The sequence below is a fragment of the Crinia signifera genome, chromosome 5, assembly GCF_055691185.1.
Source record: "Crinia signifera chromosome 5, ASM5569118v1, whole genome shotgun sequence".
Taxonomy (NCBI): domain Eukaryota; kingdom Metazoa; phylum Chordata; class Amphibia; order Anura; family Myobatrachidae; genus Crinia; species Crinia signifera.
In genome coordinates this window covers 236,814,759-236,958,937 of record NC_139221.1, presented here as the reverse complement: position 1 = coordinate 236,958,937, position 144,179 = coordinate 236,814,759, and the positions used below count along the sequence as shown (strand labels likewise).

Genomic DNA, 144,179 nt, shown 5'->3' with positions numbered 1-144,179 from the left:
AAAAAGTAAATAAAGTCCATATATATGGTGGTCACAAATCAGTGAAGCAGACCAGAAGAATTCATCCAATTTCTTTGTTTATTAACTTCAATTTTTTCATCGGCAAAACCGTGAGAAGTATCCCAACGCGTTTCGTCTAGAACGACTTCATCAGGGGTAACATCATAAAATTCTCTTCATTCCTATGACAGGAGAAAAAGTGCTTATAATTCTTCCAACCAATTTTTCTAACTCCTCCAGTGAATAACGGGGAGAAGTGGCCGTTATTCCAGACCAGTTATTTCTATAGCGTAGAATATAAGCTGATGGTATGCTTACTTATATACAAGTGTGTGAACACCAATAAAATTCTGGCGAAAATACTTTTCTTCCCTGTTTGGTAAACCTTTTTCTCAAGGATCTCTCTCCTACAGGGAAGAACTGCAGTTTTACACCTGCCTCACCTGCAGTGCACATGGTTTTGTCCATCTAAGAAATATTTTGTCAGATAGAGTGAACCAGAATAAGGGCCTCAGTTCCTGCTGGAGCCTGCTGAAAAATAGCCCTGTGTATATATATATATATATATATATATAGCAGTTGTGTAGCCCGGCACTCATGCCAACAGGAAAGGTGGCGATGTTAACTTGCCCGGGTGCCCGTACAGAGAAACGTGGGAATCTCAGATATAGACAATGAAGTAGAACGTCACTCCGGGGCTTGTAGATAACAAAAGTTTTAATTCAGCGTTATGTCAACGCGTTTCGGGTATAACCCGTCGTCAGGACATTGACGACGGGTTATACCCGAAACGCGTTGACATAACGCTGAATTAAAACTTTTGTTATCTACAAGCCCCGGAGTGACGTTCTACTTCATTGTCTATATATATATATATCTATTGGGAGAAAGAACAAGAGGGGCGCTCCATAGTGCGTAAAAGATGATTTTTATTACAGGTAAAAACAGTACCACGTCTGAGCAACAAAGTACCCGTACCGTTAATTTCAACACTGTGGGCTGGGTACCACAAGATATCAATATTGACAACCAGGCATAACACCTACCACCATGCCGGGGCGCCGCCGGGAACCACAAACCCCCGCTGGAATCACCAAAGGCTCAGGCAGCGTGTCAGGATACCGGACGGGAACAGCAGTTGGGGAGAGAGCCGAGCAGTAGAACAGAGCGGACGTCACAGGCCCCGCCCTAACGCGTTTCGTAGTAAAACTTCGTCAGAGGGCGCCCTCTGACGAAGTTTTACTACGAAACGCGTTAGGGCGGGGCCTGTGACGGGGCCTGTGACGTCCGCTCTGGTATCCTGACACGCTGCCTGAGCCTTTGGTGATTCCAGCGGGGGTTCGTGGTTCCCGGCGGCGCCCCGGCGTGGTGGTAGGAGTTATGCCTGGTTGTCAATATTGATATCTTGTGGTACCCAGCCCACAGTGTTGAAATTAACGGTATGGGTACTTTGTTGCTCAGACGTGGTACTGTTTTTACCTGTAATAAAAATCATCTTTTACGCACTATGGAGCGCCCCTCTTGTTCTTTCTCCCAATAGATATATATATATATATATATATATATATATATATATATATATATATACAGGGCTATTTTTCAGCAGGCTCCAGCAGGAACTGAGGCCCTTATTCTGGTTCACTCTATCTGACAAAATATTTCTTAGATGGACAAAACCATGTGCACTGCAGGTGAGGCAGGTGTAAAACCCCACCCAAATCTAATTATCTCTGCACAAGTAACACTTGCCTCACCTGCAGTGCACATGGTTTTGTCCATCTAAGAAATATTTTGTCAGAAAGAGTGAACTAGAATAAGGGCCTCAGTTCCTGCTGGAGCCTGCTGAAAAATAGCACACATAAAAGACAAATGAAAAGACGAACACCCGTTGCTTGGCGGGGACAGAATATATACCTACATTCCTGCTGAAGGTTGTCCGACGGCCAGGTGTGGATCCGGTCTCCGCTTCTGCTAACGGCCGCGTCCACTGACGTCATCACTGAGTGACTCGAGTGCCCGGCAACCAGATGCATTGTCTTGGCAACCCTTCGCTTACTCTGTGATGCATCCCCGGGCACGAATCAGCGTTCATCGGACCAATCTGTGGAGAAAATATTCTGTCCCCGATTCAAATCGAACAAGTATGCTATAGTGTCCAAAGATTACGAGGATAATAGGGTCTACAAATGGCTCATGGGGGCGAATACAACGCCCAATGGTATTCACAATCCAGTTCAGGGAGAGGGCACAGAAGGAGACGAGAAAACCATCCTAGAGAAACTGCTACGTCGAATTCAGACAGCGATTTTGTGGTTCAAGATACAGATGAAGGTTCACAAGAACAAGATATCCCTTTAGGGTCACAGCCCCAAATACCAGAAAAAAAGAAATGGGGGAAGGCCACCCATAGGGGGGGGGGGGGGGCAAAATCAAAGGGAAAAAAGATCAAGATCCAGGGAAGAGAACCTAATATACAATCTTTCATCTAGAACCTTGACAGCGGACGAAGTAGCAGTCCTGAACAAGGGGCTGACATTTGTCCCAACCAATAAACATGACAATGTGAAGTGGCAGATTGATAAATATCGCTTCAATCGCAATCTTGGATTGAAGGAATATTTCCAAAACAGAGAACCACAACCCGCTTCCCCCTTCCAGGAATTAATTCGCCACAGAAGTAGCTCTACATTCGATCCCCCTTCAACCAACGCCTCAATTGCAACATTTACACGTTTAGTGGATAATGCAGTAACGAAATTTAACGTTGCTACTAAAACCCAGCACCACAACCTTTTCAGAGGTGAACAGAATGCCCTTAATGATCTCAGCAAATACAGGGACATCATTATAAGGCCAGTGGATAAGGGTGCTGCTATAGTGGTACAGGATTTATAGGACTTTAAATGAGAAATTGAATGACAACTAAGTGACACCGGTGTCTATCTCCAGTTGGATACCGGTCCCACTATACCGTACAAACAGGAATTAGATCAGGTACTACAGTCCTCCCCACCCAAAAACTAATTGACAACTATTTACTTAAAGCACTTACTCAGGACCACCCTGTAACACCCATCATGTACACTGTCCCGAAAATACATAAGAGCATTGAAAATCCACTGAGCCGTCCAATAATATCGGCAAGAGGATCGATATACCAACCGGTTTCTATGTTACTGGACAATATACTCCAGCCATATGTACAAAACCAAGATATTTACATTAAGGACACAACTGAATTCCTTTTGAAATTGCAGCAAGTTACGGAGGTTACCACAGACACCCTATTAGTTACCATGGATGTGTGTAGCTTGTATACCACACACCGAGGGTATACAGGCAATGAGATCTTTCTTGGAGATAGAGAAAGTGGAAGAACTTGACCACAACCTCATTATTTATTTTCTGTATCTTATTTTACATTGCAACTACTTATTGTACGATAGAAAGTTCTTCCTGCAAACCAGCGGGTGTGCCATGGGAAGCAATGTAGCTCCCAGCTATGCTAATATCTATATGTTCAAGGAAGAACAAAAAACGTTCTTTGCTGATCCAAACATTAAAAAGCACATCGCACTTTATACCCGCTACTTAGACAACCTATTTATCCTATGGGTGGGAGAACAGCACATACTGGAGACTTTCATTGAAAAAGTAAATGCCCGGGGTGGACCAATTAAATACATGTATGAAATACAGCAAACGTCTATACATTATCTTGATGTCCAAATTACATTAGCAGACGGCAAGCTACATACGGGGGTGTACTCAAAGCCAACTGACCGAAACACGCTGCTATTATCCTCCAGCCACCACCCAAAACCTTAAAGCATGGCTTACCAAAATCACAACTAATGCAAGCTAAACACATAACCAGCTCCCAAGAGTCAGCTGAAGATAGCACAAGGATGATAGTGGACATATTTTGTACTAGAGGGTATAATCTTCAAAAACTTAACAAGACCAGAGAAGAAGTTCTAACGATGCCTAGGGAGGAACTCTTTGCAAGGAAACAGAAAGATGCTACAAATCTTCTACCATGGAAACAGGAGTTCAACACCTCCAGTCAGGTAAGACAGTGAGCCATAAGAGCACTATGGCCCATTGTGAAAACGGATGATAAATTACCGATGGCATGCTACATCAGAGACCGAGTAGTACATACAGACATAACCAACTTTAAATCGGTCACACAACAACCTTCTACATTTTTGGTCAAACCCCCAGGCTGCTACCGGTGTTTACAATGTACTACCTGCAAAAACATGCAGGCTTGCAAATATAAAATTAGACATATTTTAACATGTTCAACGACACATGTTATCTATTTGGCATATTGCCCGTGCAAATTGCACTACGTGGGTAAAACCATTAGAACTATACGGGAACGGATGGTACTGCACCATTCTGCTATTAAGGCAGCCCTAACAACGGGCAAAGCAGACCAACCATTGGCCCGTCATTTCAGAGATTTCAAGTATACCCTGACAGATCTCATATTTATTCTGATAGACCATATCCCTGAGTCCCATAGAGGAGGTGATCGTGTGGGAGCATTATTAAAATTAGAGAGCAAGTGGATATACCGCTTGCACACTGTATCCCCAGGTGGTCTAAATGAGCGCATGAACTGCACAGTGTTTCTGTAGTCAAAATGTGCCACATAATATACTGTATTATAACTGCATGTCTCTTCATCCGTGGAAAAGCACTAGTACAAATGTATGTTTTCTCGACACAGATTGGTCCGATGGTGGAAGTCCAGGTGAAAACTGAAGGACGAAACGCGTTGATCAGAGGGGGCGATGCAACAGACACCCCGTGGTTATATGCTTTGGCCGAAAGCATCACAGTTAAGCCTCATTTGTTTTTAATATTGTATGGGCATTTGTCTTTTGTCTTTTATCTATCAATTAAAAATTGTGTATTACAATATCACGCTAGGATCTCTATTTTTGTTTCTATCTTCTTCACTTTGTATATACCAGATGACTGGAGAGGAGGAGACTTTCTTGACAGACTCATTGGAGTGATCACACAAGTTTAATACGAAGTGGTTGGAAACCACTATACATGGTACACCTTTTGAATTTGGGGTGATAAATACTATGTGGTCCTCCGTCCTCTATTCTCACTCCTCCCCACCCCAGCAGCTACAGCAGGAGACAGAGATACAGCAGTAGCTGAAGTTTCCTCTGTCATCAACCAGGAACACCTGAAGAATGGTAATTGCAACTGTGACAGAGCTTGTTTAAATCTAGTGGCAAAGTCAGCATTTTAGGCCCCCTTACACTTGTTCAACTTAGGTGCCCATACACTAGTAAGATTTATCTTCAGATCTGGCTGGTTGGAACAAAAATATGGTTATGGATGAATGACAGTTTGACAGTTTTCCAGCATTTCCAAGCAAATGGTCAACTGTCATTTACTCTCATCCATAACCATGTTTTTGTTCCAACCAGACAAATCTGCAGATAAATCTGCGTGTGTATGGCCACCTTTATTGTTCAACAAATTGGACCTGATTGACTCGAGATCTATCCTATGTGCAGGAGGATCAATCTCTTACAATCTCTTGGTTATACCCAATGGCACAGGATTGTGCAATGTGTCCTACACATCAGGCACATAAGATTTTGTCAGACAGGCACATCAGATTTTGTCAGATAAATTGACTCAATCCACCTGAATTGGGTCAAATCTCACAAGTGTAAGGGGCCCTGTATCTACTCATAGTAGTTGTAACTGTATAATAAAAGTTGCTATTTGTTAGCCTCAACATTTGAAAACGAATTTTTCAGCAAATGTTATACCTATGCAGTCTGTAACTGCACAGTACAGTTCTCCTGGTTAATGTAAGCTGCTTTAAATATGTAGGGGACATATTATTTTCTATATATTTTAATTATATTTATACTTCATTTATAAAATTGTATATCAGATTACACACATTTCATATTTTAAGAAATTTTTTAATATGTATGGAATTCCTCCGAAAAAGTTGGAGAATACTCCTTGCTGGTAAAAAAACCCAACAACAATGTAGCAGAATATATCACCATCATCAGACAAGACAGCGTATTCGTAAATGTTATGGTCCGGGGACTCTCTTGCCACCCCTACCTCCGTTGCCTCCAACCGGAATTGGCGGATGTGTGCAGAGGGCTAAGCTTCACCAATAATAGCCGCGTTCGTGAGAGCCCGTTAGTCAGGCTCCCACCTCGATGCCACCTGGTCTTACGTAGGGACAACACGACCGCCAAGGCTAGTGGAGTGCAAGGGTAAAACTATCTAAACCCACAGAAGGCAAGGAGGCCCCGGATACCCACGGGGTAGCCACGCAAGGGACAAGGCAGATCCAAGGGGTATATCAGACGTAACAATACGAAAAGGTGGAATAACTGTATAACAGTGGTAATAATGGCAACAATGCCCAGAGGGTGGAATAGAACAATATAAGGTACTAGCAACAATGCTTACAAGATGGAATATAATAATATGAGATACAAGCAACAATGCTGACAAGATGGAATATAATGATATGAGATACAAGCAACAATGCTGCCAAGATGGAATATAATCAAGGAACAAAAGGTAAGGACTTATCCGAATCACAGCAAAGATCACGGCACGGGGTACTGTAACGGAGCTGCTGGAACCAGGAACACAAAGGCTGCAGGGCACACCAAAGCTATAACCGGCGTCTGTTCCCAGCAGACGCCGGCTATTTATTAGAATTTGCCGCCTGTGACTGTGCGGACGTCAGCTGCGCTGACGCCGCACGCTGTCTGGAGACTCGGGGACGTTGCCTAGCAACGCCCCGATGCCTGGCAGCCGGAGCAACAGAGCCGGAAGCTCGGGGCGCTGCTAGGCAACGCCCCCGGCGCTCCATCTCCGCCGCCCGTCCCGGACGTGACAGAACGCAGTGACGCTCTGGGACGGCGACGGCTGACAGTAAACCTAGGGTTTTTAACAAGTCTACGAGAGGAAAAAATTATAAATTTATATAGATTACCAACAATAGCAATCTTAACTTTATATCAGAGAATAAAAAGACATATTGACCCATATACAAAAAGATCAAATTCCATTCCTGGAATCACTAAATTGTTGGGCACACTTCACTTCTTGGCAACAGGATCGTTTCAATTAACAGTTTCAGTTGCTGGAGGTTTTTCTCAGTCTTCTTTTTGCCATTTTTTTCCAATTGTCATTGATGCCCTATTACAACAAGTACCAGATTTTATATACCTCCCTCGAAATCCCAGAGAGTGGCAAGATGTTAAACAAACATTTTATGGCATAGCTGAAATGCCCAATGTTATGGGTTGCATAGACTGTACCCATGTTCCTTTTACCCCATCGAGTGATATTGAGGAAATATGCCGTAATAGAAAGCATTACCACTCAATGAATATTCAAGTGGTGTGTGATAGAAACTGTCGTATTTTAAATGTTTACAGTATGCTGCTTTCCCCGGATCAACACATGATGCTTATATTCTGCGAAACTCTTCAATAATTTGTATATTTGAAGATTCATCTTTGCAAGGAGGCTGGTTGTTAGGTGATACTTTTTAAAAAAAAAATCGGTACTTGTGAGTTATCTGGGCGTCCGATTTTTTGATTGTATGCCTTAAGTTAAGGCATACAATCAGATGCGATGCGATGCGATATCGCATCGCATCGCATGCGACCATCGGATGCGATGACCCGATTTTTCCATAGGAATCAATGTTAAAATGGACTGAGTCCATTTTAACATGGAATTCAATGGGAAAAAGGGGTCCTTTTCATACCCCTACTATCCAAGTGGGCATGGAGTTGGATATAAACCTGTGGCGAGCGTAGCGAGCCACCGAGCCCGAAGCGTGGCGAGCGAAGCGAGCCCCGCGAGGGGACGGTATTCCGTGTCCCCTCGCGGGGCTCGCTACGCTCGCCACGCTTCGGGCTCGGTGGCTCGCTACGCTCGCCACAGGTTTATATCCAACTCCATGCCCACTTGGATAGTAGGGGTATGAAAAGGACCCCTTTTTCCCATTGAATTCCATGTTAAAATGGACTCAGTCCATTTTAACATTGATTCCTATGGAAAAATCGGGTCATCGCATCGCATCGCATCCGATGGTCGCATGCGATGCGATGCGATGTCCCGATCCGACCCGATTTAAAAATCGGACGCCCGGATAACTCACAAGTACCAAAAAATCTATTTTATTTTAATTGTGTGTGTGTGTCAATTCTAAATAATATTTTTTGCAAAAAAAATCTAATACACTTTCCTCAATAGGTGATTCTGGCTATGGATTACGATCTTGGCTATTAACGCCAATCTCAAAGCCAAACGGAACAGCAGAGAAACATTATAACCGTGCACATATTGCCACTCGTGTTGTGATTGAGCGCACATTTGGTATTTGGAAGAGTAGATTTCGCTGTTTAGCCCTATCAGGGGGGGCACTACAGTACTCAGTCAAAAAAGCTTGTCAAATATTTACAGTGTGCTGTATGCTTCACAATATTTGTCTGGAGCACAGTGTTTCAAATGAGCTAGATTCTGTCTTTGATGATGATTCGGACACTGAATTAGGTCTGGATGTAGATGAGCATGGAACCCTTGTTGGAAGCCAGATTCGTTCTAAACTAATCCATGATTTTTTTACAAGTAAGTTCTACTAAAAATATTTCAATTCAGCTATATATATATTTATATTTTTAAAGAAGAAAGTAAACACTACTTTGGAGACGATTAATCTTAAAAGTTTATCCTTTTTAATTATATATCGGTCTACAATCATACATGAATACAGGAGTTATGCTGCATTCAGATTTTAAAAATGTTGTTCACATTTTTCACCTACTTCAAAACCCTGATATTTATGATTTACTTCACTGGCAACGGCCACCGGGCCCTATGCAATGCTGACTTTTCTGACAGCATTGAATTGGGGAGATCGGCATAACGAGCCCGACTTCACAAGCAGTCAGGCTAGTTCTGCCGAGATGAGCTGGGATTTGAAGAGCTGCTGGCTGCAGATAGCCTCTTCCTGGCCGCAACTCGCTGCCACGCCCCATTTTTATCTCACTGCAGGCGGGATTCAATGGTATCCCACCTGCGTGTTCTTGGTCGAGCACACAGAGAACGGGACTGGCTCACGGCTGCCAAGCAAGCGCAACAGCCTTGACCCCCAGATTGAATACCCCGCTCAGCCTGCACCAAGGCAGGTGTTGGAGGAATCTAGACCCAACCTATGGGGTTCGATGCATAGAATCCCGGTTCCAGGTACACTATCCTTGGAGCTGCTCAAAACCCCACAATGTCCTGCTAAGATGATGACCCGCAGCTACAGTATGTCGAAACTAGAAGCAAGGCTAAAGTTAGCAGGGCTCCTGGTGTCATACAGTTTACAAGGGGGTGAAGTGGCACAGCTTGTGCTGCACACTCATTTCCACAGCAGTCTACCAAAACATACTGCAAGGTCAAGACTCATTTTGAAACATTGATCAGGTCCTACACATTACTAATGCATTAGTATTCATTGTGCTATGTCCTTCACTTAAATTATATAAAATGCATTTTATAGTGTCCAAATACTTAATTTTATATTGTGCAAATGTCTACACTCCTTCAAATGGCATACAGATGGAGCAGGCTCCATCCTTGCAGGGTCTGGCGTTTTTATCATCCGCTCTCGCCAGGGGCTTGCGCGCACCCCATGGCTACGGTGCTTTCTACCCCGCACGCCGCCTCCCTCACCAGCCACTCGCCGTCCCCCCGCCCTATCTCTGCCCATCACCCTGAACTGGTGATGGGCAAGGACCCATAGCAGCGCCGTCCAGAAAATGGGACGCGAGTGCGTGTGAGATGCACACGCATCCCAGTCAGATGGAGCGCCTCTGTGCCGGCGCAGGCATGCTGGCATCCCCAGGTGCAGGACATGCAATGTATTCATTAATTTATTTTGGAAAAGGACCGATACACTACACATCACAAATGAATGTAATGAATTTTTAATAAATGTATTCTAATTTATTTTTAAACATTTTTTTATATTTCAGACTGAAGTACAATATCCACTTTTGAAGATTTTAAAATATTGGTTCTTTTTAATAAAAATTAAATGACATTTTTAAATTTGAAATCAACATTTGTCATATAATATTGTCCTGTTTGTATGTATATATATATATATATATATATATATATAATATACTCTATATTACTTATGTTTAAAACAAATTGCAATTTATAAAATGATAGAAAGATTAAAAGATTCTGTTTCCAAAAAATTTGTATTAGAAGTTTAAACATTCTTTAATTACCTTTTTCAAAATGATTATTCCATTGTTGAATTACAATTTTTTTTAATGTTGCTTGAAATTTCTTTCAAAATTGTACATTGTGTATTGAACAAAAAATGTTTTATTAGAAGTTTACTCAAGAACTACTTTTTGCAAAAATAAACACAGTAACGTTTAAACATTCTTTAACTACCGGTTTCAAAATGATTTTTTCATTGTTGAATTACAAATTTTTGTAACCTTGCTTGAAATTTCTTTCAAAATTGTAAATTGTGTATTGAACATATTTTCTAGTAAACTTTTTTTTTTTTTTTTATTTCACACAACAATTCAAATATTACATCATGTTTGCTAGCTTTTTGATTTTGGTTTCCTGTGTTTTCCAAACCATTTGTATCTTTAAACTGGATCTTTACACTTGCGTCTGGGTCAGAATCTTTATTTTTATCCTCAAGTACAGGGAACAGTGTCACAATATTTTCCATTTCTGTGAAATTTCCATGTTGAAACTGTAGTGGTGTATAACATTGCTGGCTTTCCATGGTATTTTCACATTCCTATTCCTGAGATGTTAATGACCTAAATAACTGAAATAGCTCTTAAAATAAATATAAAAAAGGAAATATTAACTTTTTATATTTTTCTATAATGGAATGATAATAAAAGTAATGTTAGAAATTTAAGAGGACAACATAACAACAGGGTGCGGGGGAGAAGCTGTAGGGAGATGGGTGGTGCGGGTCGAGATGCTGCCGGGAGATTTGGGGGGGGTTGTGGGCGGAGATGATGGCGGGAGGGGGGTGCGGGCGGAGATGCTGACAGGTGTGTGGGGGTACAGGCAGAGATGCTGGCTGGAGATGTGGGTGGTTCGGGTGGAGGTGTTGGCGAGAGGGGTGTGGGTGGAGATGCTGCCAGGGGGGGGGGGAGTTTGGTGTGCGGCTGGAGATTCTGGAGGAAGGGTGGGGTGCTGCGGGTGGAGACGCAGCTCCAACACTCTGCGCCTTACCCATGTACCAGCTGAGAAGCAGCTTCTCAGCGCAGACTGGCTGTCCCCGTAGCAGCTATGCTGCCTGCGCACCTGACAGGATCAGACCCCTCTTAATATACCACCAAGGGATAACAGGTACCATTTGTAAATTAATACCACTATTCCACCAACGCCTGAACTGGATATTTCTGTGGGGTAGTGCAGGCTAGGTTGCATACAGTACATTCAGTTGTATATATCCAGTTCAGGCGTTGGTGGAATAGTGGTATTAATTTACAAACGATACCTCTTATACTTTGGTTGTATAGTAAGAGGTGTCTGATCCTGTCAGGTGTGCAGGCAGCAGGTCTCCAGGCAGTGGCTGGTATAAGGGTACTGGGAGTGCTGGCGCGTGCGGAGTTAGCAGGGGCGGGAGACAGTGAGTGCAGTGGCAGGCGTCGTCAGGGTATCAGGCGGCGGTATTTTGCGGTTGTGAGGGGAGTGGGTGCTTGGTGGTCGCGGCTGGGGGGTAGCAGGCATCAGGCGCACGTAGCAGCACTGTGTATAGCGTGCACTGTGAGGCAACAGGCTTTGTCATGTGTTCCCTGCTCAATTTCACGCAAGGCTTCCAGGATTGCAGGTCCCGAACATGGTGATGCAGCTGGCTTGTTATATGTGGGTGGCGGTGGTGTTTCATGGCAATATATGTGTAGCCAGGGCCGTCTTTTCCATTGGGTTCAATACGCAGTTGCCCAAGGGACCCTGCATTCCAAGGGCCCATGATTCATAGCACCCCTGTTAATATGGTGCACTCGGCACCTGTCCCCGTAGGCCGCAGGCTGTATGTCCCTATGCACCCCCTGTCCTTCTGGTTGGCGGTCCCCAACCCTGTGCGCCTTGTCTGTTATATTGACAGCGTGTTTACCTACTGTCAGTGTCACTGGTGCCAGTCAGCACGCCCCGTGAGAGCGGGAGACCGGCGCTGTGTGTGCCCCTGCTGACAGACTGCTGGGCTCGACACCCTTAGAGCTCACCCAGCAGGGCTCTGAGCCATGGGGCTGCTGCTGCTGGCACCAGAGCCTGGTGCTGCTGTGCGTTGTGTGTTGTGCGGCAGGTAGACTGACCCTGGGGCATGTTTGGAAAGGCCACTAAACACATGTCACACACAGCAATGGAACACGTTCCAGTCTCTACCCGAAGCATTACTCAGTGCAGGCCATGGAGGAAGGGGAAATGGTCGCAGAGTCCGGGGACACGGTGACTGGCTATGGAACAGGTGCCTCCCCTGTCAGATGCTTTTAATCAATGGCAGGCAGGGAGCTGCTGGGCTCCCTGCGGAGTATGTGCTGGGGTTCATCTGGAGAGAGACACGGGGAAGAGCGCCGGCAGGTATCTGCGGTGGACAGTGGAGCTTGAGGGTGTCCCGAACCGGCCACACATGTTTCCCTGGGGGGGGGGGATTTTTTTGCCCAGGGGATTACGCTGCTGTAAAGACGGCGCTGTGTGTAGTGCTGGTTAGTGTGCAGCTGGGCAGGCTCTCTTTGTATATACAGTATTTAGCCACATCTGTGTATTATATGTGTGGGCTGTGTGTATAATGCTGGGTGGGGGTGGAGTTTACTGTCTGACCCCGCCCAGCGTTATACACACACTCACATAATGAAAGACACAGGTGTCTAATTCTATAAAAGAGATATAAATATAAAATAAAAACTAAAAAAGATCTGTAGCAGTGTCAGGGGCAAGATAATTCCTAAAATCAAATTATAAATAATTCACCACCCAAAAAATCATAATTAAAAATTATATTTATAAATCAAAAATGAATATAAATGATACCTTTTGGTTGTTGTGGAGTTGAACAAACAAATGAAGGTCCAGCTGTAAATGTAAAATATATATTTTGCATTAATTTGTTTTAGAAAAAAGTTCATAAATAAATAAAATAAAATCAACATGTTTGAATGGAAGAAACTATGCTGCTACCTATTGGAATTTTCGAAAGGCGAATACAGCAGGTACCAGTCATGGCTATAAAACGTTAAGTGTTTAAAATAATTTTCATTAAATTTTGATTACAAAAAACCTGATAAATTAAAACAAAAAAATGGTATTAGTATTTAGACTTTAAAGTACATGCCTATTAGAAAAAAATTGAACAAGAAAAATGTATCAAAATAAGACAATTATTTGGAAGAATATAATTTTTTTTATACTGAATCATTTGAAATGATTTAGCATAACCATGGCACATTAAAACATTTAAAACATGCAACCATCAGGAATACCATACATATTTTGATTTTAAATTATAATTTTAAGTTTGTACAGAGGTGCCCTTACACGTTACAATTAATGTATACAATATTGCATCTTGGTTTTGAGATGTGATGAGATCTAGTCCAAAAAGTATTTGTAGCACATACTTTTTGTGCTAGATCTCATTGCAATACTGAGATGTGATGAGATGTGATATTGTATACATTATTATATACAATATTGTATACAGTTATTGTGACGTGTACAGGCACCTTTAGTTTGAAAATTTATAATCGTTTTAGATTCACCAATATAAAAATATTAGGTGCCTCAGTAAAATAAATTATTTAAAAAAAGTTAATAAAAGGAATAGTTATCTAGATATCTTGAATTATTTAACTTAAAATTGTACTTTATAAATGAAAACATAATTAATGCAAACACCAATTGATATCTTTGATTGGTGCATTATATAAAAATATATGCTGTCTAATGGTCTGTACACACTGGGCAATTTTTCCCAGTGTGTATGGACAACAATGTTGTTGAAAACTATTAGGCTAAAAAAATGCTCAGTGCATACATACTTTGCCCTTTTTTTAACCTCAATCGTTTAGGATGACTTTCCTTAGCCGGGACACTATGCAAAGCCGACCACTCCCTTGCTCATAATATCAGCAGATGTGCAGAGGATGACAGCCATGATGTCACTTAAACACAGGATGGCTTTCATGCTGTAATCATCAATCAACCAAAATATTTTTTATTGGTTATTTACACTTATTTATGTAAATAAAATTAAGATAAGTACCAATTCAATTACTGGTCAACAAATCTTCTTGATGGTTTTATATTCCTTTTTGTTCGTTTCAATTGGGTAGAGTTCTGTTGGGTGACTTCGGTGTTTTCAGTTTGCACACTGCCGATATAATTTTTTATAGTTTGTCTGTTTTTATTTAAATCTATCTGCCTGTGGTCTTAAAATCTAGCAATTGCCTTTGTGTTTTTAACAAATCATTTTGTGTTCAAGAAATTTCTTTTAATGTACTCGAAATTTGATCAATTGAAATACACAATCTGTTATAAAAATTTTCATTCTGATTATTGATTTCATGAATTTTTTCAGATAAATTATGAATTTCAATTCTTAAACCACTCATCTCTACTTGAGTGAAAGATTGAAATTTTTCTATAGTTTTTTCAAGAATGTTATTTATTTCAGACATTGTTGGAATATTAAATGTTCTTCAAGATTTCTGTTCTCACAACTTATGCTATCCCTTTCATGTATTATTAACATTTGTTGAGATGCAGTGTTCTTTGTGTTCTCAGCTTCTCTAGAATTACTAATCAATTGTGAAAATGTAGATTTGTGTATTTGATCCTCCAATTGGTCTTTTATTTGATAAGAATTTGAAGATGCACATATTTGAGGCGAAAACATAATTAATTCTTCAAAAATTCTGTCTGATATATCCTCATCAGCTATTGATACAGAAAGGTATATATTATATGTAATTAATTTAAACATTTTAAATGATTATCTATACACTTCATAAATTAATCAAATATTAGTTAAAAAAATACTGAAATTATTGTTTAATATACTACTAAAAATGTTTAATATGGCCTGACCCATGTATCTTTAATAAATGCAATTTTATTTATTGTAATATACAGATGTTGCCAAGCTCATTCATTCCCTGCACCTGCAAGATCCCTTTCACAGGCTTGCACCGGCGATAGGGACAGGGACGCGCGTCCCAGTATCATGGAGGCTGGGCAGCGTTTCCTTGCCCGTCTCCACTTCGGGGGAGGGTCAGCGTGAGGGACCGGCCACAGGCTCCGTTGCGAGCGTCTCGTGCGCGTGCACCCCTGGTGGAAGATGGTCGCTGGCGCTAGATTCGCCTGCCCCGGCAAAGAAGAGCCCTGCTACATCTTTATGGGGCACAAAATGCTTTATCTTTGGATTACCCTTCTAAGGTTGTCCTGTCAATGGAGGTGGAATAACTTGGACTCTGTCAAAGTCAAGTAGACTAAACTGAGATTACACTGTTCCAAGTATCAATAGCTTAAAAGTAGATGTTTTAAATAAGATACATGATCTTCATTCATTACAATTTTAGAAAATACTCTTAAATTGTAAACCTATTTCAATTGAATAAAACACAGGTTCTCAAAGTCGGACCTCAGGACCCCAAACAGTGCACTTTTTGCATGTCTCCTCACAGAATCATGTGAAAAAATTAGCTCCACCTGTGGATCTTTTAAAACGTGTTAGTCAGTAATGAGTGCATCTGTTGGGTAACCTGGAAAACGTGAATTATGCAGGGTTCTGGGGATCACTGGTATAAAAAATAATTGGTCCAAAAAAAAAAAAGAGAATTCATTCAAATATAAAGATAACATATTTACCTTCATTCTGTATTGAATTATCATTTGATACTTGAGTAAGTTGTTTTTCATTAAAAAAGTCTTCTCGGTCAATTTGTGCTGTAAAAGATTTTATTATATATATATATATATATATATATACACACATACATACATACAAACAAGTGGCACTCTTCTATCAAATACACATTCAGGTGCCTTCCCAGAGTGACATCACGGAGGATCCCCAATACAGCTTGTGGAACGGGCGGCAGTCTCAAATAAAGATACTTCACACGGCCATTATGGTCAACGTTTCAAAGCTTTTATGATACTCGCTTCTTTATCAGGACATCATGTCCGCTTGTGGCGGTGGTTGCTTAGCAACGCTGCACTTGCTGTGAATGGAAGTGTCATGCCATCAGTCCCGCTTCCGGCTGGTGGAGTGTGCGCCCGGCATGGACAGCAGGGGCGAGGAGATGCAGGGAGACTATTTATGTGGTAAGTGTGTGTTTGTCTGTTGGTCTGTGATTGTGTCCTGAGGAAGGGGGTTGCACCCCGAAAGCTTGAGATTTAATACACGCAATCTAGTTTTTAAATTTGTCTCTGCCCCTCGAGTGCCATTATTTGGAGTGGATATATATATATATATATATATATATATATATATATATATATACAATATATATGCAATACACAAACACATATGCATGAAGCAACAGAGGTGATGCTATCGTTTAAATGCTGCCTGCCTTAACCCTATTGGTGCATATCCTCACCACAGCCACCTCTATAACCGGGATACACCGATCTATTTGTCCTTGGGCTTCTCATGCTGCTATTAAAATCTCCCTTACAAAATGTCCACCTCCTCATACCAGACCATTTTTGGGATGCTAGAGGAGGCTCCTCTATCATCCCAAAAACAGTCTGCTCTAAGTGGGCGGACATTTTATTACCAACAGGCAAAGAGCCTAGCCAGGAGAAGCGCTGGGACTGCTGAGCCTAAATTCCGTGGGGGGGGGGATATTTATGAAATAACGCCACTGCCCTGCACTCACATCCCAGTCCTGCTCACCCATGTACAACTATTACGGCCTACTCATACTGTTTATATACAACCCCTGCACTTACTCCCATTACAGATCACAGCCTAATTTAAAAAGTATACTATCAAAGGCTTATCATAAATGTAAACCCCCCTACACAAGATGCTGGCTGGCAGCTGCCGTTCAACCTGTCCCAGGGGCGGATTGGTTTGGAAAACCAGCCCAGGAAATATCTTGAAACAACCCTAATGTGGGTGTGGACTGCAGAGGTGCGTTGTCTAGTGATGGAGCAGAACTTTTTGGTACTTGTTTCCTAGCATGGCGCCCACGATTTTCATCTTATGCCATTGTTTTGCTTGCATAGCTTGCGACCCGATCACATGCGATGCGATCAGACCCGATTTTTTAATTGTACAGGCACCCTGATGGGTGATTACTATGTTAAATGCAACCCCATTGTACCACCACCCCCACTATGAATGCCAACCCGAAGCGTGGTGAGCGCAGCGGTACGCATCCTCTGACCTTTTCATACCCCCACTATCCACATCGGCATGGAGTTGATTTTATATAGAGACTCTTGTGTGGCTGGCGGCAGTTATGAGAGAGCGCCCCCCCTGCACCAGTGTACTTTGTACCTGGAAATTCACAGTGCTGTCTGCCAGGGATCTCAAAGGCAGACACGCACGTGAGCTGGTCCGCCACTCTTGTTATCCAGGACCATGGGGGCAGCTGCACATAGCCGCACACGCAGCCCTCCCGTGGATTTTTTTTTTTTTTTGCAAAACTCAGTGGTTTTAAAAAGGCTGGGGCTGAGGTCCAGGTACCAAAGCACCGCATAATAAATTAGGGGGTCCCAACGACGTGTATATCTAAAGAGCGGGGAGCCGCTCATTATATATGCACGGGGAACTGACAGCAAGCAGCACCGGAGGGAAAGCGGGTAGTGCAGCCAAGATTAAAAAACATTCAGACTGCATCAGGGGATAATAATGTGGGAGCACTTCAAGCTCTCCCACTCCCTGATGGCAGCCCATCTTTACACGGCATGCTAATCTGGGGCAGGGCCACATGAGGTATGGTGAGGTCTCAGAGAGTAGAGGGGGTGATGTTAAAGCCAGCTGAAAATATACTTAGCTGCGACGGACTCCCAGGCTCTCGCAGCTGCAGGTCCCCAGCGTCCTCCTCCTGGCTTCCTTACGGAACTTGGGTGTGTCAGGATGGAAAATGGCGCCGTACTCTCCTCTGAGCAGTGGGAGGCGGCGCGCAGCAGATCAAACCTACTGCGCATGCAGTAGGGGAGGGGGGGGGGAATTAGTTATGTGATAATCTGATGAGTATGGGAATACTGTTTTGTATGGAAGTAAAGGTAGCTGAATGAACAGAAATACATTTAACCTCAAATAAGAGGGTCAGGCGACAAACCCCTCCAATCGGAACAAAATGGTTCAGCTTGGAGTCCCAAGAGTAGGGTGGTGAACTGTTGGGATGTTCCACGGTGTAGTCCAGGAGGGGAATCTGAGTAGAGCAGCAGGGGCAGTTAGCAAGCATGAGCAGCAGTAAAATATATAAAAGGGAAACCTAAAGAAACATTGAGGTTAACGGGGTCAGGAGGAGAGAGTATATGCTACAAGCCGTGCGTGGGTAGACAGATGGATCCTGAATGAGCTTACCGGGAGACTGAGGCTCTGAACGACTTCCCGCTGATCTCCGGTGACCGGTGCAGGAGCGTAGAGCACTTCCACCAGGAGGTGTGACCCCCTGAGGCTGGGTGGTCCTGGAGGCGCGGTCAAGGTTGCGGAGTGGAGGAGATGCCTGCACGTCCGGCGCTGAACTAGGCTGTGACGCCACATCATAATGCATATAACATGTAATGCTATCCGCACAGCTTTGCCTTAATTCGATAGGAATGTGACATATTAACAGCCGCAGTTAAGGAGACAGAGTGTAATACTTCTGTTCTGAGCTGCACCGCTCAAAAGGGTTCAAGTTACAATGTTACCAGTGACTGTTACATGGTAAAGGAAGTATATTCTTCAGATGCTTTCATCCTCAAAGGACCACAGGATCTAAAAGGTGCTGATAATTGTAACCTTGATAAATATTGTATACTTAACCCCGACTATACTGTGGAATCCCTTGGTCATTCAGCAGGTATTGGCCGACCTGGAAATAAACACAGAAATGCTTGGTTGATCCGTACTTATCAGACTGTACAAACTCATTGTGTGACTGTATAGAGCAGGGACTGGGTTAACACAGTCACTGGATTAGCAATTGAGAAGTAGACCCGACACTATATTGCATATAGAGATTGGAATTGAACTGTATATATTGTGATAAATTCATGCCTGTCAGGTTAAGATACAGGGCAACTGTCAAGTTAAAGACAGAACATTTGTGTCTGTAAGATACCGAACCTGTGTCACTAAAATCGGTAAAGATTAGAATCATTCATTATAATTAGTAAGTAGTATTGTTAGGTGCGAGACCATTGCAAGTAAAAGTGTATATGCGATTGCTGGTTAGTTAACTAATTGGTACGGTGCTAACTGTACTAACTGTTGTACCATTACAATTGTAAAGTTGCATTGAATGTCGGTACTTGTATACTATCACGGCTCCCATCGCATGCCATATGTAATGACATGCGATTTTACCGGGTTTTTAATGAATTTGTGAAAAAATCGCATGCGATCGCATCGCATGCGATTTTTTCACAAATTCATTAAAAACCCGGTAAAATCGATGTCATTACATATGGCATGCGATGGGAGCCGTGATAGTATACAAGTACCGACATTCCAATGCAACTTTACAATTGTAATGGAACAACAGTTAGTACAGTTAGTCATTTTTCACAGAAATCATGGACATGTGTTCAAATCATGTAAAATGCCCCCCAAATGTCATTTTTCACACTGTATCACCCCCACTATCAACGCCAACCCGAAGCGTGGCGAGCGCAGCGGTATGCGTCCTACGACCTTTTCATACCCCCACTATCCACGTCGGCGTGGAGTTGCGAATAGAAAGTGTGGCGAGCGGACGCGGATACCTTCACAGCTATCCGTGTCCCCTCGCGGGCTTCACAGGTATCCGCTGTGCTCTCCACACTTTCTGTTCTCAACTCCACGCCGACGTGGATAGTGGGGGTATGAAAAGGTCGTAGGACGCGTACCGCCGCCGCTCGCCACGCTTCGGGTTGGCGTTGATAGTGGGGGTGATACAGTGTGAAAAATGACATTTGGGGTGCATTTTACATGATTTGAACACATGTCCATGATTTCTGTGAAAAATGACAATGCATGCGATCGCATGCGATTTTTCCCTGTGCGATGCCCATCATGGGAGCCGTGATAGTATACAAGTACCAGAATGTCTTAGATACATGTATGTTCTTAAGTCCAGTATTTGCGGAAGTGTACCTGTCGTTTGAAGATAAAAGTTGAAGAAATAATCTGCAAATAAAAAATTACTTACCTGTCTTAAGCTCAACCCTGTCTATGTTATCTGAGACTACGGACATTGGGAATACACCTTATAACAAATATACTTACCGGATCTGAGCATTAGAGAGGTAAGGAAAATGGCACCGCACTCTCCTCTGAGCAGCGTGAGGAGGCGCCTAGGAAAGCAAATCTACTGCGCATGCGCAGTAGTTAACTATATATCGCAAACTATAACACTGCTGACTAAAAATATGCGACAAAATATTCGCAGGGAGATGTCATTAACGGAGGCTCTCTCCAAACTCACGAATATTAATACATTTGTACGAAAAATGCATTTATCGCAATGCGAAATGAATCGAAAATAACACGAAAAATTTGCAAATCATTTAATAATATTGATAAATCTGCCCCTAAATACTGTATTCTCTATTCGAGGTGCAGTGGCGACAATAAATATTGTTAATGTTAAATTAATATTGTTAGCTAAGGTACAGGCTGGTATTGGCCCAGTGGAGGGATTCGCCGGTAGGCCCCCTGTCATTTCTGACCGTGCCCACTTTTTAGGTGGGCGGGGTCTGACACAAACCTTTAATGCAGCCGGGCAGTCAGCAGCGGCTGCAAGATGATCTTGTTATCACCACTGGGCAGTCATCAAGGTCCCAGCAAGCCTAGATACATGCTTGTACAGCCCACCTGTAAAATAAGTATTAAAATAAAGTCAGGGCACTGAATGTTTTAATATTTCTTTTACAGCATCTTCACATGGAGGCTTTTCACTTTTGAATGGCCACCACTCATAAAGGACATCCATGGCTTCTTCTATCCTAAGGAGCTTTTCATCCTCCACAGTCAAAATGCCTCTCCAGCCTTTCACTTGCTAATATTAGCTGGTACAAGGGGGTGGTGCAATGACACGGAGGGCCACAATAGGTTGTCTGCAGCCATCTTTTATTTTGCAAAGGTAGGGAAGGGGAGGAGCCCATCTCTTCTCCAGCCATCCTCCTCTTGCTTATGTTGTGGTTAGCAGCCAACCTTAGGGCCTTATTCTAGTTCACTCTTTCTGACAAAATCCTTCTTAGATGGACAAAACCATGTACACTGCAGGGGGGCAGATGTAACATGTGCAGAGAGAATTAGGTTTGGGTGGGGTTTTGCTTCAAAGTGAGTTCTATACTGCAGTGTAAAAATAAAGTATTTTCCCTGCAGAGAAACAAAATAACTCACCCAAATCTAATTCTCTCTGCACATTTTAATTTTATATCTGCCCCCCCCCCCCCCTGCAGTGCACATGGTTTTGTCCATCTAAGAAGGATTTTGTCAGAAAAAGTGAGGCCCTTAGTGCATAGCCCTGACTAGCCTCTATGCCACGCCCTTGTTATACCATTGACATTAGGTTCTTGCGGGAGTCAGTTTCCTGTTAGGAGTTGAGTGTGCTTTTCTTGTGGGAGGCATCATTGTGACCATTTTTGGGGAGTGTTACCGCATTCAACTGCAATCTCATTAATCAACTGGCTCCAGCATCTTACTTCCAGCAGCCATGCTGTGCATAGTGTTACCATAGGTGTGCGCACATTGAGTGTTAGGGGTGCACAGGCACCCCCTAATGCTGTGCCCACCCTTATGAACACCTCCCTGCTGCTAGCAATGCCAAAGACTTTTGCTTTTTAGAACTGTATTCCATTTAAAGAAGTGCCCATCAATCAATTGCATTGGTAATTGTACTCCACCATTGTCATATTAATACATACCTGCGTCATCCATATATGTGTATGACTGTATTTGCATGTGCTGTTAGTGTTACACAGAGTAATTAGAAGATGAAAACTGAAATAGGCAGGAGATTATGGTGGGGCTGAGAGACTTTTTATATTGTAGCGAGTGCCGATAGATGACGGAAGACACGCCTGATTGGTGGAGCTACTCACACTCTTTTGACAGTGCACCCCCTAATAAAATGTGCTGCGCACACCTATGAGTGTTACTCAGAAGGTTAATGTTTGATTAATGTTTATTTGCTTGGTGTTTTTTGGTGCAGGATTCTAGTTTTCATGCTTTGCATTAGCCGCTGCAACAACCTGGTGTTAAATGAAACAAAAGCAGTGGAGTGGAGTGGAGTGGAGTGGGGGTGGGGGGAGGGGCAGTTGGAAGTCCTCATCACTGTTGCTCTGCTTAGGATCATTCCAGCAGAGTGCTGGGCATGCGCCCACAGTGACAACAAAAAGGATGCTTGACTCGCAATCGCATCCTCCCACAATGCCACGCCTCCTTTTGTCAAGGTCAGTCACCCTATTTTGGGGGATAAGGCTTCACCATGCAAAGGTGTCTTGATTGGGACACTGTCGATGTTAGGAGGTATGTGTTAGGAGAAATGTACCTAAAATCACTGTGAGAAACAAGCGATTGCCAGGTGAGAACTAAAAAGGGTCAGATTATTCAAATGCAAAATGAATTTGCATTCCAATCATGTTCATATATTTGAACTATAATTACAAACTGTATATTTGATTTTCATTGAAAAGATTCCCTGTGTTACATATTTGATTACAGGGTATATAGAACAATGTTGTGCTGTATTCCATGGCAACAAATTATATATCAGCTTTTTATTTTGCTTAGACTAATTAGTAAATGTATTTAGTTGTTATGGGCAACATCACTTCATTCCTTATTAAATCAGATGTCAAATAATATATTTGTGTGTGTTAGACTGTGGCACATCAGACACACTGTATTGTGCATCCATATGAATGCATACTGGCCATGAAATGCATCTCCCTATGCTCTGCGGAGCAGAGAATACAGTGTACTGGGAAATGACAGAGCGGAATCAGCATGTTTATCAGGCTGTTGCCTAAATCCAGCAGAAAAGATGCCTGGGTTCTGTCTTATGCCAATCAAGCATTGTGAGTTTCCAGGTCGGTGATTCAGTGATGCCAGGAATAACAGAGTCATTCAGAAAGAACACCGTTGGCTACAGTACAGCTTGCCTACTCTAATATGCCAGTCTGGCAGACACGTCTTACCATCCCACTGTTACTGTGCCACCCTGCATGATCATTTATTGCTGCATAGGAATTCTAGCATACTGGTGAGCTGGAGCAGAGCCCGGGGCACAGAGCTTTATGCACAATGCTATATTAGAGAATACAAGACACTGGGAACTTGTTCTTTCTTTGTCTACTTCAATCCATAAACATATTATAGTAGGGCAAGAACATGAGCCCTATAATCTCTGTTAGTATATTTACCTCTGAGATATAGGTATATTTTAGAATTGCCCTTAGAGAAAAGAACAAAAATAAAGCAAGTTACGTTTTAATTATAATTTTAAAAAAACAGACTTGCTATTGCTGTAATATGTAAAATGACTAAATAGTGTGTTTAAGAAACAGCTTATTGTTTAAATCAGTGGTTTTCAACCTCGGTCCTCCAGTACCCCCAACAGTGATTGTTATCCAGGTCACCTGACAGGTGCACTAATTACTCACTGACACATTTTAAAAGATCAACAGGTGGAGCTAATTATTTCACCGGTGATTCTGTGAGGAGACCTGGAAAATGTGCACTGTTGGGGGTACTTGAGGACCAAGGTTTAGAACCATTGGTTTACATCATACATGATGAGGCAAGAGAAAAACTTGTTTTCTGCCCTGTAATAAGAATTCTGCTTGTTAATGTAGCCAAATACAATATTTTGAATGGCATTTCCTGTACTTTTGTTAATATATCTTTTTTTTTTAATCTTTGCCTCTACTTGTACTTTCCTACTCTGACCGAAAATTGGGAGAATCCTGAAGTTTCGTGGAGCCCCTATGCCAGTGGAAGAGAAGGTGCCAGCTTCTGGGGATCATAATGCAATACAGGTCCAACTGGTTAGAGTGGGGTCATTATGATAATTTCAGTCTTTTGAACAACTGGATAATATGGGGGAAAGTCAAATGTTTATTTTCTTATTGTGCTCTATCTCCCGCCTAAAATGGTGTGATATTGGGGGGGAATACTATTTTATTGCACTGATTGCGCCCAGACAGGCCATGTTTAGCTTTGTAAAATGACTAAACCCAACCAAGGTGCTGGGTATAACACAAAAACTGCCATTTGGAGTTGAAATGTGTCTCCCGGTAACTCACTGCACCATCTTGTGCCGGCCATGGGGAGAATTCATTGAATCACACCCCATGAGTCCCAATTAAAGTGTACGTTTTCCACCCTGGAACGGGGACCTTGCTAGAAAAAACAAGGAAAAGCCTGAGTACATCTCTTCTGGGTCACTCTTTATTGTATTAATTAATTATTAACATATTACTTATATTTTTTATTCCTTTCTACCAGTCTGGATTGTTCATTGAGATCTTTGGTCATTTTGCTAGTTAGGCCTAAAATATCATAAAGGATCAGAAAAGGTGCAGTTTGTATAGGCACTCTACAGCTAAAGAGTGACTATTTGTATACATTGTAGTGAGGGTATAAGGCTTATAGACCTAGATGGTGCACTGCTGCCTGAAAAGGTAAAACTATTTCTAAAATGTTACCACATTTCTAACCATACCATATATATCAACACAAAAATGTTTCAACAAATTCGCAAATATCAGGGCACATATATATAGGTGCGTATCGATCTGGCACTCTGTTAATACAATAGATGCCCCGGTGCCCTCAGTGGGGTTAACATGTACGTATAGAAGAAGGCTGCAGCACTCTGAAGTCTTGTTTCCAAGATGAAATATATTTCAATAAACAATGTACATGTCGGATATGATGTTTTAATTCATATTGTGCATTTTCCTCAAGGGGGACATGTACTGTACATACTAATATGCATAATACAATAGTAATAAACAGTGGGTCACGCCCACTGATTGTTACTATTGTATTGTGCATATTAGTAATATTGGGGGATCTATAGGATCTTCACCTATTATGTTATATATCTATCTATCTATATATATATATATATATATATATATAGACATATACATATATAGAGTAGGGTGACCAACTCATCCCTTTAATCCGGGACACACATTAATTACACAGGTTCTGTGGCAGTTTAAAACCAGGTGAAATGGAGTCTTGAGGTGTGGCAGTTTAAAACCAGGTGAAAGCCAGCCACAGAACCTGTGTAATTAATATGTGTCCCGGATTAAAGGGATGAGTTGGTAACCCTAATATAGAGTGTCCAAAAAATGTGTGCAAAGTCCCAAGTGGATACGGTGGGTCTCTTCAAGTGAAATAACCAAAGTGTAGTGCAGCTGTCCTCCAACTCAGGGCTCACCTGTGCCCATAAACGAATAGCATGTGTAAGAAATAAACAGGAGAAGCGCACAATGAGCGTATAAGAAAACATCGCTTTACTGATAATAAAGCTCACATACACATAGATTAGGGAATATAGGCATAATATCACCAGCGCATATAAAGGAGTCACCCTGGTAGCCGCGATGTCAGAAGCAGGCAGCAAACAGGAGACACGTTTCGTCACGTGGGACTCCGTCACACCTCCCGATGAAGTCCTACGTGATAAAACACGTTGAGGGTTTTACTGCCGACTTGACTCTGTAGCCGTCCTCAGGTCTGTCTGCCCCGGTGTCCTGTTTGCACGCTGCTGTGCCTTGCTGCCTGGTTCTGACATCGTGGCTACCAGGGTGACTCCTTTATATGCGCTGGTGATATTATGCCGATATTCCCTAACCTATGTGCATGTGAGCTTTATTATTATCAATGAAGCTCTGTTTTCTTATACGCTCATCTGGTGATATTCTGCCGATATTTCCTAATCTATGTTTATGTGAGCTTTATTATTATCAGTAAAATGCTGTTTTATATATATAAATATAGAGAACGAGAGGTCAGGCACTCCAAACAACTTGGTAAGGTGCAGCCGGTGCTGTTGCAAAAGAACATGTATCGAGATGGGAGGTGAGGCACTCCTAGCTTAATTATTTAATTAAGCTAGGAGTGCCTCACCTCCCGTCTCGATATATATATATATATATATATATATATATATATATATATGTATATATACACCCTAATAATTGCGAATTGATTAAAAAAATCTTGTGTTGATATTTGTATACAGGTCCAGAATATGTAAACATGAATATGTACAAAATTATAGTCACTTGTCCTACCAGCCTATAAAGATTTCAGCAATATTGCAGCCACAATTCATATTTTTAAAAAAAAAGCAAATAAGCAGTCAACTTGTGTGGACAAAACAAGTTTTTTTTTACAAAAATGTTGCTATCCATTTAAAAAATAAACACTATGTATAAATAACATAACCAAAAACAATCAGCATGCTATTGAAAATCCTGCTAGTGAATGTTACATCTTCATTCTGCTGTCATAGCAACCATTTTTTTTAAAGCATTGTCCCATATCCTCCTCCTCCTTCTTCTCAAGCATTCTCCAGAGTATGCCAGGCGTCCTGTAATTTCCTTCACCCACATTTTATCCTTCACTTAATCCCTTTCAAGCACCGTAAATGGTGCTGAAATGTTTTTATTAGAGGCATTAGGAATTCAATGGTAAGGGCTACAAGGGCATGTACATACCAATTTATACTAGTGTAAGTTGTTTTAATGAGACTGTTTTGGTGTAAGTAGTTTGTATATTGCTTTCGCCCTCAAAACAAGAGAGGCCAATCCAAGGATTCGGGATTGAGAAATGCTCAATGATGGGATTCCTGGGATTGGAATAGGACTGCTGTAGAGAGCTGAGAGAGTGGATGTAGGGAGCAGCACTGCTGAGTGTAGGGAACAGTGAGCGAGGGTCAGTGTAGAGAGCAGGGAGGATGGATGGGAGTAGGGATCAGTGAAGGAGGGTCAGATTAGGTAGAAGTGAGGAAGGGTGCAGTAAAGTTAGGGGGGATGCAGACCTAAGTAGCACTTGCTATTAGACGGCAGCCATAGAGATGACAGGCACTTCCCTGATTGGATGCCTGTCCGCCAGCTATGATTGGCTGTGACTACATTTGATATGCCACTGGCCCTGTCTTTGTGTCTATGGCTGCCTGCCTAAGCACAATTTATACCAGTGCCACCCAAGCCGCATAGCTGGGCAGTGTCTGAGTGTTGTTTGTGGTCCGCGCTGCCCAATGAGATCGGAGGCTTCAATCCAGGGATTCAAATTCTGACTTTTTGGGTCCAAAAATCCCAAGATTGGCTTCCCTACTCACAACAGGCACCTCCTCCTTCTATTAGTGTCCGATAGGATAAGGCAAAAAAAAAACTCCTGGATTTTAAAGGTTTACAAAAAAAAGACATGGTACTGAAAATGCTATTCAACATTTTAGTACATGATCTAAAAGTGCTTGGAATATAGTTTATTTTAAATTTGTTTTTTTTTAAATAATATTGTAATTTATTGTCGTAATAGCGGCCTTCAGTAGATTAATGGTTCTTGGTCGATGTTTGCAGATCTCAGTTTTCAGATGGTCTGGTTGGGTGTTTGGCCTTTCATGAAGCTAATGAGGATTGTTTCGGCCGTGTAACAAAGATTCTGCTTGTTAACGTAACCAAACAAATGAAAGTGAGCTTTGTCAAGAAGCTGCAGTGATAATGCCGGTAATGACCCACAGGGTGAGCAAAACTTCTGAAATTGACTACAAATGTGTATCACAAAGGCCACCATCTGGACGATAACATTTTCTAGACTAATTAAAAGTTAACTGTATTCCATTCACTTTTAGATTATGTACTAACATTATGAATAGCATTTACAATGGCTTTTTGTTAGCCTTTAAAATCTGGGAGCTGCGAGTTGCCGTTTTCTCAGTATCTTCACATTGCAAATTGATTTTGCATCCAATTCTAAATTTGCATTGAAGCAATGGGCACCTGCATGAGGGTAAGATGAGGTACTGTAGGAAAATCTCTAAGGTAAAAATGTTAGGACTTGCTTTAGAACCCAATGACAATCTCACCCCACACCCCCCATAAAATGACTCATTTGTTTCCAATTACTGTACAGTAGCTTACTTTGGACAATAACTAAGTTTTGGGGATTTAAAAAATATGGCTTTAAATTATTCAAAGTTCAACTTTTAATATATTATGCACCCCAAATATAATGGAAATATATATATATATATTTTTTTTTTTGCATTTTCCATTTGAGTGCCAAGTAGATTTGTTACAACAGGTGTGAACGTTGCCAAGCAAATATTTGTATTCCTCATAATGACCTGTAATGTTTACCTTACTGTATTTTATTTGACGAATGTGAGGGATGCTGGCAGTTTTAGTGAATATTTTGAACATCTCTCACAGAGATGTTGGCACTCAAAGGGTTAATTTTTTTTAACCCCTTCACGACATTTGACGTATATATACGTCATGGCCGGGAAGTACTTCCCGACACATGACGTATATATACGTCATGGCTTCAAACTGTCCCCGCGTCTATAGACGCGGGGACAGAGGGACGATGTCTGCTGTCCCTGACAGCAGACATGTCCCTGCATGCCCAGGGGGGGCTGCGATGCCGCCCCCCCGTCGGCGATCGCTGTGATTGGCTGTTCAGTGTGAACAGCCATTCACAGCGTTTTCTGTGTCACCGGCGAATAACGTTCGCCGGTGACACGGGATCGGAGGTGATTGGTGCTGTAAAGTACAGCACCAATCACCGCGGGGTGTAAGGGTGACACTGGTGTCACCCCACCTCACCCCGCCCGCCCCCAAAGGCCGTGATTGGTCCGTCGGACCGACGGACCAATCACAGCCATGGAGGGGGGTTTAAACTAACGGTGACTGCACTGCAGACGCCATTCCGGTCTGGAATAGCGTGCAGTGCGGTCACCGTGCCCAGCTGCCGCCATATACTGACCAGAACCTTGCTCAATACTTACCTGATCACTGCTTGGGATCTTGCTTCATCTTGTGACATCCTGTGCTGTGTTGTGCTGTGTTGTGCTGCTGCAGTGTCATCGAGTTAGAGAGAGAGAGATAGAGAGAGAGAGAGGCCTAGTGACAGAGAGTGCTATATTTTGTGCTGCTGCAGTGTAATAGAGTTATAGAGAGATAGAGAGAGATAGAGAGAGATAGAGAGAGATAGAGAGATAGTGACAGATCGTGCTATATATTTTTTATATAACTGACTGCTGCCCCCCCTTTTGTGCTGATCAGTATAAATTAACTGATCAGCAACTTTTTGGGGGCGCAGGGTATTTTTTATATATATATACCTGTCAGTGCTGCTGCTGCAGTGTCATAGAGTGATAGATAGTGAGAGATAGAGAGATAGAGAGATAGAGAGAGATAGTGACAGAGAGTGATAGAGACTGCTATATTTTGTGTCTGCTGCCCCCCTTTTGTGCACCCCCAGCAACTTTTTGGGGGTGCAGGGGTTATTTTTCATATATATAACTGTCAGTGCTGCTGCTGCAGTGTCATAGAGTGATAGATAGTGAGAGATAGAGAGAGATAGTGACAGAGAGTGATAGAGAGTGATAGAGCGTGCTAAATTTTGTGTCTGCTGCCCCCGCCTTTTGTGCTGATCACTATATCTGAGGTGATCAGCAACTTTTTAGGGGTGCAGAGGTTTTTTTTTTTATATATATACCTGCCAGTTGCACTGTCAGTTGCACCAAAGGTTGTGCACCTGCTGCCCCTCACTGGTAATCAGTGTCGCATCACTGATCACCTTTTTTTTTTTTTGTGTGTGCTGTGGGGTCTTTTTTTAATTTTTTTTTACACACACTGTGATTTTGTGGGTGTCCTGTGGCCGCTGTGCGCTGATCAGTGACGTACATCACTGATCATCTTTTTCGGCACAGGGTTGATCTATTTTTTTTTTTTTTTGATCAAATTCCTGTTGCCTTTGAGCGCTGTTCAGTGACGGACGTTACTGACCAACATCTGTGCTCAATTTTTGGCGCAGGACCTTTTTTTTTTTTTTTTTTAACCCCTTCAATTTTTTTTTTAACCCCTTCAATTTTTTTTTTTTAACCCCTTCAATTTTTTTTTTAACCCCTTCAATTTTTTTTTTTTTTTAACCCCTTCAATTTTTTTTTTTTTGTATAAAGTATTTTTTTTTTCCTGCACTACATACACACTACACACTACATACCCCCCGGCTTGAAATAAAGTTTGAACCCCCCCTACACTGTACATGTGTTGAAACATTTCACTACCAGTAACACAAAAATAAAAATGGCATCCCAAATGTCATCCCAAATGTCATCCCAGTCATCCAGAAGAATGTATTCAGTGGAGGAGGCATATGCCATGCTTGCCTCTGATTCTGACACAGCCAGTGAGGCAAGCGGGGAATTTGAAGGATTCGTCTTAAGCTCCTCTTCCTCCTCTGGTGATGAGGGACCCCCTCAAAGACGCCCCCGTAGAGCAGCTGAGACCCCCCCCCCAATAATTGATCTCGTATGGACCCCACCACCAGACAATTTTGAGCCCCAGGTTCCTGAGTTTTTGGCCATGCCAGGAATCCAATTTGATTCCACAGGTCTCAGAGAAATTGACTTTTTCAAATTATTTTTTTCTGATGATTTTATAAATTTAATGGTGGACCAAACTAATTTATATGCCCAGCAGTTTATTGCTCAAAACCCCACGTCATCATTTGCTAGGTGGACCCCTGTAGATGCAGTAGAGATGATGACGTTTTGGGGTCTGGTGTTTCATATGGGCATAGTAAAAAAGCCAGAAATTAGGCAATATTGGAGTACAGATGTTCTGTACAGCACCCCATTTTACCGTATGGCCATGACTCGGACTCGTTTTGAGGCAATCCATAAATTTATACATTACACCGATAATGCACAGTGCCCACCCAGAGATGATCCCACCTTTGACCGGCTATTCAAAGTCAGGCCGGTCATTGATCACTTCAGTGCCAAATTTGAAGAGCTATACATCCCTGATAAATGTATTAGTATCGACGAGTCCCTTATACATTTTAAAGGAAGGGTTAAATTCCGCCAGTACCTTCCCAATAAGAGGGCAAGGTATGGCATAAAAATGTATAAGCTGTGTGAAAGCACCACAGGGTACACCCACAAGTTTAGGGTATATGAAGGGAAGGATTCAAGAATTGAACCGCCAGAATGCCCCCCCTCCCTCGTAGGTGTTAGTGGCAAAATTGTCTGGGATTTAATGCACCCCTTCCTGGATAAGGGTTATCACCTCTATGTGGATAACTTTTACACCAGCATCCCCCTGTTTAAGGCCCTTGGTTCAAGAGGTACAGCAGCTTGCGGTACTGTGCGCAAGAACCAAAGAGGCCTCCCCAAAACGCACATTGCCCAAGTACTAAGAAGGGGTGAAAGCAGGGGAATATGCACCGAAAATATGTTGTTGGTCAAATATAAGGACAAGAGGGATGTCCTTATACTGACAATTCATGGAGACAGTACCACCTCCATCCCTGTACGAGGTACCAGTACCCACACCTCAAAACCAAATTGTATCCTAGATTACAATAAGTACATGGGCGGAGTGGATCTTTCAGATCAGGTACTGAAGCCGTACAGTGCCCTGCGGAAAACAAATATCTGGTACAAGAAGCTGGCCGTGTATATCATCCAGATGGCACTGTATAACGCTTACGTGCTATTCCGTTCTACCGGCCAGAGGGGGACATTTATGCACTTTCAAGAGGAAGTCATAAAGGGCCTAATATTTGGGAACCAGCAGGCAGAGGGCCCCAGTACTTCTAGTACTGGCCCCCGTATTGTACCAGGGCAGCATTTTCCCAACGAAATTCCCTCCACTGCAAGAAAGGGCAGGACACAAAAAAGGTGCAAAGTTTGCTATAAAAAGGGAATAAGAAAGGAAACTATTTTCCACTGTGAAACTTGCCCCGACAAACCCGGCCTATGTATAAAGGAGTGTTTCAAAATATACCACACATCTATGGATTATTAGGTTCATCATTTCACCGTGCATCGGGGGTCTTGCTAATGCCACAAAGCACCCACCATTCATTCCACCAGAATCTGAGCTGCAAAATCCAAAAATCACTCCTTCCCTTCTGAGTCCTGCCATGCACCCAACTGGTATTTTTTGGTCACATGTGAGGCATTGCCGTACTCTGGAGAAATGGGGGCACAGATTTTGGGGTGCTTTGTCTCCTTCATTCCTTGTGAAAATGAAAAATTTTGAGCCAGAAGTACATTTTTGTGTAAAAAAATGTAATTTTTCATTTTCACAGCCCAGTTGTACCAAAATTGGTGAAACCCCTGGGGGTATGAAATGTACACTATACCCCTAGATGAATTCCCTGAGGGGTGTAGTTTGCAAAATGGGGTCACTTGTGGGGGGTTCCACTGTATTGGTAATGCAACATAGCACCCACCATTCATTCCACCAAAATCTGTGCTCCAAAATCCAAAAATCACTCCTTCCCTTCTAAGTCCTGCCATGCACCCAACTGGTATTTTTTGGTCACATGTGAGGCATTGCCGTACTCTGGAGAAATGGGTGCACAGATTTTGGGGTGCTTTGTCTCCTTCATTCCTTGTGAAAATGAAAAATTTTGAGCCAGAAGTACATTTTTGTGTAAAAAAATGTAATTTTTCATTTTCACAGCCCAGTTGTACCAAAATTGGTGAAACCCCTGGGGGTTTGAAATGTACACTATACCCCTAGATGAATTCCCTGAGGGGTGTAGTTTGCAAAATGGGGTCACTTGTGGGGGGTTCCACTGTATTGGTAATGCAACATAGCACCCACCATTCATTCCACCAAAATCTGTGCTCCAAAATCCAAAAATCACTCCTTCCCTTCTAAGTCCTGCCATGCACCCAACTGGTATTTTTTGGTCACATGTGAGGCATTGCCGTACTCTGGAGAAATGGGTGCACAGATTTTGGGGTGCTTTGTCTCCTTCATTCCTTGTGAAAATGAAAAATTTTGAGCCAGAAGTACATTTTTGTGTAAAAAAATGTAATGGTACTTATGTAGTAACTGGGCTGCCGATTTTGAAATCGGGTCCATCGCATCGCATCGCACCCGACCAAATCGCATGCGATGCGATGCGATGCGATGCGATGGACCCGATTTTTCCATAGGATTCAATGTTAAAATGGACTGAGTCCATTTCAACATGAAATTCAATGGGAAAAGGGGTCCTTTTCATACCCCTACTATCCAAGTGGGCATGGAGTTGGATATAAACCTGTGGCGAGCGTAGCGAGCCACCGAGCCCGAAGCGTGGCGAGCGTAGCGAGCCCCGCGAGGGGACACAGAATACCGTCCCCTCGCGGGGCTCGCTTCGCTCGCCACGCTTCGGGCTCGGTGGCTCGCTACGCTCGCCACAGGTTTATATCCAACTCCATGCCCACTTGGATAGTAGGGGTATGAAAAGGACCCCTTTTTCCCATTGAATTCCATGTTAAAATGGACTCAGTCCATTTTAACATTGAATCCTATGGAAAAATCGGGTCATCGCATCGTATCGCATCGTATGCGATGCGATGCGATATCGCATCGCATCGCATCTGATTGTATGCCTTAACTTAAGGCATACAATCAAAAAATCGGCAGCCCAGATACTACATAAGTACCAATGTAATTTTTCATTTTCACAGCCCAGTTGTACCAAAATTGGTGAAACCCCTGGGGGTTTGAAATGTACACTATACCCCTAGATGAATTCCCTGAGGGGTGTAGTTTGCAAAATGGGGTCACTTGTGGGGGGGTTCCACTGTATTGGTAATGCAACATAGCACCCACCATTCATTCCACCAAAATCTGTGCTGCCAAATCCAAAAATCACTCCTTCCCTTCTGAGTCCTGCCATGCGCCCAACTGGTATTTTTTGGTCACATGTGAGGCATTGCCGTACTCGGGAGAAATTGGGGCACAGATTTTGGGGTGCTTTGTCTCCTTCATTCCTTGTGAAAATGAAAAATTTTGAGCCAGAACTGCATTTTTGTGTAAAAAAATGTAATTTTTCATTTTCACTGCCCAGTTGTATCAAAATTGGTGAAACCCCTGGGGGTTTGAAATGTGCACTATACCCCTAGATGAATTCCCTGAGGGGTGTACTTTGCAAAATGGGGTGACTTGTGGGGGGGTTCCACTGTATTGGTGCTTTGGGAGTCTTGCTAATGCAACATGGCACCCACCATTCATTCCACCAAAATCTGTGCTGCCAAATCCAAAAATCACTCCTTCCCTTCTGAGTCCTGCCATGCGCCCAACTGGTATTTTTTGGTCACATGTGAGGCATTGCCGTACTCGGGAGAAATTGGGGCACAGATTTTGGGGTGCTTTGTCTCCTTCATTCCTTGTGAAAATGAAAAATTTTGAGCCAGAACTGCATTTTTGTGTAAAAAAATGTAATTTTTCATTTTCACTGCCCAGTTGTATCAAAATTGGTGAAACCCCTGGGGGTTTGAAATGTGCACTATACCCCTAGATGAATTCCCTGAGGGGTGTACTTTGCAAAATGGGGTGACTTGTGGGGGGGTTCCACTGTATTGGTGCTTTGGGAGTCTTGCTAATGCAACATGGCACCCACCATTCATTCCACCAAAATCTGTGCTGCCAAATCCAAAAATCACTCCTTCCCTTCTGAGTCCTGCCATGCGCCCAACTGGTATTTTTTGGTCACATGTGAGGCATTGCCGTACTCGGGAGAAATTGGGGCACAGATTTTGGGGTGCTTTGTTTCCTTCATTCCTTGTGAAAATGAAAAATTTTGAGCCAGAACTGCATTTTTGTGTAAAAAAAAGTAATTTTTAATTTTCACTGCCCAGTTGTATCAAAATTGGTGAAACCCCTGGGGGTTTGAAATGTGCACTATACCCCTAGATGAATTCCCTGAGGGGTGTACTTTGCAAAATGGGGTGACTTGTGGGGGGGTTCCACTGTATTGGTGCTTTGGGAGTCTTGCTAATGCAACATGGCACCCACCATTCATTCCACCAAAATCTGTGCTGCCAAATCCAAAAATCACTCCTTCCCTTCTGAGTCCTGCCATGTGCCCAACTGGTATTTTTTGGTCACATGTGAGGCATTGCCGTACTCGGGAGAAATTGGGGCACAGATTTTGGGGTGCTTTGTCTCCTTCATTCCTTGTGAAAATGAAAAATTTTGAGCCAGAACTGCATTTTTGTGTAAAAAAATTTAATTTTTCATTTTCACTGCCCAGTTGTATCAAAATTGGTGAAACCCCTGGGGGTTTGAAATGTGCACTATACCCCTAGATGAATTCCCTGAGGGGTGTACTTTGCAAAATGGGGTGACTTGTGGGGACGTTCCACTGTATTGGTGCAACATAGCACCCACCATTCATTCCACCAAAATCTGTGCTGCAAAATCCAAAAATCACTCCTTCCCTTCTGAGTCCTGCCATGCACCCAACTGGTATTTTTTGGTCACATGTGAGGCATTGCCGTACTCGGGAGAAATTGGGGCACAGATTTTGGGGTGCTTTGTCTCCTTCATTCCTTGTGAAAATGAAAAATTTTGAGCCAGAACTGCATTTTTGTGTAAAAAAATGTAATTTTTCATTTTCACTGCCCAGTTGTATCAAAATTGGTGAAACCCCTGGGGGTTTGAAATGTACACTATACCCCTAGATGAATTCCCTGAGGGGTGTACTTTGCAAAATGGGGTGACTTGTGGGGGGGTTCCACTGTATTGGTGCTTTGGGAGTCTTGCTAATGCAACATGGCACCCACCATTCATTCCACCAAAATCTGTGCTGCCAAATCCAAAAATCACTCCTTCCCTTCTGAGTCCTGCCATGCGCCCAACTGGTATTTTTTGGTCACATGTGAGGCATTGCCATACTCGGGAGAAATTGGGGCACAGATTTTGGGGTGCTTTGTCTCCTTCATTCCTTGTGAAAATGAAAAATTTTGAGCCAGAACTGCATTTTTGTGTAAAAAATGTAATTTTTCATTTTCACTGCCCAGTTGTATCAAAATTGGTGAAACCCCTGGGGGTTTGAAATGTACACTATACCCCTAGATGAATTCCCTGAGGGGTGTACTTTGCAAAATGGGGTGACTTGTGGGGGGGTTCCACTGTATTGGTGCAACATAGCACCCACCATTCATTCCACCAAAATCTGTGCTGCAAAATCCAAAAATCACTCCTTCCCTTCTGAGTCCTGCCATGCACCCAACTGGTATTTTTTGGTCACATGTGAGGCATTGCCGTACTCGGGAGAAATTGGGGCACAGATTTTGGGGTGCTTTGTCTCCTTCATTCCTTGTGAAAATGAAAAATTTTGAGCCAGAACTGCATGTTTGTGTAAAAAAATGTAATTTTCCATTTTCACATCCCAGTTGTACCAAAATTGGTGAAACCCCTGGGGGTTTGAAATGTACACTATACCCCTAGATGAATTCCCTGAGGGGTGTAGATTGCAAAATGGGGTGACTTGTGGGGAAGGTTCCTAACTTTTAGCACTTATGGTGCCTAGAAACCTACATGGTGCCTAAAAAAAAATCTCATAAAAAGGAGGCTCCAAAATCAAGTAGGTGCTCCTTCTATTATGAAGCCTGTGGTTTGGTCAACGTGCACACTAGGGCCACATATAGGATATTTTTGAAAACACAAGAATTGGGGGAATCAATTTTTAGTCACATTTCTCTAGTAAAATCTACTGTATTTGTTAGAAAAATGTATTAAAATTGAAACTCTGCAAAAAAAAGAAATTTTGAAATTTCACCTACACTTTGTTTTAATTCCTGTGAAACACCTAAAGGGTTAACAAACTTCCAAAATGCTGTTTTGAATACTGTGAGGGGTGCAGTTTTTGAAATGGCATCATTTATGGGGGTGTCTCACATACAAGTCCCTCAAAGTCACATCACAACTGAACTGGTCCCTAAAAAAATCAGTGTTTGAAATTTTCTTGAAAATTTGAGAATTTGCTAGTCATATTTGAAGCCTCCTAGTGTCCAAAAAAAATGAAAAGGGGGTTGAAATAATGATTGCAACATAAAGTAGACATATGGTCTTTGTTAGTTATTAACTATTTTGAGTGGTATGATTATTTGTCTCACAAGCAGAAAATGTGACATTTTGCATATTGCTAAATTTTCCATTTTTTCACGATATTTTGGTATTTTTCACAAAAAAACACAGACTGTATCGACCAAAATTTACCACTAACTTGAAGTACAATGTGTCACGAGAAAACAATCTCAAAATCACTGGGATAAGTAAAAGCAAAAAAAAGTTATCCCCACTTAAGTGAGACATGTCAGATTTTAAAAAAAGGGCTCTGTCATGAAGGCACAAACTGGCTCTGTCATGAAGGGGTTAACTAACAAAAAAAATCAGCCATTTAACACCTTTTATAAGTGCCCACTAAGAGACTTTTGTAGGATTTTGTTATCAAAGTTGTCACTTTTTCGGGGGATCCAGGAAGTTCTCCCTACATGTGCCTTGTTATACTTGGTGCAAATGATACGCCAGGGTTCTGTCCATCTATGCCAGTCATGAACTTTGTATAATACAGTCTGGTCAGGTTCTCCGAGTTGCAAGCAGAGATGTAATGGAAATGAAGGTGCCCCACAAATTTGCGCATGTCTGGTTTTGGAGCAAGTACAGTAATAAAAACACACAATACAAGATATGTTCTTCTACATCTTTGTCCACCAAGCTCTGCATTGCATGGCGTAGCATATGTACTACCAGCTTGCCTATAGCTTTGGATGGGGAAGCGTGAGCATTAGCTCACGGTGGTTGCACAGGGAAGGCACATGGCCACCTAGTAAAATCCCTAATTCACATTATACCACACCACACAGTCTTATTCATATGTCACCAAATAGTATTGTCCCTTATTCATGTTATGACAAACAGTAGTAGCCCTTATTCATTTTACATTACACATTAGTGCCTCTTAAACACAAGGCCCACAAAAGTGTCCCTTATACACAAGGCCCACATAAGTGCCTCTTATACATATAATGCCCACAGCAGTAGTGCCTCTTACACATGATGCCCAAAATAGTTTCCCTTACACTTGATGCCCACAGTAGTAGTGCCCCTTATACACATAATATCCACAGTAGTAGTGCCCCTTATACACATAATATCCACAGTAGTAGTGCCCCTTATACACATAATATCCACAGTAGTAGTGTTCCTTATACACAATTTCCAAAGTAATAGTGTGTTATACACATAATGCCCACATTAGTTCTCATTACATTAGAGACCTTTGGAGGGGACGGAACAGAGGGGAGGCAAATACAGAAGACTTAAGTGCCATCAGAGATGCTACCTAGCCTGGCGCTTCTGTAGGACAGGTGCAATATTGAGGAAGGGACCTGACACAAGAGATCAAATCCATAGGTGGACTGGAGACAGTAGAGCCACGCTGGCAGGTTCAGAGGCAGCCAGCCACAAAAGCAGAGAGTAGTGGGGTGGCAGAGTGCCTCTCCAGCCTGGCGCTACCCTGTTAGGCAAAGTGTGTTGTGCTGGACGTGTCTGGGAGGTAGGTGAAGGTTGGAGAAAGTAGACACTGAAAATCGGAGTGAGAATGATAACTTTAATATTTGTACTTCTATGTAACTCTTTTATATTAATAATATAAGATGCATGCTGATACAATTAACTATGGCAATACAATGTAGAAGATCTGCCAATAAAAGGTGGAATAGAATTTATCCAGCGCTATATATGTTGATTACTTTTGATAAAGCAGATAATATCTCTTGTTAGGCTCATTCAGATATTCCCAAAATAGAAGGGATAAGAAAATATAGTGAAGTATTGTTTATTAATTAAAAAAAAATCCATATATGACATAACAAAGAACATATAAACTCCACACAGATCACAGTTACAGTATTTCCACGTAGCCAAATTTTGACAATTACCAAATGGATGTGAACTGTTTTTAAGGATTTTAGAGTGCACTTGAAACAGTGTAAGGCCCGGTTCTACCACTGACGTTGACCGCCGGATCTCGTCTTAATGATGCCGTCTGTTATTCCTGGAAAGGTCCTTGCCCACATATTCAGTAGTTCTGCATAAGTCCTATTCTTTCTTTGGCACATTTTTGGTGAAGGTGTGAGAAGTACAATATTGAATCCAGCTAGCTGCTTCTTTTTGTGGACACTACTAGGATTGTCTATTTTATATATACAATGTAGAAGATGCAGTGATACACATAATGTCATGTTAAGAAAGAAAATCACCTATAACTGAACATTTATATTATGTTATATATCTGGTCTACAATGACAAACAGTATATATATTTAACAGTGGCTATATAGTACCTACATATAAGTAATTTACAGTGAATGTTTTGTCACTGTTACCAGTCCAGGCACCAATGGAGGTTACAATCTATAATCATCACCATGTACACTTATGTTAGCAGTAATTAACATTATGTGAGAATTAATTAACCTCAGTACGCCTTTGGACTGTGGGAGAAAAAAGCAGCACCCTAACACATCCCATGCAAAAAAAAGGGAGAACATATAAACCCCACCTACCTATAGGACATTATTCAGGTCCTTTCGCAGTGGCCCATTTGTTCACACGGGGCCGATATTTTCTCAATGTGCATGCACTGGGTGCATGCGGAAGTAGGGCGGCGGGCAGGGGTACCCGCCCATGGGAACACCCAGCGTTTCATGGGCGTTCCCATGAAAATGCTGGGTGTTCCCATGGTAATCATAATCACCAGGTGACGTGGGTGTTGGTGGCGGGCAGCTGACATCACCGGATGTCATCTGCCCACCCACTTCCTTCAGAATATACACCCACATCTAAGGTTGCTCTGAGCAACCTTAGATATGCGTGTACCTTCCACATCAGTCGATGGTCAGCGACCATTGACTGATGTGGGTGTTCCCCTGCAAGCTGCAAATGGATGTTTATGCGTATGAACACAAGCTGTGAATAGCTGGCAGCCAGCCATTAGCAAGGCAGGGTTTGGTGGATTCGCAGCCTTACAAATCAACCAGAATAATCCCCATAGTCATGTATGAAATGCAACCCATGCTATGTGGATGGAGCTCTTATTCAGAACAGTGTAATTACCCCATGCCCCAAAAGGTTGTATAATGGTTCATTTAACAAATGGACTACAAAATGTAGGTGGACTTTAAGACAATTTTTAAAACCTTATTCATCGCGGATTAAAAATCACCAAATTTCATCCAAACAAATGCTACATGATATGCTAACCAGCCAACTGAATCATTTATTAATAGGTGCAATGGAATAAATAACGAACAATTTATTTGGCGTTCAAATATTTGTAGCTGGAAATGTGTGACCTCCACAAATGGCATCTGCAGCAAGTGGATGTGATTATATAGTTCTGTTTTCCATGTTTAAGGTATTTTAATACCACCAGGATGAATGAAGTCAGGATAGGTGAAAGAGAACTTTTCCCAGAGCTAGTTTTCGGTGCATATCTTGGAGGTCGGAATGTCAGATGAAGACAGAGGTGTGGTGCAACCCTGGTGTTGTGAAGTAGCCGATAGCTGACTGTTCACGGCCTGATTCACAACACCAGCTGCTGCACGGTACCATATTCTCAGGGGAAGCTGGTCTCAGGCTTGTGCTCCATTAGAGGACGTGTACTTCAGCAATTGTCCATGTCAAGAATCCTTCATCTGCACAAAAACCAGAAAGAAAAAGATATGTTACAAAATGTATCTTACTGGTTTTACTCATAATGCCATGCAAATCACGTTAATAAGATCTGGCTAAAAGATGTGGAAAGCCTAAGGAGCAAATACTTGTGTGTTGTATCGTCAGTGCTATAATATCAGTCCTGTATATTTATATATGGCTGAAGGGTCCTATGTAATCTAGTACCCTCCCCAGGATGCAGTCACAGACACTATGTTAAAATTAAATTGTTTACAGCAGAAATTGCGTGACCTGTCCAGAGACAGAAAGAAGTTGGTCACTGTAAAATTCTTTCTTCCTGAAGGGCCTGCTGACTCACCACTCCCCCTTCTCTCCTAGGTGGTATGTACTAACAAAGTGAGGTACATCCATGTCATGTGACAGTAAAGGTGGCAGTCAGTTTACTGCAGCCTGATTCAGGTTTGTACGCAATGCCGATATTTACACAGCTGAGCATTTAGCAGTAGACTATGCACATACCAAGTTACTTTATCTATACTGACTGCAATCAGAAGTCACGATAAAAGTGCTATGGATTGTTCAAGATAGGAGGGCTTCAAAATGGTATCTTGCCTAGGGCCCCATGTGGTCTAAATCCGCCTCTTGGTACATCCCGCCACACATCAAATACTAATCATGTATGTACTAATATGTCCAATAAGAGCTGCCCTTTACAATCACCGCCAGTCTCTCCACTTCCTGGTTTCAGTTCCAGGAGTCCCTCTGCACATGCTCAGAGGGATGCAGTGGTCACTGGAGGAGCTGAGAGGAATCCCATTAGATCCCTCTCAGAACATGTGGAAAGAAGACCACAGGCTTCCATAGGAAGCCCAGCATTGTAAAAAAAAGCCAAGCATTGAAGGGCTTATTACATCCTGCCCTAACTCTTCTCCAAGACTTTTCCTTCCTGTCCTCTGTATTGCCCCCCTTACATCCATAATTAAGCATATGTAAGGCTGGCACAAGGTGTAGGCTCTGGTAGATATATGATCATGTGCTGATTATTTGTCCATTATTGAGGTGAAGCAGGCCCAGACACCACCTGCATACTGCATATTTTAATTTGATTTACCGAAAAAGGAAAGTGTTACTATACTTGTCCGGAGAATTCTTCTCTCCATCTTCAAGCTATTAGCCTGTCTCAGTGACTGGTGCTTGCATACAATCTGCGCATGCGCTTGTTGTTTTAAGAGAAAGCAGCACAATCTGGCGACAGTCCTGATTTTGGGGGACTGTCCCATGGAGTTACTTTGGAGGTGTCCTCTTTTATACCTGGCTGCAGCTTTTACGCCGGCCATTTTGCGTGATATCACAAAAATGTTCCGGCCTGCGTCTGGCTTTGCAGCTAGGCTGCACACACAGAGGGCAGCTGGTAATGTGCCCACACTTTAGCTATGTGCCTGCAAAATGTTGTGGGTACATCATGGGGACGGAAACGGCAAGCAATCTGTGGAAGGATAGGAAGCGCTTTTTATTCTCCCACCACACCGTAGTGGATGGTAGGGCATGAAATACCGCATGTCGGCACTTGTCTGCTCAAAATTTTTTGAAAAACTCATGTCGACCTTTTGACTGTTGACCTAATGCTCTTCAACCTATTTCAGGTGTCTTCCTATGCCCTGTCAACCTTCAGTGGTCAACTCAATGCATGTTAACCTAAATAGGATGGACCTATTGACCATATCCCAGTGTAATAATGAAGTAGTGTAGTGTCGTAGATGAATAACCCCCTTCTTATGTCCTTATGGTTGTGCAGGTACTTGTAGTTGCCCTGAATGACTGGTAGTTAAACACCTGACTGGAAACAACATGCAAAGAGGGTGCTTCTTATAAGCTTTTGCAATGTACTGCATCTACTGTAATGTATCCCAGAATGCTCCTTTGCAATGACATTGCTGTCAATAAAATTGCATGTGGCCTTCATAGGGCAAACATTATTACACATTATACAGCATTTGCAGTGTTAGAATGGTTAATAGAGTCTTATTGTGTCTTACATCTTCATGCTCTGTAAGTTAATCCTTCCAAACTCCATCTCTGTAGAGAATGTCACCCAGTGTGTGACATCCAACTAAACTGCTTTGCTAATCCTGTTTTATCTGCTTTGTTGCCTTGTCTGCTCATATCCAATAGAGTAAAACCTGCCTATGGGGTTTTTTTTTAGTTTTTTTTTTAGCCAACAACCTTTTTTATCCCTATGGTTTTAATTAAATGGCTTCGAGTGGGGAAAATTCTATCTGGACATCTGCCAATGTCCTTCAGAAGCAATGCCAAGACATTTAATTACATACTGTAGGCCTTCAAACCCTTTCAGGAAGCCCACCTAGCAGGCCTGCTGTATTTACAACATCAAAGTGCTTTAGAAAATAAAATCTTAATGATTGTTAATATTGAATTTCTTTTTATAATTAGTTTGTTGCCAATTACAAACACACAAAAAGACTCTGCGGCCTACGGATTTTTTATTCAAAAGTTTTGTACTGGACTCCTTGACATTAATCTGTGGCACGTTCCTTCATAAAATAACCTCCGGCATCTGGTAAGTGGCTTGTCTACAACAGACACCGATACTCTTCAGTATCGTGCCAAGAGGAAGCGACGCATCACACAAAACTGAAGTGGGTTAATTAGGCCTCACTTGAATCAGTGATGTTAAATTGCACATGCTGCCTTTGCCTCATTTCTAGCAACAGACAAAAGCGTCTATGTTTATATATATATATATATATATATATATATATATAATTTTTTTTATTATTATTATTATTTGTTTATACCCAAATTTTTAAGGCATATAAGAATTAATTGCACATGCTGCCTTTGCCTCATTTCTAGCAACAGACAAAAGCGTTTATGTTTATATATATATATAATATTTTTTTATTGTTATTATTATTATTATTTGTTTATACCCAAATTTTTAAGGCACATAAGAATTAATAGATGTCACATTTTATTCTGTCTACTAAAAAATATAAAACATATGAAAAAGTGGATGGCAAGTTGGCTGCATAGGTGTCCAAACATTAAGCTCACAGGTAAAATCTGGTTATTTCCGCCCATATGCTGACATCAGCAGATGCATTTAGCGCTACATCAGTAGTGTGTACACCAGGTTTTACCCCAGGTCACAAGCACAGGCTGAGATTTAAAAATGTGTATAAATAGCTCCAAATGCATTCACTGTTCTGTTTCAATTTAAATTTAAAATAAATAATGCTTTATTACAGCAGATATATTTCATATGAAAGGAAGAAAATAAAATGGCCACAAAAATCATATTATATGCACGTCATTGAAGAAAGCATGTGTTGCTTTGACGGATGCCTTTGTTCTCGCATCAGTCACTAGAAAGCTGTCTTTTGATATTCACTATAATGTCACATTCTAATATATGAGCAGTATGTCTAACCAAGAAAACTGATACTACAGACCTTCTACCACTTATGCATGTTATCCGTGTTATGTGCTGCATCATTTCATGTTATATGCCATGTTATATGCCACATTTTTCATGTTATATAACAGCTATTGCTAACCTTGACACTTCAACTGTTGTTGAACTACACATCCCAGCATGCTCTGCTACAGTTTTGCTATTTGGCCATGCTAAAACTGATGCAGGGCATGCTGGGATGTGTAGTTCAACAACAGCTGGAGTGTCAAGGTTAGCCATCACTGTTATGTTACTCTACAGTATATACCACATTTCATGTTAAACACTACACTTCTCCATGTTATACAGTATAACACTTCCTATAACATACTTCTCCATATTTTATGCCACACTTCCTATAACATACTTCTCCATATTATGCCACACTTCCTATAACATACTTCTCCATATTATGCCACACTTCCTATAACATACTTCTACATATTATGCCACACTTCCTATAACATACTTCTCCATATTCTATGCCACACTTCCTATAACATACTTCTCTGTGTTCTACTGTATGCCACACTTCCTTCAACATACTTCTCAATGTTCTATAGCATATTTTTCTATGTTCTCTGTTACAATTCTCCATTTACCAAAATTACAACTCCCTCTAGGCGCTGGGGGACTGCCCAGCATAGATGCCCTGCTTGCCGGTTGCCTGCCTGTGATGTGCCTGCAAAATTTTGTGGGCACATTGCTATTGTGCAAGTGCTTTACTATACAGTATAGTGAAGTGCTTGCACAAGATTGCTTTGCACACCCTGTGGGTATATTGCAGGGATGGGGAACCTTTGACCCTCCAGCTTTTGTTGAACTACACATATTATACTGCACTGCTACAGTTTTGCTATTTGGCCATGCTAAAAACTGTTGCAAGGCATGCTGGGATGCGTGGTTCAACAACAGCTGGAGGTTCCCCATCCCTGGTATATTGCATGCTCCAAAGTGATGAGGTCAAGTCCTTCTCAAAGGGAGGTATGGATTGTTGATAAGTGCAAACTGCAATGATTTATCAGTCTGCTTATATCTGTAACGGTCTGGTGTCTATTTTTTAAGGGGATTTCACAAATCTACCTACAGTGAAACTAGTCCTAATAATCAGTCTTAAAATAACAGCTGTGGATCTGTTATTCCTAGGGATGCCTATCCCGGGGACTTTTTTAAATCCTGGGATTCGGGATTGAAAAATGCTCAATCCCAGGAGTGGCACCCTGAATTTATATATAAAAAAACATGCCCATGCCCCCCAACCAACTGCCGTGCACAATTACCTTCATGGTTGTTCCGGTGGGTGGAGCAGTTGGGGAGTGGGGCAGTCAATGCAGCCGGGGAGCATTCCGGAGGTGCCGCACTGAGGGGGCAGAGCAGGGCAGGGGATTGGCTGAGAGAGCTCTCAACCAATCAGCAATTGGCTGAGAGAGCTCTCAGCCAATCACTGGCTGCCCATTCATTTGTATTGGGGATCAGCTCCCTGAACCTCCTGCCCAGCTCACCTGTTCCCCTCGCCGGTTCACCGGCGTCCCCAACCCGCTGCCTCTGTGGACTGGTAACCTGTTTCCTGTTCACTCTATGGACGATGCATCGCTGGAGACAGCGTTAGTTCCAAGTGCCGTCTCCTCCCATGCCGATGATGACGCGCAGGCACTGTTTCACCCGTGTGATATCAGTGACCCAAGCTTATTGCCAGGTCACTGTAGGGGCTAAACACTGCAAAGGCCGGGTCACTCCTGGGACGGACCCGTGTCTGAATCCCGGGTGCTACTCGGCATTTGAGATGTGAAAGTGGTATTGATTGGTTTAGCAGGTCACTTTAATGTCCGTTTTCCGGATGAGATCTCCATTACCCAACATCTACAGCCAGTTGTAGACATGTAGCATATTATGTATACTGGTACTACATTGTGACATACTGTAATATGAATTGGAGACACTTAGGGGTACATTTTCTAAAGTTTCTAAAAACAAAAAAAGGAAATGTTGCTTATAGAAAGCAATTAGATTCTGTCTATCATTTTCTAGGATGCAACAGAGAAATGATAGACGGAATCTGATAGGTTGTTATGGGCAATAACACCTTTTCATTTTTAGAAGCTTTAGTAAATATACCCCTAATCCATCACATTATGAATTGGGGACATTGTTATGAAGCATATTATGCAGTTGGTGCACTAATGTTTGGCATAATATGAACCAGGGTCAGTGCTCTTGGGAATATCATCAGTGGGGATCTCTGCTGTGTGGCATATGAGTGACCTTCAAAATGAAAATGTCATCCTCAGTAATATGCCATGGTTGATCTTATACATAATGCGCACGCATGTGCATAGGCATTATATGCATCACAAATATAATATAAGCTACGCTGAGCTGCAGCTAGTCACACCTGCGACTTATCCACTATAAGCTAATGGTGCGCTTCTGTTCATGGACACACTTGTCACCGATATCTTAGCAAGGACCCATCTGTACTACTGTATGTAGACGTGACTTATCTTATGTGGTTGTGATTTGACAGAAAATGACTCCTTGACCTTAACAGGAATACTGCTATATTACGATAGGGCTGCCACAATGGTTTCTGCATCTAACAATCCAATTGTTACAATTTGCAGAAGCTGTGCTCTTGACATCATATTCAGACATACAGACTATGGGCCTTATTTTGATCCATTCAGTCCTCTGTGCGTTCGCGTTCATTGTCTGCGCAGGCACATTTCTGCGCATGTGCAGACATAGGGTGCGTGCACCCACGTCGGACTTTCCAGGGGCACCGGGCAGCCCCATTAGCATATGGGAATGCCCAGTGTTCCATGGGTGTTCCCATGAGAACGCTGGGTGTTCCCAGGCTAATGAGGCCGTGACGGACATGCGGGGGGTGGGTAGACGACATCATTGGTTGTCAGCTGCCCGCCCTGTCCTTGCACAAGGCGCCCGCAGTTTAGAGTCACCATATAGGTCACTCTGAACTGCGTGCACCGGAGAAAGCATTTGATGGTCGGCGACCATCGAATGATTTCTCCCTGCCTGCGAATGGATGATTATGTAAATCAGGAATGTCCAAACTATGGCCCTCCAGCTGTTGTGAAACTACAAGTCCCATCATGCCTTGCCACAGTTTGGCTTGTAGGGAATGCTAAAACTATGGCAAGGCATGCTGGGATGTGTAGTTTCACAGCTGGAGGGCCACAGTTTGGACATGCCTGATGTAAATCATCCATTTGCAGCCTTGCGGGAGGGGGGGGGGAACTGCGTGCGGAGGGCGGCGTCTGATGGAATTGCAAGGCTGTGAATTTTGAAGCCTTGCGAGTCAATCAGAATAAGGCCCTATATCTAGATCCTGGGCATCTGCAGTGGTGGTGGCCCCTCAGCCTTGGAGGGGAAGCACATATTTGAAATATGAAACAGAATATATTATAATTATAAATTGCAAGTATTTGCCACTATCACTCACTTGTACTACATGAACTGTGTTGTTTCTATACATTTGTCTAAATGTATATATAGAGAGAGAAAGAAAGAAAGAGAGAGAGAGAGAGAGAAGAGAATCAGATGGGTGCCTCCTAGTGCAGTATGTTAAGTTGGCGCCATTTCATCCTTTTCTCTAGATTTTCGTTTGAGAGGTTTCCAAGGACAGAAACCCACAGGAGAGGAGCTGCCACCCTGAATAAGCGGGATTGTGCGTAGACGAATAACACAGAACTGTGAACTCTGTACGTTATAGATCAAATAAGGATTATATTAGCGCTAGTACCACCCTATTCTTTATAGATTGTAAACTTGCGAGCAGGGCCCTCCTACCTCTATGTCGGTTTGTCTCTACACAGAGTTTGTTTAATCACTGTTGTTTCCAATTGTAAAGTGCAACGGAATTTGCTGCGCTATATAAACTGTAAATAAATAATTTATGGACTGGCACTGGGTAATTTAAGAGCCTCACACTACAGTTACAGTAAATTATCTAAATTTCAAAAGAACAAAAATAAATTGTTGTTATTTTTAGACGAAAATCCCAAATGTAACCATGTTATGCCACATATTTGTACATGCGCATTTGACTTATTATTTCCGGGCAGCGATGTGCAGCAGCAGCGCTCTGTTCAGACGCTGGCCGGCAACCAGGTGGTGCTGTGATGTTAGCGGTGACACTCAGCGGTGTAGCTAGGTGCCATGGTGCCCGGAGCAAGGGCATATTTCGCGCCCATCCTCCCTGTAATGAATTGGGGGCGTGGCTAACACGTGTTGGCACGTTACATTTGAAATATATAAGACACTGTAACGGAATCTGCTGCGCTATAAAAGACACTGTAATGCAATTTACTGCGCTATATAAGACACTGTAACAGAATCTGCTGCGCTATGTAAGACGCTGTAACAGAATCTGCTGCGCTATATAAGACACTGTAGCGGAATCTGCTGCGCTATATAAGACACTGTAACGGAATCTGCTGCGCTATATAAGACAATGTAACGGAATCTGCTGCGCTATATAATACACTGTAACGGAATCTGCTGCGCTATATAAGACACTGTAGCGGAATCTGCTGCGCTATATAAGACACTGTAACGGAATCTGCTGCGCTATATAAGACACTGTAACGGAATCTGCTGCGCTATATAAGACGCTGTAACGGAATCTGCTGCGCTATATAAGACGCTGTAACGGAATCTGCTGCGCTATATAAAACGCTGTAATGGAATCTGCTGCGCTATATAAGACGCTGTAACGGAATCTGCTGCGCTATATAAGACACTGTAACGGAATATGCTGCGCTATATAAGATGCTGTAACGGAATATGCTGCGCTATATAAGACACTGTAACGGAATATGCTGCGCTATATAAGATGCTGTAACGGAATCTGCTGCGCTATATAAGACGCTGATACGGAATCTGCTGCGCTATATAAGACGCTGATACGGAATCTGCTGCGTTATCTAAAACACTGTAACGGAATCTACCAACACGCATAATGCCCCCCCCTTAGTACCACACGCATAATGCCCCCCCATAGTGCCACACGCATAATGCCCCCCCATAGTGCCACACGCATAATGCCCCCATAGTGCCACATGCATAATGCCCCCATAGTGCCACATGCATAATGCCCCCATAGTGCCAAATGCATAATGCCCCTGTAGTACTACATAGATAATGCCCCCTCAGTATTGCCACATACACATATGCCCCCATAGTGCAACCTACACACATGCACCCATACACAGTGGCAGTTGGCAGTGCTGCAGCTTACACTGCATGTCACACAGCCTGGGGCAGAGGAAGAAGAGAGGGGACAGAGTTACCTGGAGTCGGCAGAGGGTGGAACTGAGGTGCTGGGCAGAGGGTGCCTAGCTACTGCGTGGACAAAGCTGGCAGGGCAGGTAGTTTCTAGATCACATGCAGGGCCGTGGACGGAGGTGCCGGGCGGAAGGGGGACGAAATGATAGCTGCCGGGCTGATTGGGCGGAGCTTCTACTGCTAGGCAGAGGAAGGACGAAGCTCCCGTCCTCCTGCTGCCGCAGACGGACACGTGGGGGACAGAGCTCTGTTTTCATGCTGGGAGCTCGCTGCCGGCTGCCGCAGCACTATACATAGAAAAAAAACAGCTGCATCCGTGTCAGCGGCAGCGGGCTCCATTAACTCCTCGGGCACCGGCAGTATCCTTTGCGGAGGGGGGGCGGGCCGGCGGCGCCATTCAACCAATCGGCGCCCGGAGCGTGAGCTCCGGTGGCTCCGCCCTCCCTACGCCTCTGGTGACACTGCACAACCACACACCTGCCCACCTCTTCTGCAGAGCCTGATACCCCTTCAGCCGTGCCCACCTGTTTAAGGGATCTGCTGCACAGCAGTTCCCAGCGTGATGTGATGTCTGGAGGCCTCAATCCCAGGAAATCCCGGGATAGAGAGTTTGAATGTTTGTGAAGGTGACAGAAGTAGTTGTATAGTAAGTTTCCTAATTATAAAACAAAAACAAGGAACACACTAGCTAACATAATAGTAGATTCTATTATACTGTTGGGTAAAAAGCCCATAAACCAGGGAAATGTTACTGTACATTTAATGAGTATTAATAAGAGTCCTCACATTAACATTGTAATAGAGTTTGGTAGCTTACACTCACCACTGTGATTACCAAAATGGCATATTAACCATTTATGTGCAGGTTATTGGACATAATGTTGATTTGTGTGCTATGTCTCCACCTTTCAGCAAATGTAGTAAAAAAAAACCCCAACAATTTAATTTAACAAATAATTAGCGCATCATTTCAATTATCTGTACGTTACATTTTGTCTCATTCAGAGCAGTAGAACGCACGACAGAGCCCTCGGAATTAGGAAACGTATTTTCCGCTAACCCTGTATTTTGCCTATAACAATAGTAACCAATGCAATATTGCTGTTACAAACAATAGTAAACAAAATATCAAAATACCACAGAATAAAATAAAATATCACCTCTAACTCCCTTGAATATATTATACACAAAGGGCGCAATTTACTGTTTCCGCAACTTCTCATACTTATGAGTATCAGTTTGGCCCACAAAATAGCCAGCTCCGCTGCCAATAGCCAACGGCTACAGTTTAAAAGAGATTTGGACATCACTAGCTGTAATGTCAATTTACCTCATCTAGGCTCACACACACTCTAGAAAGGTGAAAGGACAGCCGGATCACACACATGCTAGATCAAGGATCAATTAAATGTTATTATATGGGAATATCACATGCTCTTCCCAAAGGTATGACTGTTATGGTTTTCCTTTTATAGAGCAATGCAGTGAGGTTCACCTTGCAGAGAAACCATAATCCATCTGCCAAAAAGATCACAGGCTTACTTGATGTATGCGCATAATTACTGCAGTAACTCACATCTTTATTGTGCTTCATGTAGACAGCTGCTGAGACCTGAATACTGTGTGAAAGATGTAAAGCGCAAGCATGCCATATATTCACTTCCACTCTTCATCCCACCCCGCCAGTAGACATTAAAGGGGTGACTTAAAGAACAAGTAGTAAGTCTGCAACAGTGGTAGGGGAGAATGAACATAAATATTGTGCGTATGCTGCCAAGTTGTAATGTAGGGAACAGGGTAGAAGTGAGAGGGGAAAGCAGAAATCTCCAACGCACAAGTTGATAGCTTAGGGGCAACTTAAATATACAGTATGCCAATTTTCCAACAGCAGAATAAAAAAAACCCCAGCAGATACTCATTGAATGAATTGTGGGATACGTCGGCTTTTATATTATAAGTCATTGAACAAAAAAGATCACAAGTAGAGGTTTATGGGAATCGATCATTGGGTTGACCCATATTACGGCCGACATTCATTGGGTTGACCACTGAAGGTCAACATGGCTAAGGTCAACAGAGTTGGAAGGTTGGCACCAGTTTTAGGCGTCAATAGGAAGGTCACAGTTAAAATGTCGACATAAATGTAAAAAAAAAATTGTCCTGAATGTCAACAGTCAACATGGACACCGTCAAAATGTACTGCTGCGCTAACCATGCTTCGGGCACACTATTTTATTCTCCCACCGCTCCACAGTGGATGGGAGGGCATGCAATACAAACTGTCGGCACATGTCGGCTCAAAAAAAAGTGATAAACCCTATTGACCTTCCCATTGTCGACCTTCCAACCCTGTTGACCTTAGTCATGTCCACATAATATAAATTGACCCATAAATGGCCGTATAGCAGGTTTATGTGGTGAAGACAGGTCCATGTTAAAAAATAAATACATTTTTTTTAACACCTATTTAGGGGAAGAAACAAGTCTTTCTTGAATTCAAATCTTCTAGGAAAACTGTAAGATCAACTATAAGACAAAGGTTAATTTAAAACCCTTCTAATTTTAAGCTATTATAATTACGCAATCAAAAAGTCTTGGATCAAACAAGCTGTCCTGACATGCAAGTGCGAAATCATTTTCTCTTTAGACCAGCTTCAATCTTAATGGACAACTTTATAGCATTACACTAAGAGAGGATCAATGCCAACTTCAATGCACTTCCTAAAAAAAAGTTTGCTATTTTCTCATAAAATGTAATTGGCTGTAGCACTGTCTAACATTAAGGACACTATTCCCATTATAGAGTCATCTTTCCATTTGTACAGCTTTGTAGAGCTCATTATGAATAATCCATTGAATGCCCAACATGAAGCTCAACTGCTGTATTTTGATATGACTACTAAGTGTGCCTTAATGGGCGATTTATAATATCTGCCAAGACAAAATGTACAACTTTGTAATGCAAATCGATAAGCAAACAACAAAGGGAAAATGTTGGCAAAAATATGATCAAATGATATCACGTGCACTTACTAATTCCATCTAATTATGTGCACCATCCACCCAGTATATTAGACAGAAGGCACAAATCCTGATTGGCTTATGCATTTGTCAATGGTTTTAGTTGCTTTTTATTCATGCAACTTTCCAGAACTTAAATGATGTTTTGGCCACAGAGGGATTTATTTACAAAGATGGGAATTCTATTTCAGATGGGATGTTGCTATGGCTATCCAATCACAATCTACTTATTTATTTAGCACCTTCTAGAAGTTAATAGATATAATCTAATTGGTTGCTAAAGGCAACATCCCAGCTTCAATAGAACCCCAGAGAGTGACCTTCATCAGGATGTATCCCATGGCATGCAGGACCAGTGCAACGATTTAAACACCCATACTCCATACAATTATCTCTTTATCTAATCTTGAAATTGAAAATTTCGTGTCTACATTATTTATACAAGATCTGTAATGAAATATTAATACTGTGTGAAAAAAAAAACATTCTTGAGAAACCTTCCTTGCACACACTTTAATATATGTCCTAATTTATAATAACCATAAGCGAATGCCTTTCCTTAAATGAATGCACCATTTGCTTGATACTATTATCGAAACATATTTTTAAGAAGCAGAATTCATATCATATGTTGTTTTTGTAACTGCAGTCAGAAAATGCAGAATGTAATGACAAATAGCTGCATATCTTAGACTCAATCTAGCAGCAATAATGACAGTAGAATGAGTAAAATTCTGTTCTGGAAAGAGAACAATCTGCCATTTTAGTGTTCAACAATCTGCAGTTGACTTATTTTTGACACAATAGCAGTTTCTTAGTTTATTGCAGATGTATATATATTTTTTTATTTCCAGCCCTTGTTTGACTTAATAACCATAGGGTAAAAATGTCCTATTTACATAATTTAAATTGGAAGCCAGATAAAATATAGACATTTCATCCGCAAACAGAAAAGGTTATTCATGACAATCACTCACTTGGTGCAGTTAAGAATATGCAATGATGACACTTAACTCCTGAAACGTAACAAAATGGTTCCTCAAGGCCCCCCGACAGCCCAGGTTTTATGTATATCCCTGCTTGGCCACAGGTGACTTAAGTAGCAGCTCAGTCAATTCAACAATCTGTGCTGAGCCATGGATATACTTAAAACTTGGACTACCTTGAAGACCGCATTTCAGACCCTCTGGCATAGAGTTTAATACTTTATACAAGCTAGGCACGCATTTGTAAAATCATACTTTTGTTATGATTTTAATTACAATTTCATAAAAGCCCCCTATAAAATTGCTGATTCATGCATACACAGCTGTACAATCTAAAGGGGTGTACACACGGAGCGATCCTTCTAAAGCGGTGTACACAGGGAGCGATCCTTCTAAGTGATTTTGACTACATAGTCAAAATTGCTTAGAAGGGTAGTAAAGATTGCTGTCAAGGTAAGACAAATCTCCCTATAATATCGCTTAGTAAAATGAGTAGCCAGACAAGAATATTTTGACTAGATCGATGGCTGTCTAGTCAAAATCGCTGGTATTCACTGCTGAGGGAGATATTCACTAGGCGATCTGCAATTTAATACCAAGTATGTTAATTTTAGTATAGTCAAAATTGCCCACAGACAAAATCGCTTAGTCAAAATCCCTGTTGTATCTAATCAAATCGCTGGTCAAAGTTGCTCACTAGCGAAAATCGCTCCGTGTGTACACCCCTTAACGTCCACAAAACTTAAACTTAAAATATCACTGTAAAGACAAAGGGTATATTGTATCAAAACTCATTGTGCAGTCAGACCTCTAAAAATGCAGTTTGCAGAGGTCTGACCATATTTCTCATATGCACCATGCTCCAGTATGTGATACATTACAGAACTTGGACCCTGTATGCCAAACCATATGTAGACTACATTGCCTAATAGAAGTCTGTGTGCTTCTTTTCGCAATGTGCACTGACAGGGATCCAATCATATCCCTCCCAGCATCCCCTGCAGCACGTGTCACACAATGCATCAAAAACCTGGAAGTCCTTGTATTGTAATGGCCAGTTCTTATCAGCAAAGCTGTCTTTTGCCTACATCTTCATGCATACAGCATTAACAAATATTAACAAATACTGCTATGCATGCGATTAGTGGCATGTATCCCATTCAAAATGCGATAATTGATGCATCCCACTCACAGTGCACTGCTGCAGGAGGAACAAAGCCTGAAGCATCGGACGGAGATATTGTACCATTGAATTTGATGTATATTAAGCTGCACATAAAATTGGATCTTCAGATGCGGACAGTTTTGTTCAAAGAAAACATGATCAAATTTACAACTGCACTCTTTCGCTATCTCATGCAAAGGTTGGGAATACAAACAATGGTCCAACGATGGTATAGGTGCATACATAGCTTAAGTAAGGTTTTGATAGTACAGGCACTGTCTTGCTATAAGGCTCAGAGACACGAGGGACACCCCTGTAACCAGTGGCGTAACTAAAGGGCCGCAGCCCCCGCGGTGGTGGGGAGGTGCCGGGGGTCTGCGGCGCTGTTGTTTCTTTGCCAGCTCCCCACTGCTTGTGGGTGCAGCGGGGAGCTGGCAGGGGGGTCCATGCGGCGCGGGGGTACCTGTGGTCAGGGACTCGGGAGAGCCTGGAGGTCCCTGCGGCGCTGATTATGAGTTGCCGGGGTCCCTGCAGCGAAGTGGAAATACTGCGCTACCGCCGTGCGGCGGCGCGGGAAGCACTTCTAACTTTGAAAACACTGGCCGCGGCCGCACACTGATTGGCTGAGATTCAGCCAATCAGCATGCGCCCAGTGTTTCCACTTCGCTGCAGGGACCCCGGCAACTCATAATCAGCGCCGGGGGGGGGGGTCTTGTCTTTTAACGGGGGGGACGACGATATTGTCCCGGCGGGGGGGAGCAAAATTTTATGTTACGCCACTGCCTGTAACATGGTTTGATCCATCCAAAGTCCTGTTGGAGAAGGTGCGCTATATAAATAAATAAAACTTACTAACTAATACATAGTACTATTTATATATGCCAACTACTTCTCTCCCCAGTAAATCAGTTATGTCAGATTCACCAGATATCTGAATTCTAGGAAAATAATTTGGGACTTCCCTACACATATATGAAACCTTGGTGTACCAGTTGCCTACCTGTGTAATGCCCTATGTTATAACTAGTGGAAATGTAACAAACAATGTATTTACTATCAGTGTTTTATTTAGATCTAGCCTTTCGAATAGCATTTACTATATGATATATGTCTCCAATTGTAAAGTGCAATGGAATATGCTGTGCTATATAAGAAACTGTAATAAATAAATTCTATTACATCATTGGTAGCAATACATATTGAATTCCCTTTAAATGTGTGCATGTTTACATTGAAGGTTTTAATAATATAATTGAAAAAAAACATGACACCATGCAGCACTTATGTAATGAGCCTTTTGTTATATGGCCATGAGTTACCCACCCTTGCTTACAACTCCTCACGAGGCTCATCTTCCTTCTGTCTGCTTGTGTCATCAAGACTCACACTTCAGGTAATTTCATTACTTATGCATTCAGTTCCTGCATCTGGCATAACTTGGGGCAGATCTTCCTGTTCTGGGGAAAACAAGAAAAGTAGAATGACTTACTTCCCAGTGATAAGTCACATACGGTACAGTCAGTCATTGTGACCAGAGTATAACCATAAAATAAATAATTCAATATTTTTAGCTTTTACTTCTGTAGTAGGGGGTCTGGTAGTGCATAAATTAATATACAGTATCATTTGATTCATCAGTTAAAAGGGTATTTAACTACAGTACAGTTCTTTTTTAGGATCATGGGTGGATTTTGCGTGGGATGAAAAATTAGCGCTAGGATGGGAAATGTCTACAGTTGCTTAGGCCTTTACTGAAATGCAATCAAAATAAGAGTATTTATTGATGGGATTTTGAAGAAGACAGAAGCCAGCAGCCATTAAGAGGAAATACAATACTAGTTGGTTATTGGAGCGCTAAGACCAGCTCCAGTTGGAAACATGCATAGAAATAGAAAAAGAAATGTGTCTGGCCACATTTTTAAACCGGCAGACATTTACACAACATAATCAGGTTGGGTTTGCTGTGTAAATGATTGTCATTTTAAAACTCTGGCATAAAATGACATAAAAAAATGCCTTTCACACAGAATAAAATATTTGTAATTACCCTAAAACCTACAAAGGAAAATATTTTGATTTGAATGTCTGTCCTCAATAACACAATGATCATGTTACTGTTGCTTTCAAGAGTGTGCCGTCCACAAAATAGGCATGCAGACATTTTCCCAAAAATATGAATGAGACTTTTTTTTTTTTATGTGATGTTGTGATAATAGTAAAAATAAGAACAATGGTTCCCAAACTGTGTGCCGTGGCACCCTGGGGTGCCTTGGGACACTTGCAGAGGTGCCCTGGATTGGTGGTCCAGGACAAATTTTTTTTTTTTTTTTTTAAACATCAATAAATTTTTATTGAGGATTATCACAGAAATGGGGTACAAAAATATAGGATAAAAAAAAAAGCTGCACACAAGGTCCATCAGTGTACGTGAAAAATAAACACATCAGGCATTATACATAGTATCTTAACAGGGATATCACAATTTGAACAACTTGAGTTATGTACAATCTGGGATAGTAATAGCGGTTTAAGAAACAGTATCTCTATCAATGAGGCTAAATTGTAAAGGGCTTATTCGAGAGGGGTCGGGAAAGTACTGCGCTCCCTCCTCCTCAGTAACATGTGTGTGCCAATAAGACCATCGTAGTATTGGTGAAGATGCTGAAGAAGTATAGGGCAGAAATTCTGTTTCCATATTAAAGTTAAAATGAGTTTTATGGATCACTTCCAGGATCAGGGGGGGTACAGCCTGTTTCCAAGGTTGGGCTAGGGCTGCACGAGCTGCGATTAATATATGGCCCAAAACATAACGTTTGTGCATCATTTTCAGTAGCGCTAGGGAGGGGGAAGGAGATAGTTGTAGAGCTAGTATACTATTAATATACTATTAATTAAATCAAAAACGTTGGCCCAGACCAGGCTTATTCTAATTGTTTATATTTAATACAATAGTCAAAACCATTGCTCGTTTCTATCAATTATATAATATATAGACAAATAGAATTGAATCTTATCCATCACCACATAATTACACCCTAACAATGACCTACTGTATAAATAGAAATTTCTTCATTTAATATTTATCTACATTTCTTAAGTATAAGGTTTCCGCCAGGGGGAAAACAATTCTGATACTCTGGGGTGCCGTTTGGGAACCACTGAACTACTGTATTTAATCTCTGCAGATACTAACTCTGCCTTTGTACTACTTTTAAAAGGATTTATAGATAACTAGAATACTCATCCCCCCCCCCCTGAAACACAAGACATTTTACAAAAAAAAAACACAAGACATTTTACAAAAAACAAAACTGCAAAGAATAAAATATATAATAATAAATTAGAATTAAAAAAAATATGCCCTAATGCCTGCAATAACATGAGTGACCACTTGGTTGCGATACAGAGCTCCCCATTCAACATGTGTATTTTATATTGCCTGCATTTTACAAACTATAATAGAACAGGATTCATACTGCTTCTGTATAAGTTGTATAAGTCTTTAACATGTATCAAAACTGGGCTGTTGAATTTGCTAAATGGCCGGCATTCACTGTTCACTTTCGGCAAACAGTGACCGTTGAATTGGGTGAATCAGATTTTCAGTGAACAGATTTATGCCTATGGAGGCATTCTGGTAGGAGATGGATCTTACCATCCTTCTCCCATAGCTTCTATCAACCAGTAAAGTTTCACAAATGACAAAGGGCCAGGAGGATGGGATTCATATGGGATGCTGCTATAGGCAACCAATCAGATACTATCTATTATCTCCTAAAAGGTGCTAATAAAATCAGAAGTAGTTTCTGATTGGTTGCCCATAGCAACATCCCATGTGAAATAGAACTCCCACCTTAATAAATTTCTCCCTGTGAGTCTCCATTTATGACAAGATAAAATGAGCAATAACGAGTAACGATGTGTTATCAAGACCATTGTCCTTGCAATATAACATTGGGGGTTATTCTAGTCCATTCTTTCTGACAAAATCCTTCTTAGATGGACAAAACCATGTGCACTGCAGGTGGGGCAGATGTAACTTGTGCAGAGAGAATTAGATTTGGGCGAGGTTTTTCTTCAAAGAGAGATCTATATTGAAGTGTAAAAATAAAGCAGTCAGTATTTTCCCTGCACAGAAACAAAATAACTCACCCAAATCTAATTCTCTCTGCACATGTTACATCTGCCCCCCTGCAGTGCACATGGTTTTGTCCATCTAAGAAGGATTTTGTCAGAAAGAATGAACTAGAATAAACCCCATTGTTACATAAGGAGTACATTTTAGTAAAAATTAAATCCACTTCCTCAGTGCAGACTGAATATAATTGTGGCACTGCAATGATTATTGCTACATAAACTCCGTAGTCTTTGATATATATATTAATGTCAAATCCTGGCATTCCTTTCTTGGTAAAGCGTAATTATGCAGTTATAATTATTCCTAAAGCTGTAACTGCAAATCTGAGAGGTAAATGAGATAAAACTTTTTTCACAAGCACTTGACATTTTGTCATAGTTGTCAAGTGCGGCTGGCTAATGAAATTTAAGGCAGAATTCCTAAAAGTGTTATGCAAATGACAGAAGCTAGAGTGGTAAAATGTACTGGAGAAATGTGGTGCAAATAGTGGCAAACAGCCTGGCAAACATTTTCCCTATGAGTTGCAAACAATAAAAATGTGGCTGGTGTAGCACATTTTAGAGCCAGTTCTTGTTATCTGTTTTTATAATGTTCTACATACAATTTAGAAAAGGACAATATTTAATTTAAAGAAATTGATTCTAACTTTTTAAGATTATGTCCAATCGCTTAAAAAATGGATGCATTTTCCTTGCATTTTTGAATGTTGGCTTGCAGTTATCACTCCATTGACCAATTAAAGCCATATTTGAGCTTTACACTACTTGATAAATTGGTAACAGCCAGTGGCGGCCCCAGAGAAGGGGCTGCAGCACAGTTCAAAGTTCAAATAGGAAAGCCACACCTACTACCACTAACTACCATTCCAAACTGACTCCCTATTTCTCCCCATAATCTAGAGCTGCCACTGGTAACACCGCCAGTAAAGTCTAACTGCTCAAGTTGGATTGGCCACAGACGAATTGCCATTCCATGGTGCCATGGTGAAAGATGTAAGCAGGATGGATGGTCCAGACTCAAAATTCAAGTATTTGGTGCATCATCACCCTATAGTCTGGGCTGTGTAATGTCTGATAACGCACAGATATTTTTAAAGACATCGCTGCCTACTGTGTTGAGCGATTATGTCTACCTGCTTCCACTTCTGTCTGCCATGAATTCTTCTATTTCCTCAGACTTTCTCTGTTGTCTACTACTATTGTGCAGTGCATGGTTTAGGAGGAAGATATATAGGAATGTGAGTTGCTTCCCACATTGTCCCCTTACCCTACTTTTGTGGCTCAATTGAATTCCCTATTTGATGCTGTCCGTATCACACCCCTATCTCCTTTTTCCTTATTTGTAAGGTTGTCTTTTCTACAGTTTTCATTTTTATATCTCTCGTTGTGTAATTGTATGGGCCACTGTCCCTCTTGTATGACTCTATGTCCCCACTGCATCTATACTTTTGCCCACTACCCATCTTTGTGTGTATATGTAACCCTTCATCCCTTTGTGCTTGCACATATTGGTACCCCCTTTGTATTTGTGCAAGATTCCTCCACTTTCTGTTTGCGCATCTCTGTCCTCCCTTTTTGCATGTGCCCTCCTTAAAAGACTTGCCCTCTTGGGCAATAATTTCTTAGCCCTCATCTTTAACTTCTATACTCTTTCTTGCAGAACTTCCTCCTCTAACCTTCCTCCTCTTCCTCGCCATGATTTCTCCCTAACATTGAATACGGCAAGGGGGTTTGATGGCGAGGATGGCTTTTCCTCGCCTAAAATAAGTCATCCTCACTATAGAAAACCCCTCGCTGCAGCATTGAATACCTCCCATAAAGTTACCACCGGTGATAACTGCCTTTGCACAGAGAAGCCAATTTAGCACATAGTACAGCAGTATTTGCACACTTCTTCTCCATTTTATATCAATTTGTCAACACTCAGCACAGGAGCGTGTCAGAACTCCTTGTAGCTTTACCAGCTGCTCAGTTACTATGAATATTTGTTTAAAGAGCAGTCACGTGATCTTTTTACCATTCCTTGAAATGTCATCTGCCTTGACCTTTTGCTTGGACATTGTTCATTCTTTGCATTGCTATAAATTATACATACAGATAACCATTGGTGGGGATGAAAGCGGTCAGAATACTGATGTTGGCATCCCGATGGAGGGAATCCTGACAGAGGTACATTAGGTATAGTTACCTTCCCCCTGCCCTCCCATAAAACTCCCTCCCCACAGCCTAACCCTACTAGTGCCTCAACCTAAAAACCTAATGCTAACCCCCTAACATACATTAGGGATGCTGGCAGTTGGGATTCTGTCATCTGCATCCTCATCAATGTTAGAATTCCTCATTATCCTCGTCAATGTCGGTGGTCTTCTGGCTGATAGTTGGGATGTTGGTGTTGATTTTTTTACCGTTGCCATCCCATCTGCCGGGATATTAACCGCATCCTACATTAATTTTAGCCTCCCCAGTGTATTAGCTACAGTTGCTATAACAGCTGATTTTGCTCTATCCCGCACATTTTTATAAATATTTGAAATGTTGAGGTCATCTGCCTCATAAATAAGCCTTCTAGTTTAGTATGGAGCTGCTATGCTACAGACACTGCACTAGACAATAGACAGCCAAGCTCTTTTCATCGCTAGTGTAATATGGGATACAGTATGTGTTTCCCTTTCCTACTGTCTTTGCATGCTTCTCTTACCCTTTCTTCTAGGATGCATTCCACCCTCCTTGTGTATACTTGAATGTTATGCTATGTACACACGGTGCGATTCTGACCAACTTTCTGGTTATATATTTTAAATCCAATTATTCACAATCACACAGTAATAGCCACATTTGATCCCGATGCGCAGCCCCTCTGCATCAGAATTGAAAGCAGAAATAGTCTTTTCAGGCAAGTCTATTTCTGCTTCCATCTGCTAGATTAAAAGGAGGGCTATGTGACTCAATACAGCATTGCCCTCGTGCCATCCCTCCCTCCTTTCCGGGTCCCAGTGGATGTCGATATTGGCGTCAACGGGGTCATGTAGTGTTTATGGGGCGTAAACAAGGCATTGACTCCCGTCATACTCTATTACAATGGATGTTACTAAAGTCCCTTCCTTCTTTTTACAAATATTTTTGTCTTGCAATATAATTTTATTTCTTTAAATTAACACTGGATTTATTTAGAGCATGTGTGTAGCTTTTAAATACTTTTTTACATTGCACATACAAAGCTCTATAAAAATGCTTTTAAAGATGGTCAAAAACTCCAGGAACATTTCAGTTATGTATTGTAAATATCCTAATCCTCGTTTCTTCAATAGTTTTTGAATTATTAACTCTACACAAATCTTCAGGCTGCCTTCAGCCGTGCTGTGTCTGTAGCTGAATTGTGGTTCAGTAACAGCTGGGTGCCTTATAGTCAAGGCCAGAGCATATTACGAATCAATAGATTTAAGCAAAGTAGAATAGCGAAGGGAAAGATAATTATAAAGATAGCACATTGTGCTTGCTGTCATTGAGTATCATTGTGTATTTTGTGTAGGAGGAAGCTTTCTCTTAACACCTAATACTTGACTCCAGACATACATAGTCTCCAGGCATAGATAGATAACTAATAGGAAATCACTAGAATTACTAGAACATATTGGAGTGGCATTGTCGCACAGGTGGCACATAAGAAGTAATTAGGTCACAGATAGAAATGGAGAGGCATCCACTTTCACTCCAGGAGGCTGGAAACCATGTAATGAAATTCATCAAGCAGAAAGCTGAGAGGGGGGGTCTATTATCAAAACTAGATTCTTTGTTACTTTGCCATGTATGAATACAGACACTCCTCCTTGTGGCAGGGAAAAGAGTTTCCAGGTACAATTAGATACTGTAGAAACTGGAACATACTGTAAGGGAATTTTTTGTTAGGAAATAGATAGTACACTGGGGACAGATGAAGGAGCCACTGCTGGTGCACCTGACAGCTACCAGGGCACAAAAGTGTAAATCACTTTGACCACATTTTGGCAACATTAGATCAGTCAATCATTAGAAGTATTAGCATACTGTAGGCGTGCACAGGAGCCTGCCCACTTCCATGTAATGGACTACTCCTCCCACTCCGGAACATAAACTACTCACCTGAGCGGTCAGAGGAAGAGTAGTCCATGAACTATGGAGTTAGGGTCCATTATGACACTCCCTGTACCTTCTCCTGTATAAAGGTGTCCACACACTAGAACGATTTTTTTGCCGATTACTGATAAATTGTCCGATATATCGTCCAATGTTTACCGATACTCGGTCGAAAATCGGCCGATTTTGGTCCAATGCGCGCTCCCGTGGATCTTTAGCTGAATCTTCTGATCTTATGTGCTGCATGAAAGATCAGAAGATTTAACAAAAGATCCATAGGAACGCACACGGGATCTTAAGACAAATCTTTGGTAAAGATGTGTGCTTGCCTGAAATCTTTTGTCCAGGACGGACAAAAGATTTCAAGGTTAATTTATGCGCACATCTTACAATCGCAGATCTTTCTAGTGTGTGGGCACCTTAAGAGTATGAGTATTTTCATTCCTTTCATGTCTTCAAATGGGATGGTGACACATATCAAAACATTTCATGTAACCTGGACAAAATATGTACATTTAATATGTATCTTTACTTCTTCATTACTTCAAATTTACCAATTACTTATTAGCCCCTCTCTGAGGAAGAGTCAATTAGCCACAAAGTTCAATAGTGATAATATCCTGTAAATAAACTTTACTCACTTTTGTTGACATAGAGGCAGGGGTGAGCAAAAGCAAGCAAGACCCCCCCCAACGGAGTAAGTACCCACAATGTGCATAGCGGATCATTGTTGGAACCACAAGCTTAACTGAATCTCCCCCTCTGTGTTCGGTTAGTACAAGTAATGAGATCTGTTCCTGAGGACCGTTTATAATAGAAGCAAAAAATGTATGAGAGCAAGAAAATATTTCCTCCAGGCTATGCTCTAGGGCAGTGGTTCCCAACCCTGGTCCTCAAGTACCCCCAACAGTGCACGTTTTCCAGGTCACCCAGCAGGTGCACTCATTATTCAGGCACATTGAAAAAGATCCACAGGTGGAGCTAATTATAGCACTTGTGATTCTGTGTGGAGACCTGCAAAACATGCACTGTTGGGGGTACTTGAGGACCAGGGTTGGGAACCACTGCTCTAGGGCAGTGGTTCCCAAACTGTGTGCCGTGGCTCCCTGGGGAGCCTCAGGACACTTGCAGGGGTGGCACAGGTTGGTGGTCCAGGACCAATTCAAATTCTCTATGATCAATTATTTATGGACACAACAATTGCTGGTGGCTGCCAATCATAATATATGTATATAAACAGAAGCAAATCCTGCCCTTTAACACATAACTGAACCTGAGAATCACATATAAACTAAATCTATTTAATCATATATTTAGTTTACGGCATTTTTTGGGGAGGCCTGGGGTGCCGTGGAAATTTTTTAATACTCTAGGGTGCCGTGATTCAGAAAAGATCGAGAACCCCTGCTTTAGGGTTATCATTTCTTTTTAATGTAAAAAAAAGTATATTATAAGTACATGGGAAATATATTTTACAGAAGTTATACATCTATTCTTTCTTATCAATAGTTTTAAGGCCCATATATACTGGGCGATTCTGAGCTAAAGGCATAGTGTACAGAATGTATATTTGGCACTAGCTAAAGGATAACAAATTGATTATGTTATGTGATTGATTGCATAATGCATAGAGGCAATAATTATTCATGTTAGCTAAAGGTCAGTAGAAGAACTCAATCCCTTTTCCGAACTCAGAGTGTTGAACAATTAATCAGCTCAAGTAATCTATTAACCAAATTGACCACTAGAAAAGAAATCGGTAAGAAATGACTATCTCTTGGGGCAAATGTAAAGCAAAAGCAAAAAATGAATCAACTTAGCCTAAAGCAGACTGGATTGCAAAACATTTTTTTTCTCTAATGGACAACACCATTTTGCATTGCAGGTGGGACAATTGTAATGGCCCATACACACTGGATTATTTTGAGCTGAAAGCCACTCAAAACACCAAGTTTGAGCGGCTTTCAGCTCAAAGCCACCCAGTGTGTATGGCCAGCGATGATCGGTGATGCGCGCTCCTGCATCATCGCTGGGAAAGCCGTTCATCTTATTACCAGCAGATGAGCGGCTCTGTAGATCCCTTGTATAGCGCTGTACTATGCAAAGACAAACTGCTTATCTCAAGTGGACACCAACTCCTCCACTCTAACAGACGATGATAGACACAAAAGCTTTCATACACACAGGTTGTGTGTATAATTTATCATTTATTGCACTAGGAGGCTATTCGGTACTCTTTACCTAGAAGGGCGCCCATCGCGACCATCGAATGCACTAAAAATCGGGTGCAACGCGATGGCCGCGATTTCCCATAGGGACCAATGTTAAAAATCAGATTGGACCCAATTTTAGTGTTCAATGCCTCAATGCCCGCGATTTTTACATAGGAAACAATGTTAAATGGGCCACAGAGCCCTAATCGTCACCGTGAACTCTGAAATGGCCCCCACAATTGTTAACGCCACCCCACGATCAACGTCAACCCGAAGCGTGGCGAGCGGCGGCGGTACGCGTCCTCCGACCTTTTCATGCCCTACTATCCACGTCGGCGTGGAGTTGAGAATAGAATAGTGTGGCGAGCGTAGCGAGCGGACGCGGATACCTTCACAGTTATACGCGTCCCCTCGCGGGCTTCACAGGTGTCCGTGGCGAAAAGCGGACACCTGTGAAGCCCGCGAGGGGACGCGTTTACCTGTGAAGGTATCCGCGTCCCCTCGCCACGCTTCGGGCCTCGGTGGCTCGCTGCGCTCGCCACACTATTCTATTCTCAACTCCACGCCGACGTGGATAGTAGGGCATGAAAAGGTCGGAGGACGCGTACCGCCGCCCCTCGCGGGCTCGCTGCGCTCGCCACGCTTCGGGTTGACGTTGATCGTGGGGTGGCGGTAACAATTGTGGGGGCCATTTCAGAGTTCACGGTGACTATTAGGGCTCTGTGGCCCATTTAACATTGATTCCTATGGCCAAATCGCGGGCATTGAGGCATTTAACATTAAAATCGCGGTCAATCACCGTTTTTAACATTGATCCCTATGGGAAAATCGCGGTCATCGCGGGTACCCGATTTTAATGTACCCGTGATTTACCCGCGATGCCCGCGATGGCCGCGATTTTTTACCCCCGATGCCCGCGATTTCAATCGCTGGCGCCCTTCTAGGTAAAGAGTACTGGCTATTCTATCATTTTCTGTTATATATAAAGGTGGCCATACACATGCAGATTTATCTGCAGATCTGTCTGGTTGGAACACTATCATGGCTATGGATAAGAGCAAATGACAGTTGACCATTTGCTTGGAAATGCTGGAAAACTGACAAACTGTCACTCATCCATAACCATGTTTTTGTTCCAACCAGCCAGATCTGAAGATAAATCTTACTAGTGTATGGGCACCTTAAGATGCGAGTGCCACCATCCACGAGTATATATATATATATATATATATATAATTATATATCTCTCTCTCTCTATATATATATATATCTATATATATATATCTATATATAGATATATCTATATATATATATATCTATATATATATATATATATATATATATATATATATATATATCTGGCATGGATTGGACGGCACTCAGGATAAAGAAAACAGCTCACAGTCGGTGTTCAATCAATGTTTCGAAGCTTTTAATACGGCTTCGTCATCAGGACAATATTGTGAGCAGAGGGCGTGGAAAACAGCTACACCTGATGGTGAAGGTATTTAAGTAGATGTATGCACTGTATTTCTTTTGTAACAAGCCTGAGGACGGGAATAAACCCCCAAAACGTTGCTTAAAAGCTTCTGCGTCTGAGTGATTATTGATCCAGTAAGAAACCCGATGGGTGCAGGTTATTCATTGTCTATGATACCTACCTCTCCTGCACGTCGGTAAGTGACCTTTTAAGGACAGAGTGCCAGCACTTCGTACACTATATATATATATATATATATATATATATATATATATATATATATATATATATATATTGAATATAATTGGATTTGTGCTCTTTTGAACTGATAACTCCCTGTCCACCAGCCTAGCATTTGCCACTTATAGACATAACATTCAGCATGCCCCCATTTATTGCTACTGCTGTAAAGGTGCGTACACACGGGGGCGATTTTGTACAATATCGTGGGAAATATGGTCGCTAAGCGACCATATTGCCCACGATGGGAGTGTTCACCGGCGATATATCGCCGGGTGCGCGCTCCCGTTTTTACCCCTGTAGTGATCACTGGTCGCAGGAACATGCTCCTGTGACCAGCTGATTACCACTGCCGGCCTCCCCCCGGCAGTTTCTTTTTCATCAGCGCCCATCTCTGGTCGCTGATGAAAAGGAGAAACTGAGCAATATATTGCTCAGCCATATATTGCTCAGCCATATATGGCTGAGCAATATATCTCCCCCGTGTGTACGGGGCTTTAGAGTCACTCTTACAGGAGACTCCTCTTTTCCTGAAAGGTGGTGCCACCGATGTACTACAAGAGCTCCAGCCATGGAAGTAATAACATCTGTGTTTTAATTATAATCGTACTATAATCTATAATCTACCATGATTATAGACCTCCACGCTGGAAGTACCAAGAGGAAAATACAGTGGTTGTGAATGCACAACTTGCTGCAACTGTCACAGCATCCCCTATGCAGAATGATGCACAGTATTGGGCCATGGTGACATGGTATTGCTCCCCCCCCCCATCCTGCGAATGGCTTCCCACCATATTTTTGAAGATTATACTGGATTTTTGACCATGTTAATTAGAGTCTGTGTTTTTTTTAATTGTCGTGAAATTATTGTTTTCAGGTCGGAACAGCACATCGCATCCATATTGGGAATTGACTTATTTCATGTAATCATTATTATAATGTGTAATGAGGCAATTAAGTAGTAATATACTACATTCCCAATAGACTTACATTACCATTGCCCTGAGCCCAGAACAAAGGTTAACCAAGGCCTAATTGATATTTTGGATTCAGTATTGAATCCCGGCGGTCGGGATCCCGGCGTTCAGAATCCCGACGCCGGAATCCCGACAGCCGAAATGCCGACAAGGGGGGGACGTGGATCGCCCCCCCTTGCGGGCTCGCTGCGCTCGCCGCGCAGCGGGCCCGGTGCCTCGCTACGCTCGGCACGCTATTTTATTCTCCCTCCAGGGGTGTCGTGGACACCCCAGGAGGGAGAAAGTGTCGGCATTTCGGCGGTCGGGATTCCGGCGTCGGGATTCTGAACGCCGGGATCCCGACCGCCGGGATCTTAACTGCATCCCGATATTTTATTGTGAATGTCCTCTTTCCATTGTACCATGAGACACTTAGGGGGGATTTTCAATTAAGTCAGTTTTTTTTCCCGAGTAGTATTCAATTGTGTCCATTTTCATATTTATTTATTTTTTGGTAAATTTTTGCTGATGCCGTTTCCCTTCCAGCAAGAAATTGGGTGAAATTGGCCCAAATTGCATGTGATCTGATTCGCGGTCTCATACGTATACATCGGGTCGGCGGTCGGATAGGTTGCACATACAGATACATCGTATGTGCAGCCGTCAGCGGCACAACACTGGTGCTTTTTAACACCCGCGATTTATAGTATCTGATACGGTCCGTGGGTGTGGGTTTTTTTTATTCTCCTGCCCCCTGTCTGCAGCTCCCTGGAAGTTACATGTGATAATTCACCTGCATTTCATTGTATGTAAAAAATGGCACATCAAGTGCCAAATCGTATGTGAGCCCTCCTGGGGAACTCAGGGGAAATTGGGACTGGCTTGTCGTTAGGACAAGTCGGCCTAGTGTATGGGGGCCTTTACAATCAGTATGACAGGAATACATGTACAAGATACTGTACCCTACAAATACAGCGATCCTTGTACCCAGTGCAAGTTGTTCTTCACAAGGTAATTTTTCAAGACAATTACAATAAAAACATGTTTATTAAAATATGTAGAATAGTTTGAAAAGATGACATCCTATCACATAGTATAATTTGCACAGACATACAATCTGCTCTCAGCCTCTGAAAGCAAACTGCAAGCCAATTTATTTTTACACACAATGACATTTGCTGTGATAGGATTTACCACATTTGCATAAAACATATCAAAATGGAACTGTATGCAGCAATTAGAGGTCTGCTAAGAAAGCTGCAAACGCGTCTTTCCTAAACACACTCACTGATTTGTGAGCACAGTTCATGTTAGTGCTATGCACTGACATTTTACATGGCATGTATACCATAAGGTTCATAAATACACTCTCCGTAAATTTGTACTAAATTCTTTTTCTAAAATAACATCTGCAACAAATGTGAATTATAAAATCACTGGATAGACATAATGATGGACTGATAGACAGTAACTAAAGATAGGGAGAATGGAAGGAGGATATATTTGCAGATATTTTGGGGGAAATTTACTAAAGGAAATTTGTAAAAAATAGGTGTATTTGTATCCAGAAATACACTTATTTTTGACATTTACTATCCCGAAAATACGGCAATTCATATTCGTATTGATAGCACATCAATACGAATACGAATTGCTGTATTTTCGGGATAGTAAATGTCAAAAATAAGTATATTTCTGGATACAAATACACCTATTTTTTTACAAATTTCCTTTAGTAAATTTCCCCCTGTATGTCAAGCTGTAAAGCAGAACAGGGTTAATTACTGTGAATGGAGCCTAGATTACTATACACTGTAGAGGCAGCCATATTGTTTGGTGAACCAATATTAATGTGAATATAGCCCATGGGTTCTCTAGGAACCTGCAAAATAAGGGAGCCATAAGACACTCATTATTAGTGAATTGAATGCCCAACAGTAGGGGAGTATTTTTAAGCAGCAGGAGGGCTCATTTAGGCTGAGGGATAAAGTTAGGCTGCGGGAGGGTACGGTTAGGCCGTGGGGTTGAAGTGTGGCTGCGGGAGGTTGTTATTTTTTTTCTGTCAATTCCACACACTTTTGCCAAAATGTATCACATCAATTGAAGGACCCCACAAATCGCCCAAATGACACTGGGCATACATACCTAGTCACTTTCTTTCAAACAAGAATTCACACAGTATTGTTGTAGAGCTAAAATATATACAGGTTGAGTATCCCGTATCCGAATATCCGTTATCCAAATTATTCCGAAAACCATACATTCCAGAAAGTGACAAAAAGTTGTTTTTTTTTGCTAAAACTCACTGCGGACATTTGTAACAGCATCACTGGGGACATGATATGTAACTGGCACTATATATGTACAAGACAATGGTTGCTTGGCATTCAAATTCATTATCTAAGATAGTACACAAATTTTGTTTCATGTTTTGAAACCTTGTTTTTTGAACAAATAAAATATATTTGTGTGTATTTCATGTGTTTGATGTGTTTATACAGCATAAATGCAAGATACTTCAAAATACATCATTGAAATATAAAAATATTCCAAAATACGGAATAATCCGTTATCCAAAATTCTCCTGGTCCCGGGCATTTTGGATACGGGATACTCAACCTGTACTTTAAACATAGAAATATACCCTACAATAATGTCTGGGTGTCATTTATCCCTATAGCTCACAGCTGGAGTTTCTGTAAATATGTAAAACTAATTACACTTTCAGTGTAACCTTAATTAACCAAAGAGTTAAAATGACAATAAAATGAAAATATGCATTATATAATGCATTATATATTATACTGTGCAGGGACTAAGAAAATACAGATATAACCAAATATACTCGAGTGTAAGCCTACTTTTTCAGACCATTTTGTATGCTGAAAAAGCCCCCCCTCGGCTTATACTCGAGTGAGGGTCCCACTTGAGTCAATAAGTTTTCCCAGTTTTTTTGTTGTAAAATTAGGTGCCTCGGCTTATATTCGGGTCGGCTTATACTTGAGTATATACGGTAAAAATATTATCTGGGTTCCAGTTTATCTATAAGATTTAGCTATTTAAAATTCATTTTTCAAACATGACGCGAGCAGATTGGCTGGAGTACCATTTTTCATATTCAATATTTATTAATATCAATTAAATAGCTAAAACGCATTAAAAAAAAAGGCCCCTGAGTTTTATAATCTTGCATTTATTATTTTTTTTCTAAGGGAAAGCCTTGAAGTCTTGATTTGGTTAATTAATCAGGTATTTTATTCTATAAATCACTACAGATTCTAGTAGTGTGATGTCATTCACCATCAGCTGTCATATATAAATAACAACAAACCTTAGTTTAATTCTCAACGGGTGCACAATGGCATTACAAAAACAAACAATGTAAAGAGAAACCATCTTCATCAGAATACCTGTCATGTGCAGTACAGAATAAAATTAAACCTTTATCATTATTATGGCACAGGCAATCTCTGCAGCACAGTAAATGAAGATTATGGGACCCATTAATTAACTTCCCTGCAGACTAACAGTTAGTAATTTATGTTAATTGCTGTATGTAGTTGGTAGATGGTATGCTTCTGTTAAGGGATGTAAGCCTCATTTATCTTCATCTGCTTGGTGTACTCTCTAATACACATTATAGGCAAGAAGGAAGAGGCCTATGAGTTGCCATGGAAACCACTAGAATTGAAAGACAATGGTGATGAAAGATATTCGTCTTTGCTTGGGACTTGTCACTTTTTTCCTACATAAATAGTTCCCATCATATTACTATAGTAACAAAATTCGTTTTTGCTTCCAAGTTCAATTTTCTATCTAAAGTAGTACATGGTAAAATTTTATTTCTTAAAACCAAGGAAATACACACCTAGTCTTTATATATAAAAAATTTTAAATTACTATAGTCTGGTTCCTAAAATCGTACTTGAATCTTTCTAAAAGTGAAAAGAATAAACCAAAGTCTCCAACCAATCTGATCACTTATGTAAAAGACTGAGGGCCAGATTCTCTAAGCTTCAAATATGATAAAATAGAGAGTGATAAACAAAGTATTAAAAACAAAGTATTACTAAATTGAGCAGCTACCATTTAATATTGCTGTTGTAAAATTAATAGATGGAACTAGCATTTGGAGGGCATGCTGGTTCTTGAAGGTATAGAGATGACACCTGCCCTTTCCTTTTGGGAAGTTTTTATTCCTTTATGTTATACCTATGTTTGATATATATATATATATCTACCCACACCTTACCCACACCTTGACAAAGGGGCACCACTAGCCCCGAAATTTTGATTTTCAATACACGCTGAAAAATTCCTTGAGAGTGCCGCTGTTGTGAGTTATTTCCTTTATTCACTGGGCCCAGAAGGCAAGGCACCTAAGGTAGTTGTACCCCGCCGGGAGAGTGCCAGGCCGCCAACCAAGTCTATATATACATATATATATATTGTAACGCTTTTGCACTTATTGCTTGACACTTAATCACTCGTTTACTTTTTTGTATACAGCGCGATGTCCGGAGGTGTAATGACATCATAGAGGCAACACCCACGGGGCGGCCCTGGGCGTCCAGCCTCCCGGAAGTCGGAGTGTCCCGGCATCGTAGCTGCACACTTCTATGTTTTTTGCTCCCTATATATGTGTCTCAAGAGAGGTAAGAAACTGTTTTGTTTGCACTTTGCACAGTATGCTTGACCTGAAGAAAAGACCGTACAGGTCTTGAAACGTTGTCGCTGCACTGATTAATATGCTGTAAATATTGCTTAAATACACCAGCACCTTATTGCAAACCCGTTGGAGTGCCGCCTGTTTCTTATCCATTGCTTTGATACGGTTTTGGGTGAGAGTTTGTTATATATATATATATATATATATATATATATAAGGTTCAGAGGTTTATGGCTCTCCCTGGTAATAAGCTCATTCCCTGGTAATAAGCTCATTCCCTGGTTCCCCCCCCCCCCCCCCCCCCACAGCGCTGGTTCTCAGATTTTATTTATTTATATATATATATATATATATATATATATACACACACACACACATTTTAATAATTGTTTTCCTTTAGAAAATCTAAACAATGGATTTATAGAGGTGAAAATGACTTCACTGTTCTTCTTTTGTTGCCATGGATATTAGTAATTATAGCAAAGAGCAAGATATACAGTACAAAGCAACATATAAATAGGTAGTGATTATGTTTAAATGTGCACTTAAGTAATTCCTTTTTAGGGGGTTGGTAACATGTCATACCATGTACAATAATACTGTAATACATTTTTCTAAAATTCACTGTATAGGCTTAATTGTACCTTAAATTATAAGCTGCCCCATAAACAGATCTCTATAGAACATTATACATTGTGACAGTACTGTTTTTTCACCAAGACTACACCCACTGCTTTTTCTCTCCAGACAGAAGCCATCCAGTCCCCATTGCAGATGTTAGCAGGGCTCCTGGTGTAGAGTCAATTAACTACAATTGGCAATTAACTACAGGTGCACCGCAGAGCTCCATTGCAAGAGCAATGGTCACACTTGGATCCTGCTTTGAATCACACAGGTGCTGCTTTACAAGCCCCTTCAGGGCTTGGAGCCTCCATTGCCTCTGGGTGTTATGCCCCTGATTGTTATTGGTTGAGTTTCAGGAGTGTTTCATCGTGAGGTGGTATTTGGTGTATACGGATGTGTTCTATTTGTCCTACATGTTCCCTAAATATGAAAACTTGAAACTCTGATAAAATGTAATAGGGTGTGAGAATCAGAAAGTGAGAGGTGTTGGGAGAGGTTTTTTCAATTTTTTTTTAAAGTGGAAATCAATTACATGGCAAAATCAACCAGTTTTTTTAGTGTAATTGTTTGCCACTTAAAAAAAATGGGAGAACTCTCTCACTTTCTGATTATCAAACCCTATTACATTTGGACCCAGGTGTCTTCTTGCCAAAAATGAATCTTAGTCGGAACATGCTTAGACTATGCTGATTTATTAGATAAACTCAGTTATATACAGTGGGGCAGATATAACAAGATATAAGCCTTAACAAGAGATAAATGCAAGGGTGGTAAAGAGAGATAAACAATCAGCCAATCACCTCCTAACTGTCAAGTCACAGTCTGTTTCTGAAAAAAGTCAGTAAGGAACACAGGGGCAGATTTATTAAGCCTGAAGTAGAGATAAACTGGAGATAAGGTAAAAGGAGAAAAAGCACCAGCCAATCAACTCCCAACTGTCATTTTCAAACACAGTTTTTGGCTGGCACTTTATCTCCTTTTGCCTTATCTCCAGTTTATCTCTTCTCCAAGCTTAATAAATCTGCCCCTGATTGGCTGGACGTTTATCTCTCTTTATCACCCTTGCATTTATCTCTTGTTCAGGCTTAATACATCTGCCCCAGTATATCTGTGTGCAGCTGAGTCTGTATATGAAGCACAATAGAACAAGGTATAGAAAAAAGCTGTAGCTGCTGCATCTTAGCACTTTATATACAGATGTCTGAAGGTGTGTTTACACTATGGACATTGCTGCAGATCTTGTATCAAAGTTAGTTGAGTAGTGGAACCTTATTTTTGAATACTGAAACCTGTTTTCTAAATCCTGGAACCTTTTTCTAAGTACCTGCCCCTTTTATCTAAGTACAGGAACTTTTTCTAACTATCTACACCTTTAACTTCAATACAGGAGCCTTTTTTCTAAGTACCTGCACCTTTTACCTGAGTTCCGGAACCTTTTTTTCATAGAAAAAAAGCATTGGGAAAAAATTATCTCTTTGTATAGAGATACAGGTTGAGTATCCCGTATCCAAAATGCTCGGGACCAGGAGAATTTTGGATAACGGATTATTCCGTATTTTGGAATATTTTAATATTTCAATGATATATTTTGAAGTATCTTGCATTTATGCTGTATAAACACATCAACCACATAATACACACAAATATATTTTATTTGTTCAAAAAACAAGGTTTCAAAACAGGAAACAAAATTTGTGTACTATCTCAGATATTGAATTTGAATGCCAAGCAATCATTTTCTTGTACATATATAGTGCCAGTTACATATCATGTCCTCAGTAGTGCTGTTACAAATGTCACCAGTGAGTTTTTAGCAAAAACTAATTTTTTTTTTCACTTTCTGGAATGTATGGTTTTCGGAATAATTTGGATAACGGATATTCGGATACGGGATACTCAACCTGTATATGAATCTAGCATACAGGAAATGCTCTGACAATCTGTTCAGTATTAGTTCCCGGCAGAGGACATAGTGTCAGCTTTTGCGGTTGGAAGAAGAGATTTAATCTACAGCTGTGAAAATGGTTACCGAAAGAGCAGTTAAAATGAAATGTACTTCCACAAGAACTGATATTGACAGACACTGGAGATCGATTGTAAGCAGGGATTGGATATCTTCTTAGCAAAACAAAACATACAGGGTTAATGGCATTAAAGGAACACACATGCACACAACATGGTATGCTGACTGAGGAAGCTGTCCGATTTTATACAGTGCCTGGTGCACTATTGATGTGTAATACTAATACAGAGTTCCATTATTCCATGCTGTGCTCACTCACAGCTGATAACGCCTACATGACAGCTCCCATACAAGCTGTGACAAAACGGAGGCTGCACTTTAATGGACTGAGACGATCAGACCACACTAATTTTATTCAGAGGATGATCCTTTATTTCACTAGAAATTTAGTTATAGAAGTACTAAATAGACAATAATCAACCGCTAACGTTGTCCTCTGGGAAATACACCACAAGGTGATCAGTTCGAACACCACCAAACCACAACGTGGGCCCCACATCCATCTTCTTGTATTACAAGCGCTAAATAAATATATTCCATTAAATTGAGGAATGGAGCAGTTATGCCTGAGGACATTGTATTACATGGATGGTTAATAGTGACTCTACCCTAATTATATATGCAAATTGTAGACATTTTATGCAAAGTATTTTATGCTTTCACTTTATTATCCCCAGATGTTTCACAATAACACAAGTAGATTCAATTTCAATCTTCAAATGTATAAATTCAAACTGTCTACTATAAATACACTGAATCACTTCATACTGTATATTGTGGTGCCATGTATTTCCCTGATATCAATGAATAAAAGTGACTTGATAGTATGCTTTCTCGTGAATATTGGTCCTTCAGCAGTCCACATAATGGTCCTAATTCAGACTTGATCACAGGACAAAATTGGGTACTTGTGTATTATCATGGCGCCCACGATGTTGATCTTATTGCATTGCATGCGATATAGCGGCATACGATGCGATGCGATTTTTTATTGTACAAGCACCCTGATGGGTGCATACAATGTTAAATGCACCCCCATTGTCAACGCCACCCCACTATCAACGCCAACCCAAAACGTGGCAAGCCGCGGCGGTATGCGTCCTCCGACTTTTTCATACCCCCACTATCCACGTCGGCGTGGAGTCGATTATAGATAGTGTGGCGAGCGCAGCGAGCCCAAAGTGTGGGAAGCAGACGCGGATGACTTTACATGTATTCCAAGTCCGCTCGCCACTCTTCGGGCTCGCTGTGCTCGCCACACTATCTAAAATCAACTCCACGCAGACGTGGATAGTGGGGATATGAAAAGGTCGGAGGAGGTGTACCGCTGCGCTCGCCACTCTTCGGGTTGTCGTTGATAGTGGGGGTCGCGTTGATAATGGGGGGGGGGGGCATTTAACATTCTGGGGCCATTTAACATTGTATGCACCCATCAGGGTGCTTGTACAATTAAAAATCACATGCGATCGCATTGCATGCCATTTGATGGCATGCGATGCAATGCGATATTTTATTGTACATTTTGGCTTTTTTCATGCAAAAATCGCATTGCATACCCTATTCTATTTTTGTTCTCAAAATGGGCAAAACCATGTGCACTGCAGGTAGGGCAGATGTAACATGTGCAGTTAGATTTGGGGGATTTATTTTGTTTCTGTGCAAGGTAAATACTGGCTGCATATTTTTTTACTCTGCAATTTAGATTTCAGTTTGAACTCACCCCACCCAAATCTATCTCTCTCTGCACATGTTACATTTGCCCCACCTGCATGGTTTTGCCCATTTTGAGAACACATTTGTCCTGCGATCAATTATGTGTTAGGCCCAATGACTCAACTCCTTTAAAGGTGCGTACACACGGGGCAATATGATCGCTGGCAATATATTGCTAGCAATATATTGCTCAGCAATCATATTGCCCCGTGTCCCGTTTTCATTTGCGACCAGAGATGGTCGCAGATGAAAATTTAAACACTGCTGGGTGAAGAGGCAGGGGATGTCGCTGGTCGGAGGAGCATGCTCCTCCGACCAGCGACCATTTAGGGGCTGAAAACGGGAGCACGCACCCGGCGATCTATCGCTGGTGCACACTCCAATCACTGGCAATATGGTCGCTCAGCAACCATATTCCCAGCGATTTCAGCCCCTATCGCCCCCATGTGTACACAGCATTAGACATTGGGTCTGATTCATATTTGCACAGGAAGTAAAGCAAAAAAGCAAGCAACTGAGCAAAAACCATGTTGGAGTAGGTGGGGGAGATGGAACGAGAGAGATTTAGATTAGTGTGGGTTATATTTTTTTATGTGTAGGGTAAGTACAGTATGATGTTGCATGTAGGTCACAAATATTAGCTTCATTTTTATACTGCAATGTAGATTTCAGTTGGAACACAGCTCGCCCATTTGTACTTTTAGGCTCATTATTTTCTAATCTACCCCAATGAAAACAAATGTTTTTATGTACATACCTTTACAATGTCCAATTCGTTTTCAGTTACCATTCAAGAAATCCTTTTTCTTTCAAAGACAAGCGGTCATTCTAAAAAATGAAAATATTTAAATGTTATAAAGATTTGTGTTGGTATTTGCTATTATGGTTAGGTAAATGACAAAACAGCAGACTTTTAAAACACTTAAACCACTTTCACAACAAAAAAACCTGTTACAACCTGGAACACTGAACACGGGGTTGGAGCTGGGTTTAAGGTTACCTACACCTTTGCCTCTGGTGGACCCAGGTTATTTCTGGGTCGCCATCTTTCCTACCTAACCTGTGTTTCCATCTAACAGTGGATGCTTGGAGATTATGTCATCTCCAAGCGTAACTAGGCTTGCCAATCACCTACTTTGAGGCATTACCCATGCATACCTTTCCCACCGATGGCCACCTTGGTAGACCCTTCACACCGAGCTAGCACCCATTTGCCTTGACAATATCTCTGGTATTTTTCTCATTGTAAAATGGGTATTACTTACTTATTCAAGTGAGAATGAGACAGTGTTCCCAGCTTTCACATAGGCATGTACAGCTGCCAATCCTCACATGTATAATAGATTGAGTGTCAGGATAAGGGGAGGAACACTGAGTCTTCTGGGATCGAGTTACAGTAGAATATCCTTTTCTGGTTATACTCTCCAATCCAGACCCACTATTGTCCTCTTTAGATTGGGTGATTGCAGTCCTACACCTTTTCTCAAATTGTACCAATCTTAAAAAATTAATTTAGGTTTCAAGGCTAAAATTCTGCAGGGACATACAGAATACCACTAAAGCCTTTGTTGCAACACATATGGGAGCTATCTATACTCACAGAGCCAACATGGTACAACAAAACAGGATAAACATAAATAAACTCTGTAATCCATTCTAAAATGCCTATGTACTGCAAGAATTGCGATATTTAATTTTATTTTAAGATCAACTAACAGAATTTAGTCTCTAAAAGGTTAATGCTGTTTATATTTTATAGCACAGTAACATATATTAATCATATACTATTTTGGACTACCATTAAAATAAATACATTACAATACATTTTTGTAAATGTTACCTAATCCTGCCACATCATTTTGCAGCGCACCAGGTCTCGCTTGACTTGTATTCTGCTGCGCGCCTTTTTTAGCCCAAATGAGCATTTTACTTAAAGTTTGGTAACAATCTGTATATATCTGTGTAGGACAAAGTCTAAATCTGTATATGAAGGGCTACCAGGCAGTGGCTAATGCTCTTTTTTCATGGCAAGGCCCGTTGTGCTTCGTATACAGATTCAGACTTCGGAGGGTATTCAATTCAGTCCAGTTTATTTTGCTGATGCAGTTTCACCTTTTTTAAACAGTCCAAACAGGACTAAACTGTCAAAAAGTGACACAATTTTGGCGAGAACACATGGATCCATGAGTACTTTGATGATTGACTTGTTTTTCAACATTTCAGGATGGCACCGCCTGGCTGGAAGCACGGCGGACTTATATCTGTACGGGAGCGGGAGGCACTCCTAGCACTGCTTCCCCTCATGGTGCATATGGAGGGAGGTGTGGGGTCTGCTCTGCTGGGGGAGGGGACAGCTAAGATCTCTGGCATCCTGGGGGAGGGGGGTTGCGCTGGGCTATTATGGCTGATGGCAGGCTGCGATGGATGCCCTATTCTGCATACACTTCAGCACAGGTGCCGATTTATGTTTTTGCTGGTGGGTGCTCAAGCCAAAAAAATAGGGGAGTGGCTTCAAAGGGAAGGGGCATGGCCACAAAATAATACCAATACGCAGCACAGTTGTCTCCAATATTCAAATTACGGCAACAGAGTTCCCCTTTTTACACATAATTTGTGGATCTGCAGCTGTTTCTCTTTGATAACTGTATGTACCCCCATGCACAGGAATGCCGGGAAGATGCTTCTGTCAGCTCTGTTAATGGCACTGGGGAACATCTTTTATGCGGCAGCCGCCGGGTCACTAAAGAGCGGACGGAATACACTCTTCCTGGCATACTGTTTGCCAGGTGGCAGGGCCGGCGATGTGGGTGCTGCAGCTGCAAATTAGCAAGTTAATATGGCGGCCCAGCAGCGCAACTCGGGCTCGTGGGTGCTCATCAATTTCCGTGGGTGCTCAGGCCCTTGAGCACCCACAGAATCTGCACCTATGCACTGCAGTGTAATGCGGTACAGGAGACAGCTCAATCCCCATATAAAGCTGTACCCTTGGAAGTTATGCCACTGGTGGAGAAATATAAGTTAACATAATTAAGAGGCAGCTTTAAGTTGTAGTTAATAAAACTTTAGATAATTTTGTGTTGATCTGTTGTACAGATTCCCAAATAAATCAATTCCATTATGCAAAAAAGAAAATATGAAAAATCCAAAAGGGATGAATACTTTTCATAGCCACAGTATACCCGACAATACAGACTGCCACCCACTTGAATGCTACATATACATCATTATGTGTTCTGTTAGCTGACAAAACTGTTCCTGCTGAAAAGGAAATATCCCAACATTTAAACTCTGCTACCCATTATTCTAGGCCAAAAGCCAAGCTGAAACTAAGGAGGTGGAACAATGCAGTTCTACTTCTCAGATATACAGTAGTAACAAAACACAATGTACTGTAAGCACAACTGATGTGCAAGTCTAAGGGGAGTATTCGATGCTCCTGATTCACCATTTTTTCCTGCGAATCGGGCTGTTTTCACGCTTCACAGTAAACCCTTTTCAATGAAAATCTGATTCACCCTATTCGATGTTCACTGTTCGCCGAAAGCGAACAGTGAATGCCGGCCAGTTTGTTTCATGCTCACTGCAATCGCTGGTGTATTTCAATGGCTCCCTGCGGCATTCGCCAAGGGGGTTTAAAAATCGCTGTCAGGGGCAGCGAGCCCCTGCGGCATTGAATACGGTGAGAGGGAGGGCTGGCAGTGAATGCTCCAGCCCTCCAGAACCCGGCGATTGTGCAGCGAATCCTAAACAGGATTTGCTGCACATCGCTAAAAAAACAAAACATTGAATAGAATACTGGCCTAAGAAGGATAACATTAAATACATAGGGCGGTATTCAATGAGCCTGATTCGCCATGTTTTTATGGCGAATTTGTGCTGTTTGGCGAATTTTTTACTAAAACGGTGAATCACCCTATTCAATGACCACATGGCGAATACATTTGAAGGTTTTTTTCGCCATGATTCACCGAGTAGCAATCGCTATCTTTTTATGGTGAAGTGGAAGGTGAACTTTTAAAATAAAGTATTTTGTGTTTTACAATTGGTGTAAAAAAATCGGGAATTTTATTCTGAGGAGGGGCATGCTACTTTTATTCATGTGCTGTAAGCACATGAATATATATTTAATTTTAAAAAAATATTTTTTTTTTATTTATTTTTTTTACACAGCAGCCAGCAGGGGGTGCCGGAGCCGAGCCGCTCATTACATATTCATATATTCACTGCACTCGATCGTTACCATCGGGTATAGTGAATATACACTCCCCTGCTGGCACCCCCGGGGGGCAGCCTGTGCTGCCTGGCACCCGGGGAGCCCATCTGCCCCCCACAAACGTTCTGGGCCAGGCAGAGAGACTTCCATCTCTCTGCCTGGCACCCTCCTCAGGCTCCCTGCGGCATTCGCCGCAGGAGCTCATATTCGCCTGTCAGGGGCAGCAAGCCCCTGACACGTTGAATACCGGAGCCCGCTGGCTCCGGAACGTGGCGAATGTGCAGAGAATCCTAAAAAGGATTCGCTGCACCTCGCAGGTATTCACATTGAATACCGCCCATACTGTAATCTCATTCTCTCTCTCTCTCTCTCTCTCTCTCTCTCTCTATTGTTATGTTATCAGTATTACTACCTACTGAGCTTCTTGCCACACACTGATTACAGTATATGGCACAACATTTAAAGGATATATACTGTACACCTAATATATAACTAGTTTGCATAATGTGTATCCTAAAATATTCTACTGTTAAAACTGATTTGGTTAAAGCCGTGACTACCATAGGCTTTGTCATCTATGATTAAAGTGGCAGCAATAAGGATCAATATGTGCATCATACCATGATCAACAGATATTACTGAAGACCACTGAATACACCCAAAAATGTCATAGCTGCTAATAGAGCTGTAAAAGATATTGGGCTCTGCTCAGTGGTAAATCAGATCATACATTGGAAATGGGAAAAAGTGAATTGCCCTGTTATATCTTTATTAAAGTTCATACAGGTTGAGTATCCCTTATCCAAATATCTGTTATCCAAATTTTTCTGAAACCGTACATTCCAGAAAGTGAGAGAAGAAAAAATCTACTGGCTACACCTGTAACTGGCACTATTGGGGAAATAACATGTAACTGGCACTAAATATGCACACGAAAATGATTGCTTGGCATTCACATTCAGTTACTGAGATAGGACACATAGTTTGTTTTAGGTGTTGAAACCTTGTTTTATGCACATATAAATATATTTGTGTGTATTTCATGTGTTTGATGTGTTTATACAACATAAATGCAAGATACCTCAAGATATATCATTGAAATATAAAAATATTCTGAAATACGGAATAATTCTTCTAGTCCCGAGAATATCGGATAAGGGATACTCAAGCTGTACCACATAGATAGAGTGCAATCCTGCTCCAGCTCTTGGTAGATGAATCTGCAATCTATACTAGAGTGCAGATGATAATTTATTATTGGAGCCATGAATTCTCAGGATTCCTGAGGAGAATGTAAATGTAGTGAGTACATATATGTATTTGTGTGTGTGTTTCACTAGAAATGTTTTACAAATAAGGTGCTAACTTTTTTGCATCTTGTAGGCCAAACACAGATGAAACAGATCCTTTTCTACCAAATATGGAAAATGGTTCAAAGCCAAGTTTGACCCATAAATCAGAATCAGCTTTATTGGCCAGGTATACTTGCGTATACTAGGAATTTGTTTTTGGTTTGCTGTGCAGCAGCCAGGTGGGTAACAAGTAAACAGCATAAAGTATAAACAATATAAACAGGTGGAGGAACATGTACAGTCATATAGAAAGTTATTCCGAGGGGACACAGTGTTAGATTATGTGCAAAGGGTTATGGCGTGTCAACAGGTGAACCGCTTGAGGAAAGAAACTTTTTAGGCTTCTGGTGGGAATAGCCCTGTAGCATCTGCCTGATGGCAGCAGGTTAAACAAGCCATGGCCAGGATGCAGTTGGTCCTTGACTATCTTCGTTGACCACTTTTTTGCTGTGGACAGGTACAAGTCCTCGACAGAGGGAAGGTCTGTCCCGATTATCTTCTCCACAGTTCTGACTACCTTTTGGAGTCTGCATTTGTCTCTCTTGCTACCAGACCAGTATTGAGGAGCACAGTACAGACTCCACAATTGCGGAGTAGAAGAGGAGCAGAAGCTTCTGTGGGATGTTGAACTTCCTCAGTTGCCTAAGGAAGAATAGCCTCTGCTGCCAGAGGCGTAACTAATATTGTGACGCCCCCCCCCCCCGCCAAAAAATTACCTTACCCCTCCACATGCAGCCATTTTGTCGTGACATTTTTCATTACTGCAGGAGACGGAGCCCGGAGGCTATCTGCGGTGCCGGACTGAATGCGGTGGCGGCGGCATGCGGAGGGGTAAGGGCGGGTCTGACCAGAGTGCCCGGGCACCGGGAGCGCCCCGCTGGCGCTTGCTCCCCCAAGCAGCCGCGTTGGCTGCCTTACGGTAGCTACGCCTCTGTCTGCTGCGCTTTTCCAACAATAGTACCACTGTTGGGACCCCATTTTAAGGTCCCAGGAGATTGTGGTTCCTAGGAACTTGAAGGAGTCCACTAGCGACACCACACTGTCAGCAATTGTTAGCGGAGTAACACCAACAGCCTTCTTCCTAAAGTCCACTACCATCTCAATGGTTTTGAGTGGGTTGAGCTCTAGATGGTTGCTGCTGCAACTGTGCACTGCGGCACCACCCCATTACAGGTTGGTGTTTTTTGATTGGTGCTTGGATATGTAATCTACAAGTGACAAAAGTCTGGCATATTGGTGCCCCTGGCATGGCCACAATCCCATAAGGACATGCTCCCTATTGGAAGTTACCCACATTACGCTCTGGGAAAGCCTAGTACTCTCTGGAAGCTTCTGGACTGCCTCCGGCATACACTATTACCCAGCTAACACTGCAGCATTAAAAGTATGTGCCATTTTCCCCAATATGCTGACCACCCATCAGACACTGTGGTTCTGGGTTATGAGCTCTTAGTATGCTGTCAACAGGTCCTGGGTCTGACAACCCAAGTTACCCATTTACACTGCCCCTTAACCCGTCCTACCCATGTCCAATCATGGTAACTACCTATGTTGGATTCTCAGGTAACTGGACCTGGGTTTTTCTTTGGACCCTTTTCCACTGAGCAAAAACCTGGATTGATGCGTGTTCATGTGCAAAATGCAGTGGAAAAGGGGTATAAAGAATCATCTGGTATATCAAATATAACCTAGTTCATGTAGATAATATACCTGAATGTAACACTGTTCTTCAGTAGCCTACAGATGTTCCCTCATGCATCTAGCCTCAATACGCGGTGCACTGCAAGATGACTGGCGGGAGAGAGCGGGCATTTCCTGGGCGTCTCTGCTAACGTTGGGCACTATATTGCTGCAGGGCTGATATTACAGCTGGACAGGCAAATTCAACTGTCTACCGATACCGAGCTGGGTGTTCTGACCGAACACATCAAGTGGCTCACTCTAAAACCCCGTACACACGGGGGAGATATATTGCTCAGCAATATATTGCTAGCAATATATTGCCCAGTGTCTCCTTTTCATCAGTGACCAGAGATGGTCGCTGATGAAAGGGAACCTCTGCCGGCGGTGCCGCAGAGGTAATTAATAAGCTGGTCGCAGGAGCAAGCTCCTGCGACCAGCGATTACAATGGGGCTGAAAACGGGAGCACGCACACGGTGATTTATCGCCGGGGCACACTTCCATCACTGGCACTATGGTCGCCTGCGGCCATATTCCCAACGATTATAGCCCCTATTGCCCCCGTGTGTACACAGCTTAAGAGTGTGTACTTACCTGAATCAGACCCTGTGTTGGCACAATGGCAGGTCTGCAATCTCTCTTTTCACCTGTCCGCATGTTTTCGGACCATTTGATTTTTTTTTTTACTGAATTGTGCCAATATTCCCGACTGTCTGGAATATCTGAACACAATAAATACCTCCCTAAATCTGAATTAGACCCTAGCTTCAGTATTATATGTATTACTTTTTCACTAATTTCGCTTTCAAAGAACTGCATAATTTCACCTATTTCATATAAAAAATGCTACCACACGAGTGCTCTTCCTATAAATAACATTGCAAGCAATGAAACAATGTATTAGCAGTAATGCAAATGAGCAGATGGAATAACAAATTTTGCTTAATTTAATTAACTAATACTAAATAAATAGCATGCAGTGTTTAGCACATCTGGAAAAACATATGTAGCCACATTCACCATGGCTCTAAAATGGTGTGGATGCATGTACGTGTATCTTTTATTGTAACTGCAGCCATTAACTTTACATCAGTTGCAGTCTGCTGCAGCCAGGCATGCTGAGTCGCGGATGCGACTAGGCCGCCATACGTATTTGTGCAGCCCTATGAGTGTGGCTACATCTGTAAGCAATTGAAACAGAAACGAGCACTAGTATATACAATTAATATAAAGTATGATGGATGGTATATTAGAAAAGAAGGTACTTGTTTCCTAGCACGGCCACAATCTTGTGGATCGTGTACCTTTAAGTTAAGGTACACGATCCACACGATGGACCCGATTTCCTTTGAAATCAGGTCCATTTTGCCGGCAAAGGTACAATATCGGGGGCATCGCGTCGGTCGAGACCATTAACATTGGTCCCGACGCGATGCCCCCAATTTTTCCATAGGCTTCAATGTTAAAATAATTTTTAACATTGAAATCGTGAGGATCGTGTCGGCAAAGGTACAATATCGGGGGCATCGCGTCGGTCGGGACCATTAACATTGGTCCCGACGCGACCGACGCGATGCCCCCGATTTTTCCATAGGCTTCAATGTTAAAATATTTTTTAACATTGAAATCGTGAGAAAATGGGAAAAATGGGAAATGGGCCAATATGACCCATTTCACATTATAGATGTCCCCGTCGTCACCCCACGATAGACGCCAACCCGAAGCGTGGCGAGCGCAGCGAGCCCGCGAGGGGCGGCGGTGCGCGTCCTCCGACCTTTTCATTCCATAGGCTTCAATGTTAAAATATTTTTTAACATTGAAATCGTGAGAAAATGTGAAAAATGTGAAATGGGCCAATATGACCCATTTCACATTATAGATGTCCCCGTCGTCACCCCACGATAGACGCCAACCCGAAGCGTGGCGAGCGCAGCGAGCCCGCGAGGGGCGGCGGTGCGCGTCCTCCGACCTTTTCATTCCCCTACTATCCACGTCGGCGTGGAGTTGAGAATAGAATAGTGTGGCGAGCGCAGCGAGCCACCGAGCCCGAAGCGTGGCGAGCGGACGCGTATAACTTCACAGGTATACGCGTCCCCTCGCAGGGCTCGCTGCGCTCGCCACACTATTCTCAACTCCACGCCGACGTGGATAGTAGGGGAATGAAAAGGTCGGAGGACGCGCACCGCCGCCCCTCGCGGGCTCGCTGCGCTCGCCACGCTTCGGGTTGCCGTCTATCGTGGGGTGGGGTTTACGTAGTTAAATTTGGGGGTGTAGGGAATATTTTACATTGAATCCAATGTAAAATCGGGTCCCAGGGACCCGATTTACATTTCATTCAATCAAAAAATCGGGTCGGTCGCGTCGATCGCATCGCATGCGACCAAATCGCATGCGATGCGATCGACGCAATTTTTCCGACACGACCACCCCGATGTAAATTGGTGTGGCCGTGCTAGGAAACAAGTACCGAAAAGAAAATACAATATATATATATATATATATATATATATATAGTAATTTGGTTCGAAGCAGCAACACCGTCACGGGTACATCTGTCAGGGTGCCGATCCAGAGAAACCACGCAGTGGGATCACTCAAATATGTACATATGGCCGCACTCCCAATAACCAGTCAAGACACAGGACTTGTGAAGTAACGTTTCGAGGTTTAATTACCTCTTCATCAGACTCTGACTGGTTATTGGGAGTGCGGCCATATGTACATATATATATATATATATAATATAAAATCAACTCCACGCTGATGTGGATAGTGGGGGTATAAAAAGGTCAGGAGGACGCGTTCCGCTGCGCCCGCCATGCTATAGGGTGGTGTGGATAGTGGGGGGGGGGGAGGTATGGGGTGCTGTGGGTAGTAGGGGGGTACCTACAATTGTCAGGACAGTGTAAAATCGCATTGCATGCGTGAGGTACGATGTGATGCGATGCGACGCGACCTGGAAAAATAGCACTGGCTATTAAATATTAATATCGCATCCTGTAACACACTGGACATGCGATGCGATTACTTACGCAGAATAGCCCACTAAGCAAATAGCTTTGTGGGCGCCCAACTAACATATAAGTACCCATATTCCTGTAACATTAACTGGAGAAATTGCAGTGCTGTCTAATGCAGTAAAATATGCAGAGTATTCTAGCAGACCCAAACCCACATCTCAGCTTCCCAGAGTACTCTAAATAAGCAAATATCAGTCTGCTGATGAAATATAAAGGTAATCTGTATTCAGAAAAGTGTCAGTTATCCCACTGTACTGCTGCTGTGAGCTAATATCCTAATCAAGGTAATTATTCAGCATTCGTCTATAAACTCTGTGTCGACCTGCATCACCTCTTGATTTGGAAACAAAAAAACAGAAATGGCTTTAAAAATGTGGGACAAAATAAGGGCAGCAATCTTTTTAGAAATTGTAAAATAGCAAGTTAAGCACATTTATAGTCATGCATGGAAAAGCAATTTTTTTACTGACCTAAAAAAATGATTTTGTTTTCAAAATCTGTCTGGACATTATAAAATATAGATGATAAAGTCAGCCTGCCACACAGACAAAAGCGAATAACTCCAAATAAGTCATACTGTATGATTGTTTGTATATGTGTGTATTGTTTGGGGAGGGTAGACATTTACAGTACAGGGACCTCAAGTAGAGCTCAATATACATTATAAAACCTCTCTGTTCGCTACAGGTGACTATGGTTGCCATGACAATCCATGACACTGAGCACAATTATAAATCATTAATAGCCTTAACAAAGAAATCAATGGGAAATGGTATTTTACAAAATAATAATCTGCCACCGTGATTTTATTCTCATGCTACTGGTACTTTGGGTTGTGTTTTGAGATATATCCGTTAAACAACTAAAGAGGCATACACATGGGGTGATTTCGGACCCATTTCTAAGTGATCTTCCATGTGTGCAGGTATGCCCTGCAGTGGTGGCGATGTGTGGTCCTGTGTGACGCTATTGCTCGCAGGGAAAGCCAGTAGCTTTCCTGCTAGATTGTGGGACTTGGCCTATAAACAATAGACAAAGATCCGCTGAGCACGGAAGATGGGTCACCCCATGCGTATGTGGCTTTAGGTCACAAGAGCATGCTGTACAAAAGATTTGTTTACAGTTCACAAGTAAAAGTATTACACTCCATCAAATCCATACTCTCCAACATGACCCAATCCATTAGGTACAAAATGCTTTGTTACTGGGGAGTGTGTGGGGGGGGGGGGCGTTTTCACATCAACTGCCAGTGAGTCCAGGACAGTGATGTTTGAGGTGGAAGTAGGTGTGGCTCCCCTTTTTGAATATTGGAATGGGCCATGTTGGAGGGTATGCCAATCTTGTAGCAAAGTGAACAGCATTACAGTAAATCTTTCAGCTTCACATAAATGTGAGATTATGCAGATTTACCAGACGGATTCTGTGTTAACACCTGTTGGCTAACAAGCCTAAGGTTACCTCCCTTTTCACCCATGAAAACGTTCCACAAACAATGACATTCCCCCTTACATGAAATAGGTGTTGCTTCAGTTGAGATACTAAACTCTCCTGCCCTCATTGACTACAAGTTGTTACAGCTCGGGCCACTTTCACCTTATTTATCTAAGTGTCCAGTTTTTAGGAATTAATACAATAAACATTCTAACCCAGCCATAAATGATGGACATAATACTATAGATCTATAAGGACTGCTATTAAAAAGGCTAGGCAAATGTAATGATAGCATCCTCTTGTATGCGGCATTTCCCCAAAAAAATGTAGACAATACTGTATGAAAGTATTTACATAAAGTATTACCAATTAAAGCTGAGACAATAAGGAGAGAAAATATGCTAAGCTAAGAAATGGCAAAGTAAAAACAAAATAGGCCATGTTAGAAGCAGAAATGCTCAAACAGAACTTGAACTCCTTGAGTGATGGGTTTTTCTACCCCAGAAAAAAACCACCAGAGAACTTACGTGCAGCCGCTCCTCCACCCTGTTGCGTGCACCCCCCTCCACCCCCTGTCACTCACCTCCAGCTGACTCCCCACCCCGGATTGCTGGGGTTCCCCTTCAGCTGCCCCACTGCCATTCCCAGCAGTGACCAGGCGGCAGGTCCGAGGTGGCTTGGGGGGACTCAGGCACCTAAACTCCAGAGCACTGTTGAGCAACCCTGAAGCTTCCCGAGCGAGGCCTGCCGCTGGCGCCTGCTCACTGCAGCGAATGGGAAGGAGAGCTTTGGTGTACAATCACTGGAGAAGAAGAGGGAGCGATGACTGGGGGGATGCCCCTAGAGGTGGTGTGCCAATGGTGCACAGCTGGGGGCACCACTGGCACATACCTCCATACTGGCGGCAGTGCAGCTGAGTCTGGAAAATTTCTGGGCATATCACCAAAGTGGTTAAGGGTCCCATCACATACTTCCCAACATGACCCATTACAGGAGGGACACAATGCTCTGCTCCTAGACTTCCCTCTTAATGTATAATTGCCATCACATGTGTTGAACAGATTAATTGATAAGGATGTTTCACCACAGGTGATGGAAATCATAAATTAAGAGGGAAGACCAGGAATAGAGCATTGTGTCCCTCCTGGAGAGGGTCATGTTGGGAGGTATGCCATCATGATTTGCAGGCTGCTAGGACTGCTATGAAGTGTTTTGCTGTAGCTGCACCTATGACTATGCTAATACTAGTATCAGGCACTTACAACAATGTACAGCCATGTATCTGACTGAGGAGCACAATTTGGGTAGGTTTAGAGCAGGGCTGGGCTACACCGGCCCTCCAGATGTTGATGAACTACACATCCCAGCATGCCTTGAATCATTTTCGGCATGGCCACATAGCAAAACTAATGCAAAGCATCCTGGGATGTGTAGTTCATTAACATCTGGAGGGCCAGTGTTGCCCAGCCCTGGTTTAGAGGCTTATATATGGCTAGTCAGAGTATGGCCTCCAGTGGGAATGCTGAAGTTCCCACCCACTTCAGTAACATTTCCATAACATGCCATTTAGCCCAATACTCAGATGCATTTAAATTGCAATTACAACTCTGTTGGCATGGATTCTATAAGAATGCACGGTGCGATATAGACACATGAGCATTAGGAAATAAATGCCCAACTGTGTCTGAGATCGACAGAATCAGCCCCTAAATGTATTCATGCAGGGAGTTTGCAAAATTTGCTTGGACGTTTTTGTCTCTTGTACGTTACTCAGTAGAACTCATGTACTATATTAATAATCAACATTATCCTTAAAAAGTGCTGTTTTATTTAGATAGGTACCCATTCATATTCAAATATTTCTTTGAGAAGTCTAGCTTACTGTATAATACAATATTGTTGCTTTTTCTGAATTGTTCAAGGTTATCCTAAAGGAGAAATATACTTAGTGTTGGTTATGAAAAACCTAAAGATTCATACCCTTTTTCCACTGCCAAGGGTCATCCAACCCAGGTCCCATTATAATCCTGTGGTGAGCCATAGAACCAGCACCTTCCCAGGTTCAGCCACCACTCTGTATAAGGTTCTAAGCCTTTTGATCAGTTACTGGGGTTGGACCAGGATTTTATGTGGAAAAGGGGTATTACTAATATCAAAACCTTGCAGAAAGACCACACTTCAGAAAAGAATATTGACTGGTCATCATTTTATTTCCATTAGAATAGAAATCCTAGATTTCCTTAGCGCAAAACCACTCCGAGCCCATCCAAATAAGTGACCTACCTCTTGTATTTTATATAAAATTGCAAAAAAGAAACATGGAATATCACCAGAAATATCAGCCATTCATATGGCTGCTGATTGACTGAGAGAGAGGCCAGTGTTTTATATAGTTTTTTTTCAAATTCTGCCTCCACAACCCACCAGCCCTGCACTACATTAGCACTACACCGTTACCCCCCAGCAGAGCTTCTGCCTCCTCCCTGAACATGCCATCCACTGCCAGCGCTCCTGCAATTCAATAGATATTATGTGCAGCACATAATATCAATCATAATGACATTTATCTGACGGTCTAGCGCAGTGGTTCCCAACCCTGGTCCTCAAGTACCCCCAACAGTGCACGTTTTCCAGGTCTCCACACAGAATCACAGGTGACATAATTTGCTCCACCTGTGGATCTTTTAAAATGTGTCTGAATAATGAGTGCACCTGCTGGGTGACCTAGAAAACGTGCACTGTTGGGGGTACTTGAGGACCAGGGTTTGGAACCACTGGTCTAGCGCATCATATCAAGTGACTCATTTGACAGGCATACAGTCCTTATCACATGGATGCGGTTGAAATCAAAGGATTGGTTGCAATATCGCCCTAGTGTATTGGCACCATATTAGTCTTTCATCCAGCCTTTCAGTTTTTAAACAAGCCAAAAGAAGCAAGTTTTCATTATAGCTTATCTCTGCCATCCTCTCTTTGTTGTGTCCACCTAAAAAATGCACCTTCTCCACTTTCACTATAGCTGTATAAATGTGAATTGTTAATACACATTTATATGAAATGGTTACCTTGTTTGTATAGCTCTACACTTATGTAATTTATTGTCAGTTTTATTTGCCTTATAAGGCACTACAAAACCCTAATAATCAAAAATAACAATACTGCAGCAGAACATCTATTAAGTAAACTTTATACCTGCTGCTCATGCAAGAAGTCAGTGGTTCCTAAATGGTGTGCAATATCTGATGCACACATGCTAGATCTAATTGATCTGATGTGATATTTAAATAAAATCGGCTGGCCAGTCAAGTGACGCTTCAGATTAAACTGATGCGATACATCTGAATTTAATAAAAAATAAACTCCAATGTGAACCTGATTTCTTCAGATCCCGTTAAATCCTTGGTGCAGTACCAAAGATCTGTAATTCAGACATATCTGACACAGGACAATGCATTGGATTGGAGGAGCCGTCCAATGTGAAACTTTTCATCAGATTTTTGAATGATGAAAAGTCCCAAAATTGGACTAGTGGATGGGAGCCTTAAGACAATTAAAAGAAAGGAGTTTTTAAAAGAGTAATTTTGACACTGCAATAATTAATGTCATAATTGGCATGGAAGTTACATCATTACCATGACATAAAATAAACAATGACAGAGGATGATATACAGTACGGTAAATACTGAGTTTTAAGAACCTCCTGAATTTTTTTTAAAAAAGCTTGCTGTTTTTAATAGGTCTGTGGGATCACTATTATTTGCTGAAAACAAAAAACTACTGCAGTCACTTCGACCCCTTTCAGATACTAATGCTGGGTCCGACCCATGATCTATGCTTTCACATTAACCTGAGTTGACCAATATATAGAGGGTGATTTAACATGTCTCATAACCCAGGTTGAATTACCAGGTTGGTCAACCCAGATTATAAACTTTGATGCTTTCACACCACACCTCAGCAACCTGGTAATTACCCGGGTCTGAGGTGCGGTGTGAAAGGGGTATAAGAGAAAGGTATCTGATCTTTCTTAGCAAAGAAATAAACCACAACCCTTTGTGCATTATTTATTTCCACATTTATAGGTCTTGACAAGGAGAGTGTTAGGGATGCCACCAAGGTGGTATAGTTGGTGCTGTTGCACTTGCCCAGCAGTCCTTGAAGCCTCCTGCATGCTAAGGCTTCACCTATAACAGTCACGTTCAAAAGGGTAAATTAGGTACACCACAACCCAGGTGCTGCCAAGACTTTTGAGGGGACAAGGTTTCTACAGGAGGCTGGGCAAGGCAAACAGGACTGGAGTCAAACTGGGACACAAAAGGAAGGACCAGACACACAAGATAAATAAAAGTTTAGCACACTATCATGTGCGACTAGCACAGGACCACTGCAGCAGATTGTATATTCAAGCACCACAGTACTGGAGATGGAATTACCAAGCACTGGGTACTGAACCGCAATGGTGTTAGAGGTGCAGTCCCAGGCAGTGGCTAAATGCAATACAGGACAGGCAGACAAGGGACAGGACCGGATTGTGGAGCAGAACTTGCAGAGGCAGGTAGATACAGACAGTACATACAGCAGGACCTGACTGTGGGGCAGTTCTGGTTACAGACAAATGGGTGAAAACACAGGTACATAAATAGAAGCTTTATTGGAGCAAGTATCAACTGGGACAAACAGCACCAAACACAGCACAGGCACATGAAGCGTTAAACTCTGGGAAACCGAATCCAGGTAGGTACAAAACTCAGGGCTGGTTAGGACCAGGGTATACAGACAAGGAGTAAGTAAAGGAGATATCAGCATAAGGGTTGGTCATGAAATCATGCATGCGCTCTGTTGCAATGGCTTGAAACCAAGCAGTATAACCAGTACAGAGATTAGGGCAGGCTGGGTAATATAGGGAACAATGTCCAATCAGAACAGCTAGAATGGACAAGCCCCCTTAATGAGCAAAGTAACTGCAGGTGCGCAGCGTGACAAGGTAGATCGCTAATTGCCTAATTATATGACATGTGAAACTGAACACAGAACAAATACAAGAGTCAGGCTGCATTTACACAGACCCACCAGAGGGTGCTTGTAACAGAGATTACATTTTTCACTATCCGACAAAAAAATTCTGGCAACAGTGAGGCTGGTTTATGAGTTGCACGTTTTGTAGATGGATCTTGCCATAATTGTCAACTATGGGCGATCCAAAATCACAGGCAACACGGTTGTACTTATGGGTGGTAATGCGGTGATTATATGTAGGCCACATGTAGGCAGAAAATTGATCTTAAATAGAAATGTGTCCAATCTCTGTGCAAGTGCAGACTTATAATGATGATTAATTTATTTATTTACAGTTTCGGTACTTGTTTCCTAGCATGGCGCCACCAATTTCAATTGTATGAAATTGTATGAAATTCAATTGTTGAAAAAAATCGGGTCGATCGCATCGCATGCGACCAAATCGCAAGCGATGAGATGCGACCAAATCGACCCGATTTTTTATTGTACAGCCACCCTCATGGCTGATTACAATGTTAAATGCCCCCACAGACCCTCGCCACGCTTCGGGCTCGGTGGCACGCTGCGCGCGCCACACTATATAAAATCAACTCCACGCCAACATGGATAGTGGGGGTATGAAAAGGTCGGAGGACGCGCACCGCCGCCGCTCGCCATGCTTCGGGTTGACGTTGACCGTGGCATTGCGTTAACAATGGGGGGGGGGCATTTGACATAATATTTAACCATCAGGGTGGGTATACAATTAAAAATCGGGTCTGGGGGGCATTTAACATTGGGTCCAATGTAAAATCCGGTCTCAGGGACCATTTTTACATTGGGTCCAATGTAAAAATCGGGTCGGTCGCATCGCGGCATGCGATGAGATCGATTTTTTTAATTGTACAGGAAACTTCTTTAAAGCCCGAAAATCGGGTCTGATCGGGTCTGATCGGGTCCCATCGCATACCTTAAGTTATGGTATGGGATGGGACCCAACGGGCGCCATGCTAGGAAACAAGTACCACAGTTTCTTATATAGCGCAGTAGATTCCGCTGCGCTTTACAATGGTAAATGGATATTTCCACAAGGATAAGTTGCAAATATTTGGCTATTCACACTAATTTCGGTACTTGTGAGTTATCCGGGCGCCCGATTTCAAAATCGGGTCGGATCGGGACATCGCATCGCATGCGACCATCGGATGCGATGCGATGACCCGATTTTTCCATAGGAATCAATGTTAAAATGGACTGAGTCCATTTTAACATGGAATTCAGTGGGAAAAAGGGGTCCTTTTCATACCCCTACTATCCAAGTGGGCATGGAGTTGGATATAAACCTGTGGCGAGCGTAGCGAGCCACCGAGCCCGAAGCGTGGCGAGCGTAGCGAGCCCCGCGAGGGGACACGGAATACCGTCCCCTCGCGGGGCTCGCTTCGCTCGCCACGCTTTGGGCTCGGTGGCTCGCTACGCTCGCCACAGGTTTATATCCAACTCCATGCCCACTTGGATAGTAGGGGTATGAAAAGGACCCCTTTTTCCATAGGAATCATTTTAACATTGATTCCTATGGAAAAATCGGGTCATCGCATCCGATGGTCGCATGCGATGCGATATCGCATCGCATCGCATCTGATTGTATGCCTTAACTTAAGGCATACAATCAAAAAATCGGGCGCCCGGATAACTCACAAGTACCCTAATTTCTATACATGCAATATTGGACGATTTTTGTGCAAATCTGAATCAACCTCAGTGTAATTTTCAGATTTCAAATCAGCAATTTCGCACACAATTCCTGTTTGAAGTAACCAGAGTTCTCAAAATAAGATGCAGTCCCCTGTATAGTCATTTCAGTTAAGGGATTTTTTGATCAGTACTGCTTGTTACAAGCTGTCCTGAGAAAGATAGACTTACAGGATAAAAAATCAAAGATTCACATTAAATCATAGGAATTTTCATAACTGGAATACCAGTTTCCTGGGAAGGACATCTCTGCTGATAAGCAAGAATTAAACATAACAAAAAAGAAAATTATGTTGCGCTATAAAACTAGCAGCATATAATCAACATAGCTGTGTCTACAGTAATTTAGCATTACAGTAGGCTGTATATTGGTATTTGAGGGATGGGTTCAGCATCCTGACAATGAGGATGCTGACATTCACAATATCGATGCCATCATTCCGACCTTCGCCAGGAGACTGGAGCTGAGATCCCAACATCGGTGAGGATGATGGCACTGGAATACCAACTGGCGGAATGCCAAAGGTAACTATGCCGGGTTGGGTAAGGGTTCGGCCGGGAAAGGGGTCTAGGTTTAGTCACTAGAGGGGTGATTTTGGGTTAGGCTGTGGGGTGGGGGTTAGGTTTATGTGGCAGGGTAAGTGCTAAGCACTAGTGGGGATGATTAGGGTTAGAATGCGGGGAGAGAGGGTTGGGGGGCAGGGGAGGGTAAGTATACTTACTTGACCCCTGTAGGTTTCCCTCCATCAGGATGTAGTATTCCCACACACTAGAATCCCAGCCACTGGTCATTCATATGTATCCCTTATTTGACACATGCACAGTGCAGCACAGTAAACTAGTGGCAGCAAATGATTTTGTTATGAGCAGAAATGTCATGTTTCTGTGAGACTAATAACTGTGGTATGTGATACTCTTTTACATTACCGCAAAAACCCAGGTTATTGCTGGATTAACCTAGGGCACGGCTCAGTGTAAACAGGTAGAGAGAAGACCAGGCAATATCCTGGTTTCAGTCTGCAGTGTAAACAGGGCTCAAGCTGTTGTGTCATGGCTTGAAACTCGTGTTCAGTGTACGAGTTGGACCAAGGATTTAAGTGTAAAAGGGGTATTAGGGTCAATTGACTGGGAGGGATTGGGGGTGTATTAGAAGCTCTCTTCTCTCTATTCCACTAGGTTAAAACAATAGGGGGTAAATTTAATAAAGCAGATTGTGCCTGTGATTTTCTAGGATTAATCAGAGAACTGATAGGCACAATCTGTTTGGTTGCTATGGGCAATATACCCTAATATATTTAGAAGCTTTAGTAAATTTACCCATTGTACAGTGTTCTTCAGAGAGTTTAGGAGGACACATTTGTACTATTTTAGAATATTAATGTATATGACATACTGGGGGAAAAAGAGGATTTTGGTACTCACCGATAAATCCATTTCTCTGAGATCAGCAGGGGCCACTGGGAATCACTTCGGGTTTTGGAGCATGGTTAGCTGGGAGCTAGGCACTACTAAGTTTTAATACAGGGGAGACTAGCTCCTCCCCTCCAAGACCCATCATCCCCCAGTGAGAAAATTGGTAACTAGAGGAGATAGGAACAAAAAAAAACGTTATAACAACAACAATAACACAACGACCAGGCAAGCGAGTAAACTGGACCCACGTACAGCCACAACGACCAGGATCCGCAGGCTGGGTTGGGTGCCCAGTGGCCCCTGCTGATCTCAGAGAAATGGATTTATCGGTGAGTACCAAAATTCTCTTTTCTCTGACATGCAGCAGGGGCCACTGGGAATCACTTCGGGGAGGTTCCAAAGACCAGGCCCCGGGTGGGAGAGCGCTGGGGATTCTGGAGGACCAACCGACCGAACGCTGCGGCAGAGTCAGCGAAGGTGTCGAAACTGTAAAAACGCACAAACGTATTTACGGACGACCAAGTGGCCGCCCTGCAAATCTGCGCAACTGTAGCGCCTCGTCTTGCAGCCCAAGACGTGCTTACAGCTCTGGTGGAATGTGCCGTCAAGGAGGAAGGCGGAACTCTCCCCGCCTTTAAGTAGGCACCTCTGATTGTGAATTTTATCCATCTCGCTAGTGTTTGTTTTGAAGCCGGACGTCCCCGGCGAAAAGCGTCGTACAACACGAACAAACTATCCGTTTTACGGATACGTCTAGTTCTAGACACATAAATCTTTAAAGCGCGCACAACATCCAACGATTCTTGCTGAGAAGAGTCCCCTTGAAAGGCCGGTACCACTATAGGTTGATTCATATGATATGAAGAAACCACTTTTGGGAGGAACGCAGATGTCGTGCGTAGCTCCGCCCTGTCCTCATGAAAAATGAGATATGGAGCTCTGCAGGACAGTGCACTAAGCTCGGATACTCTGCGCGCAGAGGCCAGAGCTAGCAGAAGGACCGTCTTCCAACACAAGAACTTAAGTTCCACCCTTTCCAGCGGCTCAAAAGTCTCTGACTGGAGGAACGACAGGACCAAGTCTAGGTCCCATGGAGGAACAGGTGGAGCAAACGGAGGTTGCACTCTAAGGACCCCTTGCAAAAAGGTCTGGACCTCAGGCAATAGTGCTAACCTCCTTTGAAAAAGGATGGACAACGCTGAGATCTGTACCTTCAGCGATCCTAGCTTAAGGCCTGCATCCAGACCTCGTTGCAGGAACAACAGTAAGCGAGAGAGCTTGAAATTCCGGTAAGGCCAGCCTTTTTCCTCACACCACAATATGTGCGCCAAATCCGGTGGTAATGGGCTGCTGACGACGGTCTACGAGCCCTCAGCATGGTGGGAATTACTGAACGAGGTATGCCCCGTTCCCTCAGCACCGCGGTCTCAATAGCCACGCCGTCAAATGGAGCGGTGTCAACTTTTGATGCCAAAATGGGCCCTGCTGTAGAAGGTCCTGGCGTAGCGGCAGTCGGACTTCGTCCACTGCCATCCTCTGAATGTCCGAGAACCATGACCGTCGAGGCCAAAAGGGCGCTATGAGAATCGCCTGAACTGACTCTCTTTTGAGCTTCTTCAAGACTGGCGCTAGGAGAGGCAGCGGAGGGAACAGGTAGACCAACCTGTAGTTCCACGGAGTTGATAGCGCGTCGATTGCTATTGCTCCTGGGTCTCTTGTGCGAGCCACATACCTTGGTAGCTGATGATTTTCCCGCGAGGCCATAAGGTCCACCTCGGGAGTGCCCCACCTCCTGGTGAGGTCTTGAAACACCTCTGGGTGTAGGGACCATTCTCCTGGATGCAGACTCTTTCGGCTGAGAAAATCTGCTTCTATGTTCTCCACTCCTGGAAGGAACACCGCCATCAGAACCACCTTCCAACGTTCTGCCCAAAGAAGGATTCTTCTGACCTCTGTCATGGCCATTTTGCTTCGAGTTCCCCCTTGCCTGTTCACATAGGCCACTGCTGTCGCATTGTCCGAGCGGACCTTCACTGCGTGACCCTGAAGTAGATTCTCCGATCTGATCAGCGCATTGTAAATAGCCCTTAACTCCAATACATTGATCGGTAAGGTCTGTTCCTGGGTAGTCCATCTTCCCTGCATTCTGAGGTCTAGGAGGACCGCTCCCCAACCGCTCAGACTGGCGTCCGTCGTCATTACCGTCCAATTGTGGATCGCGAAGCGACGGCCCTCGCTCAAGTGATCTCGCTGGAGCCACCAAGTCAAGGATAGACGGGCGTGAGGGGATAACCGTATCTGTCTGTGAAGCAATAAATGAGAACCTGCTCCCTTCTTGAGGAGGTCCATCTGAAAAGTTCTGGAGTGAAAGCGCCCCCAGGCCAGTGCTGGAAAGGCCGACACCATCTTCCCCAGTAACTGCACACAAAGGTGTAGACTGACCCTCTGAGGTAGCAACACTCTTCGAGCTAGCTCCTGAATGGCCAAAATCTTTTCCTCCGGAAGGAAGACTCTCTGAGCCTCTGTGTCCAACCAAAGGCCCAGAAACCGAATCCTCTGAGTAGGGGTCAGCGAGGACTTCTTGTAATTCATGACCCAGCCTAAGCTGGTCAGCATCGAAATCGTCCTCCTGGTATGGTCCTCGAGCATCTGAACTGAAGGGGCCTTGACGAGAAGGTCGTCCAGATAAGGGATTATCGTCACCCCCTGGCTCCGAAGAGCGGCAATCGCCACCGACAGAGTCTTGGTGAACACTCTGGGGGCTGACGATAATCCGAAAGGTAGAGCCCTGAATTGAAAATGGTCTCTGCCCACTGCGAAGCGTAGAAAAACCTGGTGATGGCTGCAGATGGGGATATGCAGATAAGCATCCTTTATGTCCAGGGAAATCATATATTCCCCTGGCTCCAAGGAAGCTATCACTGAGTGGACTGACTCCATCTTGAATGGTTGGTGCGAGACCAGTAGGTTCAAGGCCTTGAGGTTTAGTATGGGTCGCACAGACCCATCCGGCTTCGGCACCACAAAGAGATTGGAGTAATACCCCAACCTTCTCTGTGAGACCGGAACCGGACAGATGACCTGAGAGTCCAACAGCATCTGTATAGCCAGGAGAATCCCATCTCTCTTGACCGAGGATTCTGGTAGCGCTGTGGTGAAGAACCTGTTGGGAGGGGGAGCGTCGAACTGTATACGATAGCCCTCCGAAATAATCCTGCGAACCCAAGGGTCCTCCGTTAGGGAGAACCATTGGGTTCTGAAGTAGGAGAGACGTGCTCCGACTGACCAGTCTCCCACTGAAGCTGGCAAACCGTCATGCTGCCGGCTTTGGGGGCTGTTTTGGCTCCTGGGCCCGGAGGGCGGCCTGTGGACGAGATCTGGCTCTAGTACCTCTGGAGGATTGGAAGCCTCTTCCTCTGCCCCGAAAGGAACGTTGTGGGCGAAAGGATTGAAAAGAGGGTCCCGCATACTGGCGTCTCTGAGGAGGTGCCGCTGTTGGCAAGAAGGCCGACTTTCCCCCGGTAGCCTGCGAAATCCATCTGTCCAGTTCTGGACCAAATAGAATATCACCCGCAAAGGGGAGACCCTCGACCGCTCTCTTAGACTCTGCGTCCGCCTGCCAAGACCGCAGCCACAAGGCCCGTCTCGCTGCAATGGCGTTCGCAGAGATGCGTGATGAAATAAGGGAAATATCCTTAGCAGCGTCTCCAAGGAATCCTGCCGACTCCTTAATATGTTCCGCCAGTTGGCGAATCTCCTCTGCTGGCATCCCTGAGTCGAGGCCTTCAGTGATTAGCTCCGCCCACCTGGCATTTGCCCTATTTACCCAGGCCGACACTATGGCCGGCCGAAGCTGGGCACCCGCCGCCGTATACATGGCCTTTAGGGTGGCTTCCATCTTTCTGTCTGACGGATCCTTGAGCGAACATGCCCCTGGGACTGGCAAGGTGGTCTTTTTGGATAACCTAGACACGGATGTGTCCACCGGAGGAGGTGTTTCCCATTTGCTTAAGGCTGCTGGCTCAAAAGGGTACATCGAAGGAAACCTCTTCGGTACCTGAAAACGCCTGTCCGGCCGCTTCCAGGCCTCTAAAAGCTGATCCTGGTTTGGGCAAGGAAACACCACAGAGGCTTTCTGTGTATTTCCAAATAAATCCAACTCCTGGGGAGCCGGAAGAGGATCCTCAGGCAAATGTAATACCTCTTTAACTGCAAGGATAAGGGCTTCTATACCAACCGGAGTTGGCTCCGCCTCCTGAGGGGTATCCTGTACCTCCTCCCACTCGCCCTCTTCCATCTCTTCGAAGGGCTCAGGCTCCTCGTCGGTGTCCTCTCCCTGGAGCATCATCTGAAAAGGGCGCTTCTGGGCTAAGGGGCCCGGCCTCTGGGGCTTGGCAAGGGCCCCCGCCAAGGAGTCCACTGACCTGGACAAAGCCGTAGCCCATGCAGGCTCTGCCCTGCGGGATACTGCCAACTCCGCAGATAATTTAGTCATAGTACCAACTAGGGCTGCAGCCCACTGGGGGGCTGGTGTGTCGGTAGTCTGGGACCCTGACGGGGGGACCGCACAGGTCTGACAGACTGAAGTTCCCCCATCAGAGTATTGGGAGAACTTATTTGAACAAACTGTGCAGGTGAAAGACTTTTGAGCAGCCTTGGACCTGCTCGCCATGTCTGCACGTGGGCCACTGATTTTTAAGGCACACACAACACACGCACACACACACACACACACACACTCACACCCACACAAGACAGTGGGTCACCCTAGGGCAATACCCAAATCCCCCCTGGGAGAGCGGGTCCTGGAAGGGAGTAAGTCCCTATAAACAAAGTCAGAAAGTGCCCTGAAAGGGTTACTGTGGCTGCAGTCTGCAAGACAAGAGGAGAGAGCAGCATATAATGTGTGTGTGTGTCTTAACAGGGCCGCGCCATGCCCCCTCAGCGCGCACCTTCCCCCCCTCCTCACCGCAGCCTTGCCTGTGCCCTGCTTAGGAAGGGGACAGTCCGGCGCTTGGAGGGCTTGCTGCGCCTGTCTATTCAGGCATGCTATCAATCCCTCCTCGCGGCCGCCATTAACCCCCGCCGCGCCAGTCAAAATGGCGGCGGCGCCTTGCAGGGACAGCGCTGTTCGCGTATAGAGGTTAGGGACAGGTGGGGGCTAGTACGCGCGCCCTCTTGCAAAGGCGCGCTCAGACCCCCGCCGCAGCCGCCATTAACCCCTTCCGCCGCGCCAGCTATCTAGCGCGGCGTCTGACAGATTAGCGCTGCGGCGTTGTATATTATTAACAGGTCTTTTACTCACCCCTGCTGAGGTCTTCAGTAGCGCCTGGCAATCCTCTTTTTGGAGGGTGGCAGGAACGCTGTTATGTCGCGGCAGGTGCCTTTGAAGAGGCCCTGACTGACAGCCTGGGAAAATCCCAGGGGCGCTGGAAACCCGGACCCTAGCTTTTCAATAAGCAGGGAAGGGATCCTTAAGTATAGAATGAAGATTTTCTTGAGAAAAAAGACTATAAAGATTAGAGTAGTGCAGGAGCAGTGAGAGCTGTGACTAGCTCCCTCAGGCACAATTTTCTCACTGGGGGATGATGGGTCTTGGAGGGGAGGAGCTAGTCTCCCCTGTATTAAAACTAAGTAGTGCCTAGCTCCCAGCTAACCATGCTCCAAAACCCGAAGTGATTCCCAGTGGCCCCTGCTGCATGTCAGAGAAAATGGGAGTTCTATTTCAGATGAGATGTTGCCATGGGCAACCAATCAGAAAATATGGATTACCTTCTAGAAGGTGCTAAAAAAATAAGTACAGATGGATCCACTCTCAGAGCGGCTCCTGGTGATAGAATTGCCAACAGAATGGGGCGTGCGTGAACGCAGCATTCTGTTGGAGGCTTAGTAGCCCTCTGCCCATCTCCCCGCTCCTGCCTGCTCTGCACCCACTCTCTGCCCGTCTCCCTGAAGCGGAGACGGACAGGGAAGCCTTTTGGTCCCCGCTCCTTGCTGATGGGGGCACGTGAGCGAATAAGCCACTCGCATGTCCATGTCAGCAGGTTCGCTGTCCGCCAGCCTGCCCCAACACAAGACATCTGGCTGAAGACAGCTCCATCTGTAGATTTTGATTGGTTGCCCATAGAAACATCCAATGTGAAATAGAACTCCCATCGTAGTATATTTTTTCCCCCACTGTGTGTAATGATTTCACAAATTCTAGGACAGTGCACTACTTATTGGAAATCTTTACGTTTGTAGCAATGTGTTCAGATTCCTGCTTAAACCTTGATCAAGGGGATTAATCGATTTAAACGACCATAAATGAATATCCTGCATCTGGCAGCACTCACAGAGTAAATGATATAACAAATGGGTTCTTTTAGAAGAAATACTGTTTAAAACGAAGCAATATTGCTGCCATTTGAAGATGGTTTGTAAGTAATGGAACATCTATACCCACACAATTCTGGAGGCAATTGCTCCGAGCTGGTGGCTTATTATAAAAGAACCTGTACAACATAAAAGCGATGGGTGCTGGACGCGGTCCTGACAGTCGGGATCCTGACAGTCAAAACGCCGAAAGACAGGTGCCCGACGGCCACCCGCTATTCTCCCTCGTGCGGGTCCACAACCCCCATAGAGGGCGGGATGTTATAACATCCGCGGCCCCCCTTCGCCGGACATCGCATTTTTAATAACGGCATATGCTATAACATATGCCGTTATTCATGCAAGGGACAGCTCTTGCGGTAAGAGCTGTCCCTTGCGATGCGGTGCCGGCACTGGACTTCCGGGTCTGTGACCCGGGAGTCCATCTGCGCATGCGCAGACCCCGGCGCCGGCCGCAGGTCACGCTGGGAGGGATCCGTGACGGATCCCTTAAACAGCGCTGCGGTAAGAAGCCCATAGGCTTCTGCAGGGATTCGCCAGCTTTAGCTGGCGATTCCCTCCGCAGCGCTGACACTGCGGAGGCGCCATATAGCATATAGAAATGCGGTAGAAACCCCGAAAACGGGGTTTTTACCGCATTTCTGCTATATAGCATCCCGCCCAGAGAGAGAATAGATTAGGTGGCAGGCGTAGCAAGAAACCGTGCCCGAAAGGGGCTTTGTTGCGCTCACCATGCTGTCTGAGTCTGGGCAGTCTGGATCCCGACTGTCGGAACGCTAAAAAGCGACAGATGTCTCTAGCACCCGTAGAGGAAAAAGGAAAGACAAAGGACTGTTGTGGTGGGCAGCAGCAGCTCATAGTTTTAAGATTTTGACATTTCAACCTAGCTGTCTTTCTCTAATGGTCAATGGCTGCTTTATTATTGGCAGCAGTTAATACCCAATTTCAGAGGAACAGAACAGTTTGCGGGCTCTGTCCCACATTTACACGGCCCCAATCGCAAGGCAGTCACCTGCTTCGGAAAGAGGAGTGACACAGCTCTGTATAATAGCTGGTGAGCAGAGATGTGGAGGGAAACAGCTCTGTGTGATTTGTCCCGTCAGGGAAAGGGGTGCAAGTGATTCCTATCTACAAAAAACAACGGGGATACAACTGATCCATAGGAAGGAAATTTTGGTGTCCCCAAAAGGGAAGAGGATGGTGTGGAGCCACTGCATTTTCAATGGTTTTCTGTTTTTTTTTTCAAAGCTTCTACTATGTTTTAGATTTTATCCACACCCCATAAAATTGAGAAATAACTGTGCATGAAAGAGAGAGAGATAATCCTATTATAATTCCAGGGTATGGATGGGGTAAGTGCTCCACATCATTAGTAAAGAGGAGAGAGTGCCCACACAAAAATGCAGTAGTAACCAAATAAAGGGAGACAGCTGCATGAAGACAGTATGGCTGCTCTGGAGAGATGACGCTATAATAATGACACAGAGAATGTGGTAAAAGGAAAGCCCCTTTATGAGGGGGACAGCCATTGAGGTAAAAGAAGAGCCCTCATTATATAAGGCCTACTCCATGTCCTGTACATAGTGAAAAGTATTAACAGACAAATCAAAACAACATTACCACTACTAAAGTAGGTACAATACGCAAATCACCCTACATTGGAATGACAGCTGCAAGTCCTTATTCATGTTTTTTGTTTTATTTTGTACACTGGCAAAACAATGAGAAAATAAAATGGATTTACTTATGTTAGTTTACTAGAAGTCATGATGACTACTTATTAAGCTCTTGCTTTCGTTCCCCTCCCATATCATGAAAATGCAGACCCGTACTCTCTAACATAGGGGGATATCCAAAAACCTGCACCACTGATCACGAGTAATAGTCTTGCACTGACTTCTTGGGGCAAATTCCATAGCCCCAAGAAGCCGGAGCTAATTGGTCCCAAGAAGCCGGAGCTATTTAGATAGGCCCGAACCCAAACCCCCCCCCTAATCATAGGACATTCACTTCCCTCAATGTCAGCATTCTAATTTCTTTAGATAATCTTTTACAGCTGAGAACATTTAGATGGCTGCATGTTGTTCTAGATCCACCTATTTCAAAACTTAATAAACAAGGATATTTATGAAATAAACAACTAATATTACAGTTTACCTCCCAGCTGTCTGGCTTTAACCAGCTATCCCTCCCACATGCCTTCAGGGTAGGGAGGAAGATGCGCTCTCAATGCTGCTCCTCTTTGGGGGGGGGGGAGTAAATGTGATTCAACTCCCCAAAATGTGCACCTTAGTAAGCATACTCACTGGATATGAAGCTGGGCAAGCGTATTCTCTGGAGCCAACTAGCAGTTACATCATTTTGGCTTCCAGCAGATCCTGACTGGCTTATGGCAGTAGGTATTGCTAACTCCTAATCCTCCCACTAGTGCTTAACCATAGCCTCCCATCCTGTACCCTAACCCTGCAGTCCATGCAGAATGTTGATATTTCATGTCAACATTCTGCAGATGTCAACATGTTGAATGTCAAGCCTATCAACATAAGACAATATTGTGGTGTCAACATTATGAATACATCATGATTCAGAGTTAGAAAGTCAGCCACACCTTCACCAAGAAACTGAGGGTGTTATTCTGATTTCATTGCTCCCCCATGTGTGACGCTTGGTGTGAGCAGGCACTGTGAACTGTGAGGGGGCACGCCCATGGAAACACCCGTAACGTGGGTGTGGGGGCAGGCAGCTGTCAGCGGATATCAGCTTCCAGCCCTCTTCCTGTACAGGGCACCCACAGACCTAAGACACCACAGAGCTGTCTTAGGTCTGCATGCTCTTTCAAAAACATTCAATGGTAGGCAACCGTCGAATGATTTTGTCCCCGCACACAAGCCTGTGAATGGATGTTTATGCAAAACTCCATTTGCATGCGTGTGGAGATATTTTGGGACCGGCTGGTAGTACAGGCGGCATTTAAACCACATGCAAAGCAGCATAATTCACATCTTTGAATGTGGTCCAGAATAAGGTCCTAAATGCAGATATATTTGTCCATATGCTGATTAGTACACATTTATGCAGCTGAATTTCCTGTAGCTATATGCTTGGTTGATGTTATGAGTATGATTTGCACCATAACTATACACACAGATCTCTAGAGCTCAGTGTACTACAAAGCCCTTACGTTAACTTAGTCTACATGAAAATGTCCTGTTATCACCTAGCTACGCATCTTCAGCCGCAACTGCCACTATTCCTTTGAGAGACATTGTATTTAGTGGCATTTTATTTAAATAATTTCACTCTCTGTAGTTGTTGAAACATTCATCATACATTATCTCCTATACAGGGCTGCCATCAAGGGGGTGCTGTGGGTACAGCTGTCCCGGGCATGGCCTCTCTGAGAGAAAGAGAGGAAAGGGCACGGGCAACTCATTTCACCCACAGCACCCCCCTCCGCTGTGCTGCCTCTGCTGCTCAGTGGCTGAATGAAGTCCTGCTCCCGGAGGTGGCCAATTAATATGAGGCACTGGGTGGTGAGCAAATCACAGTGGCTGACATTATGTGAGCTCTTATTGGATCACCACCCGGTGCCGCATATTAATTGTCTGCCCATGTCTGGAAGCGAAGAAGCTTCGTTCAGCCACAGCAGAAGGGGGATGGGGGAGCCAGGCGGTATGTGACGTGACGGTGGAGAGGGGGATTGCCAGGGCCTGGACTAGAATTTTGTCCTGGGCCCCAGAATTCCTAGTGGCAGCCCTGCTTCTATCAGACATCACTGATGCCTGTAGTGCAACTGGAAAATGGCCACACAAGTTTTAATAGTGTCATCTGCATTTATCTATTTAACATGCCTGGTAATCATCTGTTCAATTGCAATCAAATTATTATTGTGCATAAGGATGAGAAGCTTATTGAGAAATTAAAGTGACCTTGGGAAAATTTGTAGAAGATGCCTGACATTGGCAGCACCAGAGGTGCAGTGAAGGGATGGACATCGGAATGCAATGGTTTCAAATCATCAAGGTATTTTAAGATTCAATACATTTTCCAACTTTCGCCTCAGTCCCTTTTCCTGTTGACTCCACTGCCAGGGTATTGCAAATGGGGAAATCATATTCCATTAAATGCTTTACATGTGATGTTTAGTTACCATCACATCAAAAGTTTGATGGCCAAAGGGGAAGTCCATCCCGAGTGTAGTGTGCAGTCATGAGGGAGTCAGTGCAACATAGTAACAAATAAAGGAGGGGCCCCAGGCATGATGAACCCTATGGCTAAACTGCCCCTGATTAGGATAATTTCAGGATCACACACAAAGATACTGGATCAAATAAAGCAGCATTGTGTAGCAGGCATAAGGGCTGGAATCCTAATATCTTGTCCTGGAGATAATGAGGAAATCACTGTAAAGGAAAGAATAGAAAGGCACTTCTGTTCCTGGTCAAATAGATAACCCTAACCAGGGATTGTGCTGGACTCACTTGTGTTTATCTAATAGGAAAGCCCCTGATAAACTTATTACCAGCAGTAAATAGTACATGGTCAATAGCTGCATACAGTAGGTCTCTTATATTTCTGCAGAACAAGGGTTTCTCCAAATTTCTCAGATTATGATGTGATCACACCTCAAACAGATCCCATCAGTTTACTTAGAGTAAGTGCAGATAGTCTGTGAGACAGAAACAGAAGTGCCTCTACGGATCGATGAGGATAACTGGATGGAACAAATCCCTTTATACATTTGCATAACCAAGTATACTAATGTATAATTCCAATAACCATACTAGACAGAAGTCTGAATTGATTTTCTTGGAAAATAGGCATTTACATTTCCCAGATCACGAAAGCACCTCCTAATCCACTAAAACTGGGAAGTAACGTTGATGCGATATACAGATGGCTTGTTAGTAAATTTGGGTGGACAGTGGATGCAAGAAGAGATTAAGCAGTTCCAGGAGGAGTTACAAGTATGATGATTTTACATGTTTAATTTTACTTGTTGTTCCTGATATGACTAAAGGACCCCATACATTTTTTGGATTCCAATGGATCGGGCTTAGAAATCGGCCCAAATCAGATGTGTTTGACATCCCAATGGGTCCGATGCACGCATGTCAGACCTCTGACTCCGCCCTCCTCTGTGAACGGGGTCACATGCGATACATTAAATGTGAAAGGACCGCATGTGATGTATTACATGCAAACCTGCCACTCGGGAATGTCCCGATCGGCTCAAGGGGGATCGGATGTCCATACACTGCTGCGAGACATTGAGGTAGGGTATGGCCACCTTAAGACTCTACACAATATATTCATGGTACAGTATATGCAATATAATTTTTTTATGTGTTCAGCCCTATGTTCTCTCTACTTAATGTATTCAATTAACAAAATAAAATAACAGATAAAGAAGTAATTACTTGAGAATAACTGGCCACTCAAGCTGCACAAGTTAAAGACATTGGCCCTTATTGAGATTTATTTATTTATTATTTATTTATTTACAGTTTCTTATATAGCGCAGCAGATTCCGTTGCGCTTTACAATAGTAGACAGTGATAAGACAAACTGGGTAACAACAGACAGACTTGGAGGTAGGAGGGCCCTGCTGCAAGCTTACAATCTATAGGGATTTGGGTAGATGTGTGATTGCTCTGTATGGTAATGCTGCAGGAAGTGTCTATTACAAATGGATACCTCCTGCTGCAGTAGTGTTTTGACCTGCCACCTGGGAGGCTGCATCACATCGTAGACACACTATCAGGCCGATTTCAGCACCCCTGGGGATGTGCAAACCAATGAGAGAGATCCTTAGCCTATTTTTCCCCCAAGCGGTAGCTAAATGCTTAAGTTTTCATAAACAAAGGACGCTGTTGCCCGATCCCCTCCCCAAACCACATTAGACTCTCAATCATTGACCTCCTGTATCATAGGGCCCATTCGGACATGCGCAAAATGGGCAACCTCAAGGCTCACTATGGGGGTAATTTATTAAGAGTCGTGTTGGGCTGTGATAGGTTATCACACCTTATCGCTGGAACATTTTGGGCCACAAATCCCATACCAATGATGTTGCTAGTCGTTTTATGGCATTTTTTAGTTCCATCATTTCGGGGTTTTGTTACAATTAAAATTGCAGATCGGTGAAAATTGCTAACACATTCTGATTAGTCAGAGTCTGCATATGCTACAGCATTGTCACCAGTGTCACCGCAGCTCCAAACAGCTCAATACAAATCTTAAAACAAGTGCATTGATTTTATGCATTGTTTTGCAATTTTCATGTGAGTTTGATTGATTTTGCAAACCTAATTCTTAGAAAATCTAAGATTTGCACTGGGGCCAATAATATTTTGATGATGTTTGGGTCGATGGAGAGTGCCCATGATTTGGTCTGTGAAGTCAAGCTTTTGGTCTGTGTAGTGAATGCGATATCCTTGTGAATTGGCTAATAGTAAATTCCCAGTTTACAAAATTGCAACTCGTTTCGCTATCAACTGCCACTAGAACCCGGCAGTTTGCCGTCATCAGCCAGAAGCTTTGGAGGGATGGCAGGAGGATGGCGCATGGGAGGAGAAAGTGTGTGGGGGGGGTGCTTCATTGAGCAGCATGGCACTGCTTTCGATCTAGTAGATGGCACCAAAGTCTATTCCGCCTTCAATCCCGATGCCACGGGGCCACAAATCGGGATTGAATCTGCATCGAATGCAGCTAACACTGTGCGATTCAGGGTCACTTTTGATTCGAATTGGACTATATAGTCCAAATCGAATGGAAAACCACACTGAACCACACCGTGTGTGCACAGTATTAGCGTATATTGATGACTGTGGTTGAAATCCCCTGCATAAGGCTATATACCTTACACACCTTTGGAATTTCACAGTTCATTACAAGATTAGAACACAGAAAGGAAATTGCAAACAAGAATACAAAAATCAATAGTTTCATTAGATGACAAATACAAAGAGATTGATTTTATTTTTTCCAAAATATACAGTATGGTGCTCTCAGATAACAATGCCACCAATATAGGAGGATACAATTTGTAGCACCAGAGGTAAGTAAGCATCTGCAGTCCAGTGGATTTCTGATGTGCATTCTAATGACATGTTTAGTTCCATTTAAATGTAACAGGTCATGCAATTAATAGTCATGCCCCAAAAGCCAACGATTAAAAACTGAAGCACTTGCTAGAATTTCCAAATAGCGTGCTGCTATAACTGTCATTCAGCGTCAAAAGGTCATCTAGAATTTTAAGCCTATTCCATCTGCCATTAAACGCTATGGCAAGCTTTTTTTGTTCTTAACGCTGCATTTACAGTAAGACACATACAGGTTTTGTCCATCTGTTTTTAACCCTTTGAATGCTAAAAATGCCAGTGTTGCCCAAATTTGTTGTATACATTCAAATAAAATGTATTGTGTAATAAGATTATATTTCCTAAGGTTACCATAAGTTTAACATTTCAGGTCATTTTGATGAATAAAAAGGTTTGCTTGGCGATTTTCACACCTATTTTCATTTACTTGCCACTCAAAGGGTTAACAATACAAGTAAACTGTGTCAGTTTTAAACTACCACTTATCACCAATTTTATGCCCTTTCAAAAAGGCCAATATATTGTACGCCGTAGACATATGATAAAATATACACAGTACAATATAAATATATCAGAACAAAAACATCCAAGTGCACTTTTACATAACTATTTGCTCAAAATAAATCACTACAATCTAATGTTCTAGGTGTCATACTGTACGTGTTAAAATATTATCAACGGCACATTTAATGCTGGGTGAACATGATAATTAGCTTATGCATACCTATAATACACTGGAAAAATGAACTCCTTTAAATGGCGTCAAATCACAAAGAGACTGCTGCAAAAGGTGTTGCATTGCTTTACATGGACACTTTCTGAACATGACAAACAGCACGTACAACGCTCCACTAATCTACTTAGAACAAAATCTTACCTTTACTCCAATTATCAGATTAATAGTAAATTAAAAGTGAAATGAATCAACAAAAATGTCCATCAGAAGAATATTGGGCAACTGGGCAAACAAATTACAAAGACGAAAGCGTATTCTACAGCTATTAGAGATCATTCTTAACCTCTTTAGCACTGGGGAGACCATAAACCACTGGTTAAGATGGCAGGCCTCATCATGGCTTCTCCTCTGCATTATGTCTGGCTATCACCATATTCATAGTCTTCCATTAGACAGATCAGTTTGCCGCACAAAATAAACTCAGGAGCTATAGGGGCACCTCCCATGGAAAGTGTCCTCCATCAGACGGAGGATGATTTAGTGCACATCTGTTTTATGTTCAACCCTCCTCCCTCCTCTTTCCCTCAGGGAAAGCAGCACCAGCTACTTACCCTGTCTGCATTATTAATACATGTTAATGGCTCCATTACATCAAACTGACCTTTTTTTTTTTCCTCTCCTTTATAGAATAAGGAGCAACTTAAAATAGCAATATCACATATGTATATGTAACATCAATACAGTTTGGTAGGCTGCGATAAGTGTTTTCCATCCCCCCTTGCTGTATAGATTTGTCAGCCAATAAGAAATCAATGCGAGGCAGTTTACAAATGCATTAAAGCTGAGATGCAGACAAAGGATCCTTACCATTAAAGCTGCCACTGCACATATAGGAAACTGAAGAAAGGCAAAAATATGTAAGGGTGGGGTGGAGAAACCAGATTCTTTATTTAAAGATGCAGCAATGTGAAGATGGTGTGACACGCACAGCAGCATGCAAGAGGCTGATAAGAAGTTAAAACGCTTATTCTCCGACTGGGAAATCAAGGCAAGAGACTGCTAGAATGGGTGAAATCTTACAGCAAACCGTTGTGACTCGCACTCGGCTCATCCTGGCTGCTGAGATACTGGATACAGCTCACCTCGGGAAGGGAGAGTAGGATTAAAGAAATCTGCTGAGGTTTCCTAACGATGCTTTTCATCCTTCCCACTCCCCTTTTTCCTTTTTATTATTTTCGGTAAATTCAGGAATTCCCTGGGGGGGACATTCAGACTGTGAAGGTGTAGAGCAGTCAAGCACTATGTGTTAGAAGACCCACCGTGTGAGATGCTGACCTATTTTTATCTGATCCCTATGTGGGTGTTGTGTAGGTACTTCTGGGAATGAGATGAACTGCATCTTTGTTTTAACCATTGCCTACCCTGTTACAGGCAACACAGTGAGCAAGAACTGACTGTGGTTCAGACATCAGCCATTGTGTGCTAATTTTCCTGTACTGCTTTGTTTTCTTTCCTTGCTCGCCTGCTATTACACATGCACAAAGAATAATGTATGCACCACCCTTGCTCTCCTCTTCTACAATGTAAAGCAACCTTGCCTAGCCCTTAAACCGCATAGAATGATAAAATGCACATATATCATTAGTTATTATATATATGTAGATGTTCAAGATCAGCTGTCAACGGTTAATATAAAGGGTTATCTCTGTATAAGGTGCATGATAACCCTGCATTCTCAAGGGATGTATTGTAGCGGAGGGTCTCCTTGCAATTATCTGGTGAGTCCTTCATTATTCTCATTTCTAAATCAGGTGGAGAAGGAAATATTAACCCTTGTGTCCCCACCAGAAAAAAAAATCCATTCACAATGCTGAGTCATTTTTTATTATAATTTTTTTTCTTACCTATATTTTAGAATGCAGTAATGCTATTGGCAATCGCACGTCTATTATATTAAAATTGATGTACAGTATTGTATACCAAGAACTGAACATGACACAATAATGTCTGTACAATGTCACAGGATTGCTCCAAGCATGCTATGTCTATATAGTTAAGTTTTTTTAAGAATCTAATCTATGCATTTAATGGTTGTACTGCATGATACTGTATGTGCTGCATTCCAATAATGCCATTACATGTACAATGACTGGTGGTTACAATAACAGGGTCTTACTCTAATGTACAGTATGCTGCCCATACACTATAATGTCTTTTCATTCTTCTCTCCCTACACAATTAACCCTTTCAGAAACAAAGCCTCTCAGATTGCATCTATTCTCTAGAGATGAACAGACCTTCCCTGCACATCATCACTGCTATTCATGCAAGTAGGCCTCATCCGCAGCACCACATACATACTTACTGTACATCTGTATTCATCAAACTGCACAAAGAAGTATACAACTTAACATTCGTTAAATAAATCATTACCATCCCTGACATAATTGTCCTCTTTCTAGAGAATATTTATCCAGATTGAGCTTGACTAGTGGAAAATTAGTTCTCTACGGGAGGTAAAAGAGCTGAAAGGGTTTTTTTTTGTCTTCTTAGAACACGAAAAACCTGGCGAGGAGAAACTTGCAGCACGCAAACAGTATGAGCAACGCAGTCAGTCAATCTCGTGAGCTACTAGGTATACAGAACGTTCTACTCCGCTTCCTGACATCAATGCTACGGATACTGTACAGTAAACCTTTACTGGTGTCAGGCACTTGATAATATAAGGGATTCTGCACAGCAGGGGTGCAAATGAAAGCATGCAAATTTGCCTAGCTTCTGTCTGTAGAAGCAGCATGCATATGCTCTGAGTTACTGCATATGCAACGTACTGTTAAAGAAATCATATAACACAACTGCAGTGGAATGCTTTTGCTTGTCACAGTGATAGGCAAAGAAATTAATCAACGGAAATGTAATATTATTTTTCATCCTCATAAACTGAGATTTGGGCAGTGTGTTTAGAATATGAAATAATATCTGATTTGTTTTATTCAGTGAACACATAATTTTTGTATGTCAAGTGTTATTTTAGCATACAGAAATAGACAACATGAAAATAAAATTCTGGAATGCTGAAGGTAGCATTTTTCATTAATATATAATATTTAGTTTAGGAAAAAGTGACAATGAAACTAAATCATAAGGGGATTGAAAATCTACACAAATTAGGGTGATTAGGTGAGCAATAATCAGAGTTGCATATCTTGTGCAAGAGGGGGATAGTTATCCATTTCCATTTCACTATGTTTGTATGTTTACCTGTATTACTGATTGTGGGAACAAAGACTTTTATTTATTCCATGGCTAGTAACCACTCAGCAGACCACACCCTATTCAGCATTTTGACATCACTAAACGGTTATATTTATGGACCAGTAGTTATATTACTACAACGTTAACGATATTTTATCTCACAATTATCTACCCTTATTTTGTAACAGTAAAACACTTGCAAAGTGTGGTCAACATTATATAACAATAAAACTCCTCAGTTATACTGTAATTGACTTTTAAAAATAGTATTCCACTCTTGTTGATCTCGGAATTTGAAGCGCAATATAGATATACATTTATATCTTTACAGAAGAAAAGAGTTTTGGTTCCTATTCATTTTTTTTTTCAATAATTTACTATTTAATTATTTTTTACCAAAATTTCTGAACACACTTGGTTAATATTTCAAATGGTCTGTACCATTTGTTGTAAACTATACTCTTAATTTGCTTTAATATCTCTTTTTGTACAAAAATGTCATGAATCATTATTTGATCCAGTTCACTGAATAAGAAAGTGTAAAAACAATAAAAAAAAAATGTTTCCATTGATTCCTTAAAACATATCCTAATGTCCTTATTAGTAGATTTAGTAGAAATATTTCTCAAAATTGAAAATCCAAACAAAATATTATTATAGAAAGGTGTTGTGTCGAAAATAGTGTACTGTTTGCAAAAATGTTAATAAAATAATACATTTTAACATTTTAATCCATAGATTAGTTTGATTACAATTTCTGAGAAAAATAATAATAATAAAAAAAATTAAACCAGTGCAAAAGAAAAATCCTTACATACTGTCGTGATAAATACTGGGGGGGGGGATTCAACCATTCTAGAAAATAAAAGCAATCTTATGATATCTATAAATGCCATCAAGAAAATAAACACAACCGGTGTTAAAACAAAAAAATCCAGAATAAAGTGAAATAATATAGGTTTTGTTTTTTTGAGACAAAACCTATTTTTTTAATTAGTAATTTACATTTCTAAAATATGATTTTCTATTTGAACATCTCCAACAGATCATTTTCTTTTATCTTATAACTTATCAGATAACTCGTTTCATTTTTATTGACTTTGACAGATGGTAAGGTTTATTTAATAAATAAATGTTTGCATTTTACATGTAATCCTCTACATTATCTATATAGTTAAACGAATAGCTATCTTTAGTGCACTTTGAGATATTTTCCAGTGTCACATTTCATGACAACCACTTGTTGTAATGCTGAACGAAGATGGGAGCAATGGTGGAATGACTACAAACTATTTATTTTATTAGTTCGCATTACTTCAAAAGCTTTGCGCTCCGTCTAGTTGGTATGAGATTTACAAATCATTAGATGCGAGTCTAAAAGGTTAAATAATATGGCAATGCTTAAGTCCGTTTTACCATTCTCAGCCAGAACAGAACACAGTGAAACACTGCATAGAGCCCCACCCTAGTCTCTGCATGGATTTTCCTTGTGCTAACCAGATAGAAAATCTCTATGTACTAATCTGAATCATCCATTAACATACAGAAGTCCATATGATATATCTACATATTTTAAAAAATAGGTTGAAATGTTACTGCAGTACCTGTTGCTAACCAAAATGCATGAACCTTTTTGATTTGCCTTAGAAATCTTTGCAAACCAAGCGCTACATAGTTAATAAAAAAAGAAACTATCCCCAGCATCAAACCTATATTTATTAAAAATAATGCGCTATATGTTAAATACTGCATCAAATACAATGTTATAGTGGTATAGTGAAGAATGTTGCATATATCCTTTTCTATTTTCTATTAATCTATTACGCTTTAATTGAAAGTGAAAAAAATTACACTTTATAAATTTACACGGTATTGTCCTCATCTATGGATTTGTGAAAAGCAGGTTTGTAAATAATAGCACTTTAGACTTTATTAAAATATGCATCTGTAGTCTTACAGAAATCTGTATTTAAAAATGACAGTAAGGCTGCAGCACCTTTACAGGATCATCAAACTGCAACATAAATTAAAAAATGTATACCCCCCCCCCCCCCCCCCATAATGGAAAAGCCATGTATTTATAGTGCTCATCTGCATTTCCAGTCAATGTTTTGCTATAACTTTTACATTTTTTTTGTATATAACACTCTTTAGAGCACTAAACAGTCCATTTTACCACACCCAAAAACAAAATGGAAGCACTTTAATATTTTCATATAGACGCACAGAACCAGCAGATCTAAATGCTGCTCTTAGAAAGGCTGTTGATATGGTATGCGTTCTGTAGTCATATATATAAACTAGTGACTATTTAAAAGATATTCTTATTTGTCATCCTGCCATAATAACATGATTTCCACATGAACAACTGAAGAGGTTTTCTAAAAAATGTGATTCAATGGCTGTTTTCAACTACATCCCCTAGTCTAAGGCCCCAAGCCTTCATGAATATTCGAATTTAAGTACGTAATGTCAACATTTTCAATACCAGATATTAAAGGAAATGAAAATATATATCTCTCTAGCTGCACAGTAATTATTATATGGACTCTTTGATAAATTGATCTTCCAATCTGTGCAACATGTAGGGTTTTGAATTTTTTTTTTTTTTTTTTAAATGTGATAAAAAAGTTTTTAGTAGACCACAGCAATGACTACAATGGTTATAACAGATGTTATATAATGTTCCATTGTCAACACATAGCAAGAGCAGAAATTTCCATATATCATTTTAATAGAATTTCTATAGCTCTGTATATGTCACTTTACAGATTCCATGCTACTGCAAATATCAATTGACCTAGCGAGGCATTGGATGGTATTTATCAAAGCATAACGAGAGATACAATTGTGAAAGATAAAGTACCAACCAATCAGTTTCTAATTTACATTTTACAAGCTGTGTTTGAAAATTTACAGGATCTGATTGGTTGGCGCTTTGTCTCTCATCATTTTATTTCTTGCTAAGCTTCGATAAATTTCCCCATTGAAACTTAAAGTGATACACTTCTGAGAAACCCATGGACGTGCAAAATACAACAAGGCTAAATGGTCTTGCAGTTCATTTGCAGCACTGTGCTGCATTGCCTATTTTGCTGGCATCTCCCATACATCAAATGCAAGCAGGTATGGTTCATTATTATCAAATGGAAGAAAAAACATTCCCCACTTATCCTGATTTAGATCTATATATAATATATCAAGGTTCCATTAATCAATCTGGTACAGAAGTGGTAGCCACCTATTTCATTGCTGGTGACCAATCAAGCCTTTGTTACTTTAATAAGAACAGTTTGCAGTGTATATCACCATTGTATAGTATGTAATGTGTCTACTTTCTAACTGCAATGCATGGTCAACAATCCATAACTATAAGGAAGACTCATTCTAATGACAAAGGTGTATCTTAATGTTTCACTGCTTAGTGCTTAATGGTAGCAAAAATGGTTATATGATGTACAGTATGTAATAAATTCATGGTAAACTGCAGATTATTCTTACTACAGTACTTATATTACACAACAGCTAAGCTAAGATAAAATCATTAATTGCATGTATTAATTGCAATTCTGAAGAAGGGCAAACAACATATTCAGATAGTAAAAGTCTGCATAACTAATATTTATACACACAAATCCTCATATTGGTCAATCTTACATTACAATCGTCATAGCCTTCATTTTCTATCTGCCTTGTGATGGTTTATGGTTCACACCCTGCATGCAGTACATGGTTAACGCAGCACAAAAATCAGCAATGACTAGAAATGTACATTTTCAGCAAAAAACCCATTCACGGAAGTAGAATATATTGCTGGTGGTTCCTTTCTGAACAAGGAATGTACTTTACTTAGATATTATATTAATAATTTATTTGCAAATATTTCAATAACCAAATCTCACATACTGTACCTGTACGTTATTTCATTAAAACCCAAGTATAAGCTCATATACTGTAGGTGTAAAAATGCCAGTTGAAATGATTATTTCAATAACCACACAACTCTATAGACATAAAATAAAATATAATACAAAAAAGTATGTAAGAATTTGTCACAAATAAGAATACGTTACCGGATGAGTACTACATGTAATAGAAAAAAAATCTGATGGCATTGGATGCAATTATTCAGAGAAAATATGATGTAAAAACAAACATAAAACATTACAATGGTTATAATATTCTTTTTTTTGTGATCAGAGAGGCACGACTTCATCAAGACCAAGGCCATGTAGGTTTCCTCACACAAGGGAGTGGCTCACTAAGCCCTGACTAACGACAATTAGAAATTCCAAGAGTAAGCATATATAAGTAACTCTAATCATGTACAAATGATATAGTCAGCCATGATTCCATAATTGCTTTTCTTTCTAAACAGAGGTAAAAGCTATTTCACATATTATCACGTTAGTCCAAGTTGCCAAGTCGCCAAGTCATACACTCATAATAGATCATCCATTTTTAAGAAAGTCTTTGGCAGCCATATTGTCTCTCAACCTACTAGGCATCTTTGCACATTGCATTTACTTAGACCTTCCAATCACTCTGAAGGTCACAAAGGACTTGTATTGAAATTTCAAGTCGGCACAAATAAAAAAAATCTCTAGATCTACTCCTTATTGAACTGACACATTCATTTCCTGCTATAAGCTGTTAACCTGGCAAAGCATGTGCAGATCCTACGAACATGTACCCTTTTCAGCTTACCATTAGAAATGTCACAATTATAGTACAAGTCAATTGTTTGTCCTGTGTATTCATTTGTCTGTTCTGGAATGTTCTGCTGCATGACATTCTGCGCATACTCATTTCCATAGACATGAGGAGGTGCCATTCTGGAAAATTCTCATGACGACTGTACTGTACACCAACGTTTTCTACCTGTATACACTGTACGCCTGCTGTAAATACTGTCGTCAGCCATAAGATTATAAAATAAACTTCAGCAATTATCAATATCATTAGTACAGCGGTGCTCCACCTCAATCTGGGAAGCACACGAACAGAACAGTCATTCTGTACCAAGTAACACATACAACCTGACCCGCCCCTCATTCAGGTGTGTTTTTATATGACTTGCAATGTAATACCTAACCATACGTTTACCAGTGAGGCCCCAAGTCAGTTTTCTTCAGCTAATTTATACACCAGCAGATATTATATTCTAAAGTTGCATGTGTTTGGTGAAATAAATGAGAAGCGCAATAGAAATGTATGGCTTATCATCGCCTGAACTATCTAATATATAGGTATTTTCAAAATGCTTGCAGCTACATGTATTCTGCAGTGCCAATATTACTCCGTCAATCTGAGAAAATACCCTACTTGATAGGCATATGGGTATAATGTATATACTGTATCAATAACATATATAAACATGTGACTGTACACGTCCCTGAAGGCAGCACTGCACAGAGCGTACATAATGTGACATGTGGGTATCTCATGCAGGTACAAGTAGCTGAACTGTGCTGGGTGAAAGTCACCCGCCCTGCCCACGCCTCAATTCATTTCACAGTCAGCAGACGTTTAGTCCAGACAGTGCTGCTGCTGCTGCCGCCACATGAACAGGTCTTCGCTGTCTTCTGTGGCACGCCCATATCATCTCTAGTCACTTCAACATCTTCCTAGTCTGCATTAAGGGGAACAGGCTGTGTGGGCACGTCTGTGGGAAGACCAGCCACTCAACAGTATACCAGAACCCTGCCTGCTCTCCAATATCGCTTCCAATGGGATAGATTTCAAATAAATATCTAAACATGTATGTGTGTGCGTATATATGTATATATATATATATATATATATATATATATATATTACACATACATACACAGACTCTGTGCGGTCTCTGATTATACACTGGTGGAACAATATTACTTTGAAAGTATAAGCAGGACACTTGTTTGTGTGTTCTATGGCTGATCTGTAGTATTCTATATTTTCTTTATCCACTATATACAGATCAAGATAAGACCCAGGCAAGAGAGTGATCTTTTGTTTTCGGAAAGCATAACACTATGCAGCTAATTAATCAATTAGAAGTGGGATCCACATCCAGGCTAAAAATACCCCTTTGGGTGGGAATAGCAGAATGTGGCATACAGTACTGTAACAAAGAATTGCTTTGCAATATAGATGACAGATGTTAATCCTGGATAACTGTTACCCCTATTTGGCTATAGCTAATTATCTATATATTTGATAAAGAAAGTCACAATAGGGTATAAGACATAAAAGAAAATGTCAGGAGCATTCAGCTGTGGGCTCACCTGTGAAGAGTCCAGTTACTGCATAGCAGAGCTTGGCATGATGTCCTATAATAACAGCTGGGCAGATAGATGATGCAGCAGCAGCAGCAGCAGCATCAGTCAGGACAAGGAAGGATGCTGCCAATGCACTTGCTACACCCAGGCATACAGAGCACAAGCAGCACGTGGGAGGGGGAATTTGTAAGACAGTGGACGCTGCCATCTCACAAGAATCGCAGGGGGGCTCTTGGGGAGGAACCAAAGATGCTCTGGTATGTGAAACCACCCCATGGGAGGGGCCCACATGACAGCCTCTCCCTGTGTCAATGATGTGCAAGGTGGTTTATTCCAGAATGCTGTGCAGACTGTGATTGGAACCCTGTAGTGGTGCTGCTGAGGCTGAGAGCATTCCAGGGATGGATTCTTCAGGCGTGGTGTCAGAAGATGCTGCTGCCTGAGGAATGGCTGAGGCCATGCATTGCACAGGGAGAAATCCCCTCATTCACGCAGGGAAATTAAAGCTTTCCTCTCAACTCACTGACTGCAGCTTTCACTGTATTTATCTCATTTAGCACCTTAAGCTGCGAATCAGACTGTAATGAGCCAATCTGACCTGTTTTATCTGTGGCTGAACGTGCCAGGGCTCCTCACTTCTGCACGCTCACATCTTTCCTTTATTTTAGCATAAAAGCTAAGCTGTAAACACTGGATTTATTACTCATTTGTATTATCTGTCACTTTGGAGTTGCTTGCACTGTACAGTCACTACCATGAGGCACATGAATATTGTAGAAGTAACTAATACCTGTGACATAATTGGCATAGTGCACCTGCTGTGTTAATGATAGGCTTGTTTCATCTGCATTAAATGTGCTCAATGACAAATTTGATTTGGCTGTAGCAGTAGAACATCCTGCGCCATTACAAAAGACACGACGGCCTATCCACGTGAGAAGATCTTGCAAGACAATGGCCTTGTGCAGCACAAGAATAACATTCCACTTCAAAGGCTGTTGTAGGGTTTTCTTATGAGTTTGTTATGTACAAATACATTCAGCTGGCGTGGTGCTAATGATGGGTAGTCAATGAAGATATTTAACAGGTTATTTAATGAGAAGAATGGAATTTATATAATTAACAAATGATGGGGGGTATTTATCAAAGCAGTGGAGAGAAAGCACTAACAAATTATTAGGTCCTAAATGCAATTTACAGTTTGTACAATGAGAGTTAGAAGCTGATTGGTTAATGCTGTGGGCAGTATTCAATGCGAGGGGGTTAAATGGTGGGGATTGCAACCCTCGCCATTTAACCCCCGCACCGGCCGCTCACCATATTCAATGTTCCTGGGGGAACCCTCGCTGTCAGATGATGGCGAGTATTCCCCCAAACAACGAGGCTCGCGGCTAATGCAGGGAGCCCGCTGCATTAAGCCGCGAGCCTCGCTGTTTTAGCGGCTGCACACGCCGTTTCCACGTTGCTGTAAAACCCCAGCAAGGTGAAAACGGCATGTGCAGGGGGGTCAGTTGAATACTGACCACGCGAGGTGTGACATTGAGCAGTCAGCACTGCTCACTGTCACAGTTCACAAAAGGCATTGAATATACCCCTTTATCTCTCTACAGTTATCTCTTTCCATGCTTTGATAAATACCGTCGTAACCTGTGGCTCGCTAGCAGGAATGAACGTGTCGTTTTAAGGTACATGTTCACATTTTACCTATGTCTAGTTATATTTTGTCAGTGTTGGTTGAAACAGTCCAGCCAGTTGGGAAGGATGCAAAATAAATTCCACAGTTAGTGCTTCTTCATAATTTGATGTACCCTTAATGGAGACAGGAGATTGCTTGATTTCATATAGCGGTATTCTCTAACAGTCTTTAACCACTTAACCGACTAATGTTTGCCCAGATACTGCAAGGCTTTTCTGGCTGAATTAGGTTCAGGGCATTTATGTAAAACATCCAACATGATTTGAGTTGGAAAATTTATTTTTTTTGGTTAGCCCCGTACACACGATATCAGCTGTGCCCAAAAAAAACCATCGGTTAACCCTGAACATTATCATCCATTTTATCAAGCTTCAAGAAGTGATAAAACGGAGAGTGATAAACAACAAGCTCCATGTTACAGTCTGGGTTTGAAAAATGACAGTTAGGGGCTGATTGTTTATCACTCTCTACTTCATGACGTTTTTGAAGCTTGATACATCGGGCCCTCAGTTGTATACATTGATATTGTTAACAATATTGTTATCGTTCAGACAGTTTGTATAGTGTGTACCAGTTATGGAATACATTATAGATTGACTCTAGGTTGACAGTCATTAGGTCGACCATTAATATACTCAAGGTCGACATTGACAGAAGGTCAACACAAGCAAAAGGTAGACAGACATGTCAACGCTGAAAAGGTCAACATGAGTTTTTTGATGTTTTTTTGGGTGTCTATGGGTGTTTCGGAACACTATTCTATTCTCACTGTATGTCCACTTGGATGGTAAAGAATGAACCAAGTCAGTCCAAACCCCAAAAAACCCCATGAATAACTCATGTTGATTTTTTCAGTGTTGACCTGTCTATGTTGCCTTTTTGCTTGTGTCGACCTTCTGTCATTGTCGACCTTGAGTATGTCAACCATTTCAAGGTGTCAACCTACACACTGTCAACCATTAGTGGTTGACCTAATGACTGTCAACCTAAAGTCAATCTATCATGAGTCAATAGACCGTGTGCTCACATTTTCAATGCAGCTGCTGTACACAGCATCGTATGGCCTCCGCTTAGTTGTCTGATGACTCCAATGATGTCACATGCAGCCACATAGCACAGCTGTAATAGGCCAGGGGGCAAAACCTGTACTGACAGAACAAGTGCTCAGAACTGACCAGAAGACTGAAGGGTGAGATAAAAACAAAGTCCCATCATTTGGCTCATAATTACGCTACTGTATATGCATATTCACATGGGATTTCCCTGCTTTTTACCTCCTTTAGAGTATACTCTCAGGGCCTGTGCCACCATCATGCAGCCACCTAGGGCTCTAGCATCTGGGGGTTCCGATCATGCACCTACTGTAGATCAAAAACATAATGGGAAAATAACATATGGGAGCATATTTAGCGCAGCAGGCTTCCTTCACTCCTCCAGCGGCTCTCGACAATTTCAAATTTGGCGTTGATTTGTGAGCCAATCGGAGCTCATGGCCAGGCATCCAATCACTGTGTCTGGGCCCAGGAGTCACTGACTGTGGTCATGGCCTGGTAATCACTGCCACTGGGACCTGCACATGACAGTGCTGCTGTGTGGGGTTGAGAGGCATGAGTTGGCATGGTTGGAGGGAGCCCCCTGGGCATGTAATCCCCCCCTTGGGCAACAAGCATGTAAACCCTTCCCATCCCCTGGGCAATAAACATGTATTCACCCCATGGCAACAAGCATGGAACCCCCCATGGCAACAAGCATGTAATCTCCCATGGCAACAAGCATGAAACCCTCTGTGCCAACAAGCACAAAACTCCTGGCATCGAGCATGCAGCTCCTGGCAATTAGCATGTAGGTACAGTAATTGCCAATTATGTGAAATAATATGGAATAGGCATTACAGTGTATGACATAATATGTAATGGGTATTATGGCATGAGGTATAATAAGCAATGGGCATTACAGTGTGGGGCATAATGTGTAACGGGCATTACGGCGTGTGGTATATTGTGTAACATTCATTAATGTGTGTGGCATAATGTGGCCATGCCCCTATTGTCATGTAACTCGTCTAGTTTCATATGACCACGCCCCTTCATGACACATAGCCATGCCCACTTTTGGCGCGTGCATATATGGCACACATTTATTGTACCACTAATAATTTCTACTTGTGCTACTGAATCCAGGTGTGTTTCATCAGAGGTTTTATAACTAACCCTTAATGTGCCCATAAACTAGGGCAATGTACATGCCATAAGGGCAATTTACATGCGATTTAGCCGGTTAATCACATGTACTATTCCCAGATTGCATGTACATGGCAGGAGGCGCGATGCAATGCGCTTTCCCGTGCGCATTGCATCGCACATCCTTGGTCGCACCTATAGCCGGTGAAATTTGTCGCTGCCCGCCGGGTCACCGCTGCACGCCAGGAGATGCATCGCCGATGCGATGCCTCCTCCCCGCTGGCTCCTTCCTCCTTCCTGCTCTGTCTCTCCTCCCTCCTCCTTCACGGCAGCATCAGCAGCCTCGTGAAAATCCCTTCCTGTCACTGGAGGATTCTGTGAAGAGGTGGGGTCCACATGGGTCCTGCTGGAAGTTGTCCAACTTTGAAGAGCAGGTAGAAACGGGATGTGGGCAGCTGTTGATGAATTCCAATCCAATCCTGGAGACTGTAAGGCAGATACACCTAGGTAACAGCTGCCCACATCCCATTTCTACCTGCTCTTCAAAGTTGGACAACTTCCAGCAGAATCCATGTGGCCCCCAAACGGACCCTCAGCATTTTGATACCCGCAGGTGAATATCTCCATCTTAAGTTACTCCAAGTGGACAACTTCAACTTTGCACCAATTGGTCTACTTCCTAGACCCCCAAACGATTAATGGGTTACTGTCAAAATCTGGAGAGAGATTGATATCACCTGAGGGCCGCACACATACATCCACACTTCCTCCAGCGGCACCAGATTGGGATACCATAATACTAGAGAGGACCAGTGATCGGAATTTCCACCCACATCCTCTGAGGGCAATTACATCTTCACAGAATCCTCCAGCGGCATTTAACTGAGTTACCGTACAAATAGAGAGGACCTGTGACCCCCCCACATTTCCCCATATTTCCTCCACCAATCAACAGCAGAAAAACTGGTAAAGTGCACTTACAGTACCTCAAAATATTTGACTATTAACCACTTGAGCCTCATGATACCTATGGCTCCCATATCCCTCCTGTGAGTGATGCTTATATTAATCTTTTAACCATTTATTGTATGTTTTTGGTACTTGTGTATTATCACGGCGCCCACTAAGCAATTTGCTTAGTGGGCTATTCTGCGTAGGAAAATCGCATCGCATTACATTATTTTAAGGGCCATGCGGTGCGATTTTCCTATGTAATATATTCACTGCTCTCTTAGCCCCGGGGGATCGCATCGTACCTCCCGCAAAATTGCATGCGATCGCATGCAATTTTATAGGGTGTGCGATGCCATTACATTAGGTATACAATAATATCATTGTATACCCCCCCCCCCACTATCCACGCCACCCCGAAGCGTGGTGAGTGCAGCGGAACGCGTCCTCAGACCTTTTCATACCCCCACTATCCACATCAGCGTGGAGTTGATTTTATATAGTGTGGTGAGCGCAGCGAGCCACCGAGCCCGAAGCGTGGCGAGCGGACACGGATTAGGTCGGAAAAGGTCGGAGGATGCATTCCGCCGCCCCTCGCGGGGCACGCCACGCTTCAGGGTGGTGTGGATAGTGGGGGGGGGGTGCCTAAAATCTCATTGTATGTCATACAATGATATTATTGTATAGCTAATGTAATGGCATTGCACACCCTATCCCTATACAATCGCATGCGATTTTGTGGGAGGTGTGATGCGATACCCCGGGGCTAAGAGAGCAGTGAATAAATGACATCGGAAAATAGCATTGCACGGCCCTTAAAATGGCCCATGCGATTTTCCTACTGTGCAATACGTAAGAAACTTGGGCACCGTGATAATACACAAGTTCCATGTTTTTTTTGTTCATGTATTAGTGGCATTCTTTTTATTATATAAAACAATTTATTGAATATCTTGTGTTCTCAATTCATTGTAGTCCCAGCGCTGCTTCTCTGTGTGTTTTTTCTTTCTTGGTTTCTATATATCCCTATACCATCCAGGAGCTGCTTCCCTATCCCCAGTAGCTGCTTTGTGAGAAAAGCCCATGTCAAGGTGCCTGTAATTCTTCTTTTGCGTAAAATACTTCTTTTCCCCACAGAATCTGACAGCCAGGATTCCCAGGAAGCTGCCGGGGAGTTCAAGGGAAATCTCATGCAATTTCAAGCATCAGATAAATTGCCCTAGTGTATGGTGGCCTTTAGGGCCAGATGTATCAAGCTTCAAAAAGCGATAAAGTGGAAAGTGATAAACAACAACAATGTTACAGGCTGGGTTAAAAAATGACAGGTAGGAGCTGATTGGCTGGTTGTTTATCACTCTCCATTTTATCACTTTTTGAGGCTTGATACATCTGGCCCAGAGTGACATTATACATAGCAACAGTGAAAGCAATACCACGATGAGCTTTACAATATTGCTGGGATAACTACAGTAGATCTAGTCAATCTAAATAAGGCATCTGAGTTATGGAGTGTGAAGATTTTTCTACACAAGACTTCAGAGCAGAGAGTACCACAGGTCAAATTACAACAATTAAAGTTATTGGTGCGAGACAGGGACAAGTTGAACAGTATGAGTAGGAGATAAATCATCCATAATGATAATTACTCCTACTATACAGTAGATACAAGATAAGCACAGTTCAGTACACTATGACATTATATAATATGATTTCATTCTCAATGTTTATCATAGAACAATATATGGTATTTGGATTTTAAGAAAATGTGTTTCTAAAGTAAAGAAATATAACACATTTGTTGTTAACTATGGTACTAGCAAGGTTATATTTAATGCTATATAGGGGGCAGCTTGTGCGGCACCATGAATACTGCAAGCTGCCCGATGGTAAGTCAGTGATAAGATGCTGCATTCTAGACTGTAGGTGGGATCACTACTGGAGCAGGAGGTGTCTGCTTGTAACCGATGCCTCCTGCTGCATTACCATACAGAGCAGCAGTGATAGCAACTCCAACTACATCTGAATTAGGCCCAGTGGGAATGAATGAAGCATACCTCCCAACCGTTCCGCTTATCGCGGGTACATTCCATTTTTTTGGGGACGTTCCCGCATCCCTCCCATGGTGGTGGGGGGGGGGGGGGCAGTTGGGAGTCCCCCCTGTTGTCCGTGAATAGACATCCAGAGGGGCATCCAGAGGGGCTGGGAGCATAGCCAACAGCTCACAGAGCTGCTGAGCATGCCCTTACAGTGGCGAAAACGGGGGCGTCGCGGGTATAGGCCATGCCCACTTTTCGGTAACCACGCCCAAAAAACTTGGCTGTCCCGCTTCCCGGTCCAGGAATGTTGGGAGGTATGATGAAGTAATGATGAGGAGAAGTGAGCCAGTGGAGAAGTTACCCATGGCAACCAATCAGTACTGGAGTAACATCTATAATTTGCATAATATAAAATTAGACAGAGACGCTGATTGGTTGCCATGAGCAACTTCTTGTCTAGCTCTTTTCTCCTCCCTTATCATGTAAACATTCCCAGATGTAAATGTTTCTTACCAATCACATTGTTAGTTTTATTAATGTTTCCCTGTCACAAAATACTAACACAGCTGTACACTAGTATCAGGGAACCCCAAATCCTATTGTAAGCCATAATATGAGAAAACACTAGTAAGAGAGAATTATACATATTCAACTGCATAGTACAAAGGAACTTCTTTAGCAAAAACTTATTCTCCAGGAAATGTTATGTTATACTTAAAATTAATTGTTACTGGGAATTGCACCCTGCATACAAAACAAGATATTGAACTGCTCTATGCAGTTTCATTGTCAGGAATGAAGAGATTGACTCAGGCAATCGGGAAGAGTGTTCAATTATGCTGTTACAACAAAGATGTAGGGTTGATTCCCACCAGTGTGTTTTGTCAGAATTGAGAAAACAGACTGTTGAAGGAAAATGAAGCCTTACTCACACGTACATTACACAAACAGCGTACAAGGGCATATAAATATAGCACAAGAACTTTCTAGAATTTTGTTCTAAACTGAGCACAGCATGAGCAAGCTATTCATTTAGCAATGTCATCATTTCACCTGCAGATTTTGGGCTTAAATATTCAGCACAGAATTTGTGTGGGCGGATCATCACAACAGGGAGGGGATAGTGGTAGTGGCAGCGATGCCAGCGGCGGTGCATGCGCAGCACAAGACTATTGGTATTTTTTTTTAAATACCCCAATAATACTGCAAAGAGCCATCACAGCGACAATGCTTACTCACAAATGCTATCCCTGCATGCGGTAATTGAAACATCCATACGATGTATTCAATTATCGCATTGAGAATCTGGGTGATATAATCACAGCACATCCTTATCTGAGGATGCTAAATCGCCCCTTAGTGTTTGTAGTTATATGTCAACTTATGCCTTTTATACAGCATGCATTTTATAATACCTTTCAAACTAGAATATTTGTGTAAAATTAATACTTTAGAAAAGTTCTGCTTGTGCATTTAGATTTACTATGTTCCTGTATTAACAATTTGTGATAATAGTAAGGTTACCTAACCCAGAAGCACTGTATATTCAATTTCTATACCATTCAAGCTTCACTCATGGCACTACTAAGAGAGTGGAGTTTCAAAAACGTGTGGCTGTGGTGTGACATCATGATGCAGCCACCTAGGGGAGGACGCTGAGGTGACTGATGAGGGGAATGATGGTGCCTGAAGATAGACAGGCAGCCTCTTCAGGTGCCAGTAATGGACACGATGGACAACATTTCTGGCATCTTAATCAGGGGTCTTCAAACTATTTTGCTCTGGGACCCCATCAGACAATAAAAATAATGACAGGAACCCAGCGAGTTACATTAGAAGGTCATCACATGACATGTGTAGTCAGCAGGCAGCACATACATGGCAGCATTGTGGAGGCACAAAATGATGTGAGGAGTCTAAAATAACAGACTATTCAACAGATTTATCAGACTCCTTGAATCACTGACTGTAACACACAGGTAAGTATTAGATTAGGTTCAGGTGAGTATCTTATTGTTTCCCACAGGTTCACTGGTATACAGTTCACAAGACCATTTGACTCATGGGTGACATAAACAACAGTACAATGTTTAACACAATGAATTACAAAATCACATAAAATGGAAGTTTATTATACTGGAACACTTCCTTATTTTCCTGAAATAAGCAAAGGTTAATGGAATGCAAGTTTTTCAACAAAAGAAGACAGTTTGAACAATTACATGTACAAATTTATGAGTACAATTTAATAATGATAACCTCTATGAAAGCTCCTTTAATGCATTAAAGTTATGTAAGGCTGTAGCCCCTTAACTGTATATAAAGTAGAGCAATTGCTTTTTATTTATCGTTCTAGGATAAGTCCGCTACAAAGTCTATGAAGACCATCGAATGGTATCTTCTGGCCAGTCCAGATTCTTTCAATTCCAGGGCCTATTTTTAGTCCTAGTCAGGCCCTGTTTTAGGGTCTTCGCATATTTTTACATATTTTACCGGGTGAATACTGTCCCATTGGAAAACAGTCAGGTATGTTTGATATATTATTTAAATCCAGTGTTTGTTTATTGCTGTTTCCATTTGCTAGAATTCACGTGTGTAATCTATACTCCAACACAACATCCGGAGCTTGTTACTGACAAGGAGGAAATAAAAATAGTGTGAGATGGGTATGAAATGGAGACTTTTGTGGTAGGAGCTTAATCACTTGCCTGGCATTGTCGTATCAGATGCAATCACACCAGGATGTACATTCCCTCGAATGCAACCTGTCATAGAGCCCACTATGCAGCTGCAGGAAGAGTATCTTCCTGTAGTTGCTATTCTCGGAGGGACCTCTAGTCCCTGTCTTTCCAGAACACCCCCCCAGTGCCTGCCATGCTGCCCGCCCATGCTGAGTGGTCAGCCCAGCAGCACCCATCTCCCAGTGGCTGCAGGGATTAACAGCCGCTAGGGAAATTTAAAAAGAGCAGTCCTCACATGGCCTGTGGAGCCCCTGGAGGCTGTAGAGAGGATTAGGTGCTAAAATTCTGAAGTTGCGATGGTTACGATGTACTGGCTATCAATGTTTGTGATGTTTCACCCATTGACTGTAGTGATGATCCGGCCAACAATGTTTGTACCAATGTTTATTTAAACGTTTTTTTTTTTTTTTTTTACAAAGAAAAATTTGTTTTTGTAAAATAAAATTATTGTATATAATTTCAAATAAATAAATGTTTTTAGTATAATTCAATCTAACAAAAAAATGTAAATATGTCAGTGTTTTTTTGGGGTAAAATATTAGTCAGTTAAGAATGAAAGCACAGACTAAAAAGCAAAGTTATAATTGGCCTTCATTGGAGCATCGGATCATGATCCCTAACTTTGTGGCTTTTGTGTGCCTAATGGTATAGTGTTCAGAGGGGAAAGTGTTAGGGACACAGCAAAAAAAGTTGTAACAATAAGGCATGCTGCTCTCGTTCATTAAATGCTTGATTCGTAACTAACGAAAAGAAATTAGGAGTTTCTGTTACCAGTATAGTGTTGTGAGGAGACATTTATTTATTTTACAAAGGTTATGTTGTACATTTCCATCATTCCTTTTTATCCATTTTCTAGCATTGTAATGTACTTATTTTGAAAGGCTTAGAATTAAAAACAGATCAAGGAGAAAAATTGTTTATTCTTTTCCTTTGCTTTGTACCAATAAGTTGTCTGATGAATAGACACTACGGACATGTAAGACCAAATCAATACAGTAGACAGCACTCCAGTAAATACCAACATTAGTCATCTGGAAACAAAAGATCAGCCATGTTCTTAATAGGGGTAGTGATTTATTTATAAAATTATATAAATGCTTCTTCATTTACACTTAGGGTGACATTCTATGGGCTGAGAGAAAAGCGCATATATTTTTCGTACTCCACATCACCGCTCTTCGCACTTTCAAAAATCGCATTTTTTGTCATAATTCACATATTTAATGGGATGCGCATTAGAGGATAAAAAGTGCGATTTGCGGCGAATTGATGCGAAATTATGTCACTAAAAAGTGTGATTTCTACTGCCGGTCATGTGTGCATTTTAGACCAACCGGAGTGCGAGTGTCTCCACATGACAAATAACCCCCTAACATATTGGCCCACCTAGGTCCCCTCCATTCTGCATCACACCCCCTATATAAAGGGGCATTGGCACCATTTCACTCTTTGATAGGAAGTAAGGAGCATGGAGAGGAGCAGTGGCAGTGTGAGAAGAGGAAGAGGTGTTGGTGGCAGAGTGAGGAGTGGCAGAGGGGCCAGTGGCAGAGGGAGCAGTGGCAATGTGACCAGAGGAAGAGGGGCCAGTGGCAGAGGGAGCAGTGGCAGCAGTCAGGCAAGAGGAGCCAGTGGGAGAGGCAGCAGAGGACTGGTGAGGTCGACCTCCATTACAGGGAGTGGCAGCAGTGTGGCAGCCACCATGGCCACTGCAAGGGCAGCCCCAGACCAGGCCCTGGCGGACCAGGCCCAGCAGGAGTAGGTGGAGGATCCGCTGGCATCCCCATCCTGTAGCCAGGACCTTGCCCATACCCCACAGCAGCTGCAGGAGGGCCACATGTCCGAGATGGAGGAAGATGGAGGTGAGAAGGAGGAGGAGGAAGACACTGGCATGGAGGAGGATTTTGACATGCATGTGGAAGATATAGAGGATGAGGAGGAGGGTGAAGCTGGCCGCACCAAAAGTGGGAGAAAGGTCCGATTCAGCTATGAGGAGAATGTGGCGCTTGTCCGGGCCATCATACCCCTGTATGACCGCTTACTGGGGAAAAACCAGCACAAGACCACCTCACATCGTAAACGTGATATGTGGAAGGACATCACCCAGGCGGTCAACGCTGTCAGTCACCGCAAGAGGCTAAGCAAAAACGTTAAAAAGCGGTTTAACGACATCAAGCGGCAGCTGAAAAAGAAAATGGCCATGGAGATGGAGGAGGCCGCCAAGACTGGTGGAGTAAACCCCACCACAATCACCTACACATCATATGAGGTGAAGCTCCAAAGAATGATCCCCCCTGAGGTCCTGCCTGGGATACCGATAGGCTGGCAAGCCCACCCCGAGCTGGTAAGTGTCACCACATGCAATATGAAACATACATGCCAATGTATTTAAACTGCAATGTTATTTTGTATTGTTATACTAATTAATGTGGTGCTGTGAAACTACATAGCCCAGCAAGGTCTGTCAATGGCAATAGTTTACACCTACTTTAAAAATGATCAGAATGCTGGGCCTTGTAGTTCCACAACTGCACATCTATTGTTCCACACTGTAACATTTTTTCAGCCATCTTCATATGTATGTGGCCCAAAAACATTGGTGTACTGGTGGTTTAGCAGTCACGCCTACATACCACAGATTTGCCAACAGTTGTAATGTGTCAAGCAGTGTGTTTTTTTTTTTTTTTTGCCTGACTACAGGTGCAAAACATCAATGTAAAAATATGAATAGTAAATAATATAGCCCTAAACCAAAGGTAAATTTGTCCATTATTGTAATTTATTTTGCACAAAAGCATCTTCATTGCTCGGTACATAAAGTCTGCCGATCTTTCCTTTCACAGATTGTCCGTCCCGAAGTGATCAAGCATCCAAGAGAAGAAGCTCCCTTATTGCCGCATCTGTGGAAGCAGGTAAATGTTCAAACCACAGGCCATTACACTAACAGTACACACACCCATGTCACATCAAATAAATCACATTACAGTCATCTCCAGCTGCTACATTGCAACGGACATGAATGTAATGTGGCCTAGCCATGTCAATGAAGATTATTGTCAATGTTTTATGCAGGATCGGTGTCCATTTGTAAGTACATAGTACCCCTAGGTCACTGGCGTAACTACAGCACCGCAGCCCCCGCGGTCGCGGGGAGGCGCTGGGTAAGTGCGGGCGCCGGGGGGCTGTGGTGCTATCGTAATGCCCCATCCCCCGCAGCGTTACCTATATTCGCTGCGGCGGTCCCGGCTCCCCTGGCTTCATTCTGCTATTGCGACGGGCTACCATAAAATGTCCGCCCCCATATAGCAGCCCGTTCTTTGAAACTGTCTGCTGTATGGGGGCGGCCATTTTGTGATGGTCCGTGTTTCATATCAGAATGAAGCCAGAATGGGAGCCGGGACCAGCGCAGCGAATACAGGTAAGTATGCGGGGGATGGGGGGTTGGGGGGGCATCGGCGTCCGGAGTGGGGGTGAGGGTGAGGGGGGGGGGGGCGCGTGTTTTATTATCGGCGGGGGGGCGCCAAAATTATAGTTACGCTGCTGCCCTAGGTATGGGCGTCTACCATCTCAGACCCTTTCCAAAACAGTACTGACGACAGAAAGGACAATATGTGCATCTGTACTTACCTCTTCCTCTGTATCCACAGGTACTGTACAACTAGGACAACAATCCACAGAATCCTCTGATATGCCGGTGGATGACATAGAGATAATTCTGGAACCAGTGGACACGTTTGCGGCTGAGGAGGAAATAAACACATCATCACAGAGTGATCTTCCACCAAGTGGGGTGACTCCAAACCCACCCCCACCCAGAAATACTCCCCCTACAGCTGCTTCTTCTGCCCAAGTAGCTACCTCCTTGGTACATTTCAAGGACAAACAACTAAAATTTATGGCCTCCCAAAGTCTGGAAATGGGCAACATTAAGGGGTACATGCGTGACAGCTTTCTACAGTTGAGGAAATTGTCTAGGAGTGTACGGGTTGGTGTAGGCACTCAGGTGCGTATGGCAAATAGCATAGACACCCGTCTTGCTGAACTTAGTTCTGCTGTAAGGGAGCAGAATATCCATATTGGCAGCCTTGCACAAAGTATTCATTCAATTAGTCAATCGTGTACTGCGCAGACCAATGCGTTGATCGCTATGCAGGCACAAATCCATCAAATGGAGGTGTCAGGTGTCATCGGTGCAACTACATCTACAATTAGTAGTGTATCTAGCACACCAGTAAGTGGCTCACCAACTTCCCCACCCCGTCGGAGTATTAGGACCCGGGGTGGCGTGTGCGCAGGGTCAAGAGGTGGTAGTGCGCGGCCTGATGGAGGGAAAAAATAATTATTTTACATAAAATAAATTGATAATGCATGTACTATGCTTGCATTTTTGTGACATTAATACAAATTTCTATTGTTTGCGACTGACAAATGCAGGTTATGTATGACATAATATACTGTAGTAAAAATGTCACAACACATACCATTTTGTCTGTGTGTTATTCTTCAAACATTTGTTGTGTGATCTGTTCCATAATGTAATGATATATGGGCAAGGTATTGGTGGAAGATGCTGTTGTCTCAAATCTGGCCCGTCCGAGGTTGTGGAACTACATATTTCAGCAAGCTGTGGCAGTCATGTTTTGAGCTGTCATGCTTACAGTGTGTCAGGGCATGCTGGGCCATGTAGTTCCACAACAACAGGTGAGCCATAGTTTTTTTTTTTTTTTTTTTAAATATCTTTTTATTAGAGATTTTTCCAGAATTTTACAAATAAAGACATGGCATTACATATTTTCATAAATACATAGTCTAGACATTAGAAGAAAAATACTTGTAAAGACAGAGGGTTATAGTTCGATTAGTCTTTAACCTCTACCCTTTGGTAGTTACAGGCCTTCCACCTTGACCCATATATCACCTTTAATTATCTATATAGGCTACCCAAATGGATTAGTTAGTAACTAGATACACCCTAGTAAGGAGATAGTTCCGATATAGTAGAGATGTATTTCTAAAAGGATCTTACAATGAAGATCTTACTTGGGGGCATTCATAATCAGGGAGACAATCATGGCGTGGTAGATCAACCTAGGCCCCCAGTGCTCTGAATCCTTAGGGCTTTATACTACAATTTAAAATTACGATAGCTTCCAGTTGCGATTACCTCCAACTTTTCTTGGAAATTCTGTCAAAAATATGATGCGGAGCTAGGTGGCCTTAGTTTTTATAATACGCCTGAGGCCCTGTCATTTGGGCCCACGCAATCTACCACATTCACCCTCTATCTTCATATACTCCTATCTAGCTATGATTAACTCCTGCCTATGAGACTCATAACCCATAGTCTTAGTCTAACAACAAATGAAACTGACACGTAGACAGACACACTTGGGTAGGGAGGGGGGGGGGATCACTAGGATCTTCAGAAATCTTAAAACAGTTTCAGCATTTGTCACATTATTCTGGCCTAAGGCATCTATAGTTATCTGTTTCTCCAAACCTTTCTTACTAAGACTATAATAGACCTAAACATGCATGAATTCAGCAATAGTAATCATAGATTTAATAATTTAATAACATCCCGCAGCAAACAGTCCAGCCGCTACGATTTCAAAGGAGAACTACACGATTTAGAGGCTGGATGGAGTGGCAGACTAAATGGTTAGAGCTGGATTTCTTTAAATCTTCACTTAAAGTTATGCAATTCCAAAAGAGGCGCCCACTTTGGACCAAAGCCTTCTGTCAAAGAAGTCTAGTACCTGTTGTTTCGAGTGTTCGTCTAGGGAGTGGATAAATAATTTCCACTTGGAATAAAAGGCTTTCGTGGATTGTGGTTCATTTGAGATCAGCAGCCTGATGTCGAAGTATAGTTGTTGGATTAATTTGAATTTGAGTTCTTGGATTGAAGGTGCCGATTTCTTGATCCAATGGCACAGGATCAACTTTTTTGCTAATGTGAGGACGGTTACCAGGAAGGGGACATGTGCCATAGCAGTAGGGCCCAAGTTCCATTTCTCAAACATTAGCAGTAAACAGGTTTCCATCAGGGGTATTAGTTTAGTATTAAGAACTTCACTCAAATATGCCACTACTTTATTCCAGAACCTCTGGACTTTCGAGCAGCTCCAAAAGCAATGGATATATTTTGCGTTGGCCATCGAGCATTTGTTACATGCCCCTGATTCTCCTGGCACCATATGCTTTCTCTGGGCCGGCGCTATATATAATCTGTGAAGAAATCGAATATGAGGTTCTTGGAGATAAGTTGATGTCAGGTATTTCAGGTATGAACAGTAGTTGGCCACTGTCAATTCAGAGATTACGCTCCGGTCTTGCATGTCCTCTTTCCATTTAGATGAGATCTGATTTGTTTGAGATATCTTTTTGTTTTTAATTTCCATCAGGGTTGGGTATAACTGATTTAATTTATACTTCTTTGTTTTTCTCTTCTTGACTTGGATTAAGATGGGGTTTGAGCCCGTTTCCATCACAGCCTCTAGTGGGAGACTCTGGGCGTAATGTCTCAACTGGAGATAAAAGTAAAAATGCGAGTTCGGGATTCCATGATTTTTGTTAAGAATTTCAAAGGTTTTAAACATCCCTCCCGGGTCAAATACCTTACAGATTATGTCCAGTCCCTTTGCTTTCCAAACCTTTGAGATTGGGTTTTTTACCGAAGGTATAAAATTTGGGTTTCCCCACAGCGGTATGTACGGAGTGTATTGGAAGTCTTTCTGAAAATCCTTGTGTAAAGATATCCAGTTATTGTAGGTATCTCTAAAGATAATATTTGATCTAATATGGCCTGGAATATCTTTATTTTTCATGTGGAGTAATGCTGCCAGTGAAAAAGGTGCAAATAAAGCTGCTTCCACATTATAATCCATATATGTCGAACTTTCCAATAACCAGTCGCTCGCGTATCTAAAGAAAACTGTTTTTGTATAGATTTTAAAATCGGGAATTCTAAGGCCTCCCTGTGATCTAGGGAGCATAAGTTTGGATATCTTTATTCTCGGTCTTTGGCCTTTCCAGAGAAATTTAGATATTGCGGAATCCAGGGACATGACATCTTTGTTTTTCAGGGCTATCGGGAGCATTTGGACAAAATAAAATAATTTTGGAAAGACTATAGATTTGACCGCTGCTGTTCGTCCAAGAAGTGACATTGGCAGAGGATTCCATGTTATCAAAAGGGTATGTAGTTTAGTTAAACATTCCGTAAAATTTGCTTTATAGAGGTTCTCTAATTTTCTAGTGATATTAATACCTAAATACTTAATTTGGTTTAGGGAGATTTTGAATTTATTAATGATAGGGTTTGAGGATATGTCTTGCTCTCCGTTACCTAATGGCATTATTTCGGACTTATCCACATTAATTTTATATCCAGATTCTACTCCAAACGTTTGTATAATGTCTAATATTTTTGGTATAGATGTATGAGGTTCTGTAATAAAGAGTATCATATCATCAGCGAATAATGAGAGTTTCATTTCATGTTGGGCAATTTTTATTCCCTGGAATTCTTTAGAGTGGCGAAGTAAAAGTGCTAATGGTTCTATCGAGATAGCAAATAAAAGTGGGGACAGGGGACATCCCTGTCTGGTCCCTTTTTGAAGAGGAAAGAAATCAGAGGTGTGGCCATTACAAATTATTTGGGACATCGGGTTATTATACCGTGTTTTAATAAATGTTATAAATTTGGGGGGGAAGTTAAATTTCATCATTGTCTTAAATAGATGGGGCCAGAGCACAAGGTCGAAGGCCTTTTCTGCATCGAGTGTGAGAAGGTATCCGGGGGGCGTAGTACTAGATGTGTTCTGTAAATGTTGGATAGCCGCTATAACTTTTCTCACATTCGTGACTGATTGCCTTCCTGTTATGAAGCCCGACTGATCGGGGTGTATGATTTTTGGCATATGTGGCTTAATTCTTTCAGTTAAAATTTTTGTCAATATCTTATAATCGGAATTGAGTAATGAAATCGGCCTGTAAGATGCCGGTGAAGTCAAATCTCTGCCTGGTTTGGGTAAAGTTTTAATATGGGCCGAGTTAAAGTGAGTAGGGATTTTTTCGTTCTCTAACATGCTATTGAAGGCCTTGGTAAGAGGGTTCGTGATATGGAGTTGCATAAATTTATAAAAGTTGTTCCCAAAGCCGTCGGGTCCCGGGGCCTTACTTTGTTTTAGGGCTTTAATCGTTAGGGATACCTCCTCAGAGGTTATAGGGGCCGTGAGTTGTTCCATTACTTCTTGAGGTAGTTTTGGGAAAGTGATTTCTGCATATAGTTGTTCAATGGCTATTTGAGGGGGTCTTTCGGGAGTCTCGTCAGGGGGGGGGATCGAGTATAGAGCCGAGTAGAATTCTCTCATTACTTCTGATATTTGTTTATTTGATGTAGTAAAAGTACCTTGTCTATTTTTTAATGGATGTATTATTGCTGAGGGCCTCGAGCCATTCAATAAGTTGGTAAGTAATTTTCCTGTTTTGTTTCCGAAACGGTGATATCTATAATCCGAATTGTTTTTTGACTTTTGGGCTTTCCTATTTATATATTCATTATAATGAGCTTTAATTATTATGTATTTTTGTTTGTTAGTCGGTACTGGGTTTTGGATGTAATCGGAATATGCCAGGGAAAGAGACCTCTGTAACTCCAGGTACGAAGTAGAATATTTCTTATTCAGTTGGGCCATGTATGAAACAATATCTCCTCTCAGCACCGCCTTTGCGGCCTGCCAGAAAAGAGGGGGATCTAGAGTAGCGTGCGACTGGTTATTGGAACGGTAGACCTCCCATCTATCTATAATATACTTTTGAAATTCAGAAGAAGTAAGGGCGTGGTTTGGAAATCGCCAATGTGGCATCTGGGTTCTCTCTTCAGACAAGCCCAGCCTAAACCATACCAAAGCATGATCCGAGACCGCGATCGGTTCTATCTCGGCCTCGGAGACATGCGGGAATAGTGATTCTGAAATCATCTGATAATCTATTCTTGATAGGCTGTGATGGGCTGCCGATAGGCATGTGTATTCTTTAGAAATGGGGTTGAGACATCTCCATATATCCACTACCTTGAGCTGGCTAGCAATTTGCGGGATTCCCAATCTAGGTAATGGAGGTAAACGGGTTCTCTTTGCTGATCTGTCCAGACCCACATCTGATATCAGGTTCATATCACCACAAACCACCAAATTGTCATCCATAAATGGGATTAGATTTTTCAATAAATTGAGAAAGAATTTTTTATTATAAGCAGAAGGGGCATAGACGTTACATAAGGTTAGTGTGGTAGAATATATTTTAACTTGGGTTATTGTAAATCTACCCTCAGAATCTGAGAGTTTTTTTATTATCTCTAGTGGTATAGTTCTTTTTATGAGGATAGTGACTCCTCTCGCCTTTGAATTGAAGGCAGCGAAATCTACCACTTTCCATCCCAGCATTTGTAGTTTGGCGTATTCGCCCGATATCAAATGTGCTTCTTGTATAAATATTAGGTCTAGTTTCATCTTATTACAATATGTTAGAATCCTTCTTCTCTTTATAGGAGAATTAAAGCCCCCTACATTGAGGGTTCCTATTTTGATACTAGTCATTTCTTACATTATGTTTATTCTTTGAATGCCTGACAAATCCAAATAAACCTTCACAAACAATTGTTCCTGAGTATCCTAAGAGGAAGGGAAGGGACACATTAGGAGAGGGGAGACGAGGACACCAATTTACACATAACATAAACAAAATGGCGCACTGCGTCACATTTCTAAACATTTATCCTATTTTGAACTTTCGGTTGCTTGTTGTGAGGGGAAGAAATTCCCTATCATCTAATCCTAAGCTTCAAATATCTTTGGGCATAGACGCCAACCGAATCCGGTATTTAATAAAATAACTAGGCCAAAGAAAGAAAAACAGTCAATTTAGCACTATTGTTTGCATCCTAACTCCGAGCGAAAAGATCTTGTTCCTTTTCTTGCACAGAAGAAATTTTTCTGCCACTGATTATGAGCACTTCTCATCTGTATAAATTGGAGTAATAAAACCTCATTTACTGGTCACTTCCTGGATCGGTTATATCCTCCCTTCTATGTGATTCCACATCTCTGAGGAATTCTGTGGCGTCAGATGGGGTGGAAAAGTCATAGAATTTGTCATTCCTGAAAATCCTCAGCCTTGCGGGATAAATTAGGGCAAACTTAAGCTTTTTCTCAATAAGCCTAGAGCATACGGGCGAAAAGGCCCTTCGTGCCTTAGTAACTGTCGCCGAGAAGTCCTGAAAGATTTTCAGGTTACTGTCCTCCCACTTAATAGCAGGCATTTTTCTAGAGGCTCTCCAAATGGCGATTTTATGTGTATAGCTAAGAGTCTTGAATATTGTGACCCTAGGGCGTGGGTCATTAGGCTTAGGATTTGGGCCAATTCTATGTACCCTCTCAATTGTCATGTTTCCACACTCATTTTGGATACCCAGAATTTGTGGCAGGGTATGTGTAACAAACTTCTCCAGGGCTATGCCCTTAACTGATTCTGGGAGGCCGACTATTCTAATATTGTTTCTTCTTGAATTGTTTTCCAATTCCTCCATTTTGTTAATTAGAGTATAGTTTTCTTTCTCTAGTCTCCTGGCCTCACCTTGTGAGATAGCCAGGTCGTGTGATATGGCCCCAATTCTATTCTCTGCAGTGTCCATGCGAAGTGTGAGGTTCTGTAGCTGCGTGGTTATATCACTCACCGCTTTCGCAAGAAGAGGCGCCATTGTGGCTGTTATAGCGTCCACCATGTCATCGTATGTGAGGGGACCCGAATGCTGGTGCTGTAAAGTCTTCAGGTCTTCTCCTTGGGCTGTCCCCGGCCCTCTCCTTGACGCTGGATTGTGAGGTGCGTCTCCGGTGGGCGCCGCCATGTCCTGCGTCGGGCCGCGCTTCACCTGTCTCCCCTGCTGTTGTTGGGAGCGTAGCGGCAGCTGCGCTGGGATCTCTCTGTCCATCCTGTTTGTGCTGCGGAGTCTGGGGGATGTTATGAGCGGCTCGTGGAGGCTTAGTAAGCCTTGTAAAAGTATATATATACCGGACCCGGTCGGAGCTGCGGGGCTACGCTGCTATCCCCATGCACCCGGAACCGGAAGTGCAGGTGAGCCATAGTTGATTGCACAAAAATCACATACATGTTGTGAATATACTTACAAGGTTTTTTACAGCAAGGGATAGGTCTGCACCACCAACTATACCCTTGGACTGTGTCTATTGGGCTAAATGTGGGGGCAAAAAGATGTTAGTGATAAATGTAATGTAGGTGAGTTCACTTCCAGCAAAGGTACATGTAGGAATAGAGGGCACATGTGCTTACCAGAAAAGTAGTGCCTGATGATGTCTGTACGCACCAGATTCCCCCTCTGCGTACCCCTCACTACCCGAGGTGTGGTAGGTTGGGCTTCCTGCACGACTGCTGCATGATCCTCCTCCACATAGGCTGGTTGGTATAGGGCTATGTTGTGTAACATGCAGCAAGCCTGGACGATCATCACTACTTTTGCAGGGTGGTAAAGCAGCAAACCAGATGACTGGTCCAAACACCGGAATCTACTTTTCAACACTCCAAACGTACGCTCCACCACATTGCGGGTTGCAATATGGGCTTCATTATACCGGTGCTGTGCAGGGCCATCGGGGGTGTGCAAAGGTGTCCTGAGTCACCTAAACCAAAGAAAGGAAGTTATTGCCTTATATGGTAAGGTATGTGCAGTGGGCAAATAGTATTTACTTGGACAAGAGTAGTAGGCTGGTGAAAATTGAAACACACACACACATTTCAGCAGGTACAAACACGAATAGAGAGGGTAATATGTAAAAATGTACTTACCAAGTAGCCAGCCCTCTGGCATTTGTTGTTGAGTAAATCGGTTCCAGAGGCCGGAGAGTCTCAGAATATAGGCGTCATGGCAGTTCCCAGGGAAGCCTGCAACTACACTTAGGATTTTAAGATGAGCATCACATACCACCTGCACGTTCAGGGAGTGCCGCCCACGCCTATTGACATAGACGTGGCCCCACACGTGCGGTGCCCTAATCCCAATGTGTGTGCAGTCTATAGCTCCCAGCACGTGAGGGAATGCTGAGAGTCTATAGAAAGCAACCTTGTGGTCCTGCAACTCTGACTCTGAACTGGGGAATCTGATGTATGTCCGCCACAACTTCTTAAAAGCAAGTAACACTTGAGTAAAATGCTTTGAGAAAGTGGCTTGTGATACCCCCAAGGACCATGAGGTTACGGACTGAGTGGAGCCAGTGGCCAAATAGTAGAGGGTACACATTAATTTCTGCAGCCCAGACACTGCATAGTTGCCACCCCCCCCCCCCCCAAAAGGGTCCAAATCATCTCTCACCTGCTCATATAAGTTCAACAAGTTATTGCGGTTTAGCCTAAACATCCCCACAACCTGTTCATCTGAGAGGGAGTCCAGGTACAGCCTAGCACGATACATACGTGGGGTACGCACTATTTGGGGTGGTACCTAGTTCTGGTGCGCAGCTTCCTCCCTCCTGCCCAGCTCCTCCAAATGGGCCAAATCCAAAATGAGCAACTCAAATCCACTCTGCACAATCTCCATGTCTCAAACCCTCACAGGTGTCCTTAATGATGTGGGGGTATATGTAGGAGTGTTTGTGAGTAAAATTAAGGACACCTGTGATGACATTAACCATGTGTGCACTTGACCAAATTGAGTTCTGGGCCAAATCGCCCAACAGAACCTGGTCTGAAAAATGGTGATTATTAGATACCTTAAAAGTGCGATTTGCGAAATCCCATTCCATTAAATAAGCGAATTGTATACTTTTCTATTGGAAAACATCTGGATGCGATAAAAGTGCGAATTTTTATCGCACTTTCAGTACGTATGACTTATCGCAAAAAATATGCGATTTAGGGACCTTTTCGAATCACATTAATTATGCGAATTCCATAGAATGTCACCCTACATTTCTTTAATTATTATATTTTCATAACATTTAGTCAATGACAGAGCAATCGTATCCAGATACTTTATACAAAAAAAAAAAATCTATGTAGGCTGAAAAGATCAAGCTTTATTTCATTGTTGCGGAGATGCAGAATTTTAAAAAGGCTGTTTTAGGATGATATACTGTAAGTTTCACGGTCAAAGTAATAAGCTTTTGTTGAAATAACAGGATAATTAGGATAAGGGCTTACGTATTAACACAGTACTGTAAACTTATCACCTTTTTTCTTAGACCTTATCAGATTTTGAAGTACAGTATGTACATTCTGTTAGCAATTGCTTATGTGTCCCAGACAGTAATAAAAGTATTGTATTACATAATTAGGACATGTGTATTTAACTGTTTGCATTGTGGCATTTAAATAAATAAAATTAGATGTTTAGTTATTCTAACATGCACTATATTGTTACAATTGGTTTACAGTATATGCAGTGGCGTAACTATAGAGGGTGCAGGCAGCTGCTATGGGGCCCGGACTCGGGGGGGGGGGGGGGGGGGGGGCGGCAGCAGGCAATCCCCTGCACCCGTCTGATTGTTTTTTTTATATATTTTTTAAATATTCCAGCTGGGGCAATATGTGCCCGCTGTCCGGTGACTCCACACCTCCTCCCTTCCCCTACAGTGGCACCAGCATTGGTGAGACGGAGCCGCTTCCCCTAGCGCATAGGAGACCCACTATTCAGGAACAGAAACTAGGCCATTGCGGGAGCCGGGGTACAGAAACATGAGAACTGCTGCTACAGAAGATGGTGCCGGGACACATGCGACCCGCCTACTGCAGAAGAAAGGATGCAGGAGGCAGGAGACTGATCCGAAACAAATGCGGCATGCCATAGCTTGAGAAGGGGGCACAGGAGGCAGGAGACCTGTCACTGCAGGAGATAAAGCCAGGACACATGCAACACCCTGCAACAGGAGAAGGGAGCACAGAAGATCCGCCGCTGCTGGAG

General features: G+C 42.4%; 1 long non-coding RNA gene across 1 annotated transcript; it reads right to left on the bottom strand.

Annotated features, from left to right (window-relative positions):
* Nucleotides 1–39,099: 39,099 nt before the first annotated feature.
* On the bottom strand, nt 39,100–120,737 carry LOC146080946 (uncharacterized). Its single transcript, XR_014475035.1, has 4 exons — nt 120,610–120,737; nt 77,835–77,905; nt 56,230–56,363; nt 39,100–40,975 (listed from the first exon to the last, which is right to left on the bottom strand). It is a non-coding gene; the product is annotated as an uncharacterized LOC146080946 (long non-coding RNA).
* Nucleotides 120,738–144,179: the final 23,442 nt, after the last annotated feature.